The sequence below is a fragment of the Phyllobates terribilis genome, unplaced genomic scaffold (assembly GCF_046119375.1).
Source record: "Phyllobates terribilis strain yellow unplaced genomic scaffold, ASM4611937v1 Scaffold_9__5_contigs__length_417890890, whole genome shotgun sequence".
NCBI lineage: Eukaryota > Metazoa > Chordata > Amphibia > Anura > Dendrobatidae > Phyllobates > Phyllobates terribilis.
This window is the reverse complement of record NW_027362769.1, coordinates 334,513,462-334,657,640: the sequence shown is the minus strand read 5'-3', so window position 1 is coordinate 334,657,640 and position 144,179 is coordinate 334,513,462. Positions and strand designations below refer to the sequence as shown.

Sequence of the window (144,179 nt, the reverse complement as noted above, 5' to 3'; positions counted from 1 at the left end):
TTAAAGAACTTGTGTGGTGCTTCTCATGCTTGAGGGCATCACCTTACTTTAAGAGACTGCGCCTTATTTTAAGAGACTGCGCCTTACTTTGAGAAATTTCGTATTTTTCTGATATTTCAAACCACTGTTCATTACCCTTGTTGCTAATCCCTTGTTTCAGTATACCTGTTGTATAAAACTGTTTACAAACATCTCTGACTGTTCTCGCCTTGTGTCTCTGTGCGTTGCATTCCGGTACCTGCATTACATTTGGCGTAGTCGGCAGGATGCAACATTCAGACGCAGAGATGGCGGATCAGTCTGTGGCTGGGTCCGGCCGGAGCCATATACCCCTGGGGGCTATGCTCAGCCATCTTCCCAAGTTTACAGGGGATGGCATGTCACTTTGGGACTGGGCAGAAAGACTGAGAAGTATGCTACGTATGTATCCCCTTGACCCTCTAGCCCAGGCGGAGCTGGCCCTCCTAACCCTTGATGGAGAGGCTCGACAGACTGTGATGTACCGCCCACCTGGGGACCGTGACACCGTGGATAAAGTGATAAAAATTCTAGAGGACATGCACGGTGACACTACAGATTTGGGACACTTGCGCTTACGGTTGTTTCAGCGGGTCCAAGGGAAAAATGAGACAGTAAATCAGTATGTTAATGCATTACAGGAAGTGACGGCCCATATCACTAAGAAAACTCGAGATGGGAACCGAGGACTGGGACCATTGGATGAGGTGTTGCGTGACCAACTGATTGCTGGCTTGAAAGACCCTTCCCTGAGGCAGATCCTGAAGGAGCGGCTGCGATTGAGCCCTGATATGGGCTTCCTGGAGGTAGGGGCTGAAGCTAGAGTCCTGGAGAGAGAAGTTCCTGTTCTCAAAGCCACAGTTAGAAGTCATGAGGCAATTGCTCCTGGATTCACCAACCAAGAGCCTGATTGGGTACGGGAAATACGTCAGGAAATTCGAGACATTCGGGGTGAGCTGAATTCTATTAGGAACACTCCTACTGCCCCCTTGCCGACGGACCATACTGCTCAACGCAGACGGAGACCAGAACGAGAAAGACGTTCCTATCCGGCCCCAGCACGACATGTACCCGACCTATCGGCAGAACGAGGACCGGAGTGCTGGACCTGCGGAGGTAGGGGGCATATCTCCAAAGACTGTCCCAACCGAGAAAGGAGGAGGAGGAGACAGCCATTAAACTAAAATGCCCCACGGTTGTGGAGCATACCGTGGGGTCTCGAGCTTCAGAGAGTAGAAGAGGGAGCTCTGAAGACATTGCCTCCGAGAGGCCCATTATCTGGGCTGAATTCAATGGGCAGCTGATCCGCTGTTTGATGGACACCGGGTCTCAAGTGACCACTATGCCTGAGACGTACTTCCAAAGTCACTTTCCTGAAGTCGCTCGTTCCTGCCGGGAACCCACTGTCAAACTGGTGGCGGCTAATCAACTACCTATCCCAGTAGCGGGAGTAGTATGGATGTCCGTGCGGGCATGTGGAAAGGACCTCGGTCGAAAAGGGATTGTACTGACCACCGGGCCCGGAGGCGATGGGCCTATTGTAACCCTGGGCATGAATGTGCTGAAAGAAGTCGGACAGTTCCTGGCTGAGGGCTGTAGCAAAAACAACTGGACCCGCGCCACTCGAGACCCAGCTAACAAGAGAGTGTTCCAGCACCTCGTGCGGGTCAGTCAGATTCAAAAGTTGCCCACTACCTCCCAGTACCTTGGTAAGGTATCGATACCGCCCGAAGTCACAATGACACTGCCGGTGGGACAGACTGTACTCACTTTGCCGGTGCTGGCACATGTGTCCTTAGAGGGCGTGGACATTCAAGTTGAACCAATGGAGGGAGAAGAAGCGCCCTCTGGACTCCTGATTGCTCGAACTCTGGCCACCGTGCGGCACGGTCGAGTACCCGTGCGCTGCATCAATTTAAGTGGCACCAGTTTACAGCTGTTGCCCCGACAAGAGGTGGCGCGAGTGTGCGTAATGCCGGAGGCCCTTACTAGAGCTGACGCTATAGGGCTGGCACCTGTGAAAGGAAAACCATGGACCCTAGAGGTGTCCCTCAATAGCCAGGAACATGGAAGAGAACTGTTGGCTGGACGCCACCTCCTGGAAGAAATGGAAGCTAACCTGACTGAGTTTTCTGCTGGACAAGTAAGGCAGATTGAACAACTTCTACAGCGATATCAGGGAGTGTTTGCACAGCATGAAGATGATTTCGGGTGCACTCGGGACATTCAGCACGAAATACCCACCGGAAATACTGCTCCCTTCCGAGAGAGATATCGGCAGATCCCGCCTCAAATGTACCAGGAGGTGAAAGAGCTGTTGGCCCACATGTTGCGGAACGGTGTGATCCGTGAAAGCCAGAGCCCCTGGGCGGCTCCGATCGTGCTGGTCCGAAAGAAGGACGGTACCCTGAGATTCTGCGTAGACTATCGGAAGCTGAATGCCTGTACAGTGCGGGACTCCTATCCACTCCCCCGAATCGAAGAGTCTCTATCTGCACTAGGGAGCGCCAAATTCTTCTCCTCCCTCGACCTGGCCAGTGGCTATTGGCAGGTCCCAGTAGCTGAGAAGGATCGTCCGAAGACAGCTTTTGTTCTCCCTATGGGCCTGTTTGAGTTCAATCGAATGCCGTTCGGACTAACAAATGCGCCAGGAACCTTCCAACGGCTGATGGAGAGATGCTTGGGGGACCTCAACTTTGAAGCCACTTTAATATATTTGGACGATATAATTATCTATTCCGCAACGTTTGAGGATCATCTCCGTCGATTGGAACAAGTGTTAGAACGGCTACAAAGGCATGGCCTGAAAATTAAGCCTCGTAAGTGTCGTCTCTTCAAACGAGAAATTGAATATCTGGGGCACACTGTGTCCAGTGCAGGGGTGCACCCCACTGCGGAGAAAGTAGCTGCCGTGCAGAAGTGGCCCACGCCCGTCAATCTAAGGGAATTAAGGGCATTCCTGGGGCTCGATGGATACTACCGCAGATTCATTAAAGACTTCGCTAAGATTGCGAACCCGCTCAATGAATTGCTGAGAGGAACAGCCGGGGGAGCCAAGCGGCAGCCCATTCAGTGGGGCCCACGACAAGAAGAGGCATTCCGAGCATTGAAAATGGCGCTAACAGATGCCCCGATTCTGGCCTACGCTGACTTTTCCATGTTGTACACTGATGGAAGCTTGCATGGGCTGGGAGCAGTGCTGGCTCAAGTACAAGGAGGGAAAGAGCGAGTGATCGCGTATGCCAGCAGGTCACTCCGAGATACGGAGAAGAATCCGGACAACTACAGTTCGTTTAAGCTGGAGCTACTGGCACTGGTGTGGGCCATGACAGAGAAGTTTGCTGAGTACCTGTCAGGGTCAGAAGTGCAAGTGCGGACAGATAACAACCCTTTGGCCCACTTGGAGAACGCCAAACTGGGCGCGTTAGAACAGCGGTGGGTCGCAAGGATGTCCAAATTCCAGTATAAAATCGTCTATCGGTCCAAGGCCCTGAACACACATGCAGATGCCCTGTCCCGGGTCACTCAGGCGGGGCCGAAGAAGGACAGAGATGAGGAGCTCGAAGGCGACGAGATCCCGGATTTCAGCCAGTTCGCCGCTGCTGTGGTCGACGCCCAAGAGACCAGAGGGGAGCCGAGGCCCACTCAGATTCTGGGCCGTTCAAGAGACGAATGGATACATCTGCAGCAATCCGACCCGGAGCTAGCAAAGTTGAGAGAATGGGTTGCCCTTAATCAGAGACCCGACCAGGAAACCAGAGCCGCTTCACTTCCAACTACCCTACAAATCCTAGGCCAGTGGGAGAGGCTCCTCCTGAAGGACGGCTTGCTATGCCGAAGAATCCAGCTGCCTCGAGAGTTTGATGTTACCTGGCAAGTGGTAGTTCCAGGAGCGCTAGTAACACAGCTAGCCCAAGAAGCTCATAGAAGAGGTGCTCACTTCGGAGTAGAAAAGACCTTCCGGTGGTTGCAACGGCTGGTGTATTGGCCTCAACTGCGACAAGAAGTCGAGGGGGTCTGCCGAACATGTCGCCAGTGTGAGTTGAACAAGCCCCCGGAGCACAGAGCTCCCATTCAGACCATCCGAACTTCTGCCCCCTTGGAAGTCTTGATGATTGACTACTTGATGGTAGGAACTTCATACAACGGTTATGGACACTGTTTAGTCATGACTGATCACTTCACCAAGTTTGCAGTAGTGACGCCCACTAAAGATCAGATGGCAGAAGCCACAGCCAAGGCCATCTGTCAAGATTTCATCCGGATTTATGGGTGCCCGAAGCGAATACATTCTGACCAGGGGGCCTGCTTCCAAGGACGAGTGATGGATGAGCTATACCGCATCTATGGGATCGACCGTTTCCGGACAACGCCCTACCACCCGCAAGGGAACGGTGCATGCGAGCGCTTTAACCGAACCCTGTTGCAAATGTTGCGAACACTGGAAGCAGACAAAAAGATGAAGTGGCCCGAATTCGTGTCCGAGCTGGTGTGGGTGTATAATAATCGAGTTCATGCAACCACCGGCTACACCCCCTACTTGTTGCTGTTTGGAAGAAGTGGCCGAGAAATCACCGAACTGGAGCTAGACTCAGAAGACCCCGGTCCGGGCTGTAGCCCAAGTACCTGGATTCGAGAACACCAGCGTCGACTCCATACCGTGAGAAGACTGGTTGCTCAGAAGTTTCAGGAAGTAGAGCATGCAGTTCGGCCCCCGACCACAGGTGGATCGCTTCAGCCAGGAGACCGAGTGCTGGTGAGGGCTAAACGATTTGGGAGTAAGCTGGACCATCGTTGGGAGGCAATACCATATCGGGTGGTGAAGAAGGTTCACCCAGACAACCCCGTCTACGAGGTTAGGCCCGAAGGGGATGACGCCGCGACATCCTGGGTGTTGCACCGTAATATGTTGCGACCTTGCTCCTCTGAAGCAGAAGTCTGTAACAGGGCTGGGCCCTCAGACGTGTTGGCTGAAGTGCCACATACAGGAACCTTGGGGGATGAAGAAGGATGGGCCACAATGCAGTTGGGCCCGTCAGAACCGTTGGTGCCACTCCCGAGTGGAAGTCAGAATGAGTCAGGAAATTATTTGCAATCCCCAGTAGTTGATTCCTCGGATCTCCCGGAGTCTCCTCTGCAAGAAGAGCCCCGCAGAACTGAGCGGGCTAATGCCGGAAATCCTCCTAACCGGTATGCTCAGGAAGAGTTTATCTGGTCTCGAATCCAACAGAAAACGCAGGAGTGTGCCCAACTCCTGTCTGAGCTTGCACTGCCAGGAAGGAAACATCAATTCTGCGAGGAGTCCACTCGCCCGAGGACTGGCGAGCAAAAAGGAGGGAGGAATGTAGAACGAGCAAAAAAGCTTGTAAAAGAACTTCAACATGACGTTTCAAGGATGAAGCGAGACTGCCATCTACTGGCCAGAGACAGTAAAGCGGAACCAAAATATAGAAAGGAAGTTGCAGGGAGGGCAGAGTCAGAGGCTGGACCCGATCAGGTGACTTCCAGGAAGGAGTTCAGAGAGATAAGAGGCCAGCGCGCCAAACCTGAGGGGTCTTTGGCGCCAAGCAGCAGAGAGGAGCAGACGTGCTCCCTGCGTCCTGAGAAACCCCGCGTGACAGGCCAAATCCAGAGGCCTGAGAGGTGCTCCAGCCGGGCACCGGTAAAAGAGCTCCGGATCCCTCATAGTTGTGACTCGAGTGGTGTGCCTGCTGAGGATACTAGGAACCTGATCGCGGTGCTGAGTGAGTTCGCAGAACCCGACGTCGGCTGCCGACAGACGAGGCCTGGACCCCCCTATCCAAGGCTCGAGAGACTGCCCCCATCAGCCAAGCAGAGAGGAGCTGCATACGTGAGCAGGGCCGTCACTTCCACTGCTCACCCACGGTACCGGGGACAATTGGGTTTAAGTACTCAGGTTGGGAGGGGGACGGTTGGGGCTAAAGTAGCACAACGTGATTTAATTGAATTCATCCGGAAAGAGACTCACGGCCTAGCGGGAATAACCGGTGACCCCCGCTAGGGCCAAATTCACGGTTAAAGAACTTGTGTGGTGCTTCTCATGCTTGAGGGCATCACCTTACTTTAAGAGACTGCGCCTTATTTTAAGAGACTGCGCATTACTTTGAGAAATTTCGTATTTTTCTGATATTTCAAACCACTGTTCATTACCCTTGTTGCTAATCCCTTGTTTCAGAATACCTGTTGTATAAAACTGTTTACAAACATCTCTGACTGTTCTCGCCTTGTGTCTCTGTGCGTTGCATTCTGGTACCTGCATTACATTATCACAAGACCTCATCCGCTGGGCAATTGGATCGTGAGTGAGAGCTCCTCTGAGTATTTGTTCCAGATGACACTGATCAACTTCTTTAGGGCTGTCGCCACCTTTAGAGACTATTCTATGAACTAGCTTATCTAGTCGGTATAGATAGTCGGACATCTTCTCATCTGGCTGTTGGTAGGTGGTACGGAGTTTGTAGAGTAGATCAGTAGCATCTTCAGGGGATCCAAAAGCATCTTCTTAAGCACTCATATAATCTTCATAAGTTGCTAGTGGCTTGCTCCACCAAGCAGCCTGCACCACTTCCATAGCAGTACCCTTCAAACTTTCTACTATTCTCTGCTTCTTTACGGCATCAGTGCACTGCCACTCTTCTAAGCACAGTAAAGTGACATCCCTCCAAGTATTATATTCTTCTTCTCCAGCAGGGGTGGGGAGGGAACCTGAGAAAGTTCTTAGACGACGATAGTTCACTTCTGGCTGCATCTTTGCAAACTGACTGACTAACTTTTCCATAGCTGTCATAAGCACATCAGCAGGGGCCGCTGTCTCTTCAGGACTGGCTCTAAGTGGAGTAGAGGGCGGACATATACTAGTCTTTCTAGGCTGAGTGGTTGATTCCTGTTGCCGGGTCTCAACTTTGGACTCAGTAGGCCAAATGATCTTCCATTGTCGACCATACTCTGGAGACACGGCTACCATGGATGGGAAGTATTCTTTCCTCAAGATATGCCCGGTTGAGATCAGGGCTGTGGGTAACTGTCCCCCCTTTTCCTTCCTGCGGTCGACCACTTTAGGGTGGGCAAGTTCAGTGAGTCGGTTAACTATTTTCAGTATCTCTTCATCAGACGCATCACAGAGCTCACCCTCACTGCAAAGCTTTGTTTAGCTGTAACATCCATCTCCTCACACCACAAATACACTTCTTACTCTGTGAAAATCTCCATAGTAAATACTCCTGTGTTAGTTGTGGATCTCAGCAGTGCCTCCACTGTAACACCCCTTTAGGGCTACAATGGTACACTGGGTGTTATGGGGGGTCTCACCTCTCTAGTGCGCAGTGCCTCCACCCGAATCTTGATTGGAGCTCTCTCTCTGGGACTGCAGAAGGACTGTTATCTTCTACCAGGGGCTGATTCGGGAAGCCCCTGCCACAGCTCAGTACACACTCACAGGGAACAGGAGTAAAACCGTTTAACAGGTTTATTGCTATGCAACAGAATTGAGGTGGGTTTAAAGGAATAACATACAATACAAGTAACAGTGCTCTATAAAAGTCATATACACATCACAATCTACTTCTACTCCGACCCTGCAAATATAACGTAGCAGGTTTTCCCTTTTTGTATTAACTCAGTCCAAATGTTGGGGCCCAGTTGCCGTGGATGTTGGCACGTAAATGAGGACCGTTGGTGTACTTAGATGAATATTAATGTCAATAGTCTGGGTTGTAGTGTACTCACTGTAAATAGCGCTGGTAGAACCACAAGTCTCAGAAGGGCACTCACTGTGTGTCTCAAATGGTCGGATGGTTCTCTGGACTCCAGCTGGGGGCGGCAGGATTCAGGCCTTCATATGGTGGGAGTGCCGGTAGAACTCTCCGAGTCCTTGATGTAACTTGCTTCAGATGGTGACAAGACCGCGCTCTCTCCAGCAGCGCGGGTATCTCAGAGGGGGCCGCCACACTCGGCAGCATAGCGGAATGCAGATCCACACCGCTCCGTCCCTCACAGCAAGCTGCCACACTCTTTTTTCTCTGAACTTTCACTTTCACTTCCTGCCCAGCTCCCTCCCCCAAGTCCCTCCTCATCCAATCCACTCTCTCTCCTTCTATCCTTTCAGGCTGTGTCATCTGACTGAAACAAGGGTCCCTGGGAATTGTAGTCCACTGCAGCTCAGGGGAAAAATGGTTAATGTCTGTAGGTCCCTGTTTAACAGCAGCTGCAAAGCTCTTCTTAGTATCTGTAAGTTCCAGTATACCAGTAGCTGCCCTGACAATTCCCTGTGCATGAGTTACAAACAAAAACTAGTTTGACGTGGCCGAAGACGTGGTCCAACAGCTGGATCACCTATGCCCTGCAGCCACACCCAGGGCCTACGTTGAGGGTTTTCGGACGGGCCCCTCATGTTACTCAAATTGCACCTTCATCAGTGAGATGGACACCCAGTTATGGATCTCACTGTAGCTTAAACAAAAATGTTTTATGAGTATGAATAAGAATGTTATTAAAAGTGGTTTTATAATGTTTTATATGCTAATAGAAACCTGAAACGTTCAAGGAAAGTGCCTCCCATAAAGGGAAAAAAAAGATTGTATATTGTTCTTCTATGTGAACGCATTCTAAAAATTTTTGTATGTCTTAACATTTGTTTTACTCTGTTCCAGCCCGTGGACGTGCTGTGTTTTACCAGGGGGGTATGTGGCGCCCTTGCAGGTTCAGGCGCAACAGAGGTACTGCATCTCACCCAGAGGTGTGGCATCCCACTCTCAGGTAAGGATGGGGTACTACCCAGGACCCACACACCTGCATCCAACACTACACCATTCCAGACCAGCAGGCGGGGCAAGATGCATGCGTACAGTGCTGAGCCCTGTCCCTGGCTGGAAGGGAGGGAACCAAGAAAGGGGGAACCATGTAGTGGGTGAGGGTAGAGGAAGTAGATCAGGGGAGCACCTTCAGAAGGAGTATAAGAAGGGAGAAAGGGAGACAGAGCAGTCTGAGGAGAGAGTGAGAGAGAGAGAGAGTTGGGAGCAGGAGCTCCGGAGGAGCTCTGCTCAGGAGGAGAGGAGGAAGGAGCGGGCCTAGTCTGAGAGGGCCAGGAGGACAGACTGAGAGAAGAGGACAGGAGCAGAGGGAAGGCTCCAAGAAGAACAGAGTGGATCCCAGGGGCATAGGAAGTGCAGGAAACCACCCGTGCGCCCGAATCTACACGGACGTGGAGGGATCAGGCCGCAGAGGGGACCGGCCCCTAACTAGTGGAGAACTACAAGGCTCAGCTAGATAACCGGAGGCTACTGTACTTTCAAGGTGCAGCTGCCCACTACCACAATTATATCGCCAAAAAGGTGGCCGCATAGGGTCCAGGGAACTTCAGGTCACCCGACAAGATCCGAGGCTACTGACTTGGGACACTGATTGTGAGGCGTGGGGCAGGAGGGTGCGAGCCAGCGCAGGAAGACGACCGAGGAAGTCACACAGAACGGGGTCCCGTTTAAGTACTCCTGAGATACTTGAGAGATTGCTGAACCCCTTCCTTGGTGAACGCAGGACGATGTGGGAGGTTACACACTGGTGCTGGTAACCTGGAGTCTTGAACATCTGCGTGTAAAATCCTGAAGACTGCACCCCACTGTGTCCTAGAATTATTGCTGCGCCATCACCAGCCCTGCACTACACAGCACCAGCAACAGCTTCCTCATAACATCACTATTTCCTGCCCTGGGGCTTAGCTCTGCCTGTGGAGAGCTTTACCAACTTTGCTGCGTCACCATCAACTTCAGAGGATCTCCACCGCAGCCGCGGCCCCATATAGCCGCATACCACAGGTGGCGTCACAAACATTATCTCTATAAAAACTTTACTCCTTTTACTTTATTACCCTTTAATTGACCGCCCTGGGTCACGGACCGGGTCTCTGCTACCGTGACATCCTCCAGCAGCGACTGGCCCGGCTACCGAGTACCCCACGGCCCAGGGGGCGCGTCAGCAGAGCCCCAGGGGGATTGTGGGGAAGTTGTTGACTGTCTGGCTGGAGCCGAAGAGAAAGGTGGTGTGTGTGTTCTGCTTCTGACAGAAGCGTCCCTGCAAGTGAAAAGGATTCAAGTCAGGAGTGAAGCTAAGCTCAGGTCAGGTAGAGTTCCTGAACTAACAGTGCAGAGTATTGTCAAGCAGAACGATAAGGACTGAAAGAAATGGTGTCACAGGGATTATCTCCCTCAGCAAAACCTCCCCCCTTCCTCCATCTCCCTGTGCTGTAAAGAATGCTGTGTTCATTAATGTGCCTTTGCATTAGAACTGTCCTGTACTACTGGGAAGACTGTGATCTGCTGTGCTGCTAAGGAAACTATACTGTTTGTCACTGGAGCCTGTTGCTCATAAGAGTTAACTTGCACTGGCTTTGCAGCTTCTTATTAAATGCTACTGTTCTACCGTTTATGAGGACTCTTCTCAAGTGTGTCTGGTCAGCAAATGAAACAACCTACGTGTCTGTGCCTGAGAGTTAATACCCATGTGTGCCTGAGAGAAGCTGCAGCATATGGTCTATGGTCGCCCTGAGTAACGGTTTCCCCAGGATTCCAAAGAATTCAAGTAACCTGTCTTGCCCCTATCTGAACCTAGCAGCGTGCGTGTAACATTAGTCTCTATGTAAGCAGAGAGACTATATAACAGAGAGAGTTTATTTTGAATCCTTTTACAGCCCTCCATTAGAGATCCAAAACCAAAGAATATGGGACCAATCAGGACAAAATTACTGCATAGCATGCTTAGTGTTCGTGGTTGCAGCAAAAATCAGATATCAAAAAATCAGAAAACAGTAGAAACCCTTTGATCTCTATTACTTATACAATAATATGAAAGGGGTAGTCTCACAAAGACAACCTTTATTTACTAAGCTTTTTAATAAAAATAAAATTGGTTGTCCACTCTGGTGGATTTAGCAATTCATCCTCAGCAAATTAGTTATTTTTCAAGAGCTGGACCTATTGCGACTTGCAGCTTCAGTCTGATAAGACAACCACTGTAAAGGGAATCCGTCGCCAGGTTTTTGTTATGTTATCTAAAAGCAGCATGATGAAGGGGCAAAGACCCTGATTCCAGTGATGTAACACTTTATGGGCTGCTTGCTGTAGCTTTGATAAAATCTCTGGTTTCACTACTGCAGATCTAGCAGTGCTCAGAATGCTCAGCCCTGTTTAACCCCGCCCACACCACTGATTGGCAGCTTTCTGTCTACACTGTACATAAGCAGAAAGCTGCCAATCAGTGTTGGGGATGGGGTTACACAAAGCAGGAGGACTACATGGCAGGAGGCAACTAGTCCTCTAGAGATAAAATCAGTGTTTTATCAGCAGGAGATTATTTAAACAACAACAAAGCAGCTCAGCAAGTAACACATCGCTGGAATCAGGATCTCAGCCCCTACATCATTCTGCTTTCAGATTAACTAGCAAATACCTACTGACAGACTCCCTTTAAGTATAGACATTAAATGGTGATATTGACCTGTTATGGTATACTTTGATTTATTATTTAGACAATTCATATATCTTTGATAATTTTGTATTTTAATATTAGCTTTATAAGTGTTATTCATAAATAACAGGGTGTTGTCTCTGATATAGAGATGTATTATAGCCTTTCGTTGTTTCTGAATGTATAGTAAAACTAGATATAACCAGTTTCCTAAGGAATGCTGCAGAATACATAATTGACGACTTTGTTTTTCCCAACTTATCTTCCTTTTTAGGTAACGTAATGTAAGCCATTCCCACTTTCCTTGTCTTTGTGGTTTGTAATAGAAACTTGTAACCAGGCATCTGAGACTCAGTTAAGTCTGGGACACAGACAGAATTGGTTGTGTTTCTCTTGTCTCCGATCGATCGACTCCCTTATTTGATCAGAACTGGCAAACATGTGAAACCTCTTGAGTTTCTTCTAAAACTTTTCATATAGGTTTCTCCATCAGACCTAATATCTATAAGAATGCCATTATTTCAGAGAAAGAGAAGCCAACTTTGCATCTAGGCTTTAAAAAACAGTTGTTTCATTAAAAATTGTTTCTTCATTAAAATTCTATAGTGTCCTTGAGTCTTTGATGAAAATGGACAAGGTGAAGAGTTAAGGAGAGAAGAGTGAGGTGGATCCCGGTCGCTGCCGCTGACAAATGTTAATCCAGTGGGGAAGTATAAAGAACGTTCAATTTATTGCAACGCACTTCAGGGTAAAACCTACTCCTTCTTCAGGTATGACCTACAGTATGCTTGAGGAAGTAGTAGGTTCTAATCCAAAACGCGTTGCAATAAATTGGAAGTTTTTAATTCTTACCCCCTGGATTAACTTTTGTCGGCGGCAGCGCCTGGGATCCACCCCACTCCTCTCTCCTTACATGTTATGTCCTCTGTCCATTTGGTGTGAGTACAGCTGCCAGAGACGCAGCCATGATTGGATTATATATCACTAGTGTTGAGCATTCCGATACTGAAATATCGGGTATCGACCGATATTCGCGGTATCGGAGTTCCGATACTGAGTTCCGATACTTTTAGAATATCGAATTCCGGAATCGGAAGTTCCCATAATGCCTGCGCTCTGCAGTGTCTCTGAAGGATGACAATGACAAGCTGGATGGCAGCGCTCAGCTTACTGTACTTGTCATTTAGTGTTAAAGGATTTATTAAAAAAAATAATAGTGTTTTCATGCACCGTCTCTTTAAAAAAGCCGGCCGGCAATTCAGCAGCGGCATACACCGGTACCCGACAATTTACAACAGAAAGAATAGAGCATCACACATAGATTAGATAGATAGAAATATGTCAGTCACATATATAAGAAGTAGAGTGACAGTGTTGCTTACTGTACTTGTCATTTAGTGTTAAAGGATTTATTAAAAAAAATAATAATGTTTTCATGCACCGTCTCTTTAAAAAAGCCGGCCGGCAATTCAGCAGCGGTACCCGACAATTTAGAATAGAAAGAATAGAGCATCACACATAGATTAGAAAGATAGAAACATGTCAGTCACATATATAAGAAGTACAGTGATAGTGTTGATTACTGTACTTGTCATTTAGTGTTAAAATAAAGGATTTATTAAAAAAAAAAATTGGCATAGGGTTCCCCGTAATTTTAGGCTCTAGTGGAGGTTAAGCAGACGGCTGGGGCAGATGTTTGAAGCCTGGGAAGGGGGTAATACCCACGGAGCTTCCCAGGCTACTAATATCAGCCCCCAGCTGAATACCTAGCCTTTACTAGCTATTAAAATGGGGGACCCCCCCCCCAAAAAATGATGTGGGGTCCCCCCTATTTTAATAGCTAGTAAAGGCTAAGCAGACAGCGGGGGGCTGATATTAATAGCCCAGGAAGGGTGCCATGAATATTGGCCCCCTCCCAGGCTAGAAACACCAGCCGTCAGCCGCCCCAGAAAGGGCGCATCCATAGGATGCGTCAATTCTGGCACTTAAATAAGGACTTTATTCTGGGTGCTTGTGTTTTTTTTTGTAACTTTGACTATGGGGTTAGTAATGGGGGTGTCTTATAGACGCCTCTCCATTACTAACCTGGGCTTGATGTCAGCTGGGATTATAAGCTGACATCAACCCCAGCCCTATTACCCCACTACCACCGCTACAGGGCAGTGGGAAGAGAGAGGCTAAGTGCCAGAATTGGCACATCCTATGGATGCGCCATTTCTGGGGTGGCTGACGGCTGGTGTTTCTAGCCTGGGAGGGGGCCAATATTCATGGCACCCTTCCTGGGCTATTAATATCAGCCCCCAGCTGTCTGCCTAGCCTTTGCTAGCTATTAAAATAGGGGGTACCCCACGTCATTTTTTTGGGGGTCCCCCATTTTAATAGCTAGTAAAGGCTAGGTATTCAGCTGGGGGCTGATATTAGTAGCCTGTGAAGCTCCGTGGGTATTACCCCCTTCCCAGGCTTCAAACATCTGCCCCAGCCGTCTGCTTAACCTCCGCTAGAGACTAAAATTACGGGGAACCCCACGCCAATTTTTTTTTTAAATAAATCCTTTATTTTAACACTAAATGACAAGTACAGTAATCAACACTATCACTGTACTTCTTATATATGTGACTGACATGTTTCTATCTATCTAATCTATGTGTGATTCTCTATTCTTTCTATTCTAAATTGTCGGGTACCGCTGCTGAATTGCCGGCCGGCTTTTTTAAAGAGACGGTGCATGAAAACACTGTTATTTTTTTTAATAAATCCTTTACACTAAATGACAAGTACAGTAATCAACATTGTCACTGTACTTCATATATATGTGACTGACATGTTTCTATCTATCTAATCTATGTGTGATGTTCTATTCTTTCTGTTCTAAATTGTCGGGTACCGGTGTATGCCGCTGCTGAATTGCCGGCTTTTCATGTCATTCTACATTATTCTTAGTTGTTTTCCTTCATGTAGAATTAACCTACAAGGAAAGAAAGGGTTTATTTTTATTCCGATATTTGTGTCCCATTGACTTGCATTGGTTTCCTGTATCGGAATCGGTGATATCCGATACTTTTTGGGTATCGGTCCGATCCAATCCGATCCGATATTTCCCGATATCGAAAGGTATCGCTCAACACTATATATCACTCTTCACGTACTTGTGCTGTGCACAACCTGATCAGGTGAGCGACCAACCCTCCAGCTCACCCTAACCTGTTTCCCATGGTGTTACACAGGGAGTGCCTCTTGCTTTTTATCTCTCCATAGTGAAAAGTTAGACATCTAATGGAAAATGTAGACTTACTTGGATTTCTTTACAAAAAAAGCAAAAAAGAGTAGAACTATAATTAATACATAATAATAATCCTTTTATTTATATAGCGCCAACATATTCCACAGCGCTTTACAATTCAGACAATTTTCTAGACATTATGGGCACTGTCCCCATCAGGGCCCACAATCTAAAGTCTCTATCAGTATGTCTTTGGAGTATTAAGCTGGTAGATCTCAGTCATAGTCAAATACTTTTTCATAAATGGTTATTCCCAAAAGAAACACGTTTTTTTCTATCAAAAGATAGGGCATAACTTGCTGATTACTGGAACTCTGACCACTGGGACACCCAGCAATCACGTTTGGAGCTCTGCCACCCCAAGAGCAGGACTTTATGGCCCCATTTTGAATGGAGTACAACTACTCATCCTCCACTCCGTTAATTGTCTATGACACGGCCAGAAAAAGTCAAATATAGCAATAGATAATGAATGAAGAAGAGGTTGAGCATGTGCACCTCCATTCCAGACCGTGTTGTAGAGCCTCTTTCTTTGGGGGTCACAGCATTTGAACCCCCTCAAACCAATAAATTATCTTTTATCCTATAGATACAGGATATAGAAAGGATGTAAGTCACTCTGTATAAAAAATATGGTGCCAGGATAGGATACCACTCCATATACTCAGTGAATCATATACTCAGATTTATTAGCAAAGCAATCCAAAAACAGTGACGTTTCGGTCGAAAGGACATTCTTCAGACAGATCTAAAGAAGGTCCTTTGGACCAAAACGTCACTGTTTTTGGATTGCTTTTCTAAAAATATCAGATTTATTTTTCTGGAACTCGATGCACGCCTGATTCTTTTTTCACATTAAGGCTATGTGCCCACGTTGCGGAAATGAAGCGGAAAATTTGCGCTTCATTTCCGCATTTCCTCTCCGGGAAAAACGCATGCGGAATTTCGCAAGCGTTTATCGCGCGTTTTCGACATGCGGAATTAACTTGCATTTTTTATTACATTAAAAAGGCAATTCCGCTTGCGGAAACGAAAAATTAATTAACATGCTGCGGATTTTTGTGCGCATCAAAAACTCTGCGGAAAAATCCACAGCATGGGCATAGAACTTGCGGATTCTCATTGGGGACCATGGGGTGCGGATTACCAAGCGTTGTAAAAATACGCTTGTAAAATGCTACGTGGGCACATACCCAAATAGAAGATAACTTGTTTTTAAGGGAATAGACCTTTATCTTCTATCTATCTGATAAAATTGCTGATACTTCCAGTTGTCCCAAAGTTCTCCATTTATTCCAGGAACCCTCAAGATAACTTGGGAGAGTAGGCAAGTATGCTATAACCACAAACTTCAGAACTTCCTCAGCTGTCCTACAGATCCAAAATATTCCTTTGACTTTATCATGAAGCCGGTTTTGTCCCATCAGTGCTATTCCTTTCAATGTACTACAATGAGATCGATAGTCGTCTAACCTGAGTCATATGTTGATGAGTGTTTTGCTCTAGACATGTTGTTTTGTTTCTTGTATGAAGCTTTCTGAAATGTTAGAAGGACTTTGCCTAACAAATGCATTAAAATAAATCTATTAATTAGCTTCAGTACATCACTAATGACTGCTGCTCCTAATCCTGCTCCACAATGAAGAACACTTTGTATTGGAGTAACTAGGACAAAGCACTGCAAACCTGCTTATATGGATATCTTCTATATACTAAACTAATTGATGCTCTTTTTGATAGATTACTAGTGCTCAACTAAAGGTGTCAACCACTGCACTCCTTTACCAGCACAACACAATTACACTATCACACTAATGACTAAATTAATTCCAGTGTCGTCTCTCATATGAACACATAGATGGACATATCCTATTCTTGTCTCCCAGCAATATTTTTCTTAAGGGATTTTATTTTTCTTTGACCTCTAAAATAGAATATAACTATTAAAAAATATGATTCCCGATGTTGTTTTGTGAAGTACCTTTAAAAATACTCAGACCCACCGGAAACAACTTGACAGCTCAACACCCAGGCCACCACTTTCATTCCATTTACTTGAGTGACAGTAAACATGGAATCGTGAAGCAATGGCTCATATGGGAAACCAGTAAGATCCTAGAGGGAATCCTAAATATAGAGTGCATTGACTGACTTGGATACATATAAATGAATGTCCTTTGCATTTTGACATGGCTATAAGCAGCTGTATGCAACAAACAAGCTTGCCTCCCGCAAGATCAGCCATCACCGAGTATTCATAGATTGCTGAATATTTATCACCATAGCCTACAAGCTGATGAGTGTCATATTGTAAACTTCACCAGGAACTTCATTCCCAGCTAATAACATGAACTAAAAGATATTGATGAGAAAGTAAAATGTTTTATCATTTATCATATGGGCCTCTTACCCCGGATGATTGCCCGAATGAGCATCAATCGTACCTTCTATGTTGGTCTACAGGTGGCCATACCCATTAGATATAAGAAATGTAATGGATGGTTCTTCAACCTCTTGAACAAATGATCGTCTAGCAGACGATCACTAGGATTAGAGATGAGCAAATTAATTCACAGAGGATGGAGTTTGAGTAAATCAAAACATTTTGAGATTTGATTCGTGGTTCTGAAAAAAAACTTGGCCGGCAACATTTCCCTCACTACTGAAGTATCAAAGAGCGGGCTCGCGTCATTTTGAATAGCCACTTGGGCTTCCTCATAATGCCCTGCAGCTATGACATCTAGCGGGTTATCATACAGTATTGGTCAATACCTGGTACATCACAGATCATCAGATCCCAGCAGAGTACAGTTTGTACAGCAGAGTCATTTTCCAACTCTAGAGTCTCTAGAGTGTAAGCTCTTATGGTTAGCAGGGTTCTCTCTCTCTCCTGTAGAGTGTAAGCTCTTATGCTTAATGGTGTCCTCTCTCTCCTGTAGAGCGTAAGCTCTTATGGTCAGTGAGATTCTCTCTCTCTCCTGTAGAGTGTAAGCTCTTATGGTCAGCAAGTTTCTCTTTCTCTTCTCTCCCACATGTGTATTTTACGAGCAGTTACAAGCTTTTCAGTATTGCAATTTGGGAAAATGTATTCACTGCAAATCTAAATCTAATTTTTGGGGAAAATTAGGTGAAGTCAGTGAATTCGGGTTTCAAAGAGATCAATTCATCTCTAATTAGGACGATGCAGCCAGAAATATTTTAGCACTTACTAGCCATTACAGTCGCTCAACTTTCCCATACACATTCAATGACCACGGGAGATGATTGTATGTGGACAAAATATATTAGCCAAGGAAAAAATCAAACATGGCAGATTTAATTTTAGATAACAATTTTTATTTCTATAGCGCCAACATATTCCGCAGCACTTTACATTTTAGAGGGGACTTATACAGACAATGAAAGACATTACAGAATAACAATAATCACATAAATCAACAGATACCAGGAGGAGCGAGAGCCCTGCTCGCAATCTTACAATCTATGCGGAATGATGACGGCCTGTAAGTGGTCGGCTAAAACTATCATTTTTTCTAATGTTTTACCCAAGGAACGATAGGTTACGATTGTTACTTTTTAACAAGTAAAATCTGATGTCTAAGACCACCCTAGGAGTCATCTGCATAAACATGAGATGTAAAAGGTTTTGTATGAAGGAACATGTGAACAACTGTTCATATGAAACATTTACGATTATTATTGCATCTGAGAAATTAATTAAATAAGTGTGAACAACTTTCTATACTATTGTCATGAGCGTGTCAGAAGTGCCAGACAGTCGCCCTGCAGTTGGTTGCAGGAGATCTCTTCGTTTGGCATTACAGACAACTTCTTAGAAGCTGTCTCTCTAGGACCCAGCGGCTACCTCCCTCCGGCTAATTAACACCCTGGCCTGGGTATATAAATATCTGCTGTGTGCCAGAGGGAGGTGCCGGCGATATTCATTACTCCTTGTGAAGGCTTGAGCAAGAGCAGCACTTCTCTCTCTCTGGTGCTAGAGGACGTGTGCACATTTATCTAGAGTCGACTAAAGATTAGCGATTCTCCCTTGTTTGTTCCCCCTTGCTGTCTTTAGTGTTCAGTGGGGATCAACTAGCACTCATCCCCTCCCTTTCCTAGCCAGGGCCAAACATCAGGGAAAGACAGGGACAGTTACGCATGCGGCGATTGGTGAAGAACCAATATAGGGACATTAGTGGAGACATGGTGATATTACATCAGCCAGTAGGTCTCCACTCCCCCCTTTCCCTAGAGTCTGGGCTCCCTTTCTCTCTTCCTTTTGTGTTGCACTAAGTCTTTCCCACACTTTGCGTGACAATCATTGGACTGTAAATGTAATGGGTCCTCCAGAGTATAAGACTCTCTTTGCAACCACTTTGGGTAATAGATTGGTGATTTGATACAAGAACCCATAAATCCCTAATATTTAAGAATTTTTCAGTATACAGCTTCAACAATCTTTAGGATTGTTAACAGACTTTTACATCAATGGCTGACTTTGGACAATGATGTAAAAGTCGTTCACTCCATTGACTTTGGTCCCTATAAAGTATTTGCCAAGGAAACAGTTAATTTACAATCAAAGATGAAAAGACTTCTGTTCAGTCAATTTTCAAAGGCTCCCTCACACCTCCCACCGCCTGCCTTTCACACCAGCTTTTTTTATTCCCTCACAGATGCTAGTGTATTCATTTTACCCTTTAAATATTCCCCGATTACACCGTCAATTTCTACTTGATTTATCGAAAGATTAACCATTACTACACATGGGCTCCGTCATCTTCAGTCTTTATTTTCCCTTTACGGTTCTTGAGTGGCGGAAATAAGGTGCAAGTATTTAAAATGAGCCACGGAGCTAAAATACAAATTACAAGCGTCATAAATTATGTACATGCTGTACTGAGAAAGGAGTCTGATAGCTCGCTCACACATACTGTATGGCAGCAAAGCATCACGAGGGAGACATTTTTCTACATGGAAGAGATGTTTTTCCAGTTCATCACCATTAAAATGGTTTGAAAATCTGCAACATGGCCCCCCCTTACCATTTGTTAGGTAAAAACAGATGGCTCCTTATGTTGCAATTGCGCTCCTGTCAGTGTATTGCCGGCTGCCGGGTGATTGGATCGCTGTGGAACACTCAGGGTACTGCGGACAGGTGAGTATAAGGTGTTTTTTTTATTTTACTATCAATTTATTTTTACTTTTTTTTTTTTTTTTACACAGCGCACAGACGCCGTCTGAGGAGACTATTTGTCCCGTCTTCCGCGCCTGCTCCCGCTATTGTCAGTGGGAGTGGCCATAGGATGATGGGAGGAGTAGTCTCCCGCGGGCAATTCTTTGTGTGTTTTAGCCTCGTTATTGACTTGAAGTGAGTCAGTCAAATACTCAGCAAAACCTTTTATACCTGCATATTTGCTACGGATTTCGCTGACTCAATTCAAGTCAATGGGTGAAAAACGCTGCATGAACGCACAAAGAATTGACATGCTGCAGATTTAAACACAATGGCAATCCTGGCAGAAAAATTCCTGATCATGAGAACAGCACTTCAGGATTGGCTGGCACATGGATTACCTAGCGTTTTTGGCCCATTTCCACGTGTAAAAACCTTGAAAATGCATCAAAAATGCATCAAAAATGCACCGTGTGCACATAGCCTAATAATCAACTGTAGAGATTCATGCTTCCAGGTAGGCTTAAGTTCAAACAGGCAATGCGATTTGGTCCAAACGTGTAGTTTTATTGCTTTCATAAAACTCTGAGGGATTCAAAACCAAGAACAGCCTCTTCTGGGCACAAAGGTATCAAAGCAAATAAACAGTTCATTCAGACGGCACATATGTCAGTGAGGGTTCACCCGAACAGATTACAGTCCTTTATCCTGGAGCGAACTTCATACACAGAAGGAGCACGATCCCACCAGGCACGATATCACCTTCAGCCCGAGCTCCAACAGCTTCCAGCGCCAAACAGAAGTTTCAACTCCATGCACAGTTCACACTGAACAGGCTGCTGCTTCCACACAGTTTTTTGCAGCTCCAGCACACAGACTGCTCAGCTTGCTTATCTGAGCCCGAACAGTCTTCATTTAGAGAAAGCTTGTCTCTCTCTCAGCTACAGCTCACATTTCGGTTGGTCACTCACCAGCTTCAACACACTGCACTCTGTTCAACATCCTGCAGACTGACACCAGGTAAGCCCATTACCTGGTTCTTAGTCAAAGCTATCCAGGTGCGTTTAATTAAGACCTGCAGTTCCTACCTAGTTTTGCTACACAGCAAAAAATGGCACAAAAAAAAAGAAATTATTTTTTCAAAAATGGCACCACTATATTGCCTAACCTTACCTTATCAGTAAAACATAGACTGCAGACATTGCTAGTTTCAGAGCACCATGCATCCGGTAATTAAAAGGTTCTAGACATTTACAGATGAGCCAAGATATTATGTGAAAAGAGCCTTTTTATTAGCGCCCTGACCTTCAGGTGATCTCCACAGCTTACACTAAGATCTGCTCACTCCCAGAGATCAAACTATTCCTATTTTTATTCATAGAGATCAGTGGAAGCAGGTACAAGTTGTACAGTTGGCACATCGCTCTTGCAGTAGATTATTTAGTTTTTTTATGTACTAATATTTTACAGGTCTTCCATTGATTTTATGATAAAGCCATAATCTGAAAAGACAAAGAGCATAGGAAGGTAAACAGGTCAAACATTGTAAAGTTCCTGGAATAACGAATCTGAAATTTTCTAAAAATCTGGGAAAATATTGATGTCTCCTCTGGACACCACCAATGAAATCATATGAAAGTATGACGCGCCCCCTGGGCCGTGGGGTACTCGGTGCCGGGCCGGTCGGTGCAGGGGATGTCACAGTGGCAGTGACCTGGTCCGTGACCCAGGGCGGTCAATTAAAGAGGATAATAGTTTTTATAGTTTAATGTTCGTGACGCCACCTGTGGTATGCGGCTATATGGAGCCGCCGCTGCGGTGCAGATCCCCTGGAGCTGATGGTGACGCAGCAGAGTTTGTTCAGCTCTCCACAGGTAGAGCTAAGCTCCAGGGCGGTGCAGTGATGATTAATGAGGTAGATGTTGCTGTGCAGTGTAGTGTCGGGGATGGCGCAGATAATAACTCTAGGACACAATGGGGTGCAGTCTTCAAGGTTTACTCACAGTTGTCAGACTCCAGGTCACCAGTACCAGGGTGACCTCCCACGCCGTCGTGCGTTCACCAAGGAAGGGGTTCAGCAATCCCTCAGGTATTTCAGGAGTACTTAACGGGACCCCATTCTGTGTGCCTTCCTCGGTCGTCTTCCTGCGCTGGCTCTCACCCTCCTGCCCTGCTCCTCGCAACCCGTGTTCCAAGCCGGTAACCTCGGATTTTGGCGGGCAACCTGCAGTCCCCTGAATCCTATGTGGCCACCTTTTTAGCGATGTAGTTGCGGTTGTGAGCAAATGCACCCTGAAAGTACAGAAGCCTCCGGTTTCTAGCAGAGCCTTGTAGTTCTCCATTAGTTAGGGGCCGGTCCCCTTTGCGGCCTGATCCCTCCACGTCTGTGTAGATTCGGGCACACGGGTGGCTTCCTGCACTTCCCGTACCCCTAGGATCCCCTCTGTTCCTCTTGGAGCCTTACCTCTGCTCCCGTCCTCTTCCAGCCTGTCCTCCTGGTCCTCTCCGTCTAGGCCCTCTCCTCCTGAGCAGAGCTCCTACAGAACTCCTGCTCCTCTCAGACTACATGGTTCCCCTCCAGCTAGGGGCCAGGGACTGTGCTCTCCCTTAGGAGCAATCTCGCCCTTCCCACTAAAGTGGAGTGTAATGGATGCAAGTGTGTGGGTCCCGGGCAGTACTCCATCCTTACCTGAGAGTGGGATACCACACCTCTGGATGAGATGCAGTACCTCTGTGGCGACTGAACCCGCTGGGGCGCCACAAAAGCATAAGAGGATATATGACATTGAATTTGTTTTTTGGTCACTGTTTGTTGGTATTATTTCAGGACTTTATAGTCATGGGAAAAAAATAAGTACGCACCCTTTGAATTCTATAGTTTTATGTAACCAAGTTTAGTAAAAAAAATCTTGTTCTTAAGGAGGACCTGGCACTTGCTCAAATAAAAAATGAGTTAATTATCATGTAAAAATCTCTGCGATCCCCTAATTCTGCTGATCTTTTCTGTTTTGCGCTGCCTCGCTCCATTGCAGAGATACTCACATTTGTTTCTTCTTGAGCACAGTATGTGAAATCTCTGCTTGCAGGCCAACTGGGCATTTCTTGCTTTCTCTGGAGACGTGCTGTCACGACCGGACACGGGTAATGTCCGGCAGACGGCACAACACAAGTACAATGGGATGATAAAGGGAGAGGAAGGCCCTAATGGTAGGGAGAGGTGAACGGGACACCTCCTGACACCAACCTGTGTTTGTCCCTAAGCTCCCCTAAAGCCCTATGTGGGTCGTCGTCGTCCCCCCGCCGCCGTCACGTGCCTAGTCCCTGGCTGACACCTCTACTAACCCTGGCTAGTGCATTGGCCTGCAAGGTTGCTAGCCTTGCCACTGCAGGTAATATACACAGGGCAAAAGACAAAACAGGGGACAAGCAGAAAGAAAGACTACTTAGCTTAACACCCAGCACCAGAAGACGGCTTCAGGCAAGCAGAACTCCACACCAAGCTGTTCTGGATAGAAGAACTCTATAACCGGCGATCAGCTGATGGGTCATGTGACTATTTAAAGGGAGGTGGGAGTGGTTAACAACCAACATTAGCTGACCAGACAAAAAGAAACTTACCAGCAAGAAACTGACATTAACTCTTGCTGGACCAAAGGAAAAAAACAACATTTAAACTCCAACAACCCAGAGCTGCCATGAATCCTTAATGATTCGTGACACGTGCTCTTTCACCCCTCTCTCCCAGATGCCACCAATCACAGTTCAGAAGCAGATTTGGCAGTCTATCAGTCTCAGAGGCAGCTAAGTTGTGATTGGCATCGTCTGAGAGGGAGGAAAGCACTGAACTTCAGAAAAGACTGATAAGAAATGCCTAGTTGGACTACAAAGCAGAGATTTCACATACTGCGCTCCAGAAGAAAAAATGTGAATATCTCTGCAATGAAATAACACAATGCAAAATGGAAAATAGCACTTGAATCAGGAGAGCTCAGGGATCGTAACAAGCTATTTAACTAAATTATTTTGAACAAGTGACAAGTCCTCTTTAAAGGGACTAAAAATCCCGTAAATATAACCTCAGATGAACAACATATGACAAATTACCCTGTGTCATTTGTTTACCAAAAACTAGGCCTAAACTATTAATTTTCTGTATGACTGTATCCGTCTCTCACATCATTCTGGAGGAATGCTGGCCCACTTTTATTTACAATATTGCTTAAGTACATTAAGGTTTTTGGGCACTCGTTTATGTGCAACTCTCTGAAGGTCTCGTCACAGCATTTCCAGTGAGTTGAGATCTGTACTTTGACTAACCCATTGCAAAGCCATTCTGCTATAGATTTGCTACTGTGCTATAAATCATTGTCTAGATTAGAAATGAGCGGAGTGACCGCAGAGAATTTAATTCACGTTGAATTTTCAAAAATTTGCAGTTTTATGCGAATTCAAAAATTTTGAGATTCAATTTGCGGTTCGCAAAAAAAAAAACTTGCCCAAACTGTTTAAGCATCAGAGAACAAGCTAATGTCATTTCACATTGCCACATGGGATTGCCCATAATCCTGCAGCTATGACATTTTATACAGTAGTGGTCAGTACATGGGTCTTCACAAATCAGTGGTTCCCAATGGAGTCGTGTTCCATTTCCAGAGACACTGGGTCTCTCTCTTCTGTTGTATGCAAACTCTTATGGTCAGTGGAATCCTCTCTTTTCCAAAAAGTGTAAGCTCTAATTGCCAACAGGGTCCTTTCTCTCTCTCTTCTGCAGAGCGTAAGCTTTAATGACCAATGACCATATTTGCCAAATGACTGAATAATGAGAGGGAGAGAATGTTTTAAGGCATTTTTATTACTTACTGCAAAGTCAAACGTTTACATACACTAAGATTACTATGACTTTAAACAACCCTGCACTGCCCATATAATGATGTCCTGTATTTGGAAGCTTCTGATAGGTTTTTTTGGCAACAGTTAATTAGAGACACACCTGGGGATGTATTTTAATGCACATCTGAAACACACTGCTTCTTTGTGTAGCATCATGGGAAAGTCTAAATAAATCAGCCAAAATATCAGGAAGAGAATTGTGGACTTGCACAAGTCTGGCTCATCCTTGGGTACAATTCCAAAATACCTGAAGGTGCCTCGTTCATCTTTACAAACAATTATACGCAAGTACAAACAAGATGGGAATGTCCAGCTATCATACCGCTCAGGAAGGAGACGGGTTCTGTGTTCTAGAAATGAACGTGCTTTGGTCTGACAAGCCACGGACAAAAGCAAAAGACCTTGTGAAGATGATGGCGGAAGCTGGTAAAATTGTGTCAATGTCCACAGTGACATGAGTACTGTATCAACATGGGCTGAAAGGCCATTCTGCCAGGAAGAAGCCATTGCTCCAAAAGAAACATAAAAAAAACAGATTAATGTTTGCCAATGCACATGTCCTGTGGTCTGATGAAACTAAAATTTAACTTTTTGGGCCCTGATCTCAATCCTATTGAAAATTTATGGGCAAAGCTGAAAAGGCAGGTGCGAGCATGGCGACCTACAAACCTGGATCAGTTACACCAGTTTTGTCAGGAGGAATGGGCTGAAATTCCAACCAACTATTGTGAGAAGCTTGTGGAAGGATATCCCAAACGTCTGACGCAAGTCATTCAGTTTAAGGGCAATGGTACCAAATACTAATGAAATGTATGAAAACTTTTGACTTTGCAGTAATAAAAATGCCTTAAAACATTCTCTCGCTCTCACTATTTTGGTATTTGGCAAATATTAAAAATGATGGTAATCCTAATTGACCTAAAACGGAAAAGGTTTATTCTGATTTCATGTTAGATATTGAGAAAAACATGCATATGTGTCTTTTTATATAGTGTATGGAAACTTCTGGTTTCAACTGTATGTTTTTTCCAAAAGCATAGAGGACAAGGGCCAATAAAATACTATGGGTCAGTGAAAAACATGTACATCTCACAGACATGTTTTTTATGGACGTGTGAAGGAGGCCTAAGTTAGTGGTGGGACTGTATGACCATAAGGTGGATGGCCTTCCCTAACATGCCTGGCCTTAGTACTGTGTGACCTTGCATATGGGTGGTATATTTATTGAAGGATCAGCCATCAACCCTCCACACTAGTGTCAGAGCCTCAGTGACAGCTGTGGGCAAGGGAGCTAAGCAGTAATTATGGGATAGGTGGAGTAGTGTGTGTCTGGTACCACGTGAAGTCTTGACAATTGTGAAGGAAACACCTTGTCACCGGCACTGTCCTATCTGCGCATTGAGAGTCTGAGAGCCAGGAATTGTGCAAGCGAAACCCTGTGTATCCTGACCTGTGTGTCACAGTAAGTTAACTGTGGATCCGATAAAACTTGTGCTCAAGTTATTATGCAATTTAATAAACTGTTAGTACAGTTATTAAAGAGAAGGTACCTAAAGTACTAAACCTGGACTGAGATTGAGCTGATCACCACGTGACCTGGGACCATACTCTAGTGAGTTATAAGTTTTCTTTAAGAAGTTGTGTAACGTTCAAGTGTCAGTGACATCAGCAACCATCAAGCTTACTATGCCTCTATGTATTGTAACCACCAAGCATAAGTATCATGTACTAGAAATGAGTGGTTATCTGATATCCCTGCTTTCACCTTGCACATTTTCTGTTACAATTGAAGGGGGCACTATTATCTCTAGTGGGCCACAGATCAGGATGCAGAACAATCCCACAATTGGTGTCCGATCTAATGGAAAAGCAGGCGCAAAGATTTTAGATATATTTTCTAGTATCTTTATTGGACAGAGTTATTTAGGTGCCTTCATCTTGGGCTTTGTGTGATTGGAGCATTATATGATGAATCATAGGGGGGATGTCATTGAAAAGCACTACACAGGGTGCTAACCATCTGAAAGCCAAGTATTGCTGGATGGAAGAGGCATGAAGCCCACAGTAGATAAGAGACACCAGAGAAAAATTATGTATAAAAAACATAACTTTTATTCCATTCTTAAAAACACCTATCAAAAATACAAAATTGAGGTAGACAGGGCAACGTTTCGACCAAAAAGGCCTTTATCAAGCCAGAAAAAAAGTCAAGTTAAAAATACAGCTGTATTTTTAAGGATGGAATAAAAGTTATGTTTTTTCATACATTATTTTTCTCTGGTGCCTTGGATCTACTGAGGACTTCATAGCTTTCTGGACCTAGTGGGAGGTCTCACCGAATGAGCACGGAGTTACATGAGAATCCTTCAGTTCATACCGGGTGTAGGAGGAAGACAACAAAGGAGACGGAGATGCATTTCGTAGCTGTCTAATTGATAGAGATACCAGCTATGAGGACCACCTCCTTCTATTTTTAACAAACTTTCATTTCTGGTATTTCCTAAATGTATTTAGACAACCCTTTCAGTCCTCATTCTCTGCCTTGTAGGGTCTGATTTATGTAAGAGCATTGCCTCTGATTCATCCGTAGTTTGTAGTTTGTGATACAACCTCAATATGGAACAGAGCAGAAATGTGTATAATTTATATCTTCTCTTGATTATTTATTAAGGAAGGTAGCAGAAAACTAAGATACAATTATTATTTTTTAATCTAGCATCTCCCTGCATAATTAACTTGCATTGGATTTCCCCTAATTAAAGGTGAAGTTACATGAGTTAATCAGATACTAATAAACCTCTCAGGCTGAAGGCATGGAAGCATAACAATGGCATTGCTTCTATTATAGGATATATATTCTGCATGTCAATGATCCACTATAGGACACTTACAAGTCAAACTAAATTATTGCATGTCGCACATATGTTAACACGTGGCAGATACACTGCACATTTTCCATCCATATTAACAGGCAGAAAATACACATCATATTAGATTAGCAGCAAAGTGGTTGAAACTTGAAAAATAACCATTTTTTTTTTTAGAAATCATTAGTACATATGAAAATAAGAAACTTTGTAATATATTTTAGTAGAGAAATCCGCTTATTTCTCCTCCTGGGCTGATGATTCAGTCTCAAAATCCTCAATTTAAGGGTAAAATCAGTCTTCATTGAAGGCAGATTTTCCCATTACAGAGATGGGAGGTGACAGTTGGTGCTCATAAGGTACTATGGAGAACTGTAGCTCCTCCCCTTTCTCCATAGAATTTTACAAGCACCAACTGTCACCTCCTATCTCAGTTAAGGGAAAATCTACAGATTTTTTTCAGATTTACCAATTATTTGAGAGTGAAAGATCAATTCAGAAGGAGAAGGAAGCAGATTTCTCTGATAAGATATATTGCAAAGTTGCTTATCTTCATGTGTACTATTGATTTTTGAAACAAAAATTAAAATGTTATGCTTTAAAGAAATCTCATCCACATGCTGCTGAAAAAAAATCTGTGCAGAAATTGACATGCAACGTGGATTTTAATCCACAGCATATACATTTTTTGCACATTTTGCCTATTGAGGTCAATAGAGAAACCAAAATGTACAACAGACCCCCCTTAACAGGTCCAGCATTTGTTTGCGGCATGAAAACTCCAAACCTGCGCCATGCATTTTGGGGGTGGTGCATGCACAGTGACTTTTCCTGCTGTGGGCAAGGGCCTACTGTGCATGTGCTGACTCCAGAATGCACTGCACAACCTCAGAATTGCAGTGTTGCAAAGGAACAGTGGACCTGTCAATTACCACCAAAGGGAAGATATTAGGGAGAGATAATGACAAGAGTCAGAGCGGTTTCTCGCCCCAATATGCATTTGGGCAATAATTTGCATTATAAATAGATAAAAGTTTGTTATCTCCGCAATTCTAAAAGTATGGTTTCCCCTGTATTTAAAAGGAATCTGTCAGCAGTTTTAGCCCCCTAATGCTGTAGTAGACTTAAAAGGAATCTGTCACCAGTTTTTTGCCCCCTAATGCTGTAGTAGACTTAAAGGGAATCTGTCACCAGTTTTTTGCCACCTAATCTGAGAGCAACATAATGTAGAGACAGAGACCCTGATTCCAGTGATGTGTCACTTACTGTGCTGCTTGCTGTCGTTTTGATAAAATCACAGTTTTATCAGCACGAGATTATCATTAGAGGACTCGTAAACCTGCTGCCAGGTAATCCTCCATATTCATGAGCTCTTTATAACCTCGCCCCCACCACTGATTGGCAGCTTTTGGCCTATGCACAGTTTACAGCAGCCAATCAGTGGTGTGGGCGGGGTTCTACAGAGCTCAGCATTTAGAGAACTGCTAGATCTGCAGCAGAAAAAACTGTGATTTTATCAAAACTGCAGCAAGCAGCCCAGTAAGTGATACATCACTGGAATCAGGGTCTCTGCACCTACATCATGCTGTTCTCGGATGGGGGAGTAAAAACCTGGTGACAGATTCCCTTTAAGTCTACTACAGCATTGTTATTTGTTTATTAAAAGGGACATCTGCTGACAGACTCCCTTTAGCTCTGTATAGACTATTTTTCTAGACCTGCCTACACCGTTATTGTACTAGAATACAGACATTTACATGCTCAGGAGGTAAAAAAACAATCAGCCCATTGGATATCATTGTTGTCATATCTTCCTAAAATGGGACCTATCACCAAATTTTACAACACAAACTATATACCTTATTCAATAGATCTCTCTTAGACCTGATGAGGCTGGTATGCTTACTCTAAAAATCCATGTCAGAATGACTACAGAATCCTTTTTGAAAGTTTTCCCTTTTGATATCAGCTCTACCCAGATTTATAAAATACTGTATGTTCATTTTAATAAGAGTATTATACAGCCATTAGAACATGGATGTTCATGGTTAACACACCAGCCTCATCAGGTCTACAGGATCTAATTAATTATATATACAGTTTGGTATTTTGAAATCTGGTGACAGATCCCCTTTAATCCTATCAGAAGATTAAAGCTGTTCTGAAAACCTGATTTATGTCCAGTACCAAGGGCCCACCAGTTACCAGCTCCAGGTCCCCACTTTTCAGCTACATGCAAATGTGACAGTATCCTCAATCACAAATTTATATAACAATGATCTGGGTAGATTGTTAAATGAACAAGATGCCGTCTGTCTGTAAATAGTGATTCATTGTGTCAAATACCGCTCATATAAGAGGGTGGTGGCCCACCGGAGGATTCTCCTGTTCTCCCGAGGGCCAGTCCAAGCCTGCCTATGTCTGTAATGCTGAGCAGGCGCTTCCAATGACTTGTGACCCTCATCTGACAACTTTTCATCACTTCTATATATCCACTTCACCAGGTTCAAGGAAAATTGTGAAGAACAAACAACTCGGGTCTCGCACAAAGAACTGATGGATATTTGTAACATAAAACATTGTGTTTATGAAATGAAAATGGACCATAATCAGTGCGGCTAGCGTAAGATGTTCCATGCAGGGCAAATACATAGCACAGGAGACATTTGATTGATCCATTTGCTTTCCCAGCACAGCAAACACCATACATTTACATTGATTTTTCAATTGCTATTTCAGTGAATTAACCCAACAGCTTGATTTATCAAAGCAGTGGTCGTCTAATGAATCACATTCTCCCTCCGAACCGAGGCCATTAAGCTCCTCATCCCCGACCCAAACCATTAAATGTCGGCTAAACACAAAGGTGCAACTACTTGTCATTTAATTTTGGCATCAGCACTGCAAATGTGGAATCTTCAGAATGACCCCCCTATGTTATCGCAGCCCCGTTAATACTTGGATGATGATAGATTGTGCAGCCTGGAATATACTGTCGGCTATAAATCGGGTTTACAGCTTCCTGTAATTAAGGCAGATTCATGTAGTGAAGGATCCATCATGGTTATATCAAGTACTTACGTTAACAAACTGATGAGTTATCATTAAGTAAAAAAAGTTCAGCACCCTGGACAGTTAACAGTTTATGTCATCTATTTATTGAAAGCCAAGCAGCCGATGCCACTTAAAGAGTAACTGTCGCTTTAATTTTTATTTCATAAATCAATAGAACACAAGAAAATAAGGAACTTTGTAGTATATCTTATCAGAGAAATCTGCTTCTTCCTCCTCCTGAACTCATCTTTTATTCCCAAATTTCCCCATAATGTCCTGCAGCTATGACATCTAGTGAATTATCACACCTTGTACAGTGGTGGTCAGTACCTGGTCATCACAGATCAACAGTTCCCAGCAGAGCAGAGTTTGTACAGTGGAGTCGTTTTCCATCTCCAGAGTCATTGGGTAAGTCTCTCTCTCCTGTAGAGTGTAAGCTCTTATAGTCAGCAGATTCCTTCCTCTCTCTTCTACAAAGTTTAAGCTCTTATGATCAATGGGGTCCTCTCTCTCTCCTGTAGAGAGTAAGCTCTTAAGGTCAGTGGGGTCCTCTCTCTTCTGTAGAGCGTAAGCTCTTATGGTCAGTGTGGTTCTCTCTCTCTCCTGTAGATTGTAAGCTCTTATGGTCAGTGAGGTCCTCTCTCTCTCCTGTAGAGTGTAATCTCCTATAGTCAGTGGGGTCCTCTCTCTCTCCTGTAGAGTGTAAGCTATCATGGTCAACAGGGTCCTCTCCTGTAGAGTGTATGCTCTTATGGTCAGTGGGGTCCTCTCTCTCCTGTAGAGTGTAAGCTCTTATGGTCAGTGGGGTCCTCTCTCTCTCCTGTAGAGTGTAATTTCCTATAGTCAGTGGGGTCCTCTCTCTCTCCTGTAGAGTGTAAGCTATCATGGACAACAGGGTCCTCTCTCTCTCCTGTAGAGTGTAAGCTCTTATAGTCAGTGGGGTCCTCTCTCTCTCCTGTAGAGTGTAAGCTATTATGGTCAGTTGGGTCCTCTCTCTCCTGTAGAGTGTAAGCTCTTATGGTCAGTGGACTCCTCTCTCTCCTGTAGAGTGTAAGCTCTTATGATCAGTGGAGTCCTCTCTCTCTCCTGTAGAGTGTAAGCTCTTATGGTCAGTGGGATCCTCTCTCTCCTGTAGAGTGTAATCTCTTATAGTCAGTGGGGTCCTCTCTCTCCTGTAGAGTGTAAGCTCTTATGGTCAGTGGGGTCCTCTCTCTCCTATAGAGTTTAATCTCTTATGGTCAGTTGGGTCCTCTTCCTCTCCTGTAGAGTGTAAGCTCTTTAATCAGTGGGGTCCTCTCTCTCTCTTCTGCAGAGTGTAATCTCTTATAGTCAGTGTGGTCCTCTCTCTCTCTCCTGTAGAGTGTAAGCTCTTATGGTCAGCAGGGTCCTTTCTCTCTCCTGTAGAGTATAAGCTCTTATGGTCAGCAGATTCCTTCCTCTGTCTTCTGCAAAGTTTAAGCTCTTATGATCAATTGGGTCCTCTCTCTTCTGTAGAGTGTAAGCTCTTATGGTCAGAGGGGGTCTCTCTCTCTCCTGTAGATTGTAAGCTCTTATGGTCAATGGGGTCCTCTCTCTCTCCTGTAGAGTGTAATCTCCTATAGTCAGTGGGGTCCTCTCTCTCTCCTGTAGAGTGTAAGCTATTATAGTCAGTGGGGTCCTCTCTCTCTCTTCTGCAGAGTGTAATCTCTTATAGTCAGTGTGGTCCTCTCTCTCTCTCTCCTGTAGAGTATAAGCTCTTATGGCCAGCAGGGTCCTCTCTCTCTCCTGTAGAGTGTAAGCTCTTATTGTCAGCAGGATTCTCTCTCCTGTAGAGTGTAATCTCTTATGGTCAGTGGGATCCTCTCTCTCCTGTAGAGTGTAATCTCTTATAGTCAGTGGGGTCCTCTCTCCTGTAGAATGTAAGCTATTATGGTCAGTGGGGTCCTCTCTCTCTCCTGTAGAATATAAGTTCTTAGGATCAGTGGGGTCCTCTTTCTCCTGTAGTGTCTAAGTTATTATGGTCAGTGGGGTCCTCTCTCTTTCTCTCTTCTGCAGAGTGTAATCTCTTATAGTCAGTGTGGTCCTCTCTCTCTCTCCTGTAGAGTGTAAGCTCTTATGGTCAGCAGGGTCATCTCTCCTGTAGAATATAAGTTCTTAGGATCAGTGGGGTCCTCTTTCTCCTGTAGTGTCTAAGTTATTATGGTCAGTGGGGTCCTCTCTCTTTCTCTCTTCTGCAGAGTGTAATCTCTTATAGTCAGTGTGGTCCTCTCTCTCTCTCCTGTAGAGTGTAAGCTCTTATGGTCAGCAGGGTCATCTCTCTCTCCTGTAGAGTGTAAGCTCTTATGGTCAGTGGGGTCCTCTCTCTCTCCTGTAGAGTGTAAGCTCTTATGGTCAGCAGGGTCATCTCTCTCTCCTGTAGAGTGTAAGCTCTTATGGTCAGTGGGGTCCTCTCTCTCCTATAGAGTTTAATCTCTTATGGTCAGTTGGGTCCTCTTCCTCTCCTGTAGAGTGTAAGCTCTTTAATCAGTGGGGTCCTCTCTCTCTCTTCTGCAGAGTGTAATCTCTTATAGTCAGTGTGGTCCTCTCTCTCTCTCCTGTAGAGTGTAAGCTCTTATGGTCAGCAGGGTCCTTTCTCTCTCCTGTAGAGTATAAGCTCTTATGGTCAGCAGATTCCTTCCTCTGTCTTCTGCAAAGTTTAAGCTCTTATGATCAATTGGGTCCTCTCTCTTCTGTAGAGTGTAAGCTCTTATGGTCAGAGGGGGTCTCTCTCTCTCCTGTAGATTGTAAGCTCTTATGGTCAATGGGGTCCTCTCTCTCTCCTGTAGAGTGTAATCTCCTATAGTCAGTGGGGTCCTCTCTCTCTCCTGTAGAGTGTAAGCTATTATAGTCAGTGGGGTCCTCTCTCTCTCTTCTGCAGAGTGTAATCTCTTATAGTCAGTGTGGTCCTCTCTCTCTCTCTCCTGTAGAGTATAAGCTCTTATGGTCAGCAGGGTCCTCTCTCTCTCCTGTAGAGTGTAAGCTCTTATTGTCAGCAGGGTTCTCTCTCCTGTAGAGTGTAAGCTCTTATGGTCAGTGGGGTCCTCTCTCCTGTAGAGTGTAAGTTATTATGGTCAGTAGGGTCCTCTCTCTCTCCTGTAGAGTATAAGCTCTTATAGTCAGTGGGGTCCTCTCTCTGTCTTCTGCAGAGTGTAATCTCTTATAGTCAGTGTGGTCCTCTCTCTCTCTCTCCTGTAGAGTATAAGCTCTTATGGCCAGCAGGGTCCTCTCTCTCTCCTGTAGAGTGTAAGCTCTTATTGTCAGCAGGATTCTCTCTCCTGTAGAGTGTAATCTCTTATGGTCAGTGGGATCCTCTCTCTCCTGTAGAGTGTAATCTCTTATAGTCAGTGGGGTCCTCTCTCCTGTAGAATGTAAGCTATTATGGTCAGTGGGGTCCTCTCTCTCTCCTGTAGAATATAAGTTCTTAGGATCAGTGGGGTCCTCTTTCTCCTGTAGTGTCTAAGTTATTATGGTCAGTGGGGTCCTCTCTCTTTCTCTCTTCTGCAGAGTGTAATCTCTTATAGTCAGTGTGGTCCTCTCTCTCTCTCCTGTAGAGTGTAAGCTCTTATGGTCAGCAGGGTCATCTCTCCTGTAGAATATAAGTTCTTAGGATCAGTGGGGTCCTCTTTCTCCTGTAGTGTCTAAGTTATTATGGTCAGTGGGGTCCTCTCTCTTTCTCTCTTCTGCAGAGTGTAATCTCTTATAGTCAGTGTGGTCCTCTCTCTCTCTCCTGTAGAGTGTAAGCTCTTATGGTCAGCAGGGTCATCTCTCTCTCCTGTAGAGTGTAAGCTCTTATGGTCAGTGGGGTCCTCTCTCTCTCCTGTAGAGTGTAAGCTCTTATGGTCAGCAGGGTCATCTCTCTCTCCTGTAGAGTGTAAGCTCTTATGATCAGTGGAGTCCTCTCTCTCTCCTGTAGAGTGTAAGCTCTTATGGTCAGTGGGATCCTCTCTCTCCTGTAGAGTGTAATCTCTTATAGTCAGTGGGATCCTCTCTCTCTCCTGTAGAGTGTAAGCTATTATGGTCAGTGGGGTCCTCTCTCTCTCTTCTGCAGAGTGTAATCTCTTATAGTCAGTGTGGTCCTCTCTCTCTCCTGTAGAGTGTAAGCTCTTATGGTCAGCAGGGTCCTATCTCTCCTGTAGAGTGTAAGCTCTTATGGTCAGCAGGGTTCTCTCTCCTGTAGAGTGTAAGCTCTTATGGTCAGTGGGGTCCTCTCTCTCTCCTGTAGAGTGTAAGTTATTATGGTCAGTAGGGTCCACTCTCTCTCCTGTAGAGTGTAATCTCTTATGGTCAGTGGGATTCTCTCTCTCCTGTAGAGTGTAATCTCTTATAGTCAGTGGGGTCCTCTCTCCTGTAGAGTGTAAGCTATTATGGTCAGTGGGGTCCTCTTTCTCCTGTGGAGCGTAAGCTATTATGGTCAGTGGGGTCCTCTCTCTCTCTTCTGCAGAGTGTAATCTCTTATAGTCAGTGTGGTCATCTCTCTCTCTCCTGTAGAGTGTAAGCTCTTATGGTCAGCAGGGTCCTCTCTCTCTCCTGTAGAGTGTAAGCTCTTATGGTCAGCAGGGTTCTCTCTCCTGTAGAGTGTAAGCTCTTATGGTCAGTGGGGTCCTCTCTCTCTCCTGTAGAGTGTAAGCTATTATGGTCAGTGGGATCCTCTCTCTCCTGTAGAGTGTAATCTCTTATAGTCAGTGGAGTCCTCGCTCCTGTAGAGTATAAGCTATTATGGTCAGTGGGGTCCTCTCTCTCTCTTCTGCAGAGTGTAATCTCTTATAGTCAGTGTGGTCCTCTCTCTCTCTCCTGTAGATTGTAAGCTCTTTAATCAGTGGGGTCCTCTTTCTCCTGTAGAGTGTAAGCTTTTATGGTCAGTGGGGTCCTCTCTCTCCTATAGAGTGTAATCTCTTATGGTCAGTTGGGTCCTCTCTCTCCTGTAGAGTGTAAGCTCTTATGGTCAGTGGGGTCCTCTCTCTCCTATAGAGTTTAATCTCTTATGGTCAGTTGGGTCCTCTTCCTCTCCTGTAGAGTGTAAGCTCTTTAATCAGTGGGGTCCTCTCTCTCTCCTGTAGAGTGTAAGCTCTTCTGGTCAGTGGGGTCCTCTCTCTCTCTTCTGTAGAGTGCAAGCTCTTATAATCAGTGGTGTCATCTCTTCTGTAGAGTGTAAGCTCCTATGATTAGCAGGATCCACTCTCTCTCTTGTAGAGTGTAAGCTCTCAGCGAGATCCTCTCTCTCTTCTGTAAAGTGTAAGCTTGTATACTCAGTGGGGATCTATCTCTCTCTCCTTTCCCCACATGTATTTTAAGAGTTAAAAGTTTTCCAGTATTGAGATTTACTCAAATTTATTAGCAACAAATCTAACTGTTTGGGAAAATTTGGCGAAGACCACGAATTCGGATTTCAAAAGATCTGTTCATCTCTAATTGGTGATATACAGAATAAGCAGTGGGAGTAAATATTATAAAATAAATAAGGGATAAAACTATTAAAGAAAACACTTTTTGCACATACTGTACAATATGGAGAAGTACATTTTTGTGGCAATGGATCCCAGGCATATACTGTTGACATCCACTATGGCACTTACAGAAACATCAGTTCATTATTGTCATGCTTCTGGATTCAAACCATTGATTCTGTGGTCGACGTCTCTTTCCAATGAGCCACAACTGATACATCTTTTCTTTGAGTGTTTTAGTTCTGTTATCTTTGTTTTTGTGGGTTTTGAGTAACAGGTGTTTTTCATTTGCTCTGTTTGTCTGTCCTATCACCTTTCGGGTGCAGCTATAAATACCTTTCTCTACTGGTGTTTGCTACTGGTGATAGACTTTGTTGGATTCATTCTCTGTGCTGTAGTTTGTGTTGGTTACAGTTTGCTTTGTGTGTGATCCCTTTATTCCTTAAGGAACTGCTACTCTAGCGATCCTAGGAGCTGCTAAGGAAGTTCAGGGTAAGCTGCCGTTGTGTAGGGCCACCATTGCGTTATCTTAGGGTGCCATCCTCCGCTGTCAGGCAGGGACAGACCAGGTTCAGAGAAGGGCTTTTCCTAGTCTGAACAGGGACCTGGTATTTGTCCTCTTAGTTTGTATGCTACTTGTGTGAATGTGCTTAGGCCGTCATAACAATTATACAATTACTAGCCAACATGGGAGAAAACAATTGCTTATGACTTTGCCCTCTTCCCATTAACGCCTAGAGAAATGACCATTAACATACAGTGGGTACGGAAAGTATTCAGACCCCTTTAAATGTTTCACTCGTTGTTTCATTGCAGCCATTTAGTAAATTCTAAAAACTTCATTTTTTTTCTCATTAAAGTACACTCTGCACCCCACCTTGACTGAAAAAAACTAGAAATATAGAAATTTTTGCAAATATGTTAAAAAAGAAAAACTGAAATATCACATGGTCATAAGTATTCAGACCCTTTTCTCAGACACTCATATTTAAGTCACATGCTGTCCATTTCCTTGTGATCCTCCTTGAGATGGTTCTACTCCTTCATTGGAGTCCAGCTGTGTTTAATTAAACTGATAGGACTTGATTTGGAAAGGCACACACCGGTCTATATAAGACCTCACAGCTCACAGTGCATCTCAAACCAAATGAGATCATGATCATGATCATCAAAGGAACTGCCCAAGGAGCTCAGAGACAGAATTGTGGCAAGGCACAGATCTGGCCAAGGTTACAAAAGAATTTCTGCATTACTCAAGGTTCCTAAGAGCACAGTGGCCTCCATAATCTTTAAATGGAAGAAGTTTGGGACTACCAGAAGTCTTCCTAGACCTGACCGTTCAGCCTACCTGTGCAATCGTGGGAGAAGCTCCTTGGTGAGAGAGGTAAAGAAGAACCCCAAGATCACTTTGGCTGAGCTCCAGAGATGCAATAGGGAGATGGGAGAAAGTTCCACAAAGTCAACTATCACTGCAGCCCTCCACCAGTCGGGCTTTTATGGCAGAGTGGCACGACGGAAGCCTCTCCTCAGTGCAAGACATATGAAAGCCCGCATAGAGTTTGCTGAAAAATACATGAAGGACACCCAGACTACGAGAAATAAGATTCTCTGGTCTGATGAGATGAAGATAGAACTTTTTGGTGATAATGCTAAGCGGTATGTGTAGAGAAAACCAAGCACTGATCAACACCTGCCCAATACAATCCCAACAGTGAAACATGGTGGTAGCAGCATCCTGTTATAGGGGTGTTTTTCAGCTGCAGGGACAGGACGACTGGTTGCAATTGAAGGAAACATGAATGAGGCCAAGTACAGAGATATCCTGGATGAAAACCTCTTCCAGAGTGCTCTGGACCTCAGACTTGGCTGAAGGTTCACCCTCCAACAAGACAATGACCCTAAGCACACAGCTAAAATAACAAAGGAGTGGCTTCAGAACAACTCTGTGACCATTCTTGACTGGCCCAGCCAGAGCCCTGACCTAAATCTAATTAAGCATCTCTGGAGAGACCTGAAAATGGCTGTCCACCAACGTTCACCATCCAACCTGATGGAACTGGACAGGATCTGCGAGGAAGAATGGCAGAGGATCCCCAAATCCAGGTGTGAAAAACTTGTTGCTTCATTCCCAAGAAGACTCATGGCTGTACTAGCTCAAAAGGGGGCTTCTACTGAATACTGAGCAAAGGGTCTGAATACTTATGACCATGTGAGATTTCAGTTTTTCTTTTTTAATAAATTTGCAAAAATTTCTACATTTCTGTTTTTTTTTCAGTCAAGATGGGGTGCAGAGTGTCATTAATGAGAAAAAAAATGAACTTTTTAGAATTTACCAAATGGCTGCAATGAAAAAAGAGTGAAAAATTTAAAGGGGTCTGAATACTTTCCGTACCCACTGTAAATGTCCAAATTAAACACCATTTTTAATCTAAACTCCTGCGTTCTGTGCTGTACAACTTCTTAGTATATGGATGTAGTAGGCACCAACTATAGCTTGTGGTATTGTGGTGTAGGCTCTCATTCACATTCTATTGAGGCGCCCACACTATGCTATTTGCACATAAATGTTCAGCGTGCCGATCGATTAATCATGGCGTGCCGACATTCATTTTTGTCTATATGTTTGCAGTGGGTGCAGCTCCGTTTTCCCAATATAGCCCTACATCATTTACATCTGCATTGAACTAATCTAATAATTCCGTGTGCCTTCAGTGGCGGCTTACTGCATACTGTTATATTATACAGATCAATGTAAAACCAGTTTGTCGTAAACTTGTAAACTCCCCCACTAGTGACTGAAGGCCGCCGGAATCTGATCTTATACTCAGGCAAGGAATGTATCAGAAGATACAGGTATATAGAGGAGAAGCTGCACAGAACGTTGTCCCTAATGATATATAAAGGGGACCTCCAGCATCAGATTCTCCTCCTACACACGCACATTTATGCGCCTAAGTAATATTCATTGTTGATTTGCAAGCTATATATGGGTGCAATTAAAATCGGTAAAGTCTGGTCATAAACTAATGAGTTAGCCGGAAGTAACAGTTCAGCACCCAGGAGAGTTACTTGGCAATTTACGTGACAGCTCGTCTCACTGCTGACAATTTTGAAAGAATTTAGTAAAAAATCCAAACACTTTTCTAAATTCAATTTGTAATTATTTATTTTTTCTTCATTATTATTTTTATTTATATATATTTTTTTTTAATTATAAAGAGCAAACAAATAAAAAAAAGCACAAAACTTTGATTATTTATTAAGCCAAATATGATCTTAGTATATCAAAGAATTATTGTCTATTAGTAATAAACTGAGAGTTAAAGGGGTATTCCCATCTCCAAGATCCTATCCCCATATGTAGTAGGTGTAATAATAATAATCATAATAATAATAATAATAATAGCAAATACCTCCAATTAGACATGTAGTATAGTTCTTCTGATTTGCTTTGTTGCTTACCCCATGTGAAGGGCATTAGCTTGGGTATCCATGGTTACGACCACTAGCAACTAACTGTCACAGTATGAGTGGTCGTAACTATGGATACCTAAGCTACTGCAATGCCCTGCAGATGGGGTAAACAACATAGTTTATCAGATGAACTATACTTCTTTTCTAATTGGAGGTATTTGCTAATATTATTATTATTACACCTACTACATATTGGAATAAGACCTTGCAGATGAGAATACCTCTTTAATCTATCATTGCCTTTTATATGGCCAAACAGGACTGTGGCCATTATCTGGCCTGGGGAACTTTGTTTGGCCACTGGTTTCCATTGGAACCTATCGCTACCCCTTAATCACATTGTAGGGGTCCACTAGGGTTACAGAGGGAGGCCTCTCTGGTCTGCTGTCACCTGTGATCACTCTATTGTACCGCCGTTCTCAGGGCTCAGGACCACCATTGGGTGCCGCTACTCCAAAACTTCAGCTGACACCTAAAAAGAAGGTCCACTTCTTTCTCCTCCTGGACTGATCATTCACTCTCATTTCATGGGTAAAATCTGTAAAATCTGTATTCAGTGAGACAGAGTTTCCCATCACTGAGATAGGAGATGTAATTAAAAAAAAAGGAAAAGGCAAAAAATTGTAAAAAAAAACAAAACGCAGATGAAGTGGAAAATAAGTCCAGGGTATAAGTCACCACTATTATAGGATCAACAAAATAAAGTTACAAGGATATGCGTCCTACCATCGCCTCACTCGGTCTGAAAGGGAATCATGTTTTTGTTATGTTATGTGAAAGCAGCATGATGTAGAGGCAGAGACCCTGATTCCAGTGATGTGTAACTTACTGAGATGCTTGGTGCAGTTTTGCTAAAATCACTGTTTTCTCTGCTACAGATATAGTAGTTCTCTTATGCTGAGCTACTAGAAAGCACTGATTGGCAGCTTTCTACATACACTGTGCATAGGCAGTAAACTGCCAAATAGTGGTGGGGTGGGGGGTTACACAGAGCAGGCGGACTAGATGGCATGAAGCTCTCTAGTGATAATCTCCTGCTGATTTTATTGGAACTACACTAAGCAGCCTAGAAAATTACACATCACTGGAATAAGGGTCTCTTCCCCTATGTCATGCTTGCTCTCACAATAAAGAGCAAAAACCTGCTGATTTAGTTTACTCCTTAGCCCCATTAATTCCGAAACGCTTCCTTCACAGACAATATTGACACTGTGCCAATATGGGGCTTGCAATCTAGATTCCCTATCAAGATGTCTTTGGAGTGTGGGAGGAAACTGGAGAACTCAGAGGAAACCCACACAAATACGGGGAGAACGTATAAACTCCTTACAGATGTTGTCCTTGGTGGGATTTGAACCCAGGACCCCAGCGCTGCTAGACTACAGTGCTAACCACTGAGCCACCGTGCTGCTCACATTATTTATTCCCTGCTTTAACCAAAATTTCTGCACTATGGGGCGCCTTGTGTTTTTTCCTTTTATTCTTGAAATAGGAGACGACAGTTGGTGCTCATAAAGTTCTATGAAGTGAGGAAGGACGTAGGATGGAGAAGCTAGACATTCTGCTGCAAGGTTTCCTGAAATGACAGGTACAGTTCTCCATAGAACTTTATGAGCACCAACTGTTATCTCCTATCTCAGTAATGGAGAAATCTTTAGATTTTACCCGTGAATTGAGAATTTTGAGAGTAAAAGATCAGCCCAGGAGGAAAAGGAAGATTTCTCTGATAAGATATATTACAAAGTTTCTTATTTTCACGTGTACTATCGATTTCTGAAAATAAAAAGACGGCTACTGTTTGTATATGTGGGCGATAGACACATTTTTCTTGGAAAAACACATCTTTGAGATGTCTTGTTCGCTCAAATCCTGTTTGTATGTCTCCTGTAGCTTTTCGATTTCCTGTCCCACATTGTTTCCAAAGTTTTTTGTGACCTTCCCCCTCCCCCTCACATTCATCTCCTAATAAGTTGTGGTCATATTGACGCGCCCCTGGGCCTGTGTCGCGCTGCGTTGCGCACGCGGGAGCTTACCCGGAGCCGGATCTCTTGAGGGTTGTAGTCTCGTGGCGGTGACCCGGTCCGTGCCCAGGGAGTCAAACTGAGCGGCGATGTAACAGTGGTAGATGTAGGACGACTACGCCACCCGTTGAATGCAGCTATGGAGCTGCCGCTGCAGGACAGTCCGCTGAGGCCGGTGGATGGATGGTGCAGCGTAGATGGTATAACCCCCAACGGGAGGGGTATGGCCTCAGGGCAGCAGATGTGGATGATGGGGGTAGCAGGAACCACTCAGAGACGGTGCGGTGTAATTCAGGGTCTTTACTGGTAACAACGATAGACCCTCCCGGAGTACTTGCTAGTGAACGGGGCCTGGTCAGTCCTTGAGCAGATGGGATCTCCCCTGGCCAGGCGGAGTTGTAGGCCTCCCAAACTGACTGTACTCTTCTGGCTACCTTGCTAGAAGCGGATATAAGTAGCCCACGTCCCTGAGTGTACCGTGTGGTGCTCACCCGTATGGCCGGTGACTCGGGGCCTTCTAATGGCTTCCGCTCCACGATGGCGGTGCTGGTCCCACGCGTGTGACCGTGCCTTCGGGTTTCTGGGCCTGAGGACCTGAAATCCCCTGCCGGTCGGCTTCTGCTGCTGGGTAAGAGTTAGTCCCCACAGCCTCGGACGCCGGGTCCGGTAAGAAAGCTTCTCAGTCAGGGCGAGCTCTGCAGCTGCCAGCCCCTGACTCGTAGTAGTATTGCTTCTGCTGTTTCTTGTCTCTACTCTCCTTGACTGACTAACCCTGCCTCAGCCCAGGGTTTATACAGGGGAAGTTCTTCCCCTCCCAAGACTGGGCAGGAGGTGTGGCATGCACAGGATCCCTGACCAAAGGACCTCCCACCTGCTCTCAGACATAACATTACATTACTGTGGAAAACCAGACCCCTGGGGTGCCACATTCCCCCCTAGTGAAATTTAGTACTCCGGGACTAAACATATTTTAGAAAAACATAACAAGATATAACAACAATAACAGTACAATAAGAAGAAACACATAAAGGTGGTCACGGCATGTCCGTAACCGGGTGCAGTCTTTGAAGAAAAGCAAGGTGTCCATTTCACCAAAACAGGGAGACGTAACCAGGTAGGGGTTTGTCCTGCCCCGAGTCCTTAACAGTCTTTAGTCCATCCTGGGTTACGCTCCAACTATGTACAAGGGTTTCCCGGTAAATCCACCAAGGACTCCTACAAATAACTAGAAACACAAAATTATACACAAGCAACAATACACAGGTAAACATAAATAAAACAATTTATACACTTCAAATCCTCCAACGTGCGGGTAACTGGCCTCTAGTGGCCCTAGTGGACCTACGGAGCTGACTGTCTAGCCCTGAACTACAGGGTGTAGGAGCTGTCAAGGGTAAACTGGGCAGCTGTCTACCGGCTCTTTGGCTCACTAGGGATATGGCAGGCTCACTGCAAGCAGAGGGTTGATCCTCCTGGTCTGCTGGTGTGGGGTCTTCTGCCTCCTGGACCGGCTGTTCTTCCAGCTCTACCTGTTGCTCCATAGGTGCTTGGGATGCTGGTTGGAGGAAGGTGAGTACGGGTACCACAACTGCACCATTAACTTGAGTCCAAGACCGAGGGAAGTCCCCGAGCACAGTACTAACCATATCTTCCCTTTCCTCTACGGGTCGATGGTCTTCTTGTTCCTCTTCAGGGTTCCTCAGTTGTTCGGGACACTTTTTCAGGTGGTCCCGGGATACAATGGCTGTGGTTTCCCCTCCGTCTTTACTGATGGTACAAACCTTCGGGCTCTCGTGGCTTGAGGGCAGTACGGTGTACGGGTCCTTCTCCCACTGGTCGTCCAACTTGTGGAGCCGTCTCTTCCTCTTCAAGACCTGCTCTCCGGGTACCAGGGGAACAGCGGGAGCATACTGGTTGTAAGTTTTCTCTTGTCTTTCCCTAGCCTGACAGAGACTTCGCTCCACGCTCTCCTGTACTCTCCGGTACTGCTGCTGCCTCTCTGTGTCCCAGTCTGTTTCTGGTGAAGTGTCCTCGGGTGTCAGGACTCCCATTTCCAGGTCAACAGGTAACTTACCAGGTCTTGCCCTCATTAGGTAAGCCGGGGTACAGTTGGTGGAACCTACCGGGATGTGGTTGTATAGGTCCACCAGATCGGGCAACTTCTCAGGCCACAGACTGCGTTCTTCCAGGGGCAACGTTTTTAGAAGATCCATTACCACCTGGTTCATTTTCTCACAAAGTCCATTAGTTTGCGGATGGTAGGGTGTCGTCCTTATCTTCCGGCAGCCATACAGATTGCAGAATTCCTGGAAGACCTCCGCTTCAAAGGCAGGTCCCTGGTCCGTCAGCACTTGGTCCGGGTACCCGTGTGGACGGCAAAAGTGCTGCTGGAAGGCTCTAGCTGCTGTTTGAGCCGTTAAGTCCTTGACGGGGACGACAACCAGAAACCGGGAGTAATGATCCACGATGGTTAACGCGTAGACGTAGCCACTTCTGCTTGGGGTCAGTTTTACATGATCCAAGGCTACCAGTTCCAACGGTTGCCGGGTGACGATGGACTGCAGGGGAGTCTTCTGGCTGGCACGGTCCTTCCTTCTCAGGTTGCACGGGCCACAGTCTCTGCACCACTTCTCCATGGTTCCCCTCATGCCTACCCAGTGGAACCGCTCGCGCAGCAGGAACTCCAGCTTCTTCCACCCGAAGTGTCCAGCTCCGTCGTGGTATGCCTCCATCACCATGGCTGCGTCTCTTCGTGGCACCACTACTTGCCAGAGTAATTCATGCGTCCGGGAGTTAACCATTCTGCGGCACAACTTCCCTTTGTAAAGGAACAGTCGACTCTTCTCTGCCCATAGTTGTTTGGCTTCCTCCGGAGCGTCTGGTTCAAGGCGAGCCTCCGGCCGAGTCAGCATCTCCTTCACCAGTCGGACGGCAGGGTCGCTGTCTTGCGTTTCCGCCCAGTTGTAGTGGGGTAAGGGGTTCAACGTAGCAGCCTGCTTACTCCTTACCCGGTGGGAATACTGGATAGTCCCATGACGGTGGAATGCAGGGAGTTCAACTTCTTCCAGTCCCTCCGGATCTTCTCCTCCGTCCGACAGGTTGGGCATCCTGGACAGGGCGTCCGTGTTGGTATTGAAGCGTCCTGCCCGGTATTTGATTGTGAACTCGTAGTTGGACAGACGGGCCATCCACCTCTGCTCCAGGGCACCGAGTCTTGCCGTGTCCAGGTGTGTCAACGGGTTGTTATCTGTGTACACGGTGAACCGGGAAGAAGCGAGGTAATGCTTAAAGCGCTCGGTGACTGCCCATACTACGGCCAGGAACTCTAACTTAAATGAGCTGTAATTCTCGGGGTTCCTTTCGGTGGGTCGCAGTTTTCGGCTGGCGTAGGCAATTACTCGTTCCTTCCCCTGCTGGATCTGGGACAGTACGGCTCCTAGCCCGATGTTACTGGCGTCGGTGTAGAGGATAAAGGGCTGGCTATAATCCGGGTACGCCAGGCTTTCGTCCCCCGTGAGGGCCATCTTCAGCTGGCGGAAGGACTCTTCTTCCAGCTCCTCCCATTTGAAGGGCGGCTTCTGGTTCTTGGCCTTCCGGGACTGGCCTATCAGGAGGTCCTGCATAGGTGCTGCCTTTTTGGTGAAACCGGGAATAAACCTTCGGTAGTAGCCTACCAACCCGAGGAACTGCCGCACTTCTTTTACGCTGGAGGGGCTTGGCCATTCCTTAATTGCGGTGATCTTATCAGGGTCGGGAGCCACTCCGTCAGCGCTCACCACGTGTCCCAGGTACTGCACCTTTGGTTTCAGGAGGTGACACTTGGAGGGTTTCACCTTTAGGCCGTAACTTGCCAGAGCTTCGAACACTTCCGCCAGGTGTTTCAGGTGGTCCTCATACGTCTTGGAATATACGATGACATCGTCCAGGTACAACAGGACCGTCTCGAAGTTTCTGTGGCCCAGACAACACTCCATTAGTCGTTGGAAGGTTCCCGGTGCGTTGCAGAGTCCGAACGGCATGCAGGTGAACTCGCTAAGTCCCATCGGGGTGGTGAATGCGGTCTTCTCCCGGTCCGCCTCTGCTACAGGAACCTGCCAGTACCCGCTAGTGAGATCCAAGGTAGAGAAGAAGTTAGCAGATCTTAAAGCAGCCAACGACTCCTCTATCCTTGGTAAGGGGTACGCATCCTTGTGTGTGATACGATTGATTTTCCGGTAATCTACACACATCCTCATGGTGTTGTCTTTCTTTCGGACTAAGACTAGTGGAGCTGCCCAGGGGCTACAGCTATCCCTGATCACCCCAGCCTCCTTCATGTCTCTAAGCATCCCCTTGGCGTGTTGGTAGTGGGCAGGGGGTACGGGTCGATACCTCTCTTTTATAGGAGGATGGTCTCCCGTGGGGATGTGGTGTTCTACCCCCTTGACTCGCCCGAAGTCTAACGGGTGTTTACTGAACACTCTCTCGTACTCCTGAACCACCCGATAGACTCCTTGTTTCTGGTGTGCGGGAGTGGAGTCAGTACCCAGATGTAGTTGCTGACACCAGTCCTCCATGTTTTTCTTAGAGCCGTTACCTTCCTCCGGGTGAGATGGAGGCAAGGGTTCCACAGATTGTATAGAATTTTGGTTAATGGTATATAATTTGGCTAGCGTGGCATACCGGGGCAGGTACACTTCCCTCTCCCCGATATTTATTATGCGAACGGGCACCCTCCCATGGCGTACATCAACCACCCCCTGTGCTGTCAAAATGGTGGGCCTACTGTCCGAGTAAACTGGTTCTACCATTGCCTGGTAATCTCTACCTCTCAGACCAATAGCTGCCCGGCACCAAATCATCATTTCAATTTTTGGGGGCATGGCAATAGGAAAAGGGTCACACATTCTTACGCTACCAATCTCACCGCCGGAGAGTTCCACCTGTTGCCGTCGCATCAGTGCCCGGATCTCTTTCTGGAGCACCCGCTGCTCGCCGGAGCTGGCGTTCTTGGCAACCTGCTGTAAAAGGAAAATCACCTCTGCAAGACAATTTTCAATTACATTAGTTCCTAGAGTTATTTTTGGGTGACTCTCATGTTTGTCAATATCTACAATGATCAGTCCCTGTGCTGCCAGTTCGACTCTACCGATTTTGATGGTCACCTCTTTAAATCCGATCTGTGGCACGGGCTGGCCATTGCTGGCGATGATACTCAAGTCGTCGTCAGGGTAGCGGGTAATATCCGAGTCATTCCAGTACTGCTTAAAGAGCACGTACGGGATGGTGGTGACCTGTGACCCGGTGTCCAGTAGGGCACTCATGGGAATGCCATCCAGTACCACAGGCAAGACTGGACGTCCTCCCACATATCTGTCGCGCCAGTTCGATGGGCCTGGTGATCTTTTTCCTGGGGGTTGGCCCTCTACCCCAGGTTGTGCCCGTTTAAAGAACAGTACCTTGCCATATGTCCAGGCTGATTGCAGCGGCGGCAGATGGGTCGTCCGTCCTCGCTGTATCGGTCACTGGGTCTTCCTCTGGCCGGTGGGGTCCTCCTTGGTCGACGCCACGGGATGTCCTCCGGTCCGGATGCCAGCTGGATCTTCCCTGGGGTGGAAGCCTGTAAAGACTGCACAGTTCGGGTTAGCGCAGCAACGCTCTTAGCTAGCTCTTGGACCTGATGGTGTAGGTCTGGAGCCGGGTCATTGTCCAAAGCCTGCGCATCAGCTCCCACAGGCCCTGCCGACAAGGGCGCCGCCTCCTGGTGGTAAGTGATAGCAGGGCGCTTGTGGGTCACAACGCCACCCGGTGCCGGTTCTCGGAGCACCCGGATGGCTCTGTCCTTGAACTGTGCAAAGCCCAGATGGGGATCCTGTAAGGCCATTGCCCGCAACTGGGTTCAGTGGGTATTACAATACAGTCCCTCTATAAACTGTTCGGTCAACAGCCTGTCCTCGTTTCCCACTCCATCAGGGTCGGTCTGCTTAATGGCCCTCAGGGCCTCTTGTAGGTTTAGTGCATAGTCCCTTATACTCTCATGCGCTCGCTGCTTGCACCCGTAGAATCTAAGCTTAATCTCGGCTGAGGTGCGGGTATCAAAGGTGTCCTTCAGCCGGGTTAGTATCCCTGCGACAGTCTTCCTCCCAGGTGGCCAGGATTTTACTTCCCTTTTGGCTGCCCCGGTTAGTTGGGCCACCAGGATGCTCACTTTTTGCTCTTCTGTGAGGGGGTACACGTGGAAGAGGCTATCCAGCTTTTCTCTAAAGTCATGCAGGGTATGTGACTCCCCTGAGTACTGGGGTAGCCAAGCTGCTCCCGGGATATAGGGCATGGTGAAGGGCATAACCGCAGCAGCGGTAGCGCTGGCGGGGGCTGAGGCAGTGAAGCTCTCCTCCATATCCGACATCTTCCTCCCCCCTAGTGGACCGTGGCCTACATTGCGATGATCCTGTTCCGTAGGCCGCGGCTCCGCAGTGGATCGTCAGGGCTGAGGACCTTCCGTCGCGCTCCTGTGACGTCGGCGTCTGCTGGGCTCCTTCCAGGACCCTACGCAACGTCCGGACGTGAGGCGGGGCTTCAGTTCTCGCGCGCTTTCGGAGTCCACGCCCCCCCTCTTCCCGCGCGGCGTCCTCAAGATGGCGTCCAATGGCGGGAAAACTCCACGGATGGCGGGAAGAAGGCAGAAGATGGCGCCGGATGGCGGGAAACTTCACCGATGGCGGGAAGAAGGCTGAAGATGGCGCCGGATGGCGGGAATCTTCACCACAGGTAAGTTTGAAAAGTCTCTTTTTCAGGCACGCAGTACCCGGTGGTTGCGGGCACGAAATCCTGCCGACTACGCCAAAGTTGACGCGCCCCTGGGCCTGTGTCGCGCTGCGTTGCGCACGCGGGAGCTTACCCGGAGCCGGATCTCTTGAGGGTTGTAGTCTCGTGGCGGTGACCCGGTCCGTGCCCAGGGAGTCAAACTGAGCGGCGATGTAACAGTGGTAGATGTAGGACGACTACGCCACCCGTTGAATGCAGCTATGGAGCTGCCGCTGCAGGACAGTCCGCTGAGGCCGGTGGATGGATGGTGCAGCGTAGATGGTATAACCCCCAACGGGAGGGGTATGGCCTCAGGGCAGCAGATGTGGATGATGGGGGTAGCAGGAACCACTCAGAGACGGTGCGGTGTAATTCAGGGTCTTTACTGGTAACAACGATAGACCCTCCCGGAGTACTTGCTAGTGAACGGGGCCTGGTCAGTCCTTGAGCAGATGGGATCTCCCCTGGCCAGGCGGAGTTGTAGGCCTCTCAAACTGACTGTACTCTTCTGGCTACCATGCTAGAAGCGGATATAAGTAGCCCACGTCCCTGAGTGTACCGTGTGGTGCTCACCCGTATGGCCGGTGACTCGGGGCCTTCTAATGGCTTCCGCTCCACGATGGCGGTGCTGGTCCCACGCGTGTGACCGTGCCTTCGGGTTTCTGGGCCTGAGGACCTGAAATCCCCTGCCGGTCGGCTTCTGCTGCTGGGTAAGAGTTAGTCCCCACAGCCTCGGACGCCGGGTCCGGTAAGAAAGCTTCTCAGTCAGGGCGAGCTCTGCAGCTGCCAGCCCCTGACTCGTAGTAGTATTGCTTCTGCTGTTTCTTGTCTCTACTCTCCATGACTGACTAACCCTGCCTCAGCCCAGGGTTTATACAGGGGAAGTTTTTCCCCTCCCAAGACTGGGCAGGAGGTGTGGCATGCACAGGATCCCTGACCAAAGGACCTCCCACCTGCTCTCAGACATAACATTACATTACTGTGGAAAACCAGACCCCTGGGGTGCCACAATATCATTACACTGACGGCTTCTTTATAACTTTTTCCTGATTTTATTTGTATTACTTTTTATCTATAACCATGAACTGTTCTTGTTTCTGTTTTCTTCTCTAACGTTGGATAGACTCATAAATTGTACAGGGATCCTACCAAATATATCTTGGAAACAATGGTAGATTCCTTAAAGTGGTTGTCCAGTTTTGGAATGAAAGTCTGCAGACTTGTGAATCCTCACAGCGTGCACAGTGCGCATTGTCTAGATTCTCCTATGCCAGGAGTTGGCGATCACAAGACCTCAAGTATGCTATTTGCTTACTTCCAGCCACATTCCGACTAGACGTGTCCATCCTCACTCAATTCACTTGTATTGAGATAGGCCGTGCATGTCTAGTCGGAATGTGACCGCATGTATGCAAGTCACATGACCACCCCCTCCTGGTGTCAGCACCGGAGAGTCCTGACAGTTTGCACACTGAGAGGATTCACAAGTCTGTAGTTATATAGAGTCTTTACGGAATACGTCTTTAAAATCTTTATGTAATACGCCCCATAGTTCTTCACAGGCCTTGCTCAATAGAAGTGTATTGAGTGAGGCTACTCATGTCTAGTTAGACTGTGGCTGAAATATGCAAATTGCATACTTACACCACCAGTTCCCGGAGCCAACACTGGACAATCCTGACAGTTTGTGCCGTGCATACTGCAAAGATTCACAAGTCTGCAGTCACATAGATTGACTGCAGATTTAGTACCAAACCTGGACAACCCCTTTAATTATGCGCCAGTGCGTGCCGTGAAACATATAATGTATTTAATGACTAAAATTACTTACATTTTTGATCACACAGCGTCGACTTATTTCTTGCACTTGGAGCGATTCTAGCTTTTCTATAAAATCAGCAATTGGAGTAACATAGTTAGGCTTTTAATGGTAAGTTACGATGGCGAGAGCTTCAGGAAACAATGCAAAATAAAATTGGATATATGAACCACTTCAAGATGTCTGATGGTTTTATGTGAAGAAACAGTGATTCCGTATCATATGTTTCCCCTTGTCCGCAGCTACTCATCCTCCTCCATCTCTTGCATATAGATAATTCAGCAGAGTCATTTCCATTCTGACTGCAGTAACGTTCCACTTCTCTCAGTGAGAAGGATAAAAAAGCGATGTTTTGCCTTGTGATTATTGCTGGCGCATTGGGAATTCGAAAACATCTCGTTTGTCACTGGCTGCAATATATATAGGAATGACGAGACAGAAATGCTTTATGTTCTTTATGCTTGTTTCTTCTAGTTTTTATCTGCAAAGGTCAGTCTGTAGTTTTGGGGATTTAGACCAACAGAAAATACTTACAGTACGTGGGGAATCCTCTAATATTGGCGTTTTTTACACCAGTCTTGATGCAGCGTTTGCTGGAATAAGATGCGCCAAATTAATTTAGGGTTGTGCGCCTCCTAAAGGGAACCTGTCACCTCGGAAAATGCTATTTAACTGCAGATATAGGCTTAATCTGCAAGTAAATATAGTTTCAATGCTACTTAAAGTGCGGCTACCAGGAGCAAATGAACTTATTTCTTCACCGGAGGTGCTGGCTTTCAATCGGAGAGGTGTCATGGTGCGGCGACAGTCACCGCTCACTATATTGTAAGCACGCCCAGGCGCTTTGAGTGACAGCCGGCTCTGCAGCACATCTGTGCTAAGTGAGCTGTCACAATAGCCACTCTGGCACGCCTCTATGACTGAAAGCCGGTGGCTCCCAGGAGGAAATAAGTTCATTTTCTCCCAGTAGCCATTTTCTGTAAGGTGGCCAGATAGCATTGGAATGTTATATATGACGCGCAGGGCTGGCTCCAGGTTTTTCTGGGCCCCGGGCGAAAGAGTCTCAGTGGGCCCCTTTTAAGACATACACGATTCATGATGCACAGATACCGCAGAGAAATCAATATATAGTACACAGGGCCCAGCCTGCCACCTCATCCTTCACATACGCAGACATGCGCACACACACACACACACAGTACGCAGACATGCGCACACACACACACACACACGGTGCGCACACACACACACGGTACGCAGACATATGCACGCACACACACGGTACGCAGACATATGCACGCACACACGGTACGCAGACATATGCACGCACACACGGTACGCAGACATATGCACGCACACACGGTACGCAGACATATGCACGCACACACGGTACGCAGACACACGCACGCACACACAGTACACAGATATGTAGACATACACACATTTTTACACAAATTCTTAAAAACATATATAAAACAGACAAATATATATACACAGTTATTCACACTGACATTCACATACATGCACTCACACAGACCCATTACAAATATTTTTAATATGGGGATTGGGGAAGCCTCACTCACCTGTCCCCGGTCCAGTGTCCTGTCCAGCAGCCCCTCAGGTATGGGGCAGTGCAGGGCCCCCGGCGTGTCACAGACATCATGGCCCTGGACCATCAGGGGGGCCCACTTGCGGTCGGGTCCGAGCCGCTCCCCCCCATCTGTGCAGGACCTCCGACGGTGCTTGATTGCCGGCACTCCCCCAGACATGGCCGCGCGCTGTGCGGCTGTGTCTGCTAGTAATGACGCGGCAGGGGCGACACACAAGCACAATTAAAGGTGCAGTGCCATCGACCCCTCCGTGTCATTACTAGCAGACACAGCCGCACAGCGCGCGGCCATGTCTGGGACTGGGGGAGTGCCGGCAATCAAGCAGCGCCTGCGTCACTGAACAGGTGCCGAGGAAGCGGCCAGGGCCCCGACAGTGAGTGGGCGGTGGGCCCCGACAGTGAGTGGGCGGTGGGCCCCGACAGTGAGTGGGCGGTGGGCCCCGACAGTGAGTAGGCGATGGGCCCCTCTGATTTTCCAGGGCCCCGGCACTTGCCCGGGTACGCCGGGTGCTGACGCCGGCCCTGATGATGCGCCCCCTGGGCCGTGGGGTACTCGGTAGCGGGGCTGGTCGATGCTGGGGGATGTCACGGTGGCAGTGACCCGGTCCGTGACCAAGGGTGGTCAATTAAAGGAAAAGGTAAAAGGGGAATAAAGTTTTTAGATATAATGTTCGTGACACCACCTGTGGTATGCGGCTATATGGGGCCGCTGCTGCGGTGCAGATCCTCTGGAGCTGATGGTGACGCAGCAGAGTTGGTTCAGCTCTCCACAGGCAGAGCTTAGCTCCAGGGCAGGATATAGTGATGCTATGAGGTAGATGTTTTGGGGCGGTGTAGTGCCGGTGATGGTGCAGATAATGACCAGTCCACAGCTTAATGGCAGTTTCCGCTTATTTTTACTTGCGGTTTGTTAAGCAGACCGGGGCACGGGTACTAGTTGATAGTAGAGGTCCGGGTGGCCTGGGAGCAAGTTGGGGATCCACCTCACCAGGTGGAGTTGTAGGCCTTCCCTCTGCGCTATTCTCTTTGGCCCTGCTGCTTGAAGCTATGCTGCGGCCCTCGTCCCTGAGTAAAACGTCTTTTTCCTCACCCGTATGGCAGGCAGCTCGGGCCTTCCTCAATTGTCGCGCCCACGTGGCGGTGCTGGACCCTATGGTGCTGCTGTGTCGCCGGGCGTCTGGTGGGGCCAGGAGACCTGCAGTCTCCTTCCCTCCGGATTCTGCTGCTGGGCCTTCAGTGCCCCACAACCACGGACTCTGGTGTCTGGCTTCTTTTCGCTTCTCTCCTCTGGGGCGAGCTTGTTCACAGCTCCCTTCCCCAAGTCCTTCCTCATCGTTCTCCTGTCACCAACTCTTGTCCACTCACTACTAACCAACCCCGCCTCCAGATTCCAGTTTGAAGGGGAGGAGCTCCCCTCTCTGGTCTGGAGCTAGGAAAGTGTCGTATGCTGGTAAACCTGATTAGGGGACCCCTCCTTACTTCCAGGAATGGCATCACCCCTTGTGAGGGAGGCAATTCCACTGTGGCAACCGGACCCCTGGGGTGCCACACTACCCCCTAGTTAAATTCAGTACTCCCGGACTGAGGACACCTTTTTGAATTAAACAATTAACAACAATAACAATTCACATTACAAATAGTTTACAAAGTCTCAAAAAGCAAAAATCACAAAAACCCAACAAAAATTGGTAGCAGTCACTGTGGCGCTTAGTCTTTACGTCACTATCCGGGAATTGTTTTTTTTTTTTTTTTCAGATACCTGAAGTTTGGTTGGTGGGAACCACCTCAACCCACTTCGTATATCATCCCTGGGCGTCACTTCAGGGCACTCTGTTGGTGGGTGTAGCGTCGGCGTCCCTGCCTCCTGCTAGGCAGGGACGCTGTTCCCCTCACCTCTCCGCTCCGTGCCCGGCGTCCTCCTCCCGCTCTGCTGGCAGCGCGCGCTGCTTCCCGGCCACTGTGCTTAGAGCGCGCGCGTGCTCCCCCTCTCTTAAAGGGGCCGCGCGTGCCGTCCTAAGGAGTCCCCGGCCAATGGCCGGAGGACCTCACCATATATAAGGCACCTCCTCCAAAATGGAGGTGCCCGAGCAATGCTGTTGCATAGCCTATCACTCTGCTTCAGCCCTCAGGTCCCGTTACCAGTTACCTGCCAGTTACCTGCCAGTTACCTGCCAGATTCCTGCTTGATACCTGCCTGTTACTTGCCTTTCTACTTGCATTCCTGTGGTCCGACAGTCTGCCTACCAGCCCTGCCAGTTTGTCTATGGATCTGATTGCCCGCTCACATGGGAGCGCTCATCTGCTACCTGCCTGCTAGCCTACCTGGAGGCTCCGCCGTCACGTGCTGTGACCACCTGCCTGTCCAGAGACTCTTACCCGCTCACCTGGGAGCGTCCGCCTGCTAGCTTATCTGGAAGCTTAGCTGTCACTTGCCGCGACCACCCGCCTGTCAAGAGACTGTCCCCGTCACTTGCCGTGACCTCCTGCCCTTCTACCCAGAGACTGTCCCCGTCACTTGCCGTGACCTCCTGCCCTTCTACCCAGAGACTGTCCCCGTCACTTGCCGTGACTACCTGCCCGCCTACCCTGGGAGCCACCCGCTTCCTTACAAGGACTGCCCCTTTGTATCGTTGCTCAGAGGTTCCACCTCCCAGACCCGTTACAGTGGGCCTGGATTTCGGCCACGCCTGCGGTTTATTTTCAAGGCCAACTATCAACTTTATTCAACATTGTCCTGACCACACCTAGTCCTGTGGTCCATTTGTCCATAAATTTAATAACTATATATACTCAGGATTACTTAACGGTTACAACTATATAACATACATTTTTATTCTATTACACTTTAGTCCCTATAACGGGCAGGGAGCTGACCTATAGTACTACGGGTTTATCTACGCAGTACATTTGTTGCCAATGACCTACCCGGGTCTCTAGTGTCTGCCGCTGGTGTGGTGGGCTCTGTCTGAGGTAACACTGGTAGGCTTGGAAGTTTTCTACGACTTCTTTGACTCACCATGGGTATGACAGATTCACCGCTAGCAGAGGGTAGATTCTCCTGATCCGCTGCTGATGAAGCATCTTTTTCTGGGGCTGACTGGTCTCTCTGCTGTTCTAGAGTCTCTGCGGCTTCCAGTGAGGCTACTTGGGGAAAGGTCAGGACAGGTACCACAATTGCTTGGTTCACCTGCGTCCAAGACCGGAGAAATTCTCCAAGGATGGTTTGAACCGTTTCTTCCACCTTTTCTGTGTGCTGGGCGCTGTTTTGATTTTCCTCTTTGTGTCTCAACTAGTGTTGAGCATTCCGATACTGAAATATCAGGTATCGGCCGATATTCGCGGTATCGGAATTCTGATACTTAATTCCGATACTTTTACAATATCGTATACCGGAATCGGAAGTTCCCATAATGCAATGAGCCAGTTTCATTTCATTCAGCCAATGAGGATCCTAAGAAGTGTGGGCACATCCTGTTAGGCATGTAGGCATCTTAACTAATGGCATGGCTGTGATTGGCTGCTGAAATGATGTCATGATGCACTATAAAAGCCGCCGCCGCCATTTTGAGCTCACTCTGCTGTGAATTCAGTTAGGGATAGGATGCTGTTGTTCTGAGGGACAGTTTTAGCTACCTATTTGGTCTATTCTGCTTTATCCAAGCTACTTTATAAATCGCTTTGCCTTGCAGCGCTAGTGCACAGTTCTCTGTGCTGTTCACCGCTGTCTGCAAGGTCTGTGTGTGTGAGTGCAGCTCACGCTGTAGTGTGTGCAGGGCCGGCTCCAGGTTTTTCTGGGCCCCGGGCGAAAGAGTCTCAGTGGCCCCTTTAACACATACCACGATTCATGATGCAGAGATACGGCGGAGAAATATATATATATAGTACAATGCAAAGATTTCACTTCTTACATTGCATGACAGATATCTATTGTAAATTCCACAATAGCTCAGAAACCGGTGAATCGCTCCACACAGAATACTGGCCCCCATATAAGGCTCCATACGGAATACTGGCCCCCATATAAGGCCCCATACGGAATACTGGCCCCCATATAAGGCCCCATACGGAATACTAGCCCCCATATAAGGCCCCATACGGAATACTGGCCCCCATATAAGGCCCCATACGGTATACTGGCCCCCATATAAGGCCCCATACGGAATACTGGCCCCCATATAAGGCCCCATACGGAACACTGGCCCCCATATAAGGCTCCATGCGGAACACTGACCCCCATATAAGGCTCCATGCGGAATACTGGCCCCCCATATAAGGCTCCATACGGAATACTGGCCCCCATATAAGGCTCCATACGGAATACTGGCCCCCATATAAGGCTCCATACGGAATACTGGCCCCCATATAAGGCTCCATACGGAATACTGGTCCCCATATAAGGCTCCATACGGAATGCTGGCCCCCATATAAGGCCCCATACGGAATACTGGCCCCCATATAAGGCTCCATTCGGAATACTGGCCCCCATATAAGGCCCCATACGGAATATTGGCCCCCATATAAGGCTCCATACGGAATACTGGCCTCCATATAAGGCTCCATACGGAATACTGGCCCCCATATAAGGCTCCATACAGAATACTGGCCCCCATATAACGCTCCATACAGGATACTGGTCCCCTTTAAAGCTCCATACAGGATACTGGCCCCCATATAACGCTCCATACAGGATACTGGTCCCCTTATAAAACTCCATACAGGATACTGGCCCCCATATAACGCTCCATACAGGATACCGGTCCCCTTATAACGCTCCATACAGGATACCGGTCCCCTTATAACGCTCCATACAGGATACTGGCCCCCATATAATGCTGCATGCAGGCTGTTACCCCCCACATAATGCCCCATACAGGCTGTCCCCCCCCTTATAATGCTCCATGCAGGCTGTTACCCCCCACATAATGCCCCATACAGGCTGTCCCCCCCCCCTTATAATGCTCCATGCAGGCTGTTACCCCCCACATAATGCCCCATACAGGCCCCCCCCTTTATAGTGCCCCATGCAGGCTGTTGCCCACCTTATAAAGCCCCATGCAGGATGTCCCCCCTTCTCTTTATACTGCCCCATGCCTCCATACATTAAAAAAAAAAATCAAATACTCACCTCCCTTCTCCTCACCTGCTACCTGCTACCTGCTGCCCGCTGCCCATTGCTCGGGTCCGAACTCCAGCGTTGTCGGCGTCTTCCCGCTCTGCGCTCCCTGTGACGGCTCGGGGGAGGGCGCGGTGTAAAGACGTCACCGCGCCCTCTGACCTGAGACGTCACAGGGAGCGCAGAGCAGGAAGACAGCTGATCTGCGGAGGCACGGGGAGAGGTAAGTATCCGGCTGCCGGGGCCCTGAGCAAGCGGCGGAGAAGGGCGGGCGCTGACACCGCTCTCCTCCGCCCATAGCCCAGCGGGGTGCGCGACCGCCAGTGGGCCCCTCTGCTTGCTCAGGGCCCCGGCATTTTGCCGGCATTTGCCCGGGTGCGCCGGGTGCTGACGCCGGCCCTGAGTGTGTGCTTCAGCCACGTCTGGTTGTAGTGCACTCAGTGTGTGTCACTGCCTCATACATTGTCCTTTTTTGCCAATTCATAATTTTTCCTGATTTCTCCTATTAGTGTGGTGGTTCCATCCGTATTCAGCTAAATTGGTTCCAAACACACTTTATAGGAGTAGTCAGAGGAGCCTTTCTGCAGCATTGTGCCCTGCAGCCCCAGCCAGATTAGTATTAGCCTATTTTTTGTAGCCTCATCAATTGCATTGTAGGTTACCTTCCTGCAATGTAATAGCTACAAAAAGTTTGTGATACTATCGTTATTACATCTTTAGGCACATCCAGTGTCTTTTTGTGACAAAAAAAACCTAAATAAAGTTCACCAAACACTCCACTTTACAGTTGTGTAGGCCACATTAGCTCATATTAAAGTCTAGTCCACACTTTATAAAATTAGTGTTTCTTATACCTGTTAGCAGCTGTTCAGGAATAAGCACACTAAGCCCTTAGTACTTTTCTGCCTATCTCTATCAGTCTACCAAGATGAAGAAGGCAGGGAGTAAGGCATGTGGTCGTGGTCGTGGGTGTGGAGTTTCTGCAGGGAGAGGACGTGAGGATTCTGTGCCTGCAGGGAGAGGACGTGGGGATTCTGTGCCTGCTGTGGGCACCAGTGACTCAGCATCCCCCAGTTTTACCAGGGAACAGTCCTTTATGCGCAGCTTTGTAGGAGCTAGCCGTACCCCACTGCTGCGGGAGGACCAAATTGAAGCCGTTGTCGGATGGATGGCAGCTAACGCATCAACTTCAATTAGTTCCAGATCCTCTCAGGTCCTGAGCACTGAAGAGCACCCATCTGTCTCTTCACCACCTGCCAAATTGCCCAGGCAGTCAGAGAGCCCTGGGCAGGAGCCATCTCTACTTCTGTTCTCTGAATCTCTTGGCTTGGAAAGAGGGGGCCAGCCAAGCAGAATTCGAGAATTTGAAGAAGAGGTAGTATGCAGTGATATGCAACCGTTTTGTCTCTCTGAATCTGAAGAGGCGGGTGGGTCAGTGCCTATGGTCAGCAGCACACCTCAGTTCGCATCTGATGATGAGACTCAGGTGCCACTTTATGGTGCGTACTGTGCTGTCGAGACTACCCAGGAGAAGCAGTTGTTTGAAGAGGGTGGTGTAGATGATTAGATCCTTGACCCATCATGGCGTTAGGGACAGGAAGGTGGTGGGAGCAGCTCTGAGGAAGAGATTCCCCGAACGGCCCAAAAAGGAGGGAGAGGGAGGGGGCAGACTTGGTTGCCTGTAGCCTCCACTTCGGCACCCATTAGGAGCATGGCTCTTCCAAAATCCAAAGCGGGCGCTCCCAAGACTTGCAGTGCCTGGTCCTTTTTTGACACAGTTGCAGATGACATTTGCTTTGTCAAATGCAAGCTGTGTAATCAGAAGGGGAGAAGAGGGAAAAGTGTCAGCAACCTCAATACCACAAATATGTGGAAACATGTGTGGACCAAGCACGTGGTGGAGTTACAAAAACACACTGAAGACCTAGGTCAACCTACAGCGCCACCTACCACCTCTTCAGCTCGTGTTGTAGCCTCTTCCTCCAGCTCACACACAGCTGGTTCGGCTTCCTCACAGGATCGCCATGGAAGAATCTCTGGCACTGTTGTACAGAGACACAGTGTAATTCCACCCACAGCACCACTTTCCCTGTCATCCTCACACTCCCAGGCCAGTCTACAGCCATCGTTAACACAGGCATGGGAGAAAAGGCGCCTATACTCGGCAAACCACCCCCGAGCACAGGCTCTGAATGCTGGCATTGCTAAACTACTGGCCCTTGAAATGCTATCATTCAGGCTGGTGGAGACTGACACCTTCCGTAACTTTATGGCATTGGCAGTCCCACAATACAACGTGCCCAGCCGCTTTTATTTCAGCAGGCAAGCCGTCCCTGCCCTGCAACAGCATGTGGAGGGAAAAATTAAACATGTGCTACAAAACGCCGTCAGTAGCAAGGTCCACCTGACCACTGATGCGTGGACCAGTAAGCATGGACAGGGACGATACCTTTCCCTCACTGCCCATTGGGTAAATGTTGTGGAGCCGGGTACAGATCTTGAGAGTGGCGCTGTACGTGTTCTGCCAACTCCAAGGATTGCAGGAATCCAGTCTGTACACATTGACTCCTCCTCGTACTCCAATTCCTCTGAATCAGCGCTGCAGGAGCCGTTACGGTCTACCTCCACATCGACCCGTGAACGGTTACCTGTTATGATGACCGATATGAGCACAGCCGTGGCCAAACGTCAACAGGCCGTATTAAAATTCATTTCTTTGGGGAATCGAAGCCACACAGCTCAGGAGCTCTGGAATGCCATCAAGCAGCAGAGCGACGTGTGGTTTGTGCCAGCGAATCTCCAGCCAGGCATGGTAGTGTGTGACAATGGCCGAAATCTGGTGGCAGCTCTGGGCCTAGGCAACCTCACTCACATCCCATGTCTGGCACATGTGCTCAACTTGGTCGTGCAGAGTTTTTTGAGGGACTATCCGGATCTTGATGCACTGCTTCACAAGGTCCGCATAGAGTGCGCTCACTTGCGACGTTCCAGCAACGCAAGATCGCGCATTGCAGCTCTGCAGCGCCGATTACGTCTTCCGGAACATCGCATCATATGTGACCTACCCACCAGGTGGAATTCAACGTTACATATGTTGGAGAGGTTGTGTGAGCAGCAGGCAGCAGTAATGGAGTACCAGCTGCGGCAGGCGCAAACAAGTCGCAGTGCGCGCCGTTCACACTTCACCACCACTGAGTGGGCCTCTATGAAGGACATTTGCCACATTTTGCGTGCCTTCGATTATTCCACGCGGATGGCGAGTGCAGATGATGCACTAGTCAGCATGACTATCCCCCTTATCGGCCTGCTTGAAAAAACACTGCAAGCACTAAGGGACGAGGTTTTGGAAGAGGTGGAGGATGAGGAGTCACAAATGCCATCTGCTTCTCTACAGTCTGCGCAACGTGGTTCCTCACAAAGGCCTAGGCAGGGGACATTTTGTGAGGAGGATGAGGAAGGGTCAATGGAGGAGGAAGACATCTGTCCAGAGGAGGGAGGCATACAATGCTCTAGTAGTCAGTATCTAGAGCGAGGGTGGGGTGATGCAGAGCAGGCAGAGATTGCGCCTCAAGCAGGGGACAGCGTTTCTTGGCCAGTTGGCAGTCTGCAGCACATGGTTGATTTCATGCTGCAGTGCCTGAGAAACGACCGCCGCATCGCCCACATTCTCAACACGGCTGATTATTGGGTGTCCACCCTCCTAGATCCTCGCTACCGGGACAACTTACAAAGCCTCATAACACCGTTGAACCGGGAGCGTAAAATGCGGAAGTACCAAGACGCACTGGTGCATTCCATCATGTTCTCCTTTCCAACCGAGAGCAGTGCTGCTAGTGCTTTACAAAGCAGCTCAGTGCGTCGAGGCAGTGGAGGAAGCTCTGCACAAAGAGGGAGCAGAAGCAGCGCCTCAGCACAAGGCAAGACCAGTATGGCCCAAATGTGGCAAAGTTTTGTGCCCCCGCCGCCACAAATGTCTACACCATCACAGACAGCTCCAGTCAGCAGGAGGCAACGTTTCCGTCAGATGGTGACAGACTACATGTCTTGCCCTCTCAGTGTACTCCCAGACGGCTCTTCTCCCTTCAAGTTTTGGGTCTGTAAGCTGGATACATGGCCAGAGCTTAGCCAGTATGCATTGGAGGTGCTAGCTTGCCCTGCTGCTAGTGTATTATCGGAACGCGTCTTTAGTGCCGCAGGTGGTGTACTAACAGACCGTCGCATGCGACTATCCTCCAATAACGTTGACCGGCTTACTTTTCTCAAAATGAACAAGGCCTGGATCTCGCATGAATTTGCTAGTCCTCTTCCAGAATAAATAATTGGTTGGCAACAGTATCCAGGTCTCCTGTTGAGTTCATGTTTCTACCACCTGAACTGTAATCCCTGAGCTCCAACACCGCCAGTTGCTGCTCAGAAGTGCTGTCTGCACAGTCAACACTTGCTGCCGTGTTATTGGGGTTCAGTAACGTCAGCTGTTCCCCTGCTGTGCGGACGGCAATTTCTCCTGCTCTGTCCTCATTCACACTACTACAGATTTTAAAGTTGCTCCAATTACACCTCTGGCTCCTCTGTTTTCAGTATTATCCCTGAGCTCCAACACCGCCAGTTGGCGCTCAGAAGTGCTGTCTGCACAGTCAACACTTGCTGCCGTGCTATTGGGGTTCAGTAACGTCAGCTGTTCCCCTGCTGTGCGGACGGCAAATTCTCCTGCTCTGTCCACATACACACTACTACAGATTTTAAAGTTGCTCCAATTACACCTCTGGCTCCTCTGTTTTCAGTATTATCCCTGAGCTCCAACACCGCCAGTTGGCGCTCGGAAGTGCTGTCTGCACAGTCAACACTTGCTGCCGTGTTATTGGGGTTCAGTAACGTCAGCTGTTCCCCTGCTGTGCGGACGGCAATTTCTCCTGCTCTGTCCACATTCACACTACTACAGATTTTAAAGTTGCTCCAATTACACCTCTGGCTCCTCTGTTTTCAGTATTATCCCTGAGCTCCAACACCGCCAGTTGGCGCTCGGAAGTGCCGTCTGCACAGTCAACCCTTGGTGCCGTGTTATTGGGGTTCAGTAACGTCAGCTGTTCCCCTGCTGTGCGGACGGCAATTTCTCCTGCTCTGTCCTCATTCACACTACTACAGATTTTAAAGTTGCTCCAATTACACCTCTGGCTCCTCTGTTTTCAGTATTATCCCTGAGCTCCAACACCGCCAGTTGGCGCTCAGAAGTGCTGTCTGCACAGTCAACACTTGCTGCCGTGTTATTGGGGTTCAGTAACGTCAGCTGTTCCCTTGCTGTGCGGACGGCAATTTCTCCTGCTCTGTCCACATTCACACTACTACAGATTTTAAAGTTGCTCCAATTACACCTCTGGCTCCTCTGTTTTCAGTATTGTCCCTGAGCTCCAACACCGCCAGTTGGCGCTCGGAAGTGCTGTCTGCACAGTCAACACTTGCTGCCGTGTTATTGGGGTTCAGTAACGTCAGCTGTTCCCCTGCTGTGCGGACGGCAATTTCTCCTGCTCTGTCCTCATTCACACTACTACAGATTTTAAAGTTGCTCCAATTACACCTCTGGCTCCTCTGTTTTTAGTATTTACCCTGTGTTCCAATACCGCTAGTTGCTGCTCAGAAGTGCCGTCTGCACAGTCAACGATTGCTCCAGTGTTATGGGGTTCAGTAACGTCAGCTGATCCCCAGCTGTGTGTCCGGCAAATTCTCCTACTTTGTCCACTTCCACTGTACTACTGATTTAAAACTTGCTCCAATTACACCTCTGGCTCCTCTGTTTTTAGTATTTACCCTGGGCTCCAATACCGCTAGTTGCTGCTCAGAAGTGCCGTCTGCACAGTCAACGCTTTCTCCAGTGTTATTGGGGTTCAGTAACGTCAGCTGATCCCCAGCTGTGTGTCCGGCAAATTCTCCTGCTTTGTCCACATCCACTGTACTACTGATTTAAAACTTGCTCCAATTACACCTCTGGCTCCTCTGTTTTTAGTATTTACCCTGGGCTCCAATACTGCTAGTTGCTGCTCAGAAGTGCCATCTGCACAGTCAACGCTTGCTCCAGTGTTATTGGGGTTCAGTAACGTCAGCTGATCCCCACTGTGTATCTGGCAAATTCTCCTGCTTTGTCCACATTCACTGTACTACTGATTTAAAACTTGCTCCAATTACACCTCTGGCTCCTCTGTTTTTAGTCTTTACCCTGGGTTCCAGCACCGCCAGCTGTTTCCCAGCAGTGTCTTTGGCACGAGTACTCCCTCCTGCCCAGCCTGGTTCCAGCACGCCAGCTGTTTCCAGGTAGTGTCAACGTCACTTTGCCTCCAATGCGTTGTCCTGTCGTGTTGCGGTCGGGTTAGCCAACTCTATGGTGCCTGCAGTTTAGGTGACTCCTATGTGGGCTGCGGGATCTGGCAATGAAGGCTGGTTCCATAGTGCCAATAAGACAAGCACCCCCTGTAGGATTGTGGGTTTCGGTAACTGCGGCCGGCTCGCGGCCTTGCAACTTTTTTTTACATGGGAACCTTCTGCTACTCATCCGGGTTCCAGTACCGTCAGCTGGTTCTCGGCAGTGCCTTTGGCTTAGGTGCCTCCTTCTCGGTATCCAAGTTCCACCAACATCTGCTGGTCCTTGGTAGTGCTTTCTGGCACAGGTACCTCCTGCTTAGTAACCGAGTTCCAGTACCGTCAGCTGGTCCTCGGTAGTTCCATTGGCTCTTGTACCTTCTGCTACCCATCCGGGTTCCAGTACCGTCAGCTGGTCCTTGGTAGTTCCATTTGCTCTTGTACCTTCTGCTACCCATCCGGGTTCCAGTACCGTCAGCTGGTGCTCAGCAGTGCCTTTGGGTTAGGTGCCTCCTTCGCAGTATCCAAGTTCCACCAATGTCTACTGGTCCTTGGTAGTGCTTTCTGGCACAGGTACCTCCTGCTTAGTAACCGAGTTCCAGTACCGTCAGCTGGTCTTCGGTAGTTCCATTGGCTCTTGTACCTTCTGCTACCCATCCGGGTTCCAGTACCATCAGCTGATTCTCGGCAGTTTCTCAGCCTTCTTGTACCTTCTGCTACATTTCCAAGTTGAAGCTTTTATGAAATGGTTCTTGGTAATCACTCTGGATCTCCCTGACGAGGACCCTGAAGACGAGGACCCTGAAGACCACCCCGAAGAAGACGAGGACCCCGAAGATGAGGACCCTGAAGATGAGGACCCTGAAGACCAACCCGAAGAAGACGAGGACCCCGAAGACGAGGACCCTGAAGACGAGGACCCTGAAGACCAACCCGACGAAGACGATGACCCCGAAGACGACTACCCTGAAGACGAGGACCCTGAAGACGACCCCGAAGAAGCCGAAGATGCCGAAGACGACGACCCTGAACACGAGGACCCTGAAGACCACCCTGAAGAAGATGAGGACCCCGAAGACGACGACCCTGAAGACGAGGACCCCGAAGACGAGGACCCCGAAGATGACGACCCTGAAGACAACGACCCTGAAGACCACCCCGAAGAAGATCAAGAAGATGACCCTGAAGAAGTTGACCAAGAGGACAAAGAAGAAGAAGACAACCACCAAGATACAGAAGAACAAGAGACAGAAAACCAAGAAGCAGAAGTACAAGAAGCTGCAGAACAAAAAGCGGAAGAACATTAAGCATAAGACTAAAATTCAGAGCAAAAGATAATATCTAAATTATAAGCAGAAGATGACTAAGCAGTGTATGGGGGTGAGTCCGTTCCTCCTCGTGGTGCCCCTGGAAAAGACCTGCTGCTGCAGGCCAAACTGAACGCGGACAAATCCTGTTGTAAATCTTTTGTGACGGGCAGAACGAAAGGTGTAATGTTCAAACTTTTATAGATAACAACTACAGGAATGCCTGTCACAAATAAGAATATGATGAAGAAGAAGAATATGAAGAAGATGAAGAAGTAGAATATGGAAAAGAATAATAGTTGAATAAGAAGAATATGAAGAATGCAAAAAGAAAAGAATAATAGGAAGAAGGTGAAGAAGAAGAAGATGTAGAAGGTGAAGAAGAAGTTGATGAAAAAGATGCTGATGCTGAGGATGATGAATGGGGAAAGTGTGGGAGAAGTAAAAAAGAAGGTGAAGAGCATGGAAGTAGTGAAGCATAAATATCTGACAAAATATAAAAAAACTTAACATAGTCAATATTTCCTTAACTCAGAACGTCTTAAAAAAAATATTAATTCCTGCTATTCCATTTGATTGGGCTAAACCTCTATGCCTTTATTGTCTCCCCCACCTCCCCCAATACATTATGCATTATTCTTAGTTGTTTTCCTTCATGTAGAATTAACCTACAAGGAAAGAAAGGGTTTATTTTTATTCCGATATTTCTGTCCCATTAACTTGCATTGGTTTCCGGTATCGGAATCGGCGATATCTGATACTTTTTGGGTATTGGTCCGATCCAATATTTCCCGATATCGGAAGGTATCGCTCATCACTAGTCTCAACTGATCAGGGCATATCTTCAGGTGGTCTCTTGAGACTGCCGCTGAAGTCTCTCCTCCATCTTTACTGATGAGGCACACCTTGGTGTTGTCGAAATTTGAAGGTAAGACGGTGTATGGCTCAACCTCCCACTGATCATCAAATTTGTGAACTCGTCTTTTCCTTTTGAGTACCTGTTCTCCAGGTGACAAGGGAACTGCAGGTGAGTGCTGATTATAAGTTTTCTCCTCCCTCTGCCTCGCCTGGGACAAACTTCTCTCTACACATTCTTGCACCTTGTGGTATTGTGGCTGCCACCCCGTATCCCAGTCTGCAGCTGGTGATGTCGTCTCAGGTGTTAAAACTCCCATGTCTAGGTCAATAGGTAGCTTGCCAGGTCTTGCTCTCATCAGGTAGGTGGGTGTACAGCTGGTGGAGTTCACAGGGATGTGGTTATATAGGTCTACCAAATCTGGTAAGTTCTCTGGCCACAGGCTACGTTCTTCAAGGGGCAACGTCTTCAACAGGTCTATTACCACCTGGTTCATCTTCTCGCACAACCCGTTGGTCTGGGGATTATACGGCATCGTCCTTATTTTCTTGCAGCCATACAAGTTACAGAATTCTTGAAACACTTCTTCTTCAAAGGCTGGGCCTTGGTCAGTCAGCATTCGTTCAGGGTAACTGTGCGGGCGACAAAAGTGTTGTTGAAACGCTTTGGCTGCCGTCTGAGCCGTCTGATCTTTCACTGGCACTACTACCAGGAATCGGGAGTAGTGGTCTACTATGGTGAGAGCGTAGACATAGCCTGACCGGCTTGGAGCTAGCTTCACGTGGTCAAAGGCTACCAGTTCAAGTGGTTGTTTGGTGATTATGGGCTGCAGGGGAGCCCTCTGGCTGTCACGGTCTTTCCGTCTCAGGTTGCATGGACCACATTCTCGACACCATCTCTCGATTGCTTTCCTCATGCCAGCCCAGTAGAATTGCTCACGTAGCAGGACTTCCAACTTATTCTACCCGAAGTGCCCTGCTCCATCGTTGTACGCTTCTAAGACCATTGGCGCATCCCGCCGTGGGACTACCACCTGCCAGACCAGTTTGTGTGTCCGGGAGTTGATGCTTCTCCGACACAGCTTTCCCTCGTAGATGAACAGCTTGCCCTTCTCCTTCCACAACTGTTGGGTCTCCGGTGGAGCATCTGGATCAGGGTGCGAGTCAGCTTGTGTCAGCAACTCCTTGACTAGGTGGACAGCCAGGTTACTATCCTGCATCTCTGCCCATCCATGGTGGGGTAATGGGTTAAACGTGGCCTCCCTGTTGGCAGAGCGCTTGTTCCTCACACAGTGGGAGCACTGGGTCACCCCGTGACGATGGAAAGCGGGTATCTCTATCTCCTCCAGCTCTTCTGGGTCTTCTCCCCCATCTGGCAAGTTGGGCATCCGGGACAGCGCATCAGCATTAGTGTTTTTATGCCCCGCCCGATACTTGATGGGAAACTCGTAGTTAGACAGTCGAGCCATCCATCATTGTTCTAGGGTACCAAGCTTCGTAGTCTCCAGGTGCGTTAGTGGGTTGTTATCCGTGAAGACTGAAAATCTGGAGGAGGCAAGGTAATGTTTGAAGCACTCTGTTACAGCCCAGACTATGGCTAAAAACTCCAACTTGAAGGAACTATAGTTGTCGGGGTTCCTTTCCGTGGGCCGGAGCTTCCTGCTGGCGTAGGCAATCACTCTCTCTCTGCCTTGCTGTACCTGGGACAGCACCACTCCCAATCCCACGTCGCTGGCATCCGTATGGAGTATAAAGGGTTGGCCATAGTCGGGGTAGGCCAGGACTTTGTCTCCCGTAAGAGCCACTTTCAGTCGAGTGAAGGATTCTTCTTCTGTTTTACTCCACTTGAACGGAGTATTCGGGTTCTTGGCCTTCTTGGACTAGCCCACTAGGAGGTCCTGCATCTTGGTGAAACCCTTGATGAATCTCCTGTAGTAGCCTACCAGCCCGAGGAACTGCCGGCCGCACTTCCTTGATAGTGGAGGGTCTTGGCCAGTCCTTGATCACGGTGACTTTTTCAGGGTCTGGTGCTACAGCTTTGGCACTTACCACATGACCTAGGTACTGCACCTTGGGCTTCAACAGGTGGCACTTGAATGGCTTTACTTTCAGGCCATAACCAAATATGGCTTCGAACACCTCGGCCAGGTGCTCCAGGTGGTCTTCATATGTTTTTGAGTAGACGATTACGTTGTCTAGGTACAGCAGGACGGTTTTGAAGTTTTTGTGTCCCAGGCAACACTCCATTAAAAGCTGGAAGGTTCCTGGGGCGTTGCAGAGCCCAAATGGCATGCAGTTGAACTCGCTGAGGCTCATTGGTGTTGTAAACGCAGTCTTCTCTCTGTCGGCCTCTGCCACAGGAACCTGCCAGTACCCACTGGTGAGATCCAAAGTGGAGAAATAGTTAGCGGATCTCAGTGCTGCTAATAATTCCTCAATTCTGGGTAATGGGTAAGCGTCCTTATGTGTAATGCGGTTAATCTGCCTGTAATCAACACACATCCTCATTGTACCATCCTTCTTTCTAACGAGAACTAATGGAGCTGCCCAGGGGCTACAACTATCTCTGATCACCCCAGCCTCCTTCATCTCCCATAACATTCCTTTGGCACATTGATAGTGAGCTGGGGGTACAGGCCGGTACCTCTCTTTAATGGGTGGATGATCTCCAGTGGGGATATGATGTTGGACCCCTTTTACCTGCCCAAAGTCTAGTGGGTGTTTGATAAAGACTCGCTCATATTCTTGGACCACCCGGTACACCCCATGCTTTTGGTACGAAGGGGTGGAGTCAGTGCCTACTTGTAGCTTCTGACACCAATCCTCCACCTGCCCCTTGGAGCCATTATCCTCCGCCGGTTTGGATGGAGGCAAGGGTTCCACTGCCTTTATTGCATTGTTGCTGACAGTGAACAGCTTAGCAAGGGTGGCATACCGGGGTAAATGGACCTCTTTCTCCCCACAATTCAGGATATGTATTGGTACTCTCCCCTTGCGGACATCGACTACCCCCCTGGCTGTCAAGAAGGTGGGCTTACTATCAGAGTACACGGGTTCTACCAGGGCCTGATAATCTTGACCCCTGAGATGTATTGCTGCCCGACACCATATTAACATTTCACTCCTAGAAGGCATTGCATTGGGGAATGGATCACTCATTCTGACACTGCAGACTTCTCCACCAGACAGCTCTACGTGTTGTCTTTGCATCAAGGCTTTGTTCTCCTCCTGCAGAACTCGCTGCTGACTGGAACTGGCAGTCTCTGTGACCTGTTGCAAAAAAACAATAATTTCCCCAAGACATTGGTGCCTATAGTTATCATAGGATGGCTTTCTCGGCGATCAATATTAACAATAATCATCCCTTGTGATAGCAATTCTACTCGGCCAACCTTTATGGTCACATCTTTATACCCCTCCTGAGGCAAGGGCTGACCATTGCTGGCATAGATGTTAATATGTTCATCTGGACTGCGGGTAATGTCTGAATCAGTCCAGTATCATTTGAAAAGGATATATGGCATCGTTGTCACCTGGGAACCGGTGTCCAGCAACTTGTTCATCGGGATGCCATCAAGCACGACAGGTAGGACCGGTCGTCCTCCCACGTACTTGTCTCACCAACTTTGTGGGCCTGGTCGTCTTACTCCTGGGGATTGGCCCTCTGTCCCAGGGGTTGCTCGTTTAAATTGCAGAATCTTGCAAGGTGCCCCGCCTTTTGACAGCGGCGGCATATGGGTTGTAAGTCCTGGACGTAGCGATCGCTGTTTCTCCCTCTGGTCGGTGGAATTCTTCTCTGTCGTCGCCACAGGACATCATCTGGACTGGAAGCCAGCTGGATTCTTTCCTTTGGAGACACTTGCATGGCCTGCACGGTTTTGGTTAGCGTAAATACTCTTTTGGTCAGCTCTTGGACCTGAAGGCGTAGGTCTGCAGACGGGTCATTGGTGGTATGTGATAGCTGGGCACCGGAGGGGTGCAGTGCCACTTGAGGTTGATTCTCGCAGCACCCGGATGGCTCTATCTTTAAATTGCACAAAGTCCAGATCAGGGGTTTGCAGAGCCATAATGCGCAGCTGTGTCTGGTGAGCGTTAGACAGGAGCCCCTCGATAAACTGCTCAGTTAACAATCTGGCCTCGTCTCGCGCACTCTTGTGGTCTACCTGTTTAATGGCCCGCAGCGCCTCCTGCAGGTTTTAGAGCATAGTCCCGTACACTGTCCTGCACCCTTTGTTTGCACCCGTAGAACTTAATTTTAATTTCGGCTGCTGTGCGGGTATCAAAGGTATCCTTCAACCGGGCCAATATTTCCTTAACAGTGCCTTTGTCCCTGCCGGCCAGGACTTCACCTCCCTCTGGGCTGCACCGATTAGCTGGCCTATGAGGATGCTGACTTTCTGCTCCTCAGACAGGGGGTACACTTGAAACAAACTGCGCAGTCTCTCCTTAAATTCGTTTAGGGTGTGCGACTCCCCTGAGTACTGGGGCAACCACGCCGCCCCTGGTATATATGGCATGGATAACGGCATTACAGTGGCGGCGGCGCCGCCCGCAGCTAGATCCTCTCCCAGGCATCTTCCTCCCCCCTAGTGAACCTCAGCCAGGTCCTGGGTTTCTGCTGATGTACCAGTATGCTGCTCTCCCGGCGAGAGGGATCTCTTACCCGGCGGTTCCGGATTGGGGCCTCCTGCTTCCCCTCCGATGATGGCAAATGACATGATGACACAGTTCAGCAAAGTCTATGGCACACAGTACCCGGTTATACCAGGCTTCATTTATCCTGTTTGTGACGCCAAGTTGGGCCGAGGGGTACCCGGCAGCCGGGCCATTCGACTAGCAGGTAGTAGAGGTCCGGGTGGCCTGGAAGCAAGTTGGGGATCCACCTCGCCAGGTGAAGTTGTAGGCCTTTCCTCTGCGCTAATCTCTTTGGCCCTGCTGCTTGAAGCTATGCTGTGGCCCTCGTCCCTGAGTAAAACTTCTTTTTCCTCATCCATATGACAGGCAGCTCGGGCCTTCCTTAAGTGTCGCTCCCTCGTGATGGTGCTGGGCCCTATGGTGCTGCTGTGCCACTGGGTGTCTGGTGGGGCCAGGAGACCTGCAGTCTCCTGCCCTCCAGTTTCCGCTGCTGGGCCTTCAGTGCCCCACAACCACGGACTCCGGTGTCTGGCTCCTTTTCGCTTCTCTCCTCTGGGGCGAGCTTGTTCACAGCTCCCTTCCCCAAGTCCTTCCTCATCGTTCTCCCGTCTCCAACTCCTCTCCACTCACTACTAACTAACCCCGCCTCCAGATTTCAGTTTGAAGGGAAGGAGATCCCCTCTCTGGTCTGGAGCCAGGAAAGTGTTGTATGCTGGTATACCTGATTAGGGGACCCCTCCTTGCTTCCAGGCATGGCATCACCCCTTGTGAGGGAGGCAATGCCACGGTGGCAACCGGACCCCTGGGGTGCCAGATATACCTGCAGATTAACTCTATATCTGCAAGTGAATAGCATTTTCCGAGGGGGCGGTTTCCCTTTAATGAATTTGGTGCATTTTTCTCGGATGCCCGGCCACCAACATCAGCAAATGTACTCCAGTCATGGGCTAAAGTAAATTTCTGCTATAATTTATGCCGTTTTTTCTGGCTTAAATTATAATGAATCTTTCAGATAGTTCCATCTACTTTTCAAAGAGTAAAACCTCCAAAAGTCACAAAAATGACTGATCAAACCAAGTACAGACGCTCAGTGCATCACGACGGCGCCAATCATTTACCGTATATACATCTTGCCACCTGCTTGTTTTCCCTCTATCTCTGCTCTTCTCTGGTGTTATATAGCCTGAGCTGTCAATCAAAGAAGGAGGAGGGAAAACAAGTAGGTGGGAAGGTGCACTTAAATGTTTGGCCAAGTCATGGTGCACCGAGCGCCTGTGCTTGGTTTGAGCAGTCATTTTGTATTGACAGACTCCCTTTAAAACCAGTAGTTTTCAGGTGTAAAATCTTTAATGGATATGCCCCATAGTATTTCAATTTTAAGTTTTGAAAAAATATTTAGGAAAGTTTTTATTTAGCTATTTCAAATCGTTATGTTTCTAATGAGTTTTGCTTGCCCTATATGCTCAAAAATTGTTTTTCCCCATTATCTATAAAAATCGAGAATTCCATATTTTTATTAAAGGAATCTGTCAGCAGGTTTTTGCTACCTCATCTGAGAGCAGCCTGATGTAGGCAAAGAGAAGCTGAATCCAACAATGTATCACTTAGGTTTTTGGGTGCAAAAGGTCTGACGCAATCAGAGTTTTTAGATACAGCATGAAGCAGAGCTGAGGAAGCTAACCCCGCCCACTCCAGACTCTGTATGTACAATGTCTATAGACAGTGAGGTGCTTATCACAGGAGGGGGCGTGTCAGACAAGGAGGCTCGCTCTGATAAACTCCTGGTGCTAAAACAATCATTGCAAGGAAACAAAAACATGGAGCTTGATAAGAGAGGCATCGCTGAAATCTGTGTTTTAACCCCTACCTCATGCTGTCTTCAGATTACATAGCAAAAACCTGCTGACAGATTCCCTTTAAAGGGGGCCTTTCATCAAACTTTTCATATTGTGCTGAATATCCTATGTAATAGTGATAAAACTTTTTTGCTTTCTTTTGTTATTTCGCCTCTCTGTTGCAGAGATATTAGCAATCAAAGTATTAACATTTCTTAAGTCCAAGTGGATGTTTTTAGATACTTGTCACTGGGAGCTTGTACTTCTTCTCCCTGTATGAGGTTCTATCTGATCCAATGCCTACTTGGACTTAGCAAAAGTTAACTTATTAGGTGTCATATACTTTAATGGCTAATATTTCCGCAATGGAGAAGCAAAATGAAAAGCAAAAATTTTTATTCCGCTCTGCAGCTATTATTACATGGTGTGTGCAGCTCAGCAGGAAAAATTTGGTGAAAGGTCCTCTTTAAATTTTATTAATTGTAAGTTTATATAATTCTGTATTTTGCAGATTATAAGACGCACTGGACTATAAGACGTACCCCAATGTTTTGGGAAGGAAAATAGGAAATATATATATTTTTTTAATAAAATGGTGGTACATCTTTTAGTCCGTTTTAACAGTAGCTTATGGGGTGTTGTCGGCGGTGGAGCGGGGTCACAGGAGGCAGGGTTGCTGCTTCAGAAGGTCGGTGGCAGGAGTGGAGCGATGCTACGGTGTCTGGGTGCTCATTAGATATCAGCACCAGTAAACGGAGTCCCTTTTCCCATTCAGTTCCCTGTGGTGGGCTTCGGGAAAATCTTGTTTCCCGAGATGTCAATCTGCGCATGTGCCACCTCTGGCAGACATTTTCCCGAAGTCCACCGCTGGGAACTGAATGGGAAAGGGGACTCTGCTCACCGGTGCCAGCATCTAATGGCTACTGTGACCCCGCTCCACCGCCGTCGACCCCGGGTAAACTACTTTCGGATTATAAGACGCACCCTCATTTTCTTCCCCAATTTGGAGGAAAAAAGTGCATCTTGCAATTCAAAAAATACGTTAATGACTACAAAAACCTTGTGATATATTATAGTAAGGGAAAGTGGCATCTTTATCATCTTACAGGAATCTACAGTTTTCTATCCTGATAGTCTTTAAATATTTAATCTAAAAAAAAAGTTTAAATTCTTCAGCCTCAAAAAAAAATCACTTTAGTGGAAAATATTAAAAGGAGTTTAGGGGACTTAGCGCCTAAAACAATCATGCCTGTTGTTTAGTTTTCTTAGCTTTAATTGTGTAGAAAATGATCTTTAATCCTTGGGCAAATGTGGGTGCTTGGCACGGCCCAAACTCATTGCCCTGTTGCGCCCCTGCCCCTTTGCTGATTGACAAGCGGCCGCTCGATTGGACTTGCTTAGACTGAAATATCCCTTTAATGGGGACAATCCATGGCCAATATGTTGGTTCTTTATAAATGATAATAACTGAACATTGAACAGATTATTATCTGACTTCACAAAGCTGCTGACATTAATTAGTAGTAAAATGCACAGTTGGAGTTGTTCATTATGCCGTCTGCGGACCTTTCCAGTATGGTCCCCTGGGTCCTTTTAAGATATAACCACACTTGAGAAGCTTTGTAAAGTCTTCGTCGTAGTACACATATATTTGCATTTTCTAAATCCTACAACTTAATAATGAGCATGGCATTGTTTCATAGCATTATGTATGATACTTTAGTTATTGTATGCTATTCCCACTGAATACTAAATAGATGGTGAATCCCATTATAAATAAATCTCACCTTGTAGATGGAAATTTTTTTTTTTCACTGCACTATTTGCTCTTGTGCACTTTAAATCACGCTTATTGTATTAAGGAATACATTTATCAAATGCAAAGATTCTCTCCCATTAATTAGTGCACTTAAAGAGAATCTGTCAGTAGGATTGTCCCTCCTAAGCCGTCTATATGGGCATGTAGGTCATAGGAAGCTGAATAAAGTGATACCTTGATATCTGCGATCCGATGTCTTATTCCAGAGAAATCCACATTTTTTATTAATATGTAAATGAGGTGTTAAGATCTATGGGTGGGGCTATAGATCTCCCCAAGAATCTGCCTCCAGAGCTTATTGTAAATGACAGGGGGAGTTACCAGTGTGAGACATGTAATGACTGACTTTGCTCTTATAATCACACACAGCTCTGCAGTATGATCAGATTTAACACAGCAGAGCTGAGCTTTGTTTCATTACAAACACATTTGAGGCTACAGTTGTCCTCTCATAGTGCTTTAGCTTTCAGCCAGAATGGGGGTAGAGAAATACAACAGAGCAGAAAGCACTGTGAGAGGACAGCTACAACTGCAAATGTGTTTGTAATTAGACAAAGTTCAGCTCTGCTGTACTGTGTAAGATATAATCATACTCACCTCTGCAGTGAAATCAGGAGAGTAGACTGTCAGTCACTGCATGTATCACACTAGTAACGCTCCCTCTTACATTTAATATAAGCTCTGGAGGCAGATTCTCAGGGAGATCTATGTCCGGCCCATAGATCTTAACAGCTCATTTACATAATAAGAGAAACATGGATTTCTCGGGTATAAGACATCGGATCGCAGATATAAAGTTATCATTTTATTCAGCTTCCTATGACCTACATGCCCATTTAGACGGCTTAGGAGGGTTGATCCTACTCACAGATTAGTTTAAAGGAAATCTGGCTTGGGGGGGTGGGGTCCTTATAGCATTTCTTGATTTATATTGTCAAGAGGTACAGAGGAGTAACTAAAGTCACATGGCCCCAAGGCTAATTCTGGATCTGGGTTCCCTATGCAATAACTTGGATGCCTTGGTTCATACAGAATATGTGTATATACTGTATATACACAGATTCCCTTGAGCCACCATATATTATTGCATCCATGTGCTACTACATACTGTATTAATACTGTCCCTTTGTGTTGCCATTTATTAATGCCCCCTTTGTGTCACTGTATATTAATAATGCCCCCTCTGGTACCATATAATATAATATTACTGCCCTTTTTGTGTCTTGATAATGTCTCGTTGGACCATCATATATCAATGATGACCTCTTAAGCTTCTTTATTTTTTTAATGCCCCTTAGTGCCACCATATTAATAATGCCGCCATACATTAATAATACCTTCTGGTGCCTCCATGACCTTATTGGTGCCAGAATATAGTTATTGTATAACTATTACTGTTGTTACTATAAGTGTTGAAGTGCAGTTTAGACATCTTGTGGCAAGATACTGTGTCTTGCCTCATTAGCAAAAAATGCCCTCAACACCAATTCTGTGGATCAAAGCCATTAGTGAGAGGCTACTGGTTCTTCCCCAGACTTGATGATCTTTATGTATCTGAGCAGGGGCGGACACAGACAGAAGAGGGCCCCCATGTAAGAACAATATATGGGCCCTTTCTAGCCCAATAGCTCATCATAATGCCCGATTACACCTGTTTTTGAGGTGGAAATGGGTCCCCTTACCTTTTGGGCTGCACTAGTGATATGTCTGCCCCTGCCTCTGAGGCCTATACGTAATATTTTGCGGACCTATGTGGAAGTATAGAGGGGATCAGCTTCATTGTCATTCGCAGAAAGAAAGACTAGAAGTAATGAGATGAAACTGAAAGGGAGAAGATACAGATTAGATATTAGAAAAAAACTTTTTGACAGTGAGGGTGATCAGTGAGGGGAACAGACGACCTTGAGAGGTGGTGAGTTCTCCTTCAATGGAAGTCTTCAAACAGAGGCTGGACAGACATCTGTCTGAGATGGTTTAGTAAATCCTGCATTGAGCAGGGGGTTGGACCAGATGACCCTGGAGGTCCCTTCCAATTCTAACATTCTATGTTTAAGTGGAAGAGAATACTATTGGGGTTTGAGTCATCTTTTATGAAGTGAAGAGAACCATTTTTGGACCCATAGGCCTTGATTTATCCAGACTGGTATTGTTCATGATGGTCATGATGAGGGGGCATGTTGGTGTCAGAGGCGCCTGATTCATTAAGAAGTACAAGCTTTTTAATGAATCAGGCACGTCTGAAAAGTGGCGCACCACACCACAAACCTTACTCCAATCAGTGTAAGATTTTTGACGTAAAGCATGCCACAGCTTGTCGTGAATTTGATGAGCCATCAGGCTCCCATTCCACCCAAGCTCTGCCCATTTTGTCGAAGCTGGACAAAACTGGCTTGCAAATTTTCTGCATCACTCAAATTTTACAGCTTTTCAAAGCGATTTACGACATAATTCAGCAGTAATCGCTTTGATGAACTGAGGCCATGGTGAGATTTCATAGATGTGATGTAGGGACGGGTCGCTAGCAAATGGTTGCATCACCTTACTTTGTCCCTGGACCCCTGACAGCAGTACCACCTAAGTATCAAAATCCCAAAGGGCAGTGAACAGAATCTTTACAAAGAGTGAAGAAAAGCCAAGTTTTGCCAAAAAGCCAGCCCCAAAGATATTTGGCAATGTCCATGGTGGACAACTGGGTCAACATCTGCACACCGTCAACAGATTCGGCACTTGTATATTGAACGTTTTATCTCCTACGGAAAATCTTTCCTTCGACATAGAAAACGTTCCCTCCGTTCCGGCGCTGACAGAACTAGCAAACATCTCCAAGAAAGCGGATGACTGGAGGTTTACATATGCATGAGCATAAATATTTAATATCATGTGTATGCAGGTCAGGCATGAGAATATAGAAATCGCATTTAAACTATCACTAAAATAAGAACATGTAGAGCGCTGACACAAGAAGAAGGAAATCCATAAAAGAAGGAGAGTAACGATCACTTTGCAGTGAGATTTTATAAGCTAAGGCATCATGAAAAACAATATAGCAAACACTTTAGTATAATTAGCAGCACACAATTAAAACACAATTTTCCGATTCTGCATCTTTAATTAAAACATCTGAAGATCGGCTTCATACCATTTATAAAATCTGACCTATATCTACAAAGGCAGATTACCTCTGTGGGGGATCAATGTACATTACATACACATAAGAAAATAAATATTATACAACAGTAGAAATCTTTCTCGTTCCCTGCCATGTTTCTACTCTCTGTAGTTCTCATACAATATATATATATATATACCCATATAACAGGGAAAGACAACTTTTGGAACAAAATAGTCGTAAGGAATACAACTCCCATACAAATATCTGAAATATTCGAGCTTTTCTTACTTGCCATTCAACAATAGCTTGCAAAAGTTGTCACTTTGTAAACTTTAAGGAGTTGTCCAATTAGAATCCCCCCTGTCCATATGACCTATAAGGGCACATGGACATCATAGAGGTTGTACCACCACTTTGGACCCATTTCTGTAAGGTTTTTCAATAACTTAAAAATCCTTAGGAAATGACAATATGGATTTATTGATGAGAGTCCAATTCCTGGGGCATTGGAGTGCTTTAAAGGGAACCTGTCGGCAAAAATATTGATAATAAGCCATGTAGGCAAGATGCTATGGAGCTCATAAATACCTATTCAGATGTTTTCTGTAAAAATGTGTTTTAGCAGGATGAAGATATTGATTGGTTAAGATGACTCTCTAAAAGTCATCTGGGCGGAGCTGTAGCCGAGACTAAACACGCCCACTCTGCCAACAATAACATCCTACAGAACATCAATCAAAGCAGACTAAGTGTGATAAGAGTGTGGGGACCACATCCAACCCACTTTTGGCTAACAGGTTCTCTTTACTCGAAGCACAGCATCTAATCCATACCGTGTTTCCCCGAAAGTAAGACACCCCCGATTGTAAGACATATCGGGGGTTTCAGGGGGGGTCGGCTAATATAAGCCGTACCCCGAAAGTAAGACATATGTCTTACTTTCGGGGAAACACGGCCGTCTCCCTCTCATCTAGCTGCGCGCCGCCTCCTGCCCACTTCCGCGCCGCCCCCCCTCCATACGTCACTGCGTCTGCCGCCTCCTGATTCAAATGAGCGCCGCCTCCTGCCCACTTCCGCGCCGCCCCCCCTCCATACGTCACCGCGTCTGCCGCCTCCGTCTGACCCACGCCTGCGCCGTTCCCCTCTCCATACGTCACCGCGCCGTCCCCTGCACTTGTCCTGCTTAAAATACGGTAATGCACACAGTATTACAAAAGTAAAACATACACACTGGCATACTGGGGTATCATCTGCTGTATGTAACCCAGTGGGTATCAGCAGGTGTCACACTGGATTAAATACAGCAGGTGGTACTGTATCACACTGGGTTAGATACAGGTATAGGTACAGGTTTGCACTTTGCTGTGCCCACATGAGCTGTTTGACGGCTTAGGACGCGCCTATGCACGTCCCTACTCCAAAGAAACCTCCCCCCCGCCCGTCACAGAAGGTAAAATGCATATACACTAAAAAAACACATTTTACACAGTTTTTTTAGCTGTCAGTGCCCCTTTAACTGCGGGATGCGGACGGTTAGAGCGGGATGAGCGGAGGGATGTGGAGGCCGCGGGAGCAGCAGTAATGTTTTCCGTGGTCCATCAGGACAACATACAAAAACACGCTGTGTGGGATACTGTATGGAGCTGTAACCCTATGGAAGGCGGTGTGGGATACTGTATGGGGCTGTAACCCCATGGGAGACTGTGATACAAGCAGTGCTTATACCGTATGCTATATTTTAGGCCCTAGACATGAGCGCTTCCGGTTCCAGTGGTAAAAGGAAGAGTTACAACGTGGAGTATAAAAAAGCGATTGTCGAAGAATCTTGGGGCAAAAATGTAGTGCAGTTCTGCAAGGAGAAAATGTTGGATCACCGACTGGTCCAAAAATGGCGTGCAGAATACACTAACCTGAGTGAAAAAGTGGAGAGCGGAATGGCTAAAAAGCGCAAGATTGGATGTGGTCGGCAACCAATGTATACAGAGCTGGAAAGCCTAGTCTCTGAGTGGGTTGCAGACAGGAGAGCAAAGACATTGGTGGTGACCAGGGCTCAGATTCAGGAATATGCCCTTGCAGTGTCGCCACAGTTTGACATTTCCCCTGAACAATTCAAGGCATCACAGCACTGGGTGGATAACTTTCTTGAACGCAATGACCTGTCTTTGAGAAGATCCACAACCCTCTTTAGGTTGGAAGATGCTGAGATTGTTAAACGTGCATTAGCCTACAAGAAGTTTGTGGATGACATTGACTTCTCTAAATAGTCTTTGCAACATGATCGCCATGGACGAAACTGCCGTGTTCATGGGCCAAGCAGCTCAAACCACCATTGATCAACGAGGTGCCTCCTCAGTGTACGTTCCCTCCACCGCTTATGAAAGTGCACGTGTCACCTGCATTTTAACGATTCGTCTGGATGGCACTAAAGCAACACCGCTACTCATTGCAAAGGGCAAAAAGGAGAAGATTGAGCGGGTTTCTGGCATTTATGTGCTGGAAACTGAAAAAGCCTGGGCCACACAAGATGTTATAAGAAAGTGGCTTGATTTAATGCTGCCGCTTGTAATGCGCGGGAACAAAAGAGGGATGCTGATCTGGGATGCAGCCAGCACACACCGCGCCAAAACCATGAAAAACTTCCTTCATGAGCGGAGAATCGACCAAATCATGATTCCTGCAGGGATGACTGCTTATCTTCAGACTCTCAATATCGCCATTAACAAGCCGTTCAAGGACTATCTGCGTGTGGAAATCAATGACTACATTGAAAACCGAATGGAGAGAAATGTACGTGGGAACTTTGTGAAGCCCAGACTGTCAGAGATTGTTAACTGGGTGAAGAATTCTTGGAATAAGATCACTAACACCTGCGTTGCAAATGCACTGCGAGCTGGCTACCTGGACAAAGCCTGCTCATTTCAGGACAGTGCCGTTGCTACCCATGAGAAATATGGGCCAATGATTCGGCAAGAAATGTCGTCCCGAGAGTCCCAAGAAAATCCACAGGAACCTAAGAGTGTGGATGTTTATGATGATATTCCTGAGGATGATGACATGGTTGTCATGGAATAAATCTGTTTTATCTTCCAGTATTCCACTGTTCGTTTTTACCATTTTTCATTGTTTTACATGTTATGCAATGTTGTAACAAGACATTTTTGGCACTTCCTTTTATAAAACTGTTTTGTGGTGAATACAATACTGTTCAGGTTGTTAATAAATGTTAATTTTATGGTTAAAACAAAAAATTCGACAATTTTTTTCCAATGTAAGACATACCCCGAAAGTAAGACATAGTGGGGCTTTTGGGGATAAAAAGAAAGTAAGACACTGTCTTACTTTCGGGGAAACACGGTATATGTCATTGTGCCAAGTATTAAGGCTTAACTCGAAATGTTCTAATGACCAGCTGGGATACCAGGTGTTGGACTCCCACCAATCAAGTAGTGATAGCCTATTCTATGGATCCTCTAGACCCATATTAGAAATGATCCCAATAAACATCACCCAAGAGATAAAGACTTAGCTGGTGGAGACACCTAGAATGGATTCATCAGGTTAGGAATTGGCAGCAAAACCTTATCTAAAACCAATGGAGAAGAACATTTCCTCATCTCTAGTAGTGACTAGTTAAGGAAGATCACACAGGTGGAATCCATGGTCATCCCCAATTTCCAGAAGAGATTGGTTGTGGATCTTTATAAAGTCATTGAAACTCTTAGGAGACAATTTTCTGGAACCAAAATTCAAGATTTGATAAATGTTTGATTGATGGGGGTCTGACCACAGGAACGCTATCAGAAAAGGTTTCCTCCAACACCATGACTGCAGCAAGTATGTATTGTATGTTACTAGTATGGCAAGTGGAGGGTACCATGGATGGTACCAATCTCTATGTAGAGTAGAGGAACCATAGAGGTTACCAATCTCTATGTAGAGTAGAGGGTACCATAGAAGGTACCAATTTCTATGGGAGTAGAGGTTACCATCAAGTGCCAAATGTTGTCTTTAAGACAAATAGACCTTTTAGGCAGTATCCATTCATTGCGAAGAAAGCACATTAGTAAAACACAACAATAGAAATTAAATGGCTTACCTAATAACATGGTGCAAATAACTACAGTACATTCTAATATCAACGTAACCAGCTATGTATCGCCTTATTACATCTGTCACAGAGGCTTCCAAAGGAATCAAGACCATCTGTTACATAGACAGGAACGTCATATCGGAAAGTATCACACTGATTAAATGTTCATTGGACTCAAGGACCTAGAAAATTAACCACAGGCAAAACAAGGTCTTTTACCCCACTTTCTGGAGGGTTTCTCTTCACTCTTGGTATTGATGCTTAGCCAATGGCTTTGAAAGGGGGAAGATCATACTTCAGTCTTCCTACGGATGGAGGAAAATCAAGAGGGTTCTGGTCTCTGTTGGGTGTGTAACGCGTACACCTAGAAGTTGGCCAAGTTGAAACCTTTTCATTCTTATGGTCCCAGTGTAGGTGGCAAAGGGGCACCAAGAATGAATAGGAACCCCTCAGATCCATGCACCGAGGGTCCCACCGCACAAAGCTAGCATTGTCTTCCACCAGATACATGTGTTACTTGCACCATGTTTTCCATCAAGCCTGTAATGGTTCTGGAACATATCATACAGCATATGATAATAGGTAATCTAGCACACTGACGAACAAATCCCTGTAGAAAAACAATTCAATGCATTTTTATCACTGAAATGATACCATGTACATATTTATATGCGGCAAGCATAAAGGGACTTTGGCACTGGCTCATTGTTGGCCTTTTACAGCAAAGACGTCAAAGTTTAATCCACTAGAAAAAAAAATTAGAGATGGAAAAAAAGGATGAAGGATGTGAGTAGAATGCCAAACATAACTAGCATGAGACCATTTCTGCATCTTAAAAGCTTTTTCTTTCAATTCTTTGTCTATGGTACATTTTCTCCAATTAATAATAAAGCCATATTCTAGGAGTCTGACATATAGGGGTTCTCTGTTATGGTGATGGAATAAATAATAATAAGGGCTCGTGCGCATTTTCCAAATGTGATTCGACAAAACATCGGATCGCACTTGGACCAATGTTAGTCTAGTCTATGGGGCCGTGCACATGTCCAATTTTTTTCCTCTAACCGAGTCAGCCCAAGGAAAAAATTGCAGCATGTCCAAGTTGGATCCGATATTTGGATCGCACTCGGCCATGCAAGTCAATGAGAAAACATTAGACTGCGCTCGGATAACATCTGAGTGCAGTCCGATTTCCACGGACTGACAGAATGGAAATTTTTTTCTCCATCTTCTCATCCGAAAGAATCGGATCACACTGTGATCGAAATCTGATCAGGAAACAGAATAGAGAGAATATACGTTCTTGTGACCCTAGCCTTATAATAATTGTAGAATCCCCAATGATCATCTATAAGTGATCAGTAGGTGTTCAATTTCCCTGCAGCACCACCAAGGGAAAAATTATGCATTACACCGTGCCCATTTAAAATAAGGACAGGTCCTTCAGAGCAAGAAAGACTCTTTGTAGTCTCTCTACCCACTGGCCAACAGATGGGGGTCCTGATCATACAACCTTCCCTTTAAATTATCAAATGTATTAATTCCCTAGTGGAGTAATAAAAATTAGCTGTCCAAAGTGGGCATCCCCTTTAATTCTGTCGATTTAAATACTTTACTAAAAGTCTCACTTTTTAAATGTAAGGGATTACCCAGCCAACCATGATTTGGTTGCACACAGAGCAGAGTACCGATTTAATGGTAAGCATGAGCTTTGTAGCCTGGGCTTTCTATTGAATCCGTACCATGCTCTGTGAGCTCTGTGTGCTCTGTGTGCATGCTCAGGGAGCAATTCCTCACGCCTGAGCTACAGACTTTTTGGGAGTTTTCTGAGTGATCGTGATCGGTGTGTGTTTCAGGACTTGGACCACTGCCGATCTGCTTGTAATTAAAGGGGATCCAAATATAAAAAACCATGATAAAAGTTGAGTTACTCTTTAAACGAATTGCCAAATTGCTTATAATAGCACAGGCATAAGTAATCAAATATACCAGATCTAATTACAATGATTTATTCCCTATGGAAAAGACTACTTTTTCGTCTCACATGGTTTTTCACCTTTTTTGGCAGGAAAGATTGTGAATGAGTGATGCTTTATAAAAAGTCAGCCTTAAAGGTAACCACATGTCAATCTCTTGGCGTCACGTACAAGTTGGAGTCTTCCAATACATTGCTACCTGATTGGCTTAAAGGGGTTTTCCCATGGACAAAGTTAATTTTAATCAACATTTTAATCAATAGATCTTCGAATAATAATGCGTTTAACAATTGGATGTGTTTTAAAAAAATGTTCCTGTGCTGAGATAATCTTATAAATGTGCCCCTGCTGTGTACTGTGTAATGTCTGTGTCTGACCGTACAGGAACATGGTCTGATCATACCACATCTTCTGGGCAGGGGAGGAAGCAAAAGAGAGGATACAGACAGGACAGTAGGAGATCACAAATGATTCTTTCTTTAAAGTAAAATATTGCTGTAAAACAGGCAGTGCCTCACAAAAACAATCAGCTGTGATCCCCTTGTGTCCTGCCTGTATACTCTTTTGCTTCTTCCCCTGTCCAGGAGATGTGGTATGATCAGACCATGTCCCTGTACGGTCAGACACGGCCATTACACAGTACACAGCAGGGGCACATTTATAAGATTATCTCAGCACAGGAACATTTTTTAACTCATCCAATTGTGTTATTAATCCAAGATCTATTGATTAAAATGTAATTTGTGGGAAAACCCCTTTAAGTTACTGAAGGTGGACTAGTTCTGCACTACATAAGCTATGATCTGTTTATTCAATGCCATTATTGTAGGGCATTAATGGAGACATAAACTATACGGTGAGTCTGTTCCTTCTCTCTAGCAAAAAAAATGGTTGCACAAACACTATGCTGAATAATGAGATGGAATGATCATTAACCACTATATCACGTTATGCGGAGTTTAAGGAATATTTTTTTGCTACTTGAGTAATGCATTAACAGCTCCTTAAATCAAAGAGGAAACATTAGAAATACTAATAGCAATTCTATTGCCCATTCCTATTCACAGCTTATTACAACTGTCAGTGTAATGATCCCGAGAAAGAATACCGCAGCGATGAACATGATAAACGTCTTCTACATTATTGTAGCAGTATTATGTTTTCATTTAATATACACTTATCGGAATAAAGTTATATTTGTCAAAGTTATTCTTGCTTTGCTCCTGAATGGAAACGATTCCCAAAGCTTTTGCTGCAGGTATAGAGAACCCCGGTAGACCTCCAACCCGGTAGACCTCCAACCCCGTTGACCTCCAGCTTTTAATTTCATTCTAGAAACTATCTAGCTCTTGATATATGGCTGTATCTTGGAGACAGACAAATTAACTAAGTGCAAAGATTTGTGACAAACCATAATTATTGGTAAAGTCCAGGTTTAACAAGAGCCAACGATGGCTTAAATGGCTTAAATAGGGTTTTTCAATATCAGACACAGCATAAGAGTCACATTGATGGAACCGCCAGCTATTAAAAAGGATGTGTTTCAGGGCGAAATCAATGGATGGACAGAAAAACAATGTAAGGGGAGAATCACACGGGTGTATAACTTGGAAGAGGATCACAACGCAATGTTCGGACTGGCTGTCAGCTATCGCGACCCAAGCATGACAGCTGCATAGGAATACATGAGGCTGACACGCTCCTGTAGGGAGTCGACGGTCAGTCCAAGCATTGCGTTGTGATCTTTGTCCGGCCGTCTGACTCTCCCCAAAGTCAGAGAAACATATCATTGGGAAAATTTGCTTGGTTTCTGAGAGAGTTGGTGTGAATTGATTCACAGGACCCGGTTCAGCACCAATGTGAGTAATCTGTGGTCACTGGACAGGAAACTTGAGAACCAACCTATTTCCTGATGGCATCCATGGCTCTTTTTTTGGATCGCCGGCCTGGCATGACGTCACACCACAACGATGACATCACGTCAGGTTGCCGGCTAATCAAAAAGAAGAACTGTTAGGCAGGATGAAATTCTCCGGGCTTCTGTCTAGAGGTCACAGATTTCTGGCCGATGGACGGGGTCTCTAGTTTCTGTAACTCCCATTTACTTTAATGGTGATGTATAGATCCACTGCAATCATATCCAAAAGTTGTTCCTTCCAAATATTGGTGGTCTGGTTGGCTCCATCCCTTTTACTTCTACATCAAAGACTTAGACCCTCATCTCAAAAAAGAAACTCAATTTTCGGCAAACATAAGGATTGAGGATCGGATCAAGGGTCAATGAAAAGGAAACAAACACCAGTACCACGCTGGGTTGCAAAATCTAGAACCATAATGACTGACCCATTTGTTACAGGGCTCCATCTAATCAATGTATACAACAAGAGTTAACTCTTGACTCTTTGACCATCCATCACTGTAAGCCTTGTGACATGTCTGATTGATGTGTCATTTACAGTCCGTAATGGGATAACATTAGTAATAATAATGAAATCTATTTCAAGTGCACATAGGCACAAAATAAGCAGCCATTAAAGGACTTTTATGAGATAGGAAAGAAACAGCGCCACTCCTGTCTATAGGCGGTCTGGAATTGCAGCCCAGTCTCATTCACTTTTCCTACCTATGGGCAAGAGTGATGCTGCATCTGGGAATAAAAGCAAACTCCTTTTTCTAATCTCAGATAATCACCTTAATATTAATTAATTAGCAGGAAATACAACCAATCAGATATTGGCTTTGATGAGGCAATGAGCCTCGGACAAAAAAAAAAAAAAAAAAGAGCCAATATTTGATTGGTTCCTTTAACATTCACAATTCGATTATTTGATTATTAATATTTAGATTTTATATAATATATTATAATAACATAAATTCATTACATTTGTGCATTCGTAACATTTTATACATATTATTTTATAGCAGCTCTGGCAAAAAATAGTCAGTAGAAATTTGTAGAAATTTAGTTTTTTTTTTTCCCCATCCATCTCCAAATAAGTTTATTTACATCATTTTGGAGTAAATTAAAGTTGAATAAATATATCTGTAATATAATATATTTGTTATCAAAATGTTTTGTTCTGATATTATGGTTGACAAAGGCAATTGATACAAGGGGGGAAAAATAATGTTCTAGTGAATATATCCAGAGGCAGACAGCAGGGATTAAACTTTACTTTGCAAATGGCAAACTTTGCAGTTGTTCTAGTGATATAACTATAAATTATAGAGAATCCGATAGACCATGCCCATAATAGACCTCGCCCCTCTAATTAAGCTCCTCCTAATTGTTGGGAACAAAAAAGTGTTTCTAAAAGTTGCAACTTTTATACTCCAGTTTTTGATGAATATGTTTTGGTAAAAAGTCCCCCCAAAAAAAGACATTAAAGGGCACCTTACCGATACATAATACACATATTTTAAATAAAATGTCACATTGAAAAGAACTTTTAATAGAAAGTATAAAAATACAATAATGGTGCCCCGTGGGAAAAAATTAAAAAAAATGGCCTTAGTCACTAGAACCCACCATATATAAGTATATATGTATATTTTATATCATTTTGCCATGAAGAGTTACTGTAAGGAAGCGGCTCTCCCAATAGAAGTGCTACCGTCATACTCTGGATTTACGCACTAATAGCTGACGCCATTGTGGCATTTTGAGCTGAATTCTAGATTTGGTACAACTAACTGTTTTGTCATGGGTTAAAAAAAAAATCATCTGAGCAAATAAGTGCATTGTAGGATAAGTAACCTCATTCGAGATTGTCTCCATGGAGTTGGGCACTTAAAGGAATCGTGTCTTGGCTATAAATCTATCAGTCGTTCTTCGCATGGCTCCAGGGGTAATTTTGTTGCACCCCCAAACACATCAACATTGTTATCAGCCCATGGTATAATGTTTCCTGGCATGTTGGTGGTACAGTTGGCTATACTGACTATGTCCTCTGACTTTAGGACACGGTCCCAGATATTGAACTGGCTCAATTCTCCAACAAAAGCTTGTGTGGCATCAAATCTTCCGCCAACAGTGTCCTTAAAGAGAAAAAAAGAGATATACCAATGAATATGGCATCAATATTGCTGCAATACTTATTGTAGATTTCATGGTTTTGTACCAATCCCCAACATTTTGAAGACATGGCTTAAAGGGGTATTCCCATCGCCAAGATCCTATCCCAATATGTAGTAGGTTTAATAATAATAATATTAGCAAATAGCGCCAATTCGAAATGTAGTATAGTTCTTCTGATTGGCTATGTCTCTTTCCTCATGTGCAGGGCATTACAGGGCCTTAGGTATCCATGGTTATAACCATTGATATAGTGACAGCTAGTTGCTAGTTGTCATAACCATGGATATCTAAGCTACTGCAATGCCCTGCACATGGGGTAAGTGACAAGGCGAATCAGAAAAACTATACTACATTTCTAACTGGAGGTATTTGCTAATATTATTATTATTATTATTACACCTACTACATATTGGGGTATTATTTGTCATAACCATGGATATCTAAGCTACTGCAATGCCCTGCACATGGGGTAAGTGACAAGGCGAATCAGAAAAACTATACTACATTTCTAACTGGAGGTATTTGCTAATATTATTATTATTATTATTACACCTACTACATATTGGGGTAATATCTTGGAGATGGGAATACTCCTTTAAGTCAAAAATTAGGAGATTCTAAGTCTTTTCTACATGGCTTCCATCCTTTATCTTATACCCCATTGGGTACACTTGGCCAGCACCATAAATAGAGAGAGGATTTTCATGACACCCCAGTAAAAGGATGAAAAGTGAAAAATACGGTTTTGATGTTTCTTTTTGGTCTCGTATTAAAGGGAATCTAATACCAAGTTTTTGCTATATAATCTGAAAGTGGCATGATGTAGGGGCAGAGACCCTGATTTCAGTGATTGCTGATCTGCTTGCTGTCATTTCGATATAATCCCTGTTTTCTCTGTTGCAGATATAGCAGTGCTCAGAATGTTGCTCTGTATAACCCTGACCACCCCCATGATTGGCAGCTTTCTGTGTACACTGTAGATTGACTCTTTCTTCTTAAAGGGAATCTGTCAGCAGGTTTTTGCTATGTAATTTGAAGACAGCATGAGGTAGGGGTTAAAACACAGATTTCAAAGACGTAACACTTATAAGGCTGTGTGCTTTTGTTTATTTACACTGAAGGTTTTATCACTTGGTGATTATGATTATCTGGACTACAGCAGCACGTGGATGCTTGTCCAACTCCGCCCCTCCTGTGATAAGCAGCTCACTGTTTATAGAAAATGTACATACATAGCCTGGTGTGGGCAGGATTAGCTTTCTCAGCTCTAATCCATCCTACATGTAAAAATGCTGATTGAGTCACAGCTGCTGCACCTAGTAAACTAAATGATACATCGCTGAAATCAGGGTCTCTTTGCCTACATCATGCTGCCCTCACATGAGGTAGGAAAAACCTGCTGACAGATTCCCTTTAAGAAAATGTATTTAATCTCAAATCTGATTTGATATTTTCTTAGATGAGATTAGACGAGTGTTCACAACACAAAACAGAGCGTCTGGAAATAGAGCTGAGAGGATGCCAGCCATTGGGATTGAGACTAAATGGAATCAAGCAGCTTGCAGTGTATTATAATACATGCAAGCTGCAGAAAAAAATATGGGTAAATACTTTGAGAATTTCATGTAAAAACCAATTGTAGAAATGTTTTATATCTAATTATACATAAAATGCACATACTTCTATAGATTTTAAAATAAAAATCCTGCCACTAGATATGTGGTTTTTATCAGCTCCATCTTTTCAAAACAGCACTGTGTTCAGAGGAGTTATTTATATGGAACAACTAAAGGACATTGGTCCCTTGGGTTCTCTTGAGAAAGTATTGGAAGTAGTGTGACTATTGTGCTGATGTTCCTACAGTACGGTGTCTTTTATAAGGAAAGCTGTTGTGTAAGGAGTAATTACACTTCACTCTCACCTGCTCCTGGCCCAAAATAAGAATTCCATTTGGTTTAATTGGGTGCCAGGGGGCCAGATTTTCCCCTGAGCCCAGTTTGACGCCATCTAGATATGCTTCCCACATTCCATCCCTGGTTGTCCATGTGATGCAAATATGGTGCCATTTTCCATCACCAATAGAAAATGGGAGCTGGGCCACCTGTGGGAAAAAACAAGATGAGGAATCCGTGACTTTTCAGTTTATCTGATATAATGAACAGCGAAAAGGTTTTGTAGTGTAAAGTTATTGATTTTCAGTGAATGATGACTCATAAAGTTCAATAAAACTGGACTGTGATAATGACTAGTGGCAATCCTCAATTGCTCAACCAGTGTACAAGGACCTTTTTTACACGTAAAGCCAACCGAAGTTTCAGACCTTAATTAGTCAACATCAACAACATACTTATCATCATCCAACACTGAATTCCTAAGCTAATACACTGTTGTTTGGAAATGTCCATTGTCCCAATGTCCTCCGTTTGGAGGTTACAAGATCCCGAAGATCTGCGTTCATACTAAAAAATGGCTATGCCTCCTCAGCTAATCACTGGCAGTAATGGTGATCCGCCTCAGTCAATGACTGACTCAAGGGGCATTTCCGGCCATTTTCATTGTGTTCAGGAAGGAATCAGGAAGCACAGACCAATAGGGATGGGGTAAATATATTAAAGGAGCTTCCGGGAATGGCTGAGGGCAAGGCTGGAGTCACACAACCATTTTTCTCTCATTCGAGAAAATCAGTCCGGTTATGCTAATCACACTCTGATCAGAGTTTGATCAGACAGTTATCCAATTTTCTCGGAGGAGTAGAAAAAAAAAGAAAGTTTCTTCACCTCTATATTGTCAGCCTGTGAAAATCAGACATGACATCTGAGTTCTGGTCCAATTTTTTTCAAGGACCCAGAGAGTTGATAGAGAGTGTGGCATCCAATTTTTGGAGGCAAATGGTGCATAAAATCGATAACCATCGAACATGTGCACAGTCCCATAGAATAACATGGGGACAAATGCTATTGGTCAAAGTGACGGATAGCACTCGTCCGATTTATTTAATTCTTTTTTTTAAGAAGGACTTTTAACTCTGCAGAGCTACTATATTGCATATTCCAAAAAAAAGAAATCATCTACATATCTATAGTGGTCTCCTGCTGGACACTGGCAGCTATGACTTGAATAAAGTCCAATTTTTTGGTTAACTTCAGTGAAAACTGAGTTTACCAACAGAGTCAGCTTTGCCAAAAATTAATTTAGTGATCTTGCCAATCTCAAAGTCCATGTTTGACCTTTCTCCATTGGTGCAATATAGTGAGTAAACCCATGCATAGAAAGGTCCTGACTTTTTTTTATAGAATGTCTATTTCCAGGTCCTGTGTATAAGTATCTAAAGCCAAACATTGGTGTCCCATAAAGACTTTGATATATAGATACCCCGTTATACACTGTTGGGATGTCACCATTTTGATAAGTCTCTATCAGTCTTCCTATCTTTCTATATCATATCAACAAGGTTAGAGAGACACTATTTAAAGGGACTGTCAACGGAAAAAAAATATCTTTAGATGTGTTTCATTTATAAAGATGTCCAACTTACTAATATACTTCTAATAGGAAAGGTGGCACAATTTTAAGAAATCAGTGCCAATCCCTGACCCCTGGAACTCTACTTTGTCAAGTATTGGCACTTGACTAGTTGACTAGTGATGTCTGTGAAGGGGCTGTCTGTTTGACTCATTTTAATATCTCAGCCAGCCCCCTTCTCTGTGTATGCATTGGCTATGACGGAGAGTGGGACTGGCTTAGCTATTGAAACTAGTCAGCTAACACACTTACGCACATCTTTGGTCCCATGCTGACCAAAAATGAAGTTCTCTCCTGTGTCTTTTTTCCCCCATTTTTTTAGGAATGTAAGCAGCGGTGCAATTTGAGACTTGTGGGTACCAATATAAAATCTATAATAGGGCTCCTAAATATCAGTGTCTTTAATAGTATTGGTCTCTTTTGGAGGACCTTTGGGACCCCTGACGCTTCAGGGTCCAGGGGCAACTGCATCCCCCTCACCTAGTTACACCCCTAGATATCAGTGGACTAACAACCGACAATTTTGCTGTTTTTATATTTTTTTCGTGACGGCATTTACAATTTGGATTAATTAATTTTATATTTCGATAGATCAGACTATTACAGACACCAAATATGAAATGCGCTTACTCATTTTTCTTCTTTTTCATTCCTTAATTTTCAGATTGGTAAAAGAAAGGGAAATTTGAACCTTTATGTTTTTATTTTTCTATATTTTTTTTAAAAATAATGTACCGTAACTCTTTTCCACTTATTTTTTAGTCTCCTCATGTAACCTGAACCAGTTATCGGTAATCGCTTGTACTACTGCAATGCTTCGGGAAATTAACTATCTCCTATAAAACCCAGTGAGGGGCTTCATAGTAAAACAAAGATTGTAGCCAAGGGGGTCTTCAGTAGATCTCCATATGCTGTAGTAATTTATTGGCACCCCAAAATCGCTTACGTCAATCGGAGCCCTTTAAATGCTGCTGTCAGAGATTGATAGTGGCATCTAAAGGGTTAAACAGCAGTGATAGGAGCTAGCTCTTAGAGGCGGGTGCTAGCTGTATAACACAGCCTGCACCAGCCATTTATGGAGAAGGTTGAATTCAAGAGCACGCTTCAAGCACCTGCATCGAGGGTGGACATATCATTGGCGCAATCTGTGCAGCTGCTCAGGGGGCCACTTCTACCTCCAAAGTAGGTGAACTTTTGCATTATGAAGAGCTATTGGACTATAAAGGGCCCATACTGTATATTGTTCTTGCACAGGGGCCCTTTTCGGACCTCCAATGACCTGTCCCAAATGTGTGGGTGCATGGAGCAGGGTCTACAAGGCTTATTAAGTGGACAATCCCTTTAAGGGAGAAAATGCACAATATGTCTTTACGGCATGTCAATGAGGTGGTGGTCTGATTACTGGGACCTGCACCATTCCGAACTGGAGATGAATTTGGAATATCGCGATCCCCTGTTCCCTGGAGAGAGTTGGCGATATTCATGCCGTCAAAATGCCTTTTTCTTATTTTCGAAGCATTGAGACAATAGCAATGGTTACAAATATTGATTATACTTTTAACTAATTGATTGCCGTTGCTCAAATTTTTGTGTACCCCTCCTTTGTCCTGCACCTCCTCACTTCATTCCAGAATTGGAGCATCGCGTCTTAACATTGGGATGTGGATGCCTCTAAAGCGCCGAGTGCTTTACAATTTTTGGCAGCGCTGGGAATACATTTGAGAAGTATGAATTTACAGCAGCTGGTGAAATCTGTATGCATTTCTGACAATCTGTGAAAATCCCGACCGTCTGAATGGTGCCGCGAGTCTCCTAGCAACATTACTACTATACACCATGGGACTATACGTTTACCGGCTTAATAAGCATTGTGGAAAATACCGCGTCGAAAGTGAATTATACAGTTCATTATTTTTACTATGCTAACACATCTAGCAAAGGGTTTCTTCACGCTCCGCATCGCACTGAAAGTTTATTGCCATTAAAACAAATATCTATTGATCTATAGAATTATCCAGATTTTGGTTTATTCCGTGACTCTCTATGGAAACTGAGAAATCAAGCTGCTGGACGGAGCAAGCGCTGACATCTTGGGAGTTTTTGCTGCCCAGCTATGATCTGTTGTGAACAATAGAGAGAACAGAAGTTCTGCAGCAAAATCATGAACGTACCTCCGAAAAGCCTAAAGATGAAGACAGAATATGTCTGGGCAATGCCAGAAATGTGATGGTACACAAAACTAATTTCAATGCCCCATGGACTCTACGAGTCGATGTGTAACATGGTGCGGGGCGGTAGCCATGGGTGATGTACTCATCTTTTAAGCCCCGGCACCATACATGAAGGTGGGGGTTCTGGCTGGGTGTGTGGACTTGTGCTATGGGGGTGCTACACCCTTGCAGGCTGCATGTAACCAATGTTGATGGTTGGCCAGGACCAGATGTTTGACAGTTCAAAGAGGGAGACCGCCAGTCAAAAATAAACTTTTTACTCAACGATAACTTGGGGGGATTATATACAGAAGATAGTGGGTGCACAACTTAATGAGTATTTGCTTCACAATCAGTACTACAGTCCAGTTAGTAAGAGTCCTATGCTCAACTCTCTGTTCTCGCCTTCTTTCCTCTTAGGGGAGCTACGGTGCCAGCATGGCGGTACATATTTTCTCAGTCTTTGATGCTCTGGAACTCCCGCTTGGTGCATTCTCTTCATCTTATGTACTCTAGGCCCATTACCTCTCTGATTTATAAACTCAGGGTTGTACTTCTAGGTGTCCTTCCCAATGACCCGTCTCTGATCGACCACTCTATTCCTTCAGTCACTTCTCTTCTACTTTCCGCTAGGATCTCACTATCCTTTGTCTCAATCTTTTCTCACTTTAGAGACACCCACATCATGCAGTACTGCTCACATCAGACTTCAGGTCTGCTTTCTATGCACACTGGGCCCTGTCTGACAGGAAACAGCCTCTGTCCTTCAGGTTAGCCCCTACTATTCTGGGCGAGTCCCAATCTTAACTCTAACTGTCCCTATTAACTACCTGTTGCTGGGCAGAGTACACATAAAACATCATTAACGCATATCACTATTCACATTGCACAATGTAACATTACACTTGTTCTTCAAGGGGGAACGTTGGGCAATATGCCCATTTCCTTACATGTTATATGTGTTTGTATGTTATTTCTGGATGATTATGTGTAGTGTTATGTGAATCTGAGAAAAATATTATTTAAAAAAAACAAATCACTCAATGACAGTGTGGTCACCGGTACGACCGGGAAAAAGGGAGAACAGTGATTAGTAAATATATTCAAAAAACTTTCCAAGATCTCTAGAATAACAGATAAAACCTTTATTTTTTGGTTATTTACTTAAAGTGTTGAATTATAAACTGTATATCTGTAACATCCCTGGCGGCGTGCTTGCATGGCTTACCACTTCCCACCATGCAAGACCGCAATCTTACCTATCAGGCCAGGCTGCACACTTTGCTCCAGTACCTGCTGTTTGTATGTCTCTTGTCTGCTGGCTTAGGGCGGCGGCGCTGTAGCTCCTGATTCTTACAGCTACAGTGTGCGCAGTCCTAATGCGTCCCCAGCCTATTGCTGTGAGTCACTGGATACTTAAACCCCCTCCACCCAGTAGGAGGTGCCTGAGCAACACCTTCATTCAGTTTGTTCTGTGCAACTGAGTTGCCAGGTCCTGTCTTGTATCTTGTCTGTTTCCGCCCCTGGGGGCTGTATACCCAGGCCTGCTACCTGTATCTGTGACTTCTAGTCTGTCTCCGCCACCCTGGGGGCTGAGTTCCCAGGCTTGTTCCTGTATCTAATTCCTGGTTCACTTTCTGTCTGAACTGTGTCCTAGCCCGTTGCCTGTTTTTCTCTATGTCTGCGCCTTTCCCTTTTCCTGCAGTGTCTGAACCTGCACCTAACTCCAACTCGTTGTCTCTGTACTTCTGTTTGTGAGTTTTGTGTCCACTCGCTACTTCATTGCAAGTACCTTGTGTGTATCTGGTTCTACTCATTCGGTTTCCCTTCCTCCGTATCTAACTCCTGTGTTCCAGCTGTCTTCTTGTGTTTTCCAGTCTGTTCCATGTGAACAGAGCCCTTTCCTGTCTACCGCATCTGCGGGTTTTGCTCTGCTCTGCTTGTCTACCGCACCTGCGGATTTGCTCTGCTCTGCTTGTCCACCGCACCTGCGGTTTTGCTCTGCTCTGCTTGTCTACCGCACCGGCAGGTTTTGCTCTGCTCTGCTTGTCTACCGCATCTGCGGGTTTTGCTCTGCTATGCTTGTCTACCGCATCTGCGGGTTTTGCTCTGCTCTGCTTGTCTACCGCATCTGCGGGTTTTGCTCTGCTTGTCTACCGCATCTGCGGGTTTTGCTCTGCTCTGCCTGTCTACCACATCTACGAGTTTTGCTCTGCTCAGCTTGTCTACCGCACCTGCGGGTTTTGCTCTGCTCTGCTTGTCTACCGCACCTGCGGGTTTTTCTCTGCTCTGCTTGTCTACCGCATCTGCGGGTTTTGCTCTGCTCTGCTTGTCTACCACATCTGCGGCTTTTGCTCTGCTCTGCTTGTCTACCGCACCTGCGGGTTTTGCTCTGCTCTGCTTGTCTACCGCACCTGCGGGTTTTCTCTGCACTGCTTGTCTACCGCATCTGCGGGTTTTGCTCTGCTCTGCTTGTCTACCGCATCTGTGGGTTTTGCTCAGCTCTGCTTGTCTACCGCATCTGCGGGTTTTGCACTGCTCTGCTTGACTACCGCATCTGCGGGTTTTGCTCTGCTCTGCTTGTCTACCGCATCTGCGGGTTTTGCTCTGCTCTGCTTGTCTACTGCATCTCCGAATTTTGCTCTGCTCTGCTTGTCTACCGCACCTGCGGGTTTTGCTCTGCTCTGCTTGTCTACCCCACCTGCGGGTTTTGCTCTGCTCTGCTCGTCTACTGCACCTGCGGGTTTTGCTCTACTCGGCTTGTCTACTGCATCTGCGGGTTTTGCTCTGCTCTGCTTGTCTACCGCATCTGCGGGTTTTGCTCTGCTCTGCTTGTCTACCGCACCTGCGGCTCCGTTCCTGTGTCCCAGTCTGTACTGGTCCCTATCCTGCCTGCGTTCCTACCTGCCAGTGCCCACCTGTCTGCATACCAGCCATGCCTGCCAATACCCATCTGTCTGCATACCAGCTGTGCCTGCCAGTATCCACCTGTCTGTATGCCAGCCTAACCAGCCTGTTCCTACATTCCCCGGTGTGGGTCAACAGCTGTGACCGGGGTCTGACCTGGAGTAGCACCTGGTCCCTCTGCTCGGTTCCTCCCTGGTTCACGGAGTCGACTGAGCCGCCATGTGACCTGGGTCGGACCGAGTTGATACTTAGTTACGCCTCTCCAGGCACTCCTCAGTTCATGGTACAGTGGGATCACTAATCATGCTCACGCCAGTCAGTCCGGGTGTGTGCGTAACAATATCTATATCATATTAACCTTAAGATATTAATAGAGCTATAAGTTGTGAGGCAGTGACCGGGATCGTATACGAGGGACGTTATATATCCCCCAGAATGTGTACAGAGACCTATTAAATCCATTGGAGTGCATTGCAGTCACAAACTCACCTGTGGCTGCAATGCAGGAATGAAGGTGAGCACTGACCTGGTCAGGCTATCTGGCTAAGGCAGATTAGTAAAACCCGGCAGGGCCTTCATTTCTTGGGGGAGGCTACAGGAAGGCAGTGGGGCGGCCTCCTCCCTCCAACCCGGGTTTTCCAGTGGCTCTTGCCACAGGTCCTTTAAAAACCCTGCACTAAGGATTAGTGTTGTTCAGTGAAGGGACCTGCTAGAAGCATAGCAGGAAAGTTTGGCGGGCCTGTGTGTAGCTGAACCCACGCCTGGGAAGGCTCTGCACCTGTCAGGCTCTGAGCGGCCTGATGCGGCCGTTGCCCACGGCAACCGTTGTTTAAGGACTCATGTTAACCCCCGCTGTGAACCAGAGGACTTTTCTGTTTACCCGTGAGTTGCTGATTAAAGCTGTTTATGTTGGACTTGCTTGGGTCACTGCCTCAGTTACTGCACGGTGTGAATACTGCCGCCTTACAACTAGGTGGAGAAAGCGGGCATTGTGACTGAGGAATACCCCACCAGCAGCTGCATGACTACAATCCGGCCTGCCACCTTTCATCCCCACCCCGTGGACAAAATGGAGGAGCTGTTAAAGCAGCTGGTACTTACCCAGCAGCAGAAGCTGCAGTCTCAGCGGCAACAGCAGGAGCAGCACCAGAGTCTCCAACGGCAACTGCAGGAGCGGGAGCCGCAGTACAATCAGCAGCAGCTGCAGTCTCAGAGGCAACAGCAGGAGCGAGAGCAGCAGTACAAGCAGCAGCAGTTACTGTACCAGCAGCAACAAAAAACAAATGAACTGTTACTGCAACAGATTGCTGCCCTGCGGGAAACGGCCACAACACCGATTCCGGAACGTCGAGAGGCCAGGGACAAGGTTTGCTCAGCGTTGAGGAAGATGGGACCGGAGGATGACGTGGAAGCCTTCCTGACCGTCTACGAACGCACAGCAGAGCAAACCTACCAGCCGGCCAGTGAGCTGAAGTGGTGGCTCCGTTTTTGGTTGGCGATGCCCAGAAGGCATATTTCAACCTCAGTCGGGAGGACGGCCAGGACTATCAGAGGCTCAAAGGTGAGATCCTTGCCCGGCTGGGGGACAATACGTACGAGAGGGCTCAGCGCATGTTTTCATAGGCCTTTGTGGAGACCCGACCCGCCCGGTCTCAGGCTTATGACCTTTTGCAGCTGGTAAAGAGGTGGCTCCAGCCTGAGTCTTTGACTCCAGCCTAGATGGTGGAGAGGGTGGTGGTCGACCGGCTGGTGAGGACTCTGCCAGCCGATATCCAACATTGGGTGGGACAAGGGGACCCCGGCACTCTCGACCAGTTGGTCAGCCTGATCGAGCGCTACTCAGCCATTCAGGACTTTATCCGGGTCTCTGTCCCCTCGCGGCTGTCACGCCGATCCCTGCCAACCCAGGAACCGCGAAGGGGGTCGCGTCCCTCTGCTGAGGAGAGTCAGCACCGTACCCGTGCTGAAGGGGCACCACGGAGTGAGAGTAGCAGGAGACCGGTTCCCTCCCAAACGATCATAAGACCTTTACAGTACCTCCACCATTAGATGCTGGCAGTGTTAAGGGCCGGGACATGTGGTTGCTAACTGTCCCCTGACTACGGAGCCTATGGACTGCGGGTATAACCGCTGGGTTTCAATGTACACCCAGACCGTCTGCACTGCGAGTGCCGACCCCTCGGACAGTGAACCCCAACTGTGCCAGGTATTGGTTAATGGGTACCCCACGCAGGCTCTCCTAGACTAGGGGAGCCTAGTGACTTTGGTGCATGGGTCGCTGGTGGCAGGAGACAACCCCAGTGGACGGACAGTCAGGGTTGTGTGTATCCATGGGGACCTCCGAGAGTACCCAACCGCGGAGGTAGTTTTGTCCACGCCATGTGGCGACATAAAACATGTGGTTGGGGTGGTAAAAACTCTTCCCTATGGGACTGTGTTGGGAAGAGACTTGCCCTTGTTCTGGACTCTGTGGAAATACAAAATCCACTCTCCCCCGGTAAAATTTATTACAGGCGCTGTACCCGGCGAACCCGAGTCGGGGATACCTGCCGTAGGGGTGTCCAACCTAGGGACATTGTGTGACCCCGATAGGTCTCCCCTAGAGGTGCTGGCAGGAGAGGTCGAGGAGACCCCATCAATCCCTGAGCTGGAAGTGTTCCGGGACACGTTTGGGACAGCTCAGCTACAGGATCCCACCCTGACTCGGGCGCTGGAAAAGGTGTTACAGGTAAATGGCGTAGCTCAACAGCCCAGTGCAGATACTGTATTTCCACGCATGGTAGTCAACGGTGAGTTGCTCTATAGGGTAGACAAGATCAGGGACGAGGTCATGGAACAGTTAGTGGTACCTCAGTTGTACCGTCGGGCGGTTCTAGATTTAGCACACACACACCTGCTGGGTGGACACTTAAGGGTTAAAACGACACAAGACCGTATCTTGCAGCGGTTCTTTTGGCCGGGGATTTACGCGGAGGTCCAAAAGTACTGCGAATCCTGCCCCGAATGTCAACTGACCAAACCCACCGCCAATTTCCGTAGCCCATTGGTACCCCTGCCAGTGATAGAGGTACCTTTTGAACGGATTGCAATGGACTTGGTAGGGCCCATTGTAAAATCCGCTCGTGGCCACCAACATATACTGGTGGCCGTCGACTATGCCACCCGGTACCCGGAGGCTATACCGCTACACCACACCTCGGCGAAACTGACTGCACGGGAGCTGTTTGCCATGTTCTGTCGCCTTGGACTACCTAAGGAGATCCTGACGGATCAAGGGACCCCTTTTATGTCCAAAGTGACAAGGGAACTGTGCAAAATGCTAAAAATTAAACAACTGCGCACCTCGGTGTACCACCCTCAAACCGACGGGCTAGTAGAACGGTTCAATAAAACCCTCAAGTCCATGTTAAAAAAAGGTGGTTTCTAAGGACGGAAGGGATTGGGACATGTTGCTACCCTATTTGATGTTTGCCGTCCGTGAGGTACCCCCGGGATTCCGCAGGGTTCTCTCCCTTTGAGTTATTGTACGGCAGACACCCTAGGGGTCTGTTGGACATAGCCAAAGAGACATGGGAATAAGAGCCGACTCCACATAGGAGTATAATTGAAAACGTGGCTAGTATGCAGGACCGGATTGCGGCGGTCATGCCCATCGTGAAAGAACATCTGTTAGATGCCCAGGCAGTCCAGAGGAGCTCATATAATAAAAGAGCCACGGTCAGGTCTTTTAACAAGGGCGATTGGGTATTAATACTAGTACCCACAGCCGAGAGTAAGCTCATGGACAAGTGGCAAGGGCCATATGAGGTTCGAGAAAAGGTGGGGGAGGTAAATTACCGGGTGTATCAGCCCGGAAGGAGGAAACCTGAGCAGCTTTACCATGTAAACCTGCTAAAACCTTGGAAAGATCGAGAGTGTTTAGTTACAGACGTCACTTCGGGCATATCGCCAGAGAGTTCTCTACCTTCAGCCATGGATGCGTCCGGGGGAGAGGTCAGGATAAGTGATGCTCTCACTAAACAGAAACGACAGAAGGCTCGCTCGCTGGTGCAGCAGAATACCGACGTGTTGTCAGAGCTACCGGGTAGGACTACCGTTCTCCAACATTACATTGTCACCGAATAAGGGGTAAGGGTGCGAATGAGACCGTACCGGGTACCCGAAGCCCAGAGGCAAGCTATCACGGCTGAGGTAAAACAAATGCTCCAGTTAGGCGTCATCGAGAAATCACGGAGTGAGTGGGCTAGCCCCATCATACTGATTCCGAAACCAGACGGATCGTTACGCTTCTGTAACGATTTCTGGAAATTAAATAAAGTGTTGAAATTTGACCTATATCCAATGCCCAGGGTGGATGAGCGGATTGAGAGACTGGGGCAGGCCCAGTACTTTACCATGCTCGATCTCACCAAGGATTATCGGCAGGTACCTCTCACAGAATCGGCGAAGGAAAAGACCTTCATAACTCCGGGGGGGCTATATCACTATGTGGTCTTACCTTTTGGGTTACATGGGGCCCCGGCTACATTCCAGAGGCTGATGGACATAGTGCTCAAGCCCCATCAGGAGTACGCGTCCGCGTATCTAGATGATATTATCATCTTTAGCACCGACTGGCATACTCATCTATCCCAGGTACAAGCGGTGCTGGATTCTCACAGAGCTGCGGGGTTAACGGCAAACCCCCAAAAATGTGCGATAGGGCTAGAGGAAGCCCGATATTTGGGGTATGTGATTGGCCGAGGAGTTATCAAGCCCCAAATCAATAAAGTTGAGGCCATAAAAAAATTGGCCTAAACCATCAAGTACAAAGCAGGTGAGGGAGTTCCTTGGCATCCTTGGGTATTACCGCCGGTGTATACCTAATTTTGCTGGGAGAACGGCGGCCCTGACCAATCTCTTGAAATGAAAATCGGTAACGGTTCGGTGGAACCCTCAGGCAGAAGAAGCCTTTCAGTCCACGAAGTTGGCCCTGTGTAGACAGCCGGTCCTCATCAGCCCCAACTTCAAGGAAACCTTAATTTTACAGACAGACGCCTCGGAGGTAGACCTCGGGGCGGAATTGTCACAAAAAGTGAATGGCGAGGAGCACCCGGTCACCTACTTGAGTAGAAAACTTATCCCGGCAGAGAAAAACTATAGCGTGGTAGAGAAGAAGTGTTTGGCTATTAAGTGGGCCTTGGAATCGCTACGTTATTATTTACTCGGGCGTCAGTTCCGCTTGGTGACGGACCACTCACACTTGGTAAGGATGAGGAATGCCAAGCAGAGGAATGCGCGAGTCACCAGGTGGTTCCTGTCACTGCAAAATTTCAGTTTCTCTGTAGAACATCGCCCTGGGAAGTCGCAGGCAAACGCGGATGCCCTGTCCCGGGCACCTTGTATGATGACAAATGTTCAACCCCACAAGTTTGAACAGAGGGGGGATATGTGAGGCAGTGACCGGGATCGTATACGAGGGACGTTATATATCCCCCAGAATGTGTACAGAGTCCTATTAAATCCATTGGAGTGCATTGCAGCCACAAACTCACCTGCAGGAATGAAGTTGAGCATTGACCTGGTCAGGCTATCTGGCTAAGGCAGATTAGTAAAACCTGGCAGGGCCTTCATTTCTTGGGGGAGGCTACAGGAAGGCAGTGTGGCGGCCTCCTCCCTCCAACCCGGGTGTTCCAGTGGCTCTTGCCACAGGTCCTTTAAAAACCCTGCACTAAGGATTAGTGTTGTTCAGTGTTGGGACCTGCTAGAAGCATAGCAGGAAAGTTTGGCGGGCCTGTGAGTAGCTGAACCAACGCCTGGGAAGGCTCTGCACCTGTCAGGCTCTGAGCGGCCCGGCGCGGCCGTTGCCCACGGCAACCGTTGTTTAAGGACTCATGTTAACCCAGCTGCGAACCGGAGGACTTGTCTGTTTACCCGTGAGTTGCTGAATAAAAGCTGTTTATGTTGGACCTGCTTGGGTCACTGCCTCAGTTACTGCACGGTGTGAACACTGTCTCCTTACAAAGTATAGAGTGAATATAAAATAAGATAAGCATATGGTATATTATCCAGAATATAAATAAGACTGTGAGATACATACAATTACAGCATTTAGGAAAAGTAGATTAGATGAAATACTGTAAACTCATAAGTTGGTCTGACGAGACTTGCATTTGTTCCTGGTTATATTAACTCCTAGACAATAAAATATGGAGAATATAAGTAGCACCTGTGCTAAGTCACCTGAAACCCCTCTGAAGGGATCTAAATGTGTACAATATTCTGAAGGGAGTCGGATGATTTATATGACTGACACCTATGGGCAACTTTCATATTGTATATGAAATAGATGGAGATCTGTATTACCGGATCTACCAATAGAAGGCACATTAGATATTAATATATTAAAAACCATTTCACCTTGCTGTATTTGTGAGGAAGAAAGGAAAATGCAGTTTGCAGCAGCAGCATATACTGTGGAAAAGTCAGAAGATCTTGTTCTCGTGCATTGTCTGACTGGGTTCCACACTCCATCTGTGCTGTACTCAACTGCCAGAGGACTAACCATGTGACTTAAGCAAGACCCACCCATTGGGAAGTTGCACTACTACAACTTAGTCACATCACTCTGTCCAAGTGTTCACAGTTGAATTCTGCTACATTGCTTCCTTATAAGAAAGGATTGTCTCAGACAGAGGAAGATTCAGGAGAATGTGGGCCCAGTGGAGAATATTGCCCACATGCAGACCTGGAAAATGTGACGTAACAAGACACACATGATTGTATACTACACACACAAACACTAACACTTCGGTGAGAAGGTCACTGGTAAAATATGCTCCACTATGTGCTAAGAGGTGTTAATAAGCCATATTAAGTGCTGAGTTTTGTGAACAGCTGAAGAGTGAGTGGAAGACTGTTCACTATATCTCCATCCCAGGGTGTGGTCGAGAAGGTTAAATACGGAGCCTTTGGACTCATTAAGTGTTTGGTGGGTCTGTAGATGAAAGCTCCAGAGCTGTTTTCTTGTTCCCCTGAGCGGGTGGATCGCCGTAGCTACGTATCCTATTTTGTTTTCCCATTATGCCAAGAGGGCGGTGCTTGTTTATTTAACTCTGCACTGGTTTATGCAGCACGTTTTAATAAACCAGGTGTTCCTGTGTCTACCTCTTCAAGAGTCGAGTTCATCTACCACACTGCCCAGAGCAGACCTACAGGAAGAACCGCTCCAAAACCCAGATTTAGTATTTTACGTAGATGGTAGTTGTCATAGATAAACAGATACAGGTGAATTAAATTCTGGGTTTGCCTTAGTAGATGAACATGATATGATTCATACAAAAGCAGTAGGTACTTCACACTCCGCACAGAAAGCACAAATAGTGGCACTTACACAAGCATGTCAGTTAGGGGAAGTAAAACAGATTAACATTTACTCAGATTCGAGGTACGCTGTTGGCATAATACATGACTTTGGTACCATCTGGAAGATATGAAACTTTCTCACGGCAAGTGGGTCTCCCATAAGCAATGCAGAAGAAATTGTAAACTTACATGATGTGGTACATCTCACAAAGGAAATTTCTGTAATCAAGCGTCAGGCTCACTCTACTGGAGAAGATCCAGTAGCCAAAGGTAACAACAGAACAGATGCTGCTGCCAAAACAGAAGAACCAAAATTCAAAGGTTTCATTAATGAGCCTGGTGACAATACCAGAGTGGGAAAAACTAAAAACAATGAAAAATAACTGTTCTCCACAGGAAAATGTCCAATGGAAGAATAAAGGATACACCCAGGTTTTGAATGGCCTCTGGAAAGATTGTGAAGGAAAACCAGTGGCCCCCAAATACTTGCTGACAACGCTAGCAGATGCCACCCATAGTTTATCCCATGGAAGTAAAATGCGGAATTTGGTTTTTACATACTGGTGGATTCACAGCAGCTGTGAAAAAGAAGTGTCTGTCGTGTCAAACTTGCCTCCAGCAAAAACGCTGGAGGAGCAGTGAAAGCACCACCTTCACACATTTGATCAACTAAGGGTCCTTTCCAAAACCTACAGGTGGATAATATTCAACTACCAAAAGTGGATAGACTGCGATATGTCTTGGTGTGTGTTGATAAATTTTCAGGATAAGTAGAGGCCTGCCTCACAACTGCCTCAAACACTGCCTCACAAACAGCAGACGTCACAGCATCAAAAATGTGTAAATAATTTGTCTGTAGGTTCAGTATGGTATTCTCCAGGTGATTTCAAGTGATCATGGTCTCAAGGTCCTGCATTCACTTGATAGGTCTTCCAAAAGGTTTGTTCTATAATAGGGTAAACAACAATTGCATACTCCTTACCACCCACAAGCTAGTGGGAAAGAAGAAAGGTATAATCAAATAATAAAAGAGAAACTGGCCAAATGTTGCAGACAAACAAGGATGAAATGGCCAGATGCTCTGCCTTTGGTACTCATGGATATATGGACCAAACAATGTGGTCCTTTGCAATTATTTCCTTTTGAAGTTTTGTATTGGAAATTTCCTAATCATCCGCTTTCACACCCAGAAACTGCTCACGTCGCTCAAAACACTTTGGTTGTGGACTACGTCTTATGTTTACTACAACAACTGAGAGACGTTAGCCGGAGCGTTCATCAACAACAGCCACAAACCAACCTATCCTGTCACGAGGTGCAGCCAGGAGTCTACGTGTTAGTGCATAAGTTCTTAAGATCTGGTTCTCTTACAGAGCGGTGAGAGGTTCAATATCAAGTCCAGTTGACCTACTAGTGTCAAAGCAGAAGGAAGAGGGACTTGGATTCACGCATCACACTGCAATCGTGTGCAACCACATGTAGGGTGAAAACACTGTCTATGTCATCAAAGGAGGAGCTAGCTCACATCAACAGCACCACACACCTTGAGCTGCACCCCCTGTAAGTGATTTAAGTGGTCTGAGATGAAGCAGAGATATGCTTCCCTCAGGCTGCCACCTAAGCTGCTGCTGAAACAGCTGAAGATCACTCTAGCGCTGTTCTTCCTTCGCGTGAAGAGGACACGAAGAAGCTAAGAAGAAGATGTCACTCTATGAGCAGTTGTTTGGTCCACGGCCGAGCAAAAGACTCTGGGGAGCGGTGATAAGCGCATGGTGCATTATGGTGATAATTGTGATTACACAACTCAAATATGTACGCTATTTTTCCACAGATCCTGCAGATCCTGAAGGAGATTCCTATTTCCCTCTTGAAGGGCAAACTCAAGAGGGACGGAAGAAATGAAGCCTGTCTGACGTGCATGATAGTATTGAGTCCTATGAAGCCAGGTGTATAGTATGGTTCTTTGATCAAAGAAAGTTCCTGAGGGATAAAATAGACTTACAAACACATTTACAGGAACCAAGGGATAATAAGCTGTTAAATATGCATGACACCATAGCCAGACGTATAGCAATGAAAGATTATTGGATATGCACACATTCACCCATATCATCCAAGCCTATCCTAGCCACACCTGTCCTCATAGATGAGCTAATTCTGGATGAAATCTTTACTTTTCCTACAAACCTCAGTGTCTTCCAGGTACAATAACACAAGGGTATCCCTTTCTGTAGCTGGATGGACCGCTCCACCTCAATGGGTAGGAATCAGGGACTTATCTCTGATGTCCCCTCACAATATTGCTGTCTGCGGCTGAGGGTCTACCAGTATCAGATGCAATAGAGTTAACATAAAGGATAATAACTTGGGGACAATACCAATAGATCTGGACACCCTGCAGATAATATTTCTACCTAGTCGAATTCCTTATGAAACTGATGATACTGAATCTGCAATATTTTGGGGGCTAGTATACGAATTAACAGATAAAACTTCTAATTTGTTGCATGATATGACGGATATCTCGATGTCCGGATATGACGAGCTACAGAATAACTGCAATGAGGCGGTAAGATGCATACTAAGGTTCTCCTGGTGTACATCTCCGAGATTGCTGCCTCAGAAATTTCCTACAGGTTATTATCACATTTAGGGGGTGAACATATCATACTTCCTGAGAATATGTATTATGTTTGTGGTGCCTTTGATTACAAATTTCTGCCTTTTGATGGAGTTGGTTCATGTACCTTAGCAAGGTTGACTTTGGCTACATGGACGGTCTCGAATGAGGAGATAGATCTTGATTAGAGATGAGCGGTGTTCGACTAGAACTGTTCGCCAATCTCAAATTCAAGCTGTTTTGGGCGGTGTTCGAGTCGTTCGACAAACGCGAACGATTTGCAAAAAATTCGGCTGTTCGAGGTTATGTTCGATAACTGTTCATGCACCAAAAGCGTGTCCTGCATGTCTGGCGTTATTTAGAGCACCAATCATGCAGGGATTGTCTGCCACTCACTGTAATGCCACAGCCATGGTGGTTGTGGCATTACAGTGGTTGCCCAAATCGATGGGAACAGTGCTCACAGTGAAACACAAAAAGCCGGCAATTCAGCAGCGGCATACACCGGTGCCCGACAATTTAGAACAGAAAGAATAGAGCATCACACATAGATTAGATAGATAGAAACATGTCAGTCACATATATAACTACAGTGACAGTGTTGGTTACTGTACTTGTCATTTAGTGTTAAAGGATTTATTAAAAAAAATATTAGTGTTTTCATGCACTGTCTCTTTAAAAAAGCCGCCAGCAATTCAGCATCGGTACCCGACAATTTATAACAGAAAGAATAGAGCATCACACATAGATTAGATAGATAGAAACATGTCAGTCACATATATAAGAAGTACAGTGATAGTGTTGATTACTGTACTTGTCATTTAGTGTTAAAATAAAGGATTTATTAAAAAAAAATTTGTCGTGGGGTTCCCCGTAATTTTAGTCTCTAGCGGAGGTTAAGCAGACAGCTGGGGCAGATGTTTGAAGCCTGGGAAGGGGGTAATACCCACGGAGCTTCCCAGGCTACTAATATCAGCCCCCAGCTGAATGCCTAGCCTTTACTAGCTATCAAAATGGGGGACCCCCAAAAAAATGACGTGGGGTTCCCCCTATTTTAATAGCTAGCAAAGGCTAGGCAGACAACTGGGGGCTGATATTAAAAGCCCAGGAAGGGTGCCATGAATATTGGCCCCCTCCCAGGCTAGAAACACCAGCCGTCAGCCGCCCCAGAAATGGCGCATCCATAGGATACGCCAATTCTGGCACTTAGCCTCGCTCTTCCCCCTGCCCTGTAGCGGTGGCAGTGGGGTAATAGGGCTGGGGTTGATGTCAGCTTATAATGCCAGCTGACATCAAGCCCAGGTTAGTAATGGAGAGGCGTCTATAAGACACCCACATTACTAACCCCATAGTCAAAGTTAAAAAAAAACACAAACAGCCAGAATAAAGTCCTTTAATTGAAATAAACACACAATTCTTTATTGTTCTAAATTAAACCATACTTACCATCACGCCTATTCCAGCTGAAGCCAACGATCTCCTGCAATAAAAGTAAAATAATAAAGCAACATCATCCTTACCTTTCCATGGTTCCCACGACAGCTTCAGCTCTGCTACATTCACATGACAGGCTGGACAGCAGCAGAACGCTGCCATCCAGGTTGCCATGCGGCAGACACTGAGAAGCGCAGGCATGCTTGCGCTCCTCAGTGTCTGGCTGTGACGGCATAAAGATGAGCCGAGGTCATGTCCAATGAACTCAGCTCACCTCATGCACGTCACTGACAGCGTGGGAAAATTCTCAGCGCTCAGCGCTTCAGCAGGAGAATTCTCCCACGCTGGGATGGCATTGAGATGACAGGCTGGATGGCAGCTGAGCGCTGCCATCCAGCATGCCATCCTTCATAGACACTGCAGAGCGCAGGCATGTGCCAATTTTTTTTTTAATAAATCCTTTATTTTAACACTAAATGACAAGTACAGTAAACAACACTATCACTGTACTTCTTATATATGTGACTGACATGTTTCTATCTATCTAATCTATGTGTGATCCTCTATTCTTTCTGTTATAAATTGTCGGGTACAGATGCTGAATTGCCGGCCGGCTTTTTTAAAGAGACGGTGCATGAAAACACTATTATTTTTTTAAATAAATCCTTTAACACTAAATGACAAGTACAGTAAGCAACACTGTCACTGTACTTCTTATATATGTGACTGACATGTTTCTATCTATCTAATCTATGTGTGATGCTCTATTGCTTCTTGTCTAAATTGTCGGATACCGGTGTATGCCGCAGCTGAATTGCCGGCCGGCTTTTTTAAAGAGAGTGTCTTCTGAGCAGTTTGTCAGCTTTTGGACACCTTTGATGGTGTTTTCTATGTGTTTCTATGCGTTTTTGTTTGTCTGCCATTGGTTTTAACGGTGTTTGACGGTGTACTAAGGTGTTCGACGAACAGTTCCACGAACATCCCGGTGTTCGACGAACCGAACCGAACCCGAACACTACGGGGGTGGCTCAACACTAATCTTGATCACATACCAAGACATATGATGCAAAAAGAAAGGGTCCAAAGTAAACCATTAGTACATACTCCTTTGTACACTATATTTGGTCTAACTCTCACTATCACTGATTTAGCCACACACAACATTGAACAACTGGTTGAACTTTTCGGTAACGTTACAGATGGTAACCAGACACGATTCTATGGGAAGGTGCTAAATCAACATACCATAGTACCAGATTATCTGACAGCCAGTCAAGGGGGTATGTGTCAAATATTTGTGGGAACTGTATTGATGCAATCTTCTCTGTAAAAGTTGACAAACACATAGCTAAAGCCATGGAATTAAAGGAAAAATTCAGAGGAGAAAGCCCCCAGGAGGATGTCCTTACCCTGGGTAACTGGTTCCAATGGTTAAATCCAACAAACTGGTTTAAAGGAACGGGAGGATGGATCACTGGTGTAGGACATCTGATTCCACAGATCTGCCTTATAGCTATTGTCCTTGCCTTCATAATAAAGATGTTAAAATGGATCCTCATCAGATTCCGCAGACCCAAAAACATCCTTAATGTACATCTTTTTCCCTCCACTGAAGACTCGGAAGACTTTTAACTCCTCCTCCTTATACTTTTCCCAGAGAAGGCCGACGATACTACTGCTTCGATGTAGAAGTTTAAGTGATGATATTAATTATCAGAGAGAGGAAAATGATAAGAAATTAATAACGATATAATAAATCTACCTCACTCATCTAATATATATAATCGTCTTATCCCGTCTGTCTGTCTGTCTATCTGTCTGTCTGTCCTTCTGTCCAGGAAATCCCGCGTCGCTGATTGGTCCGGCCGCGGCCAATCAGCGACGCGGGATTTCAGAAAAAAGATGGCGGCCGTTAGCGGCTCATCTGCCGCACGGAGGTCAGCGGCGAAGCAGCTGGGAGATGACCGGCGCTAGCCGGTCATCTCCTGGCTGCTCGAAGCAGAAGGACCCCGACCGGCGGCGCCGCTGACCTCCATGCGGCTACCGTCAGGACGGCTGGCCGCGACCAATCAGCGACTTTGGCGCCAAATTTAAACACGCTCTCCGGTCCTCACTAACATGGTTCGCTGATTGGTCCCGGCCGCTGGCCGTGATCAATCAGCGATATTGGCGCCAAATTTAAACACCGCTCTGCTGATTGGTCGAGGTCGCTGGCCGCGACCAATCAGCATTATTGGTGCCAAATTTAAACTCCGCTCTGCACAGAGGTCAGCGGTGATGCAGCTGGGAGATGACCGGCGCTAGCCGGTCATTTCCCGGCTGCTCGCAGCAGAAGTACCCCGACCGGCGGCGCCGCTGACCTCCATGCGGCTACCGTCAGGAGATCAGCGGCTAGGGCCGCTGATCTCCCAACGGCAAGTGTGAAGGGAGGCTCCTCGGTCCTCACTAATACGATCCGGCCGCGACCAATCAGCGATAGTGCCGCCAAATTTAAACACTGCTTGGCTGATTGGTCGCGGTCGCCAGCCGCGACCAATCAGCGATTTTGGCGCCAAATTTAAACACCGCTCTGCTGATTGGTGGCGACCGCCGGCCGCGACCAATCAGCGATATTGGCGCCAAATTTAAACACTGCTTTGCTGATTGGTCGCGGCCGGCGACCGCGACCAATCAGCGATTTTGGCGCCAAATTTAAACCCTGCTTTGCTGATTGATCGTGGTCGGCGGTCGCGACCAATCAGCGATATTGGTGCCAAATTTAAAGACCGCTCTGCTGATTGTTCGCGGTTGCCGGCCACGACCAATCAGCATTATTGGCGCGAAATTTAAACTCCGCTCTGCACAGAGGTCAGCGGTGATGCAGCCGGGAGATGACCGGCGCTAGGCGTTCATTTCCCGGCTGCTCGCAGCAGAAGTACCTCGACCGGCGGCGGCGGTGCTTTGCTGATTGGTCGCGGCCGGCGACCGCAACCAATCAGCGATTTTGGCGCCAAATTTAAACACCGCTTTGCTAATTGATCGCGGTCGACGGTCGCGACCAATCAGCAATATTGTCGCCAAATTTAAAGACCGCTCTGCTGATTGGTCGCGATCGCCGGCTGCGACCAATCAGCGATATTGGCGCCAAATTTAAACACCGCTCTGCAGAATTGGTCGCGGTCGCCGGCCGCGACCAATCAGCATTATTGGCGCTAAATTTAAACTCCGCTCTGCACAGAGGCCAGCGGTGATGTAGCCGGGAGATGACCGGCGCTAGCCGGTCATTTCCCGGGTGCTTGCAGCAGAAGTACCCCGACCAGCGGCGGCGGTGCTTTGCTGATTGGTCGCGGCCGGCGACCGCAACCAATCAGCGATTTTGGCGCCAAATTTAAACACCGCTTTGCTGATTGATCGCGGTCGGCGGTGGCGACCAATCAGCAATATTGTCGCCAAATTTAAAGACCGCTCTGCTGATTGGTCGCGACCGCCGGCCGCGACCAATCAGCGATATTGGCGCCAAATTTAAACACCGCTCTGCTCAGAGGTCAGTGGTGATGCAGCCAGGAGATGACCTGCTCGCAGCAGAGTTCCCCCGACCGGCGGTGCTTTGCTGATTGGTCGCGGCAGGCGACCGCAACCAATCAGCGATTTTGGCGCCAAATTTAAACACCGCTTTGCTGATTGATCGCGGTCGGCGGTTGCGACCAATCAGCAATATTGTTGCCAAATTTAAAGACCGCTCTGCTGATTGGTCGCGGCCGGCAGCCACGACCAATCAGCAATTTTGGCGCCAAATTTAAATACGCTCTCCGGTCTTCACTAACACAGTTCGCTGATTGGTTGCGGTCGCCGGCCGCGACCAATCAGCTATTTTGGCGCCAAATTTAAACACCGCGTTGCTGATTGATCACAGTCGGCAATCGCGACCAATCAGCAATATTGGCGCCAAATTTAAAAACCGCTCTGCCGATTGATCGCGACTGCCGGCTGCGACCAATCAGCAATTTTGGCGCCAAATTTAAACACGCTCTCCGGTCTTCACTAACACAGTTCGCTGATTGGTCGCGGTCGCCGGCCGCGACCAATCAGTGATATTGGCGCTAAATTTAAACATTGCTTTGCTGATTGGTCGCGGCCGGCAACCACGACCAATCAGCTATTTTGGCGCCAAATTTAAACACCGCTTTGCTGATTGATCACAGTCGGCGGTCGTGACCAATCAGCAATATTGGCGCCAAATTTAAAAACCGCTCTGCTGATTGGTTGCGACCGCCGGCCGCAACCAATCAGCGATATTGGCGCCAAATTTAAACACTGCTTTGCTGATTGGTCGCGGTCGCAGGCCGCGACCAATCAGCGATTTTGGCGTCAAATTTAAACAACGCTCTGCTGATTGCACCCGGTCGGCCGCATACATATTCTAGAATACCCGATACGTTAGAATCGGGCCACCATCTAGTCCTTTTAATAAAAACCATAAATATACCCTTTTGCTTAGTCAGCTTAGCTTCAAAGAACATTTAGTTAAACAATCTTCTCTACGGAACTGTCACAAAAGGTGTGTGAAAGACAAAATGCACCACAAAGGGAAGTGTGGAAGGGTGCTCAGACTCTAGGGAAAGGGGGGAGTGGAGACCTCCTAGGCTGATCGGATATCACCCTATCTCCACTAACGTCCCTATATTTGTTCCTCACCAATTACCGCACGTGAACCTAAACCCTGTATTTCCCTAGCGCTTGGCCTTGGATAGGGAAGGGGGATGAGCACTAGTCACTCCCCACTAACAACTAAAGACAACAAGGGAGACAACAAGGGGAAAAGTAGCTTAGCTTTAGCTGACTTCAGAGAGATAATTCCAAGCGTCATCCTAGCACCACAGACGAAGATAGCAGTATGAGAGCTCCAAGCATTCACAAGGAAACATGTGAGTATCGCGGGCACCTTCCAGCTGCAAAGTAAGACTATTTAAACACCCAGGCCAGGGTGTCAATTAGCAGGAATGATGTAGCTGCTGGGTCCTAGAGTGAAACAGCTAAGAAGGTGTCTGTAATGCCAAACGAAGAGATCTTCTGCAACCAACTGCAGGGCGACTGTCTGACACACCCGTGACAGGAACAAATTTGTAATTTTACTATAAAAATCTGCCCCCAACATAATGGAGGCATTTCTGTTCTATCCATGATCAGAGCTCTTGTAGCTACCATAATCTTTAATCTATAGAAAGACAGTTGTGACATCATCCTTGGGAGACTGAGAAGTTATTCCTTATCACCTTACTCCTAGAGATCACAGGGGTTCCTGCCTTTAGATCTTATCAATGTGGATCTGTTACCAGATTTCACAATACAAACGGCATACATTATTATACAGATCTCTTAAACCTGATGAAACTGGTGTACTTACTTTGAAAATCCATGTCAAAATTACTGTATAACACTTTTGAAAAGTTTAAACTCAGTTTCTGCCCAACTAGCCTGATTGCTACAGAGATAAAAAGAAAAAACACTGGGGCGCTCCTCTAAGGTGGTATGTCCTAGGTGCTCAGGTGTGGGAGCGGTGCTATTGTGTAATTACTCTAATCATTGCATACAGTGAAGACTGACTTAAGGTAGTTCCTCCTTGCTGAATCTCAAGGACCGACATGGTCCCATCAGAAGTATCTGTACATAGCAAAGTGGAAAAGCACAGTGTAGGTTGTGGGCGTCAAAAACTGTAGGATGGCAGCTGGCAAGAACCAAGCGTGGGACCACTATTGGTTTAAGATAGAATTTACTGACATTTCAAAAGTGAACCACTTTGATCCTTGGGCCAACCAGCCCACACTGCACTTTTCCAATTTGCTATGTACTAACACCCACCGTGATTGACAGCTCCTCAGTGCCCCTCCTCCTTGCTGAGATCTCACACTGCTCACTACAACCTGCAGTTATCAGTCAGACTGGGTAGATGGGGGAGACTGAATAAACTTAAACTCATGAGTTCGCTCTGTCTTGAATGAGCTCATGAGTCTAAGTTTATTCCGTCTCCCCCACTTATCCTGAATGACAGCTGCAGCTTGTAGTGAACAGTGTGAAGTCACAGTCACAGCAGGGAGGAGGGACACTGAAGAGCTGTCAATCTGGTTAGGTAGGCAGTGATTGAGATTAAACTCTTAAAAAGTGTTATATAGCCATTCTGACATGGATTTTCAAAGTAAGTACACCAGCCTCATCAGGTTTAAGAGTTCTATTTCATAATGTATACAGTTTGTATTGTGAAATCTGGTGACAGATCCACTTTTAGGCACTTTCCCACTTACTTGTTTTCCATTAGTCTCCAACCCCTTTGTCTTGATTGACAGCTCTGGCTTTACAGGAGCCAGAGAAGGGTGGAGATACATGGAAAACTAGTAGGCACTGAAATTTTTGGCCACACCAAGGGTGCACCGAGCAGCTGTGCTTGGTTTGAACAGTCATTTTATGCTGATAGATGCGCTTTAAAAACATACACACAAGCAAGAAGGGACTCTTCAGGGGTGCATGCTGTACATACCTTATCATTAATCAGTAGTTCAATAGGGTGATTGCCCCACTCAATCAGCACAATCTCGTTGGCTTGGCCTTGTACAGCATAGGAGAATGGGGTCCCGATACCAGGCGATGCACTGGACTTTAACCACATGCAGATTGTAAGTGCAAACAGCTCTGGCAGAGTCTTTTTAATCTTCCCATATAAATAATTGGTACGAAGTGGGAGAGAAACCTTGAAGTCATCGGGTGATTTGAACGCACTGCTCCCTGTCAGAAAAACACAAGGTTAAAACAAAATTGAATCTGTTCAAGGAATCATTTCAATTGAAACTGGCATAAAATGTAGATGCAAAATCATTGGCACATGAGCGACTTCACTGCTAGTCGAGCTCTGATTGCCATGTTCTGTCAGGATTTCTGTTGCCCTTCTACAGTTTGACCACTAGTGGCCACTATTGTTCATTTTAATAATTTTGCTGCAGTTTCATTCTTTACCACTGTAGGCTGCTGTTGTGTTCTGCTATTGCCCTTTACCAAGATGGCGGATTCTGAATCTATGGAATCCATCTTGTTTCCTGTTTGGGCCTACTTAAAGCCACATGGAACACTCACTTATTGCTTGAGTATTGTGTCTAGCTGTTAGCCTAGTTTCAGTCTCCAGCTCCTGAACATTCTTACCCAGATTGTTCTAAGTCATTTACGGATTGTTTTTTTAACTCCTTGCTAACTTCAAGAACTTCTACTACCACTCGCACAGAACCATGGGGATTTGAAGGTTGTTCTCAATCTCTTTCCAAGCTCCCGTCTTCTTGGCTTCCTGATCGCTGATGGCGGTGCATTCATGATTGATTGACAGTTTGGATGAGTAGCATTGTCATGCCACTGGCCCCAACAGTGATTTCTCCAATTCTGGAAGTTGAGATCTTTCCAGCTTCAGAGAAGCACCATAGCAAAGAGCTTGTATGCACTCAACCCTTTGATAGGAGACCGATCACCACAGGTAGAAGGGAGAAGTGACCAGTCTCCTACCCAACAATCACAGTACTTACAAGCTCTTTGCCATAGTGATTGGAAGTGCTTCTCTGAAGCTGGACAGATCACTGCCAGCTTCAGTGATCCTGCTCTCCTCCGATTCTGCCTCGGCTTCCAGAATTGGAGAAATCACTATTGGGGCCAATGGAATGACAATGCTACTCATCCAAACTGTCAATCAATCATGAGCCCACCGTCCTCAGCAATCAAGAGGCCAAGAAACCGGGAGCTTGGGGAGAGGTTGAGAACAACCTTCAAATCCCCATGGTTCTGTGCATGGTTATTTGGTACCTCCATACAGCAGAGGTTTTTGGTGAATATCTACAACTGCAAAAAACTATTTTTTAGATGGATTCCCATAAATCCAATATGGAAATGCTTGTATGCCAGAAAATAAAATCAGTACATACATATTTATATGACTTTATTGTATATTTATATAATAGATATATGATAAAGTCATATAAAAGTACAATATGGCCATGGCCCCATAGAGCTGTACGGCTGAGATATAAGTCAGCCAATCTAAACAATTTAGGTGGGATCAGCTTATGATGTTGTTAATATGGGACTTCCTTAACTTTACCTTGATGGTAGATGTTGATGGGAAGAGAGATTGAAAATGATGGATTTCAACAAGCAAAATGTTTTGTTTCTGAAAGTAAGAAATCAAAGACGTATGGAGACCTAATTGGATTAGCAGACGCAATGGTCGGTATGGAATTCAAGATAAAAAGCCTAGGTATGCTTCTATATCAAATCAAAGTCAAAAATAGGTAAAGTAGGGCCCCGAGGGAGCCTAGGGGTGCTGTTTTGAAAAATTGAAGAACTTGAATGTTGCATAAACAGTATATATATATAGATATAGATGTAGATATATATATTGTAGGGGTTCACGGTCTCAGGTGGGCACTAGAGTTCCCACAGGCACCGGGTTCTTGTGTCCAAACTGTGTGAGGTTTATTAAACTCCATAAACTTTCACGCTTCTCAAATGAAAAACAGCCTTTTTCTGGCACAAACGAAATAACAAAAATCAAAGTGTTTTCTCAAGGAAGGCAAAGAAACAACGGGTTCTCACCCAAACAGCAATAAAGATTTTGCTTTAGGCTCAGTGTGATCACCATTATCGGTTATTTTCCAGCTCCAACATGTCACACCCATCTGAGCCAACCCAGCTACCTTTTATAGGACCTGCAAGCCCTGGATTGGAATGTATGGGAGCGACCATTCCCACCCAATCTCCTTTGGTCGCTCCTAAATCCCGGACCCAAAATCCGGTCCACTAAAAATCCTCTCAGTAACTAATTGCTACCAGAGCACTCTCTTCCAGGACTTACATCACCCAGGCCAAGCACACCTGCTATCCAGGACTTTACCTCCTGCTTTCCTACTACATATATATATTTGTACTGTATCTGTGCACTTTCATATCACTACGTCACTCATTGTCTGTTAACTTTCCGTGTTCCTATTATTATCATATAGATGGAAACATTCGCCTTCTGCTTCCTGACAATATCTCATACTTCTCGTCTCTTTTATATCTCGTACAGAGATTAAATGTTCTTAAATATTCCTGTGACTCCTAAATCAGTGATCTGAAAAATGGAAAACCTAATTTGTCTACCTTCCAGAAACATAATACACTTTTATAGCAGATCAAAGCCACTTTACATTAAGTAACGCAGAAACGCTTCACATTCCCTCGTACAAAGAACGTACTTTATATAGATATTAGATATCACGGCCTTCAGGACTCACAGTTATACACTGGGCTTGGTTCATCCACGCTAACAGAAAAAGCAGGCAGACTTTGGGCAATGAGGCCAATTTTGGTAACTCAGACCCATTTTTTGCTTCACTCTGATTGGTTGCTCTCATTCCCCGCTAGGGTATATACCTTTGGGTATGTGCATTATACTATATTCGGAACTTGCAAGAAAAACTACAGGGTGCTCTTACTGAGCATGCCTGCACTAGTATCAAATGTTTTCTATGAAATTTCTGGTTTAGTTAGCGTGGTTTAAAGGAGTCCAGAATGGAGCCAACCTGTACTCGATAGGTTGTCTCGAGTTCAGAAATTATATCGTTTTCGTAAAAACATGCAACTTTGCAAACTACCCCTTATTTAAAATCCTGTCTGTTCTCCAGATCGGAGGGATTTTTAAATTATATAGTGGACAGCTAGTTGTTAAGAGTAGTCGATTAGCTTGGCAAAGAGCTTACAGCGTGAGCAGGCTATTTGCTTTAGATTGCTGAATCCCAACAGCTTCAGCCCCCCTGACAAAGTAGGGCGAAACGCGCGTTGAGGTGGCAGTGACACTCAGAAACCAGACACATTGCATGCAAGCATTTATAACTTATTTTGCATATTCAACAGATCTATTACCTTATGGGGGATAATTGATATACCCCTCTTTCTTATGGTACTCACTGTCTTGTTAGTCATACAACTACGATTGCATCTGCATGTACTAGATTATTCATGTAGTGTATCCCCGCACACAGTGCAGCATCTTGCTTTTATTCATTACCTAATGATTTTATATTTGTGTAATATGGAATAAAATATTTATGGGCACATTATACTTCTTTCTTTGGGCTCGTCTTATGCCCTATTCATTTCTAATGTTATTCATGCTATTGGCGTTCTAGTCCTAGTTACTTTTATAGTGAATCTGCAATGGGAAGTTTGGGGGTTTTATGTGGGCAAAGCCTTTCGTTGCGAAACACGCGTCGGGTGTGGTGGGTCCCTGGTTTGGTGCACTGCAGGTAATTTTACCTCTATTACTTTTTATCTTCATATGCATAATCCTCTTATATTTTGGTTTATTTTATGCAGGTCATGCTGTGACTTACTGCTATACAATTGAATATTATTCATTATCCCTAATTATGACGTTTGATCTGCTTTTTTCACTTTACATTGTTTGACACTATGTCTTTATTTATTGGAATATATATCATATGTTATTGACTTTCAATATACGCTACTATCCAGGTGTACCCACCTTTTTCTTCATCTGTATCTCCCATTTGTACTGATGTTCTGCGACATTTTTCAGGCATAATTAACTATAAATAAAGATGTTTGCAGCCCCTTATAAAGAAGTTTCTTTCTTCCAAGTGTTTCTAAGATAAGTAAGACTTCAGTGGTATTACCCCTGATGAAGCCATGTATTTGGTGATACACATAGGGACACTGTACCCATATGTATTACCCCTTATATCATTTGGCTGGTCCATATCTATTTTTGGGGGGGTTGATGTTTTGCTTTAATTTTTTCCATATTTGATGTTACTTTGGCTATTTAATTTGTATACTCTATGTTTTCATAATGCAGTCACACTTGTAATATATTGGCCTCTTTGCATACTATTTTGTTCTGTGTAATTGCTATACTCCATGACATTCTGAGCTTCAAGGTATTGGCTTTATTTCATCCACATGTGAGCCCGATGCCACAGGCTGGGTAAGTGATACTACACACTGATTTGCATGTTGTGTAGGTGCATATCTTGTTCCATAAATTTTGCATTTGTATAGTCATCATATGACCGGGACAGATTGAAGGAACATTTATTATGAACCTCCAGAAGGAGAGTTCCTATTGAATGGCATCAAACAGATTCCTTGAAAATTGTGAGAAATTGACAAATAAAGTATATTAAAAATTAACTTTTCATTATATTATAACTCTTTTTTAGTTAAATCCAGAATATCTCTTTAAAAGGAATCTGTCAATTAGATCAACCCCCTCCAAAAAGCATAATTGGGCATGCAGGTCTTTGAAATGTAAATTCATTGACACCTTTATATCTTCTATCTGTTGCTGAATGGCTGAAAAATGAGCATTAGGTGCTCTGGGCATGACAGAGCACTTCCCAAGACTCCACCCTGCACCAACCTCTTTAGCTTGATTGATAGCTCACTGTCTGTGTGACATCAGGCAAGAAAATCAGACAGTGAACTATCAATCAAACTAAAGAAGCTGGTGCAGGGCGGGGAAACAACCTCAGGAGGCAGAAACTTGGTAAGTACTTTTCACACCCACAGCACTAAAGCCTCATTTGCATATGAATTACAATTCTATTTTCTCAGCAATGCAGCAGCAGATAAAAGATATAAAGGTGTCAATGGATTTATATTTCAAAGACCTGCATTCCAATATGTGTGGCTTTGTCGGGGGTTGGGTTAATCTTACTGATTCCTGTTATGTTTATAGCTTGTGTGTACGAGCCTAACTGTGATATAACATTTGTATATAAGTGACACCTAAACCATGCACACAGCCCCCTCACCCATTCTCATTACTTTGCACGCACTACATAAAACGCCTGCGGCAACATTTGGTTTTTTGTTCCGTAAGGAATAGCATGTCCAAAAATTATATATATCTGAATTCATGACCTGAGGTTCTAATTCTCCCAATGCTACAGGCGGTGCCATCTAAATAGACATCAGAGCACCGACAGCAGCTCCATATTTTACAGCCCCTACGTATAGTGCCGGTCTGATAACCTGGGCAACATTTGTTAACCGTAAGCTTTCAACCCATGTAACACCAAAGTGGAAAGCAGCAGCTTAGATCTTTAGGTACCATGATATATAATGGCTACAATGAGCCTCCATATACTGGGATCAGGGGTGGATTAAGAGTAGCAAGGGCCCCGGGCAGTTTAGAAGGCGCGGACCCCCCCCCACACACACACACGCACACACCTGATGTATCACATGTCACATGATCCCCTGTGATAGATCATGTGATAGTTCACGTGAAATTACGGTAATTTGACACAATATTAATTATAATAATTTTTTTTAGGCTGTGTGCCCACTATGCGTTTTTTAAGCGTTTCCGCAACGGCAATTCCGCTGCAGAAACGCTTAAAAACGCTTGGTAGAAGGTCTGCCATGTTCCCCAATGATAATCCGCATGTGCTGTGCACATGCTGCGGAAATTTCCGCTGCGGATTATCATTGCGGAAAAATCAGCAGCACTACCAATTATTTTGCGAAAGCGCGGCGTTTTCGCCGCCATTGACTTGCATTGGAACGCATGTAATCCGCATCACTGCATCTGTACATGCAGAATCCATGCGTTTCAATGTGCTGATGGACCCGGGTTTGGAGAAGAGGAAACTCTCCTCCGCACCCGGGTACTATAGTGCCTGCAAAAAAAAGAATAAAATAAAAAATAAATATTATACTTACCTTTTGATGGCCCCCGGTGTCTTTATCCGATGCGTCCTGGCTTGCCGGTAGCTCGCGATGGTCTGAAAAGGACCTGCGGTGACGTCATTTAGTCATGTGACGAGTCACGCGACCGCTGACGTCGGCAGGCCATCAGAAGGTAATTATATATTTATTTTTTACCATTCTTTTACGGTCACACTACATAAAACCATGCCGGTTGCATGTATTTATATAGTGTGACCAAGTTGTCAAGCACTTTCCAAGTGATGCTAAAATCGCTTGGAAAGCGCTTAATAACCCACATGCAGAAATGCATGTGAAGAACGCTACACATCCGCATGTCCCTGGCAGGAAAAACGCATGTACAGTCCGCATGTACAATCCACATGCGTTTTTTCTGCCAGGGAGATGCAGAAACGCTCAAAAAAAATCCGGAGCATTTCTGCATCGTGGGCACATAGCCTTACATTAATTGTGTGACTCAATATTGAGCACACGTACCCATCTATACACAGCGGGAGGCCGCACGGCGCCATCTATACACAGCAGGAGGCCGCACGGCGCCATCTATACACGGCAGGAGGTCGCACGTAGCCATCTATACATGGCAGGAGGCCGCACGGCGCCATCTATACACAGCAGGAGGCCGCACGGCGCCATCTATACACAGCATTAGGTCGCACGTAGCCATCTATACACAGCAGAAGGCCGCACGGCGCCATCTATACACAGCAGGAGGCCGCACGGCGCCATCTATACACAGCATTAGGCCGCACGTAGCCATCTATACACAGCAGGAGGCCGCACGGCGCCATTTATACACAGCAGGAGGTCGCACGGCGCCATCTATACTCAGCAGGAGGCCGCACGCAGTCACGCACGCACACAAACATATACAGACATATACATACACGCATAAACACATTTGAAACAGAAAAATACATATAAACAGACATCACACAATGATATCTGCCTGCACACACACACACACACACACACACACACACACACACATACATACATACATACATACACACACACACACACACACTCACCATCCCCCGGCTCGGCTCCAGTCCTCCTGGCTCCTGCTCCTCTCCGGTGGTAAGTAGCAGTGCAGGCCAGGTGCGCACTGCGTGACGTCACAGCTAGGAGACACGGCCGCGCACAGGGCAGTGTCTCCTAGCAGTGACGCGGCCGGGCCAGCACAGGGAAGTTAATTGCTGCAGTGCTGGCCCGGCCGAAGAGGAAGAGGGGGGAGTGGTCCGGGGGCCCCCGCCACTGTCTGCTGGTATGTGCCGCGGCGCGGTACATATAATGAGGACAATCTGGCCATAGACACCCCGGAGCCCCGGGCCCCCTGGAGGTTCGGGGCCCCGGGCGGTAGCCCAGATCGTCCTCATTATAATCCGCCTATGACTGGGATGGAGATGTGCGCAGCTGTGACAGTGATTGACAGCTGAATCCTATAAATCCGTCTCCTGGAAAGCTCAATCCCAAGAAAGCTCAACATAGGGAAGAAAGTAGAGTTGTCTGCAGGTAGATCTATACACATCTAACCAATAGGCTTCAGGGCAGGAAGGTGATCATACATAAAGCAGATGAAGTGGTCTCTGGAGCAGCATCGAGTCATCCAATAATATAATCACTGGTGAAACTACAGTAGATCTCATGTTCTAGGGGGGAAAAATGGTCTCAGCTATGTATGCGCATAAGAAACCGGTCTGGTTTCCTCACTTTTCTAAGCTTAAAGAGAATATGTCAGTGTGACTTGACTGTAATGGCGCTGTGATACTGATTACATTTATAGCTTTGGTGAAGAAATCTGCTTTCTTGTCCTTCATTAATCACCATTTGACGTTTTTTGATAATTAGATTTCGGTGCACATTAGCTGGACTGTGCACTGTGTCTTCTCCTCCCTGTGATTCCCCGGCCCCTCCGCCTGCCACCGGTCTGTGATTCCTCGGTTCCTCCACATGCCTCGGTCTGTGATTCCCCGGCCCCTCCGCCTACCTCCGGTCTGTGATTCCAGGGCCCCTCCATCTGCCTCCGGTCTGTGATTCCCCGGCCCCTCTGCCTGCCTCCGGTCAGTGATTCCACAGTCCCTTCGGTCTATGATTTCCCGGCCCTCTGCTTGCCTCAGGTCTGTGATTCCACAGTCCCTCCGGTCTGTGTTTCCCCGGCCCCTCCGCCTGCACCGGTCTTTGATTCTACGGTCCCTCCGGTCTATGATTCCACGGTCCCTCCGCCTGACTCTGGTCTGTGATTCCTCTGACCATCCGCCTGCCTCCGGTTTGTGTTTCCCCGGCCCTCCACCTGCCTCGGTCTGTGATTCCACAGTCCCTCCAGTCTATGATTTCCGGCCCCTCTGCCTGCCTCTGGTCTGTGATTCTCTGGCCTCTTCACGTGCCTCCGGTCTATGAGTCCCCGCCCATCCGCCTGCCTGCGGTCTGAAATTCCACAGTCCCTCCTGTCTATGATTCCACGGCCCCTCCGCCTGCCTCTAGTCTGTTTTTTCCTGGCCCCTCCGCCTACCTCAGTCTGTTATTCCATGGTCCCTCTGGTCTATGATTCTACAGCCCCTCCGCCTGCCTCCGGTCTGTGATTCCACGGTCCCTCAGGTCTATGATTCCACAGACCCTCCGCCTGCCTCCGGTCTGTGATTCCACGGTCCCTTCGGTCTATGATTCCACAGCCCCTCCACCTGCCTCCGGTCTGTGATTCCTCTGCCCCTCTGCCTGCCTCTGGTCTGTTATTCCACCATTCCTCCGGTCTATGATTCCACAGACCCTCTGCCTGCCTCCGGTCTGTGATTCCTCTGCCCCTCTGCCTGCCTCTGGTCTGTTATTCCACCATCCCTCCGGTCTATGATTCCACAGACCCCCCACCTGCCTCCGGTCTGTGATTCCTCTGCCCCTCTGCCTACCTCGGTCTGTGATTCCACGTTCCCTCTGGTCTATGATTTCATTCCACAGCCCCTCTGCCTGCCTCCGGTCTATGATTCCACGGCCCCTCCTCCTGCTTCCGGTCTGTGATTCCTCTGCCACTCCGCCTGCCTCCGATCTGTGATTCAACGGTCCCTCCGATCTATGATTCCACGGCCCCTCCACCTGCCTCCCGTCTGTGATTCCACCGTGCCTCCGGTCTGTGATTCCACCGTCCCTCCGGTCTATGATTCCACAGCCCCTCCACCTGCCTCTGGTCTGTGATTCCCCAGCCCTTCTGCGTACCTCGGTCTATGATTCCCCAGCCCCTACGCCTACCTTGGTCTGTGATTCCACGGGCCCCTCCACCGTCCTCTGGTCTGTGATTCCACCGTCCCTCTGGTCTATGATTTCACAGCCCCTCCACCTGCCTCCGGTCTGTGATTCCCTAGCCCCTCCGACTACCTCGGTCTTTGATTCCACAGCCCCTCTGCCTGCCTCCGGTCTGTGATTCCCCAGCCCCTCCGCCTACCTCAGTCTTGTGATTCCACGGCCCCCCCACCTGCCTCCGGTCTGTGATTCCCTAGCCCCTCCGCCTACCTCGGTCTGTGATTCCATGGCCCCTCCACCTGCTTCCAGTCTGTGATTCCCCAGCCCCTCCGCTGTCTCCAGTCTGTGAATGACTTGCGTCCTTTGTTTGAAAGTGACTTGTCATTCACAGACCGGAGGCAGCGGAGGGGCTGGAGAATCACAGACAGGGAGGAGAAGACCCAGTGCACAGTCCGGCCCCTGTGCACCGAAATCTAATTAGTAAAAAACTTTAAATGGTGATTAAAGAAAAACACCAAAGCAGATTTCATCACCAAAGGTATCAATTTAATCAGTATAACAGCGCCATTACAGCCGTGTCTTTACTTTAAATTACAAAATCGTGCTGTGTATTCTCTTTAATATCCATGAAGTGCAGCATCTGATCTATGTCTGTATCTTTCTAGTTCAGATTTCTATATATCTCCTATCTATCTATCTATCTATCTATCTATCTATCTAGTATCTATCTATCTATATATCTAATATCTATCTATCATCTATCTATATATCTCCTATCTATCATCTATCTATCTATTATCTATATATCTCTTATTTATCTATCTATCTATTCCTTCTATCTATCTATCTATCTCTATTTATCGATCTCACTCTCTATCTATCTATATATCTATGTTTCTATTTTAGATCTATCTATTTATCTATCAATCTTCATGTATCCATCTGTTTTCTTACTTTACGCTGTTACATACATTCTATAAGACATAATATAATTTTTACAACATTTATCCAGGTGATCGTCCACATCAGAAAGGTCAAATCCATAATTTAACTTCACCAAATCAATAAAACCTTCTGACTCCATAATAACATCCTCCCGAAGAGTCTCCATTAATATAGAATTACCTTTCTCCAGCTCGCTGACTCTCTCCAGGAGAGCAGTAAGGGCAGACTCCGTCTTGTGCCTGTGCGCTGCGCTCTCGTTATGGAGCAATGACTTTTCATCTTCCAGTTCTGCCACTTTGTTTAGAAGCTGATGCTCCAGGTCCCCCAGCCTCCTCTGGAGCATCTCTCGAAGATCGCTAGGCAGAGCCGAATAAGACACATTGGATCTCAATTGATGCTTCACCCCAAAAGAAAAAAAGACAAGTCAATTAGGAATCTGGTTCGTATCCAAATTCACCATTCTTACTACAGAGGGTTCTTGACATTTCCCCTACAGGCAAAGACTTGGCCATTTATGTGCTAATTATTTAAAAACTATTGGAAGTCAAAATAAAGATAATTACATTTCTACAAACAACCAGCCATTGTCTTGTCATCATTGTAGACATACAATGTAGCAGAGCCAATTTGGTCAGGGGGTATTAGATATCACTTAATTGCATTATGTTACCACCAATAATGGTGAATTATGTTATTCTTTCTATGATGTACTGTTATGTCATTCCCAATTTCCTTTCTAAATCAATTTCTTATAGTTTTCAAGAACTCTCCTTGCAGTCATGCAATATAATGCTTCATAAGGAACCAACCTGCCCTGGTCACCTAATGATCGCATACGTACATGAATCATTAGAGTCCAGTTTTTAGGAGTCGTCCACCTGTCTGATCGACACAGAACAAGAAGAGGTGTTTGTCCCCTGAAAATTATTAAATAACAGTAAGCAGAGGTCTTGAAAGTATCTTAGAAAATGATTTAATGTTGCATCTACGGAACACTCCTTTAAGTGACAATTTCCTCTCCGCTACATACAGATGTATTATATAATGTTGCAGTTGTGTGTAATATCTCCTCACATTCCAGCATGTGTGATACGTGCTGAAGATTAAAATGTTTTTCCTAATTCTAGGAGGCATTTTGAAATAGCGATGTCACTCACTGGGGATAGCAGTATACCCAATAGGATAATGAGCTTCATGAAAATAATGAGTACACAACACAGCACGACATTATCCTGAGCTGCCCTATTTCAGCAACTTCATTTATGTCTTTGAATGATGCAGAACTGATCGTGATCTGATGTTCTTCAGAGTCACAATATCATATTCCAGTGTTTGGTGGGTTCACAGGTATTTTCCTTAAATAACATAATGCCTAACAATAATGACACCTCTCCGAATGCACCCTCCAACTGATCCAAACCGGATTTTTGGTTCCACCATATATTATGCATATTATCCATCTTATTTCAGAAGACCACCCTACATAAGACCACTTTGATGGATGTCTTATAGAGGTTTGCTGCTTTACCCCTCAAACTGATCTAAATAAAAGAAGACAAATACATTGATGATTGCTGCCTTGTTATGCAACCCAACACTAAGAACCTAATTTTTCCATATTCTGCACTACCATATTCACATACCCTTGGGATATAACATATAGATGGCCAAAGGAAGTGCACAGCCCTGGAGACCGCATCATTGTAAAATCGAACATATTACCAGTTGTTGTGAATTTGCACAACTAGACTAGGGGAGCATCATTGTTCTGAGCACACATAATACTCTATGATGTGCCCAGCTTTCTTTTATTCTCCTAATACTCCGCCTTAGGGCTCCTGGGCTTTTAAACTACTGTCATGATTGATAATGAGCGGTTGTAAAATGGGGTGTTGGGTTTATGTCCTGCTCATCCCATAAGTAGAGCTACAATACCATGCAATATTATGCAATACACCTTGGATAGGAAATCAATGCAGTTATACAAAATTATTCATATTTTTATAATAACACAATTGATTCCTGTGGAATAAGGATAGTAAATATTTACTGCTAAGATTCACCTTAGTACACAATGATATAGAGCTGAAAACACAGTGTGACCCTCCTGTTACCAAGATTAATGTGTAGAGACTCAACCTGTTACAATGATGATCAATGGCCTCAACAGACATATATATTACACACCCCAGAATTAGGTGTAATGAGCAGTTTGTGGACAGTGATTTTGTTTTTGTGGGACAATAAGATTTCTATTAGGAATATAGCAATTTGGAATATTAGTAAATACACACTGTGAAACATTAATGTGGAAGTGTAATTAATATAATTGAATTGCTATATGCAGAGATATGGATGGGTAGATAGATAGATATATAGATAGATAGATAGATAGATAATGGGTAGAGAAGAGATATATAGATAAATGCTGCAGTCATATACACAGATGAAGTACAGAAGTATTTGTCAATGAATTGCAGTGGAGCTGAGATGAGTTGATCATGTGGTGCAGCAATTCATGATTTTTTCGGTTGTGCTCAGTATGATTACAACTGAACTACAACTTTAGCTCTGGAATATTGGCACAGTGAACAAATATTGCCATCATTAGAAGCCATGCTTATGATTGACATGCTCAGTAATCTGCACATTGGACAGTCAGTACTCTGCATCAAGGACAGTCAGTACTCTACATCATGGGCAGTCAGTATTGTGCACCTTAGACGGCTCAGTACGCTACACATTGGACAGTCAGTACTCAGTACCTTGAAAAGTTCGATGTTCTGCACCTTGAACAGCTCAGTCCTCTGCACCATGGACAGTCAGTACTGCGCACCTTGGACAGTCAGTACTCTGTACCTTGGACAGTCAGTACTCCACACCTTGGACAGTCAGTACTCCACACCTTGGACAGTCAGTACTCCACACCTTGGACAGTCAGTATTATGCACCTTCGACAGTCAGTACTCCGCACCATGGACATTCAGCACACTGTACCTTGGACAGTCAGTACTGTGCACCTTGGACAGTCAGTACTGTGCACCTTGTTCAGTCAGTAGTCTGTACCATGAACAGTCAGTACTCTGCACCATAGACATTCAGCACACTGCACCTTGGACAGTCAGTACTCCACACCTTGGACAGTCAGTACTCTGCACCTTGGACAGTCAGTATTCTGAACCTTGGACAGTCAGTACTCTGAGCCTTGGACAGTCAGTACTCCACACCTTGGACAGTCAGTACTCAGTACCTTGGAAAGTTCAATGTTCTTCACCTTGAACAGCTCAGTCCTCTGCACCATGGACAGTCAGTACTGTGCACCTTGTACAGTAAGTACCCTGTACCATGGACAGTCAGTACTGTACACCTTGGACAGTCACAACTCCACACCTTGGACAGTCAGTACTCTGTACCTTGGACAGTCAGTACTCCACACCTTGGACAGTCAGTACTCTGTACCTAGGACAGTCAGTACTCCACACCTTGGACAGTCAGTATTGTGAACCTTGGACAGTCAGTACTCTGCACCATGGACATTCAGCACACTGCACCTTGGACAGTCAGCACTGTGCACCTTGGACAGTCAGTACTCCACACCTTGGACAGTCAGTACTGTGCACCTTGGACAGTCAGTACTCCGCACCATGGACAGTCAGTACTCTATACCTTGGACAGTCAGTACTCTGTACCTTGGACAGTCAGTACTCCACACCTTGAACAGTCAGTACTCTGCACTTTGGACAGTCAGTACTCCACACCTTGGACAGTCAGCACTGTGCACCTTTGACAGTCAGTACTGTGCACCTTGTTCAGTCAGTACTCTGTACCATGAACAGTCAGTACTCTGCACCATAGACATTCAGCACACTGCACCTTGGACAGTCAGTACTCCACACCTTGGACAGTCAGTACTCTGCACCTTGACAGTCAGTATTCTGAACCTTGGACAGTCAGTACTCTGTGCCTTGGACAGTCAGTATTCCACACCTTGGACAGTCAGTACTCAGTACCTTGGAAAGTTCAATGTTCTGCACCTTGAACAGCTCAGTCCTCTGCACCATGGACAGTCAGTACTGTGCACCCTACTGTGCACCTTGGACAGTCAGTACTCCACACCATGGACAGTCAGTACTCCGCACCTTGGACAGTCAGTACTCCGCGCCTTGGACAGTCAGTACTCTGCGCCTTGGACAGTCAGTACTCTGCGCCTTGGACAGTCAGTACTCTGCGCCTTGGACAGTCAGTACTCCACACCTTGGACAGTCAGTACTCGGTACCTTGGAAAGTTCAATGTTCTTCACCTTGAACAGCTCAGTCCTCTGCACCCTGGACAGTCAGTACTGTGCACCCTACTGTGCACCTTGGACAGTCAGTACTCCACACCATGGACAGTCAGTACTCCGCACCTTGGACAGTCAGTACTCCGCGCCTTGGACAGTCAGTACTCTGCGCCTTGGACAGTCAGTACTCTGCGCCTTGGACAGTCAGTACTCCACACCTTGGACAGTCAGTACTCGGTACCTTGGAAAGTTCAATGTTCTTCACCTTGAACAGCTCAGTCCTCTGCACCCTGGACAGTCAGTATTGTGCACCTTACTGTGCACCTTGGACAGTCAGTACTCGGCACCTTGTACAGTAAGTACTCTGTACCATGGACAGTCAGTACTGTGCACCTTGGACAGTCAGTACTTGGCACCTTGTACAGTAAGTACTCTGTACCATGGACAGTCAGTACTGTGCACCTTGGACAGTCAGTACTCTGCACCTTAGACAGTCAGTACTCCACACCTTGGACAGTCAGTACTGTGCACCTTGGGCAGTCAGTACTCCGGATTATGGACATTCAGCACACTGCACCTTGGACAGTCAGTACTGTGCACCTTGGACAGTCAGTACTCCACACCTTGGACAGTCAGTGCCCCACACCTTGGACAGTTAGTACTATGCACCTTGGACAGTCAGTACTTCACACCTTGGACAGTCAGTATTGTGCACCTTGGACAGTCAGTACTCCACACCTTGGACAGTCAGTGCCCCACACCTTGGACAGTCAGTACCGTGCACTTTGGACAGTCAATTCTACACACCTTGGGCAATCAGTATTGTGCGCTTTGGACAGTCAGTACTCTGCACTTTGAACAGCTTCTCATCGGCTCGCTATGAGTGAATTTCATGAGCTCTGTCCTTGTTGCTGGAGCTGCAGCTCACTGAATGTGAGTACATCCCCTCCCTCCCTGCCATGGAGGCAGTCAGAGCAGTGATGACAGACCTGGGCACACTGACAATACCTCACTTCTATCCTCATTTCTGTGGCTCCTTACCTCCAGATTTTCCAGCCGGTCCTTCAGGGTCTGCATGGTGCGGCTGAGCTGGTCAATCACCTGAGTGGGGTCCCGGGGGAGATCCCCCATAGTGTCTTTCCCCCCAGTTTTCCCCGATAGTTTTTTCCACGAGCCATGCTTGCCGTCCTCTGACAGAGTCTCGCAGCGGCTCAGCTTGGCAGTCAGCTCCCTGACGGTCTCCTTCTGGCTGCCTATGGTCTCCTTCTGTTGCAGGATGGTCTCCCGGAGCTGGAGGACAGTAGCTCTCAGCTCCTCTTCTGGGGAAGCAGAGAAGCCGGGCATGGGGCACCCTGGGGTGGCATCAGGGGGCAGAGCAGTGCACACAAAGCGCTCCAACGGCTTCTCCTGGTTCTTTATGGTGTTGCCTGCAGCCAAAGCCAATAACCAAATAATCCCACTCAGGAGGACGATCATGCCGACGACGACTGCTCCGCACAGCAGGGACGACTGCCTGGTTTGTATCGTTAAATCGTCCGGAGCAGATCACTACAAGGAATCCAAGATCACCTGTTGGCGACTGAGATCGTTCGATAAAGTTGGTCCGATCTAGTTGACTGACGACCTGTGCTGCGTTCTAGGCTCTGTGAAGTTGAGTCCAGGCTTTTCCGAGGCAATCAGCTGGGAGGAGGCACTTAGTTCTTCCTGGAGCCTCTCCGGCTGCTCTGTGCGATCTCTGCCTCGCTGATCCGTCTGGTGCGGGCTCTGCTACTGGCTCATCTTAAAGGGACAGCACCGGCAGGCGGGTCCTGGACGGCGGCATCGCTCCTACCCCGACGTCATCCATCCTACGAGATCTGCAGGCTGGAAGGTGACTGTGATGGTGGGAGTGAGAGGAGCGGGTGCCCCTAATGGGGGAGTATGGGAGGAACCCATCGTACTCCAGCTGGAAAGCAGATGATGGAACTGTATGTGTGTACCAGTGTATAATAATGATAATAATAATAATCTTTATATAGCGCAGACATATTCCGCAGCGCGTTACAATTCTGCGTTCATCTACAACAGTCATAAGTAACATAGCTAACGATAATACAATCATTAAAGCAAAAATAACGACAACCCTGCTACACTCTACAAGTAGTGTGTGTGTATAGTAAGTAGTGTGTCTGTGTACTAGTGCATAGTGTGCATGTGTATGGTAGTGTGTGGGGGGAGGGGTGTACCAGTGCATAGTGTGTGTCTGTGTGTGTGTACCAGTGTGTGCCTGTGTGTGTACCAGTGTATAGTGTGCATGTGTATGGTAGTGTGTGTGTGGGGGGGGTGTCCCAGTGCATAGTGTGTGTCTGTGTGTGTATACCAGTGTATAGTGTGCATGTGTATGGTAGTGTGTGTGTGTGGGGGGGGGTGTCCCAGTGCATAGTGTGTGTCTGTGTGTGTATACCAGTGTGTGTCTGTGTGTGTGTACCAGTGTATAGTGAGCATGTGTATGGTAGTGTGTGTGTGTGGGGGGGTGTCCCAGTGCATAGTGTGTGTCTGTGTGTGTATACCAGTGTATAGTGTGCATGTGTATGGTAGTGTGTGTGTGTGGGGGGGGGTGTACCAGTGCATAGTGTGTGTCTGTGTGTGTATACCAGTGTATAGTGTGCATGTGTATGGTAGTGTGTGTGTGGGGGGGGGGGTGTACCAGTGCATAGTGTGTGTGTGTGTGTACCAGTGTATAGTGTGCATGTGCATGGTAGTGTGGGGGGGGGGGGTGTCCCAGTGCATAGCGTGTGTCCGTGTGTGTGTACCAGTGTATAGTGTGCATGTGTATGGTAGTGTATGTGTATGGGGGGGGGTATACCAGTGTATAGTGTGTGTGTGTATGGTAGTGTGTGTGTGTATGGTAGTGTGTGTGTGTGGGGGGGGTATACCAGTGTATAGTGTGCATGTGTATGGTAGTGTGTGTGTGTGGGGGGGTGTACCAGTGCATAGTGTGTGTCTGTGTGTGTGTATACCAGTGTATAGTGTGCATGTGTATGGTAGTGTGTGTGCGTGTGTGGGGGGGGGTGTACCAGTGCATAGTGTGTGTCTGTGTGTGTGTATACCAGTGTATAGTGTGGATGTGTATAGTAGTATGTGTGTGTGTGGGGGGGTGTACCAGTCCATAGTGTGTCTGTGTGTGTATACCAGTGCATAGTGTGTGTCTGTGTGTGTATACCAGTGTATAGTGTGCATGTGTATAGTAGTGTGTGTGTGTATACCAGTGTATAGTGTGCATGTGTATAGTAGTATGTGTGTGTGTGGGGGGTGTACCAGTGCATAGTGTGTCTGTGTGTGTATACCAGTGTGTGTCTGTGAGTGTATACCAGTGTATAGTGTGCATGTGTATGGTAGTGTGTGTGTGGGGGGGGGGTGTCCCAGTGCATAGTGTGTGTCTGTGTGTGTATACCAGCATATAGTGTGCATGTGTATGGCAGTGTGTGTGTGGGGGGGGTGTCCCAGTGCATAGAGTGTGTCTGTGTGTGTATACCAGTGTATAGTGTGCATGTGTATGGTAGTGTGTGTGTGGGGGGGGTGTCCCAGTGCATAGTGTGTTTCTGTGTGTGTATACCAGCAAATAGTGTGCATGTGTATGGCAGTGTGTGTGTGTGTGTGGGGGGGGGGGGGATGTACCAGTGCATAGTGTGTGCCTGTGTGTGTCTACCAGTGTATAGTGTGCATGTGACGCGCCCCTGGGCCTGTGTCGCGCTGCGTTGCGCACGCGGGAGCTTACCCGGAGCCGGATCTCTTGAGGGTTGTAGTCTCGTGGCGGTGATCCGGTCCGTGCCCAGGGAGTCAGACTAAGTGGCGCTGTATCAGCGGTAGATGATGGACGACTACGCCACCCGTTGAATGCAGCTATGGAGCTGCCGCTGCAGGGCAGACCGCTGAGGCCGGTGGAAGGATGGTGCAGCGTGGATGGTATAACCCCCAACGGGAGGGGTATGGCCTCAGGGCAGCCGACGTGGATGATGGGGGTAGCAGGAACCACTCAGAGACGATGCGGTGTAGTTCAGGGTCTTTACTGGTGACAAAGATAGACCCTCCCGGAGTACTGGCTAGCGATTGGGGCCTGGTCAGTCCTTGAGCAGATGGGATCTCCCCTGGCCAGGCGGAGTTGTAGGCCTCCCAAACTAACGATACTCTTCTGGCTACCTTGCTAGAAGCGAGTATAAGTAGCCCACGTCCCTGAGTGTACCGTGTGGTGCTCACCCGTATGGCCGGTGACTCGGGGCCTTCTAGTAGCTTCCGCTCCACGACGGCGGTGCTGGTCCCATGCGTGTGACCGTGCCTTCGGGTTTCTTGGCCAGAGGACCTCAAATCCCCTGCCTGACGGATTCTGCTGCTGGGTAGGAGTTAGTCCCCACAGCCTCGGACTCCGGGTCCGGTAAGAAATCTTCTCAGTCAGGGCGAGCTCTGCAGCTGCCAGCCCCTGACTCTTTGTAACACTGCTCCCACAGAGCTCCTGTTGTTTCTTCCTATGCTGCTTCTCTTCTCTACTTCTGGCATGGCCCAGGAGCTGGGCCCAGCCGGAGCCACAGCTCCCTGTCAGCCCTCCTGGCTGAACTCTCCCTCTCAACTCTCCAACCCTGCCTCAGCCCCAGGTTTATATAGGGGAAGTTCTTCCCCTCCCAGGACTGGGCAGGAGGTGTGGCATGCACAGGATCCCTGACCAAGAGACCTCCCACCTGCTCTCAGACATAACATTGCCGTTACTGTGGAAACCAGACCCCTGGGGTGCCACATTCCCCCCTAGTGAAATTTAGTACTCCGGGACTAAACATATTTTTCAAAAACATAACAGGGTATAACAACAATAAAATACAATAAGGAAACACATAAAGATGGTCACGGTGTGTCCGCAACCGGGTGCAGTCTTTGAAGAAAACAAAGGTGTCCATTTCACCAAAACAGGGAGACGTAACCAGGTAGGGGTCTGTCCTGCCCCGAGTCCTTAACAGTCTTTAGTCCGTCCTGGGTTACGCTCCACTAACTGTACAAAGGATTCCCGGTAAATCCACCAAGGACTCCTATAAATTACTAGAAACACATAATTATTTACAGGATATGGCCGCTCTCAGTCCTCGGCCAGTGGGGATAAGGATTGGCTGCTCACAGTCCTCAGCCTGGTAAGGGATAGAGGATGGCTGCTCACAGTCCTCAGCCTGGTAAGGGATAGGGACACACGGGGAACAATTCACTAATCCCAACAGGGACCATATTTTAATTAGCAGCAGTCCTTGTACCCTTACGGGTAACTATTTACAGCTCTTTATTCACGCTACTTCCCTTCAGTAGCTATGTCCTCTTTGTGCTCCCTCCTGAGGGTAGTCCTCAGACCCGTCCGGGTCCTCTTGGCTTTCCTCGTATTGGTAGTACTGCAGCTCTTCCTCGGTTAGCTGGGTTAGTATCTCTGCGACAGTCCTCCTCCCAGGTGGCCAGGACTTTACCTCCCTTTGGGCTGCCCCGGTTAATTGGGCCACCAGGATGCTCACTTTTTGCTCCTCTGTGAGGGGGTACACCTGGAAGAGGCTATCCAGCTTTTCTCTAAAGTCATGCAGGGTATGTGACTCCCCTGAGTACTGGGGTAGCCAGGCTGCCCCCGGGATATAGGGCACGGTGAAAGGCATGACCGCAACAGCGGTGGCGCTGGCGGGGGTTGAAGCGGTGAAGCTCTCCTCCGTATCCGACATCCTTCTCCCCCCTAGTGGACCGTGGCCTACCTTGCGATGATCCTCTTCCGTAGGCCGCGGCTCCGCAGTGGATCGTCAGGGTTGAGGACCTTCCGTCGCGCTCCTGTGACGTCGGCGTCTGCTGGGCTCCTTCCAGGACCTTACGCAACGTCCGGACGTGAGGCGCGGCTTCAGTTCTCGCGCGCTTTCGGAGTCCACGCCCCTCTTCTTCCCGCGCGGCGTCCTCAAGATGGCGTCCAACGGCGGGAAAACTCCACGTATGGCGGGAAGAAGGCCGAAGATGGCGTCGGATGGCGGGAAAACTCCACCGATGGCGGGAAGGAAGCGGAAGATGGCGCCGGATGGCGGGAATCTTCACCACAGGTAAGTTTGAACAGTCTTTTTCAGGCACGCAGTACCCGGTGGTTGCGGGCACGAAATCCTGCCGACTACGCCAAAAGTTGACGCGCCCCTGGGCCTGTGTCGCGCTGCGTTGCGCACGCGGGAGCTTACCCGGAGCCGGATCTCTTGAGGGTTGTAGTCTCGTGGCGGTGATCCGGTCCGTGCCCAGGGAGTCAGAGTAAGTGGCGCTGTATCAGCGGTAGATGATGGACGACTACGCCACCCGTTGAATGCAGCTATGGAGCTGCCGCTGCAGGGCAGACCGCTGAGGCCGGTGGAAGGATGGTGCAGCGTGGATGGTATAACCCCCAACGGGAGGGGTATGGCCTCAGGGCAGCCGACGTGGATGATGGGGGTAGCAGGAACCACTCAGAGACGATGCGGTGTAGTTCAGGGTCTTTACTGGTGACAAAGATAGACCCTCCCGGAGTACTGGCTAGCGATTGGGGCCTGGTCAGTCCTTGAGCAGATGGGATCTCCCCTGGCCAGGCGGAGTTGTAGGCCTCCCAAACTAACGATACTCTTCTGGCTACCTTGCTAGAAGCGAGTATAAGTAGCCCACGTCCCTGAGTGTACCGTGTGGTGCTCACCCGTATGGCCGGTGACTCGGGGCCTTCTAGTAGCTTCCGCTCCACGACGGCGGTGCTGGTCCCATGCGTGTGACCGTGCCTTCGGGTTTCTTGGCCAGAGGACCTGAAATCCCCTGCCTGACGGATTCTGCTGCTAGGTAGGAGTTAGTCCCCACAGCCTCGGACTCCGGGTCCGGTAAGAAATCTTCTCAGTCAGGGCGAGCTCTGAAGCTCCCAGCCCCTGACTCTTTGTAACACTGCTCCCACAGAGCTCCTGTTGTTTCTTCCTATGCTGCTTCTCTTCTCTACTTCTGGCATGGCCCAGGAGCTGGGCCCAGCCGGAGCCACAGCTCCCTGTCAGCCCTCCTGGCTGAACTCTCCCTCTCAACTCTCCAACCCTGCCTCAGCCCCAGGTTTATATAGGGGAAGTTCTTCCCCTCCCAGGACTGGGCAGGAGGTGTGGCATGCACAGGATCCCTGACCAAGAGACCTCCCACCTGCTCTCAGACATAACATTGCCGTTACTGTGGAAACCAGACCCCTGGGGTGCCACACATGTGTATGGTAGTGTGTGTGTGTGGGGGGGTGTACCAGTGCCTAGTGTGTCTGCGTGTGTGTACCAGTGTATAGTGTGCATGTGCATGGTAGTGTGTGTGTGTGGGGGGGGTGTACCAGTGCATAGCGTGTGTCTGTGTGTGTACCAGTGTATAGTGTGCATGTGTATGGTAGTGTGTGTGGGGGGGTATACCAGTGCATAGTGTGTGTCTGAGTGTGTGTACCAGTGTATAGTGTGCATGTGTATGGTAGTGTGTGTGGGGGGAGATGTACCAGTGCATAGTGTGTGTCTGTGTGTGTATACCTGTGTATAGTGTGGATGTGTATGGTAGTGTGTGTGGGGGGGGGGGTGTACCAGTGCATAGTGTGTGTCTGTGTGTGTGTATACCAGTGTATAATGTGCATCTGTATGGTAGTGTGTGTGTGTGGGGGGGTGTCCCAGTGCATAGTGTGCATCTGTGTGTGTATACCAGTGTATAGTGTGCATGTGTATGGTAGTGTGTGTGTGGGGGGGATGTACCAGTGCATAGTGTGTGTCTACCAGTGTATAGTGTGCATGTGTATGGTAGTGTGTGTGTGGGGGGGGGGGTGTACCAGTGCATAGTGTGTGTCTGTGTGTGTATACCAGTGTATAGTGTGCATGTGTATGGTAGTGTGTGTGTGTGTGTGTGGGGGGGGTGTCCCAGTGCATAGTGTGCATCTGTGTGTGTATACCAGTGTATAGTGTGCATGTGTATGGTAGTGTGTGTGGGGGGGATGTACCAGTGCATAGTGTGTGCCTGTGTGTGTCTACCAGTGTATAGTGTGCATGTGTATGGTAGTGTGTGTGTGTGGGGGGGGGGGTACCAGTGCATAGCGTGTGTCTGTGTGTGTACCAGTGTATAGTGTGCATGTGTATGGTAGTGTGTGTGTGGGGGGGTGTACCAGTGCATAGTATGTGTCTGTGTGTGTGTACCAGTGTATGGTGTGCATGTGTATGGTAGTGTTTGTGTGGAGGCGGGGGTTTACCAGTGCATAGTGTGTATGTGTGTGTGTACCAGTGTATAGTGTGCATGTGTATGGTAGTGTGTGTGTGTGGGGGGGGGGGGATGTACCAGTGCATAGAATGTGCCTGTGTGTGTACCAGTGTATAGTATGCATGTGTATGGTAGTGTGTGTGTGTGTGGGGGGTGTACCAGTGCCTAGTGTGTCTCTGTGTGTATACCAGTGTATAGTGTGCATGTGTATGGTAGTGTGTGTGTGGGGGGGGGATGTACCAGTGTATAGTGTGTGTCTGTGCGTGTGTACCAGTGTATAGTGTGCATGTGTATGGTAGTGTGTGTGTGTGGGGGGGTGTACCAGTGCATAGTGTGTGTCTGTGTGTGTATACCAGTGTATAGTGTGGATGTGTATGGTAGTGTGTGTGTGAGGGGATGTACCAGTGCATAGTGTGTGTCTGTGTGTGTATACCAGTGTATAGTGTGCATGTGTATGGTAGTGTGTGTGTGGGGGGGGGATGTACCAGTGCATAGTGTGTGTCTGTGTGTGTATACCAGTGTATAGTGTGCATGTGTATGGTAGTGTGTGTGGGGGGGGGATGTACCAGTACATAGTGTGTGCCTACCAGTGTATAGTGTGCATGTGTATGGTAGTGTGTGTGTGTGGGGGGAGTGTACCAGTGCATAGTGTGTGTCTGTGTGTGTATACCAGTGTATAGTGTGCATGTGTATGGTAGTGTGTGTGTGTGTGGGGGGGGGGGTGTCCCAGTGCATAGTGTGCATCTGTGTGTGTATACCAGTGTATAGTGTGCATGTGTATGGCAGTGTGTGGGGGGGGGGGTGTACCAGTGCATAGTGTGTGCCTGTGTGTGTCTACCAGTGTATAGTGTGCATGTGTATGGTAGTGTGTGTGTGGGGGCGGGGTGTACCAGTGCCTAGTGTGTCTGCGTGTGTGTACCAGTGTATAGTGTGCATGTGTATGGTAGTGTGTGTGTGGGGGGGGGGATGTACCAGTGCATAGTGTGTGTATGTGTGTGTATACCAGCGTATAGTGTGCATGTGTATGGTAGTCTGTGTGTGGGGGAGGGGATGTACCAGTGCATAGTGTGTGCCAGTGTGTGTCTACCAGTGTATAGTGTGCATGTGTATAGTAGTGTGTGTGTACTAGTGTATAGTGAGTATGTATACAGTAGTGTGTGTGTATAACAGTGCATAGTGTGTATGTGTATGGTAGTGTGTGTGTGTGTACCATTGCATAGTGTGTGTGTGTGTACCAGTGCATAATGTGTATGGTAGTGTGTGTGTGTCTGTGTACCAGTGTATTGTGTGCATGTGTAGAGTACCGTGTGTGTGTACTAGTGTATAGTATGTATACAGTAGTGTGTGTATACCAGTGCATAGTGTGCATGTGTATGGTAGTGTGTGTGTGTGGGGGGGGGGTGTAATAATAATCTTTATATAGTGCAGACATATTCCGCAGCGCTTTACAATTCTGCGGTTCATCTACAACAGTCATATTAAAGATAATACAATAATTAAAGCAAAAATAATGACAACCCTGCTACACTCTACAAGTAGTGTGCGTGTGTATAGTAGTGTGTGTGTGTGTGTGTGTGTGTACTAGTGTATAGTGAGTATGTGTATAGTAGTGTGTGTGTGTACCAGTGAATAGTGTGCATGTGTATGGTAGAGTGTGTGTGTGTGTGTGCCAGTGCATAGTGTGTGCCTGTGTGTGTACTAGTGTATAGTGTGCATGTGTATAGTAGTTTGTGTGTGTGCTAGTGTATAGTGAGTATGTATACAGTAGTGTGTGTGTATACCAGTGCATAGTATGTATGTGTATGGTAGTGTGTGTGTGTACCATTGCATAGTCTGTGTGTGTGTGTACCAGTGCATAATGTGTATGGTAGTGTGTGTACCAGTGCATAGTGTGTGTCTGTGTGTGTATACCAGCGTATAGTGTGCATGTGTATGGTAGTGTGTGTGTGGGGGGGGGGGGGATGTACCAGTGCATAGTGTGTGTCTACCTGTGTATAGTGTGCATGTATATAGTAGTGTGTGTGTGTATTAGTGTATAGTGAGTATGTATACAGTAGTGTGTGTGTATACCAGTGCATAGTGTGCATGTGTATGATAGTGTTTGTGTACCAGTACATACTGTGTATGGTAGTGTGTGTGTGTCTGTGTACCAGTGTATAGTGTGCATGTGTATGGTAGTGTGTGTGTGGGGGGGGGTGTACCAGTGCATAGTATGTGTCTGTGTGTGTGTACCAGTGTATAGTGTGCATGTGTATGGTAGTGTGTGTGTGTGGGGGGGAGTGTACCAGTGCATAGTGTGTGTCTGTGTGTGTACCAGTGTATAGTGTGTATGTGTATGGTAGTGTGTGTGTGTGGGGGGGGTGTACCAGTGCATAGTTTGTGTCTGTGTGTGTGTACCAGAGCATAGTGTGCATGTGTATGGTAGTGTGTGTGTGTGGGGGGGTGTACCAGTGCATAGTGTGTGTCTGTGTGTGTGTACCAGTGTATAGTGTGCATGTGTATGGTAGTGTGTGTGTGTGTGGGGGGGTCTACCAGTGCATAGTGTGTGTCTGTGCGTGTGTACCAGTGTATAGTGTGCATGTGTATGATAGTGTGTGTGGGGCGGGGTACCAGTGCGTAGTGTGTGTCTGTGTGTGTACCAGTGTATAGTGTGCATGTGTATGGTAGTGTGTGTGTGTGGGGGGGGTGTACCAGTGCATAGTGTGTGTCTCTGTGTGTACCAGTGTATAGTGTGCATGTGTATGGTAGTGTGTGTGGGGGGGTGTACCAGTGCATAGTGTGTGTCTGTGTGTGTGTACCAGAGCATAGTGTGCATGAGTGTGTGTGTGTGGGTGGGTGGTATACCAGTGCATAGTGTGTCTGTGTGTGTGTACTAGTGTATAGTGTGCATGTGTATGGTAGTGTGTGTGTGTGTGGGGGGGGTACCAGTGCATAGCGTGTGTCTGTGTGTGTACCAGTGTATAGTGTGCATGTGTATGGTAGTGTGTGTGGGGGGGGTATACCAGTGCATAGTGTGTGTCTGAGTGTGTGTACCAGTGTATAGTGTGCATGTGTATGGTAGTGTGTGGGGGGGGTGTACCAGTGCATAGTATGTGTCTGTGTGTGTGTACCAGTGTATGGTGTGCATGTGTATGGTAGTGTGTGTGTGGAGGCGGGGGTGTACCAGTGCATAGTGTGTATGTGTGTGTGTACCAGTGTATAGTGTGCATGTGTATGGTAGTGTGTGTGTGTGGGGGGGGGGATGTACCAGTGCATAGTGTGTGCCTGTGTGTGTACCAGTGTATAGTGTGCATGTGCATGGTAGTGTGTGTGTGTGGGGGGGGGTGTACCAGTGCCTAGTGTGTCTGTGTGTGTGTACCAGTGTATAGTGTGCATGTGTATGGTAGTGTGTGTGTGTGGGGGGGATGTACCAGTGTATAGTGTGTGTCTGTGCGTGTGTACCAGTGTATAGTGTGCATGTGTATGGTAGTGTGTGTGTGTGGGGGGGTGTACCAGTGCATAGTGTGTGTCTGTGTGTGTATACCAGTGTATAGTGTGGATGTGTATGGTAGTGTGTGTGTGAGGGGATGTACCAGTGCATAGTGTGTGTCTGTGTGTGTACCAGTGTATAGTGTGCATGTGTATGGTAGTGTGTGTGTGTGGGGGGGATGTACCAGTGCATAGTGTGTGCCTGTGTGTGTACCAGTGTATAGTGTGCATGTGTATGGTAGTGTGTGTGTGGGGGGGGGGTGTACCAGTGCATAGTGTGTGTCTGTGTGTGTGTACCAGTGTATAGTGTGCATGTGTATGGTAGTGTGTGTGTGTGGGGGGGATGTACCAGTGCATAGTGTGTGCCTGTGTGTGTACCAGTGTATAGTGTGCATGTGTATGGTAGTGTGTGTGTGGGGGGGGGGTGTACCAGTGCATAGTGTGTGTCTGTGTGTGTATACCAGCGCATAGTGTGCATGTGTATGGTAGTGTGTGTGTGTGTGGGGGGGGGGGATGTACCAGTGCATAGTGTGTGCCTGTGTGTGTACCAGTGCATAGTGTGCATGTGTATGGTAGTGTGTGTGTGTGGGGGGGGGTGTACCAGTGCATAGCGTGTGTCTGTGTGTGTACCAGTGTATAGTGTGCATGTTTATGGTAATGTGTGTGTGTGTGTGTGGGGGGGGGGTGTAATAATAATCTTTATATAGCGCAGACATATTCCGCAGCGCTTTACAATTCTGCGGTTCATCTACAACAGTCATATTAAAGATAATACAATAATTAAAGCAAAAATAATGACAACCCTGCTACGCTCTACAAGTAGTGTGTGTGTATAGTAGTGTGTGTGTCTGTGTACCAGTGTATAGTGTGCATGTGTATGGTAGTGTGTGTGTGTGTGGGGGGGGGTACCAGTGCATAGTGTGTGTCTGTGTGTGTACCAGTGTATAGTGTGGATTTGTATGGTAGTGTGTGTGTGTGGGGGGGTGTACCAGTGCATAGTGTGTGTCTGTGTGTGTATACCAGCGTATAGTGTGCATGTGTATGGTAGTGTGTGTGTGTGGGGGGGGATGTACCAGTGCATAGTGTGTGTATGTGTGTGTATACCAGCGTATAGTGTGCATGTGTATGGTAGTCTGTGTGTGGGGGGGGGATTTACCAGTGCATAGTGAGTGCCAGTGTGTGTCTACCAGTGTATAGTGTGCATGTGTATAGTAGTGTGTGTGTACTAGTGTAGAGTGAGTATGTATACAGTAGTGTGTGTGTATAACAGTGCATAGTGTGTATGTCTATGGTAGTGTGTGTGTGTGTACCATTGCATAGTGTGTGTGTGTGTGTGTACCAGTGCATAATGTGTATGGTAGTGTGTGTGTCTGTGTACCAGTGTATTGTGTGCATGTGTAGAGTACCGTGTGTGTGTACTAGTGTATAGTATGTATACAGTAGTGTGTGTATACCAGTGCATAGTGTGCATGTGTATGGTAGTGTGTGTGTGTGTGTGTGTGGGGGGGGGGTGTAATAATAATCTTTATATACAGTGCCTACAAGTAGTATTCAACCCCCTGCAGATTTAGCTGGTTGACACATGCGGAATTAACTTGGCATTGTGACATTTGTACTGTAGATCAGACTGGAAGTGGGAAATGCACTGCAGCAAATTTTTTTTTTTTTTTTTTTTTTTTTTTAAAACGTTAGAAGTTAATTCAGAGTGTCATTTATTATTCAACCCCTCAAACCACAAGAATTCTGTTTGGTCCCCCTAAAGTATTAAGAAGTAGTTCAGGCACCAAGAATAATGAGCTTCACATGTGTGGATTAAAGATCTCTTTTGCCAGCCTTTTCTGACTATTTAAGACCCTCCCCAAACTTGTGAACAGCACTCAGACATGGTCAACATGGGAAAGACAAAGGAGCATTCCAAGGCCATCAGAGACAAGATCGTGGAGGGTCACAAGGCTGGCAAGGGGTACAAAACCCTTTCCAAGGAGTTGGGCCTACCTGTCTCCACTGTTGGGAGCATCATCCGTAAGTGGAAGGCTTATGGAACTACTGTTAGCCTTCCACGGCCAGGACAGCCTTTGAAAGTGTCCTCCCGTGCCCAGGCCAGGCTTGTCCGAAGAGTCAAGGCTAACCCAAGGACAACAAGGAAGGAGCTCCGGGAAGATCTCATGGCAGTGGGGACATTGGTTTCAGTCAATACCATAAGTAACGTACTCCACCGCAATGGTCTCCGTTCCAGACGAGCCCGTAAGGTACCTTTACTTTCAAAGCGTCATGTCAAGGATCGTCTACAGTTTGCTCATGATCACTTGGAGGACTCTGAGACAGATTGGTTCAAGGTTCTATGGTCTGATGAGACCAAGATCGAGATCTTTGGTGCCAACCACACACGTGACGTTTGGAGACTGGATGGCACTGCATACGACCCCAAGAATACCATCCCTACAGTCAAGCATGGTGGTGGCAGCATCATGCTGTGGGGCTGTTTCTCAGCCAAGGGGCCTGGCCATCTGGTCCGCATCCATGGGAAGATGGATAGCACGGCCTACCTGGAGATTTTGGCCAAGAACCTCCGCTCCTCCATCAAGGATCTTAAGATGGGTCGTAATTTCATCTTCCAACAAGACAACGACCCAAAGCACACAGCCAAGAAAACCAAGGCCTGGTTCAATAGGGAAAAAGTCAAGGTGTTGGAGTGGCCAAGTCAGTCTCCTGACCTTAACCCAATTGAAAACTTGTGGAAGGAGCTCAAGAATAAAGTCCACATGAGACACCCAAAGAACCTAGATAACTTTGAGAAGATCTGCATGGAGGAGTGGGCCAAGATAACTCCACAGACCTGTGCCGGCCTGATCAGGTCTTATAAAAGACGATTATTAGCTGTAATTGCAAACAAGGGTTATTCCACAAAATATTAAACATAGGGGTTGTATAATAATTGACCCACACTTTTATGTTTAAAATTTAATAAAATTTAACTGAGCAACATAACTTTTTGGTTTGTAAGATTTATGCTTCTGTTCATAAAACCTACTCTCGTTTGCAGTTTGAAGGCTCTAACTTATTTGCATCTTATCAAACCAGCTAAATCTGCAGGGGGTTGAATACTACTTGTAGGCACTGTAGTGCAGACATATTCCGCAGCGCTTTACAATTCTGCGGTTCATCTACAACAGTCATATTAAAGATAATACAATAATTAAAGCAAAAATAATGACAACCCTGCTACACTCTACAAGTAGTGTGCGTGTGTATAGTAGTGTGTGTGTGTGTGTGTGTGTGTACTAGTGTATAGTGAGTATGTGTATAGTAGTGTGTGTGTGTACCAGTGAATAGTGTGCATGTGTATGGTAGAGTGTGTGTGTGTGCCAGTGCATAGTGTGTGCCTGTGTGTGTACTAGTGTATAGTGTGCATGTGTATAGTAGTTTGTGTGTGTGCTAGTGTACAGTGAGTATGTATACAGTAGTGTGTGTGTATACCACTGCATAGTCTGTGTGTGTGTGTACCAGTGCATAATGTGTATGGTAGTGTGTGTACCAGTGCATAGTGTGTGTCTGTGTGTGTATACCAGCGTATAGTGTGCATGTGTATGGTAGTGTGTGTGTGTGTGGGGGGGGGGGGGGATGTACCAGTGCATAGTGTGTGTCTACCAGTGTATAGTGTGCATGTGTATAGTAGTGTGTGTGTGTGTATTAGTGTATAGTGAGTATGTATACAGTAGTGTGTGTGTATACCAGTGCATAGTGTGCATGTGTATGATAGTGTGTGTGTGTGTGTGTGTACCAGTACATACTGTGTATGGTAGTGTGTGTGTGTGTACCAGTGTATAGTGTGTGTGTGTGTGTGTACCAGTGCATAGTGTGCATGTGTATGGTAGTGTGTGTGTGTGTGTTGGGTGTGTGTGTGTACCAGTGCATAGTGTGTGTCTGTGTGTGTGTACCAGTGTATAGTGTGCATGTGTATGGTAGTGTGGGTGTATGTGTGTGGGGGGGTGTACCAGTGCATAGTGTGCATGTGTATGGTAGTGTGTGTGTGTGGGGGTGTACCAGTGCATAGTGTGTGTCTGTGCGTGTGTACCAGTTTATAGTGTGCATGTGTATGGTAGTGTGTGTGTGTGTTGGGGGGGGGGGGTGTACCAG

At 46.6% G+C, this 144,179-nt stretch overlaps 1 protein-coding gene across 1 annotated transcript; it reads right to left on the bottom strand.

Annotated features, from left to right (window-relative positions):
- Window positions 1-83,651: 83,651 nt before the first annotated feature.
- Window positions 83,652-130,227, bottom strand: NPTX2 (neuronal pentraxin 2). The gene is made up of 5 exons (XM_073648012.1): window positions 129,378-130,227; window positions 124,237-124,453; window positions 113,648-113,892; window positions 89,021-89,200; window positions 83,652-87,059 (listed from the first exon to the last, which is right to left on the bottom strand). Exons 1-5 carry the CDS (start codon window positions 129,810-129,812, stop codon window positions 86,832-86,834), a joined length of 1,305 nt encoding a protein of 434 aa, XP_073504113.1. The 5' UTR covers window positions 129,813-130,227; the 3' UTR covers window positions 83,652-86,831.
- Between the last annotated feature and the right edge of the window lie 13,952 nt (window positions 130,228-144,179).

Coding starts and splice junctions, on each gene's coding strand:
- NPTX2 (XM_073648012.1), bottom strand. CDS start 129,812: ATGATCGTCCTCCTGAGTGGGATTATTTGGTTATTGGCTTTGGCTGCA. Junction 124,454..129,377: donor ACCGGCTGGAAAATCTGGAG/GTAAGGAGCCAC, acceptor TTTGGGGTGAAG/CATCAATTGAGATCCAATGT. Junction 87,060..89,020: donor TTATTTTGGGCCAGGAGCAG/GTGAGAGTGAAG, acceptor TTTCTCTTTAAG/GACACTGTTGGCGGAAGATT.